The sequence below is a fragment of the Staurois parvus genome, unplaced genomic scaffold (assembly GCF_062004578.1).
Source record: "Staurois parvus isolate SC_StPar_1 unplaced genomic scaffold, SC_StPar_1.0 ptg000320l, whole genome shotgun sequence".
NCBI lineage: Eukaryota > Metazoa > Chordata > Amphibia > Anura > Ranidae > Staurois > Staurois parvus.
Window position 1 is genome coordinate 2,398,223 of NW_028318116.1, and position 144,179 is coordinate 2,542,401.

The window sequence follows — 144,179 nt, forward strand, 5'->3', positions numbered from 1 at the left end:
TAGTCAGCAAAAGATATAACCTACATTTTGTTAAATTTCCTTGAGCTAATCCAGTGACCCTGAGTTCAGTTCAAACATCAAACAATGCGCTGGAGATTAAACAGAATTAAAAAAAAAACCTGAAATATGGTTGGTTAATCATTAACACTTTTTTGTGTGGTGTGTTTTGTTTTTTTTTGTTTTTTACACGTCCCCAAGCCAAATATTTGTTCAAAGATAATAGAACGATATGGTTGAATTAGGGCATATCCTAAAGTATGGTTTGTAAATGGCAAATCTTAGTTATCAATGTGAAACCCAAGCCTGGTACCAGGGGCGGACTGACAACTCATGGGGCCCCTGGGCAATAGGGGATCATGGGGCCCCTGTGTCCTTGCCCAAACTCAAAAAAGCCTATGTAAAAGGTACCAGGGGCATCTCATGGGGCCCCCTACTGACCCCGGGCCCTCGTGCAGTGCCTGAGTGTCCAAATGGTCAGTCCGCCCCTGCCTGGTCCACAGCCACCTTAATGAAATCAACTTCACATTAGAGGTTGCCCCATCACATCAAAGTCCTTCCCTTCACATCAGAATCCCCCCTTCATGTCAGAGGTCCCTCCTTCACATCAGAACTCTTCCCTTCACATTAGCATTCCCCCTTCACTTCAGAGGCCCCCATCATGCCAGAGGTCCCTCCTTCCATCATAGTCCCCCCTTTACATCAGAGGCCTCACCAGAAAGTAACTCCATCACAGAATCTCCCTTGTCATATGCAGGGCCGGACTTACATCTCAGAAGCCTATAGGCAGAGAATTCGGAAGCCGCCCCCCCCCCCCAAAAAAAAAATACAATAAGACCAACTTTTTTTTTTTTTTTGATACAAAGGGGACCACTGTGGACTGTCATGTAAAGGGGAACTCTGATGAGAGGGGGTCTCTGATGTAAGAGGAATTCTGGGGACTCTTGTGTAAGAGGGTGCTCTGGTGACCAGAGTCCTCAGAGTTCTCCTTTACATCAGAATCTGCAGGGTTTCCCCCTACAATGCAAGGGGGACCGCTGCGGACTCTGATATAAATGGGAACTCTGATGTAAGGGGGTCTCTGATCACCAAAGCCCCCCCTTACATCAGTCAGCAATATTCTCCTTTACATCAGGGTCCACAGAGCTCCCCTTGCACTGCGGGGTGCTAGTGTGAAAGGGGCCTAATTCATCATGGGCAACAACCAGGGAAGTGTATTGGGGCAAGGCGCACACACACTTCACTGTGTGTCTTTTTCTGACTGTAGCTTTTCTGAGAATTCCACAGTTGGGTTGAAAGAATTGGGTGACCGTTGGGTGGCTGAGGGTCACACCAAGTGATTATTATAGGGCCATGTCCCAACTGAAGGATCAAATTGTGTCTAGAATGATTATGGAGTTTTTGGGCGCATAAACACAGTACCAAAAAATGTAAAAACAACTGTTACTTTATTAACGTACCACAGACGTGTTTTGTTGGAGAAGTCCGTTCTGCACTTATGGGTCTTTGAGATCTTCATCTATCTGATCAGCATATATGCAACTATACCAGTAGCTTTCTGGTGCGTGCATATCCATTAGAGGTGGTGGATTCCTTCACTGGATTAAGAGCACTATTTTGAGCATCCAACACTGGTATTGCTGTGCCTTGTAGTACCACGGACACTCTTTATACTCCATTTGAATATTGGATGGCCCTGTACCACATCAATACTGGTTTACACGTTTTATTATAATTAGGTGTTCACATTGTTTATCTTAATATTTAATGATAACATTTAATGTTTAGCGCTGCACTTTATTGTAAGTGCTTTTTATTAGCACTGATCACTGTATTAGTGTCACTGGGGATGTCAGTGACACTAAGTCCATTCCCCCCAGTGCCAGAATACCCGCCGCAGTCCCGCAGTGCTGCTATAAGTCGCTGATTGCTGCCATTACTAGTAGAAAAAAAAATTCCAGCATATATATTGCCATTTGTAGATGCTATAACTTTCACGTAAACCAATTCATTTGCACGTATTGGGATTTTTTTTTTTTAAGCAAAGACATGCAGCAGAATACATTTTGACCTAAATTTATGAGGAAATTAGATTTTTTTTATTTTTTTTACTGGACATGTTTTATAGCAAAAGTAAAAAATATTTTTTTTTAAATTGTCGGTCTTTTTTTATTTATAGTGCAAAAAGTAAAAACCACACCAGTGATCAAATATCACTGAAAAAAAAAATCTCTATTTGTGGAAAAAAAAAGGATGTAAATGTCATTTGGGTGCAGCGTTGCATGACTGCGCAATTCTCAGTTAAAGTAACGCAAAAAATGGCCCTGTCAGGAACGGGGGGGGGGGGGGGAATCTTCTGGAGGGCAAGTGGTTAATACTAATCCAAACTCAAAGTCAATTGCTTTTATATGACAAAGCTAGCAGGCAGTTATTATGGACCTGAAATATCTATAGCTAGCATGCATGGAATGTGTATTACTGTAGGTACATTCATTAAGAGAGAGAAAATCTTTAATTGATATATGCCAAGCCGTACATTCTATCAGTCAACTATTGGTTTGTGGTTTCTCATGTGTGTCCAATTTTCAAATAAGCAGGCATGTGACAGTAAAATGAAATTCCTTCTTTGTGCAAAGGGCTTGTCCAGTTATTACATTAATTTAAGTGATGAACACAAAACAAGCTCGTCATTGTCCTCAATGTAACGCAACTGATGATAGTCTAGAACTGTGTTTCTCAACCTTTTTTCAGTGAAGGTACCCTGTAAAATTATGATCAGTCCCAAGGCACCCTTTAAAATTATGAACAGTCTTGAGGCACCCCATTCTTAAATGGGGTGGCTCAAGACTGTTCATAATTTCAAAAGGGCACCCTGAAATGTGAAAAATTATTCTAATAGTTTTATACAATGCAGCACCATCCATACACGTAGGACACTCAACATTAGAGATGATTTATTCTTCAAAATCAAATACACTTTTGCACACTGGTACTGACTAGTATTCCGATGTTTTCCTTCTCCCTCAGTTTTTCTCCATCACTGAGCTAATGTGACCCCAGCACTGATGGAGAGGGGCAGGGGAAGGTCAAACTAGGATGCTGTGCAGGCAGCTCCTCCTTATCAACTGATGATGTCATTGGTTGTCAGGCAGGTTGCTAGAAGGTTGTAATGGTGCACAAGGATAACCTGTGGCTCAGTGTAACTATAAGGCAGGCTTTTTTCACCTGTTGGCTTATATACAAGTTTTGGGCAATTTTTAGACATTTTGCCAAGGCACCCCTGAAGAAACCACCCTGGTTGAGAATGGCTGGTCTAGCACAAGTTATTGACAACTGACTTGACACAACAAGCCTAGGATCAAGGTTGGGTCTTGCCACTCAATGAGATCACAAGAAGGCTGTATTGCTGTATGAAGGTTTACTACTTTATGCTCCATTCGCACCTGGAATTTCTGGAATGCATGACAAAGCGTTCAGAAAACGCATGTTTTGCCACGTGTTTTGGAAACGTTCTGCAAAAGCATGTTGCACTTGTGGTGCCATTAATTGTTACTAGCATCCCAAGCGTGAGTAGCAGATGTGCATTTTGCTATACAGTAAACAGGCTCCAAACACACCAAAATGAGCGGTGAAAAACACGCCACGCTCCACTCCAAAAAATGTTCTGCTGCTTCATTTTTCACACATACTTAAACATGCAAAAAAAAAAAATTGAGTGGGAAGGCGAGTTCCCACTTTGCTGAGGTAGGACTCCAGCCTTAAAGTAACAAGGTCATAGAAGAAATATTGAGGCTACCATGGTTAACCACCAGTGGTTAGATGTTAGTGGTTTTCTGGCTGCCATGTTCACTGGTTAGATTGGGAATGCAGGGTGAGACTTCTAACTTCACTGGCCTCATACTTTGCTAGGTCCGTGTCTTTAAAGCTGGCCGTAGACAATTCAGTTTTTTATAGTCAGCCAGCAGGCTGTTTGAAAAAAACTGGACAGATTCCCCACACATCAAGATGGATGGAGGAATCCTCCCTGCTGCCCTATTGTATTATGACAGAAGCAGGGGCGGACAGTACAGAGCCCCCATGAGATGCCCCTGGTACCTTTTTCATAGGCTTTTTTAAATTGGGCAAGGACACAAGGGCCCTATGATCCCCTATTGCCCAGGGGCCCCATGAGTTGTCAATCCTGGACAGAAAACACTAATCAGTGCTGCAGCCAGCTGGCTTCAGGTGATGATCCAATAAAAATATACAAACAGTCGCATTCAAGAGGAGTCAATCATTAGATCAAGCATGTAGAATGGGAACTGTTATTGAAATTTGGCTGGTGTCAGGAACCATGAACCAGGCAGAATCAGGGTTTGGATGCCAGAGGGGATAATCAGACAAGCCAGGGACAGAGAACCAGAAGTAAGCATAGTCAGGAGCCAAATATCAGGAACAGGAATTGTAAGAGAAGTCAGCCAGACCGCGTTGCAGGCAGGAACACACTAGCGATCATAGACCATGCAAAGGCAAGGAGGAAATGAGCTAAGCTGCTAAAATAGTAAAAAGGGCTGGCTGTATGCTGGACTAATGAGGCAGGTAATGGTATCCAGGTGAGTCACTGTGGAGATAACAAGGGGCTGGTAATTAACTGACAACTGAGCAGCTTCTAAACACTGAAAATAAAGAACTGCTCATTAAGTAGCAGGAGCCCAGCCCTGACAGTTGGTCCCTGCTGAACCAACTGAATTTTGATCTATGGCCAGCTTAAAACTAGTAAAGCCGTAGCATGACAGCCAGGGAACTAACAGCCTCCAAAACAAGCAGGGCCCATATTTCTATCATGACACCAATGTTTCTACAGTAACTGTATTTTCTGCTTCTGAATTTATCTAACCCTCTGTGAAAAACCTAAAGTGATATTAAAGGCAATTTAAAAAAATAACAAAAATGTCATCCTTACCTGCTCTGTGCAGTGGTCCTCCGTGCTCATGGCTCATCTCTCCTGCCTAGTGCCCCTGCAGAAAGCATTTTGCTATGGGTGCACCCAAGTTGGCTCGCTCCTGAGCCACTGCTCTGTATGTCCATTCACACACAGGGCCATGGCTTGGCCCCAACCCTCTCATTGGCTCACTAGCTGTGATTGTCAGCAGTGGGAGCCAATGGCTCACACTGCTGTCTCAGCCAATGAGGAGGGAGAGCCCACTGCGAGCAGAAGCTCTCGTACACATTGCCGGATTGTGGTGGGGCTCAGATATGTATTGAGTGGGGGACGTGTTTTGAGTGGCACACGTGCTTCATCACTGGAAGACAAGAGTTCAGGAAGACCTTCAACAAGCTCAACCCCCGAAAATGTTGAAACCATTCGGCAACTTATGCATGATGATCATTGGAGAACAATCCACAACATTGCTGCCATTATCGTTGTGTCATATGGAACAGTCCAGGCAAACCTCACATATGATTTGAACGTGCGCCGTGTTGCTACCAAGTTCGTCCCCAGGCAGCAATGATCTCACCTCCACACTCATCCCATTCGCCAGATTTGGCTCCTGCAGATTTCACCTTCTTCCCAAAAATGAAGATCCAGCTCAAGGGTCACCATTTTGACAACACTGTGTTGATCCAGCATGAATAGCAGAAGGTACTTGACACGCTTGGAAAAGAAGACTTCCAGGACACATTCCAGAAGTGGCAGGAACGCTGGGAGTGCTGTATTGCTGTGCACGGGGACTAGGTATAAAGTACCTTCTTGTAAGCAGAGCTAGTCTCAAAACTTTTTGATATCACCTCGTATGTATGACTGTTGTCTCTGAAACTTGGCTCTGTACTTTTTTTTTCTTCATAACGATTGCCTTGTTAATAGAATGTGAGGGTTGTGGTTTTTGAGGTGCTTTTGTGCTCTCTCTGTTGACATTTTGTTAGATTTTGTAGTCAATACAGCATGGTACTGTACTAAAAGTGCTGCATTCTAAAGCATTTGTTGCAGCTGTTTGGTAATGATGAGCCACACATTAAAGTAGTACTAAACCCCGGACCCTGCATACACTATATCTGGTTTACCACAGTCCACACAACATGGAAATGCATTTATTTTAGTAAATATAAACTGAGGAACAAAGCAGCAGAGAGAAATGACCCTTAGTGATCTGGATTGAGACAAGTACACACTATAGAGGGATATGCTTTGTTCATATTTAATGTCTGAGGTTTACAACCATTTTAAGATAGGTGTAGTGTGATCATGCCACCTCTTAAAGTGTTAGTAAACCCCGGATCCTGCATTCACTATATCTGGTCTCTCCGGATCCTGCATTCACTATATCTGGTCTCCCGAGACCCTGCATTCACTATATCTGGTCTCCCGGGACCCTGCATTCACTATATCCGCTCTCCTCGGACCCTGCATTCACTATATCTGGTTTCCCGGGACCCTGCATTCACTATGTTTGGTCTCCCGGGACCCTGCATTCACTATATCTGGTCTCCCAGGACCTTGCATTCACTATATCTGCTCTCCCTGGACCCTGCATTCACTATATCCGCTCTCCTCGGACCCTGCATTCACTATATCTGGTTTCCCGGGACCCTGCATTCACTATGTTTGGTCTCCCGGGGCCCTGCATTCACTATATCTGGTCTCCCAGGACCTTGCATTCACTATATCTGCTCTCCCTGGACCCTGCATTCACTATATCCACTCTCCCCGGACCCTGCATTCACTATATCCGCTCTCCTCGGACCCTGCATTCACTTTATCTGATCTCCCGGGACCCTGCATTCTCTATATCTGGTCTCCCGGGACCCTGCATTCACTATATCCGCTCTCCCCGGACCCTGCATTCACTATATCCGCTCTCCCGGGACTCTGCATTCACTTTATCTGATCTCCCGGGACCCTGCATTCTCTATATCTGGTCTACCGGGACCCTGCATTCTCTATATCTGGTCTCACAGGACCTTGCATTCACTATATCTGCTCTCCCTGGACCCTGCATTCACTATAACCGGTCTCCCCTGACTCTGCATTCACTATATCTGGTCTCCCTGGACCTTGCATTCATTATATCCGGTCTCCCAGGACCCTGCATTCACTATATCTGGTCTCCCAGGACCCTGCATTCACTATATCTGGTCTCCCGGGACCCTGCATTCACTATATCTGGTTTCCCGGGACCCTGCATTCACTATATCTGGTCTCCCGGGACCCTGCATTCACTATATCTGGTCTCCCGGGACCCTGCATTCACTATATCTGGTTTACCACAGTCCACACAACATGGAAATGCATTTATTTTAGTAAATATAAACTGAGGAACAAAGCAGCAGAGAGAAATGACCCTTAGTGATCTGGATTGAGACAAGTACACACTATAGAGGGATATGCTTTGTTCATATTTAATGTCTGAGGTTTACAACCATTTTAAGATAGGTGTAGTGTGATCATGCCACCTCTTAAAGTGTTAGTAAACCCCGGATCCTGCATTCACTATATCTGGTCTCTCCGGATCCTGCATTCACTATATCTGGTCTCCCGAGACCCTGCATTCACTATATCTGGTCTCCCGGGACCCTGCATTCACTATATCCGCTCTCCTCGGACCCTGCATTCACTATATCTGGTTTCCCGGGACCCTGCATTCACTATGTTTGGTCTCCCGGGACCCTGCATTCACTATATCTGGTCTCCCAGGACCTTGCATTCACTATATCTGCTCTCCCTGGACCCTGCATTCACTATATCCGCTCTCCTCGGACCCTGCATTCACTATATCTGGTTTCCCGGGACCCTGCATTCACTATGTTTGGTCTCCCGGGGCCCTGCATTCACTATATCTGGTCTCCCAGGACCTTGCATTCACTATATCTGCTCTCCCTGGACCCTGCATTCACTATATCCACTCTCCCCGGACCCTGCATTCACTATATCCGCTCTCCTCGGACCCTGCATTCACTTTATCTGATCTCCCGGGACCCTGCATTCTCTATATCTGGTCTCCCGGGACCCTGCATTCACTATATCCGCTCTCCCCGGACCCTGCATTCACTATATCCGCTCTCCCGGGACTCTGCATTCACTTTATCTGATCTCCCGGGACCCTGCATTCTCTATATCTGGTCTACCGGGACCCTGCATTCTCTATATCTGGTCTCACAGGACCTTGCATTCACTATATCTGCTCTCCCTGGACCCTGCATTCACTATAACCGGTCTCCCCTGACTCTGCATTCACTATATCTGGTCTCCCTGGACCTTGCATTCATTATATCCGGTCTCCCAGGACCCTGCATTCACTATATCTGGTCTCCCAGGACCCTGCATTCACTATATCTGGTCTCCCGGGACCCTGCATTCACTATATCTGGTTTCCCGGGACCCTGCATTCACTATATCTGGTCTCCCGGGACCCTGCATTCACTATATCTGGTCTCCCGGGACCCTGCATTCACTATATCTGGTCTCCCGGGACCGTGCATTCACTATATCTGCTCTCCCCGGACCCTGCATTCACTATATCTGGTCTCCCGGGGACTCTGCATTCACTATATCTGGTCTCCCGGGACCCTGCATTCTCTATATCTGGTCTACCAGGACCCTGCATTCTCTATATCTGGTCTCCCAGGATCTTGCATTCACTATATCTGCTCTCCCTGGACCCTGCATTCACTATATCTGGTCTCCCGAGACCCTGCATTCACTATATCTGGTCTCCCAGGACCTTGTATTCACTATATCTGCTCTCCCTGGACCCTGCATTCACTATATATGGTCTCCCGGGACCCTGCATTCACTATATCCGCTCTCCCCGGACCCTGCATTCACCGTATCTGGTCTCCCGGGACTCTGCATTCACTTTATCTGATCTCCCGGGACCCTACATTCTCTATATCTGGTCTACCGGGACCCTGCATTCTCTATATCCGGTCTCCCAGGACCCTGCATTCACTATATCCGGTCTCCCAGGACCCTGCATTCACTATATCCGGTCTCCCAGGACCCTGCATTCACTATATCCGGTCTCCCAGGACCCTGCATTCACTATATCTGGTCTCCCAGGACCCTGCAGTCACTATATCCGGTCTCCACGGACCCTGCAGTCACTATATCTGGTCTCCCAGGACTCTGCATTCACTATATCCGGTCTCCCAGGACCCTGCATTCACTATATCTGGTCTGGTCTCCCAGGACCCTGCATTCACTATATCTGGTCTCCCAGGTCCCTGCATTCACTATATCCGGTCTCCCATAGTACACACAACATGGAAATGGAATTATTTTAGTAAATATAAACTGCTAAATACCTTTCCTCATTAGCAGTTAGAGCAGTCTTGTGACTTCTATCAGTGTCCAGCCCACCACTAGCTAAAGCTTGTAGGAGGAGTTTTCTTTCTGCTCTAGGAGAATGGAAATCCCCTGACCCTCTGTCTGGACAGTGCTGATTGGCCCTCTGCTAACCACACGCACTCTCTCAAGAAATAAAAACCCCTCTCTAGCAATACACACCAACCTGACCATGTGCAGAAGGGCTATGGTTCAGTCTGTGTCAGGTGGTCATTACAACAAGAGGAGGGGCAGAGAAGACAGGATTACTATTATTATTATACAGGATTTATATAGCGGCAACAGTTTGCTCAGCACTTTACAATATAAAGGGAGACAATACAGCAACAATACAGTTCAATACAAGAGGGATAGGAGGGCCCTGCTCCTTGGAGCTTACAATCAAACAGCCTTTTTCCACAATGCAGAGGATTAACCCCTTAGGTTCCACAGTAAGTATAACAAGCATGCTTTACTGCATATACAGACTGATTTTACTGTTGTGGGTTTAGTAACACTTTAAGGTTAAATTGGAGCCAGGTTAAGCAAAGATTACTAAATTTCAGGTGCCAAATCTGAACTCCATTGAAGTCAATGGGAGCCGAACGTTACAAAACAGTAATGGCTGTTTTTAGGCAAATAGGAAAGGGATTTTCAAACAAATGGCATAGGGGATGTGTGCCAAAGCAAAAAAAAAAAAATTTTTTTTGGTGGGGAGCAGTGGTTTTAGTCATGCTTTTCCGCCACTCTATAGTAGAACTACTGCTACAGGGCGGCAGGACTTGTGTGTGTGTATATATATATATACGCGATTTGCATTTCCAGGTACAGGGCACATGCGCGTGCCACCCTACTCATGCCACCATTGGCAGCTAGAAATGTCAATCACCGGGTGCTGGCCGGAGATTCCCCACCGCCACCTGGTGATCGTCGAGGAAAGCTGACAGGGGAGACACCTGTGTGTAAACAACACGGGTCTCTCGCCTGCCAGCAAGGACATGCTGCTTTGTATTTCTCTGCACAGCATGCCTCCCAAGGAAAACACACACAGCACATAATGTGAAACAGCACACAGTTAACCCTTTGATCTTCCCAATGTTAAACCCTTCTTGCGCAGTGTCATTAGTACAGGGTCAGTGCTTTTTATTAGCACTGATCACTGTATTAGTGTCACTGGGAAAGTCAGTGGCAGTTAGTTCCCTCCTCCCCAGTGTCAAAATGCCCATCACAGTCCCGCTATAAGTCACCGATCGCCACCATTACTAGTATAAAAAAAATAAATTCCAGTATATATACCGCCATTTGTAGACACTATAACTTTCACGTAAACCAATTAATTTACACGTATTAGGATTTTTGTTTTTAGCAAAGACATGTCGCAGAATACATTTTGGCCTAAATGTATGGAGCAATTTAATTTTTTAATTTTTTTTACTGGATATGTTTTATAGAAAAAAATCTAAAATATTGGGGTTTTTCCACAATTGTCGGTCTTTTTTTGTTTATAGCGCACAAAATAAAAACCGCAGAGGTGATCACCAAAAGAAAGCTCTATTTGTATGAAAAAAAAGTACGTACAATTCATTTATGTACAGCATTGCATGACTGCGCAATTGTCAGTTAAAGTAACACAGCACCGTATCACAAAAAATGGCCTGGTTAGGAAGGGAGGTAAATTCTCTGGAGCAAGTGAACATGAAACATGCAAAATTCCTTTAAATAACATGCTTGGGAGATGTCCTGATCCTACCCTTATCTGATCAAGCACGCAGTTTTCTAACAGAAGTGTAAGCTTCTAAGTCAACTTTAGGCAAAAGAGTAGCAAATGCCTTTACTTTGCAGACAAAAAGCAAAAAACAAGTTCAGCCGGTTTACTGATCTGTGATGTTATATGTGTAGCTGTTATACTGCCTGGTTTTGCTATCATTGCAACATAGTCTCATAGTTAGTCTGGTTGAGAAAAAACACCAGCCCATCCAGTTCAATCCACAGAGAAAAAAAACATATACTGTACACACATACAAATAGAAAACCTCCATATACACAATCCTATACCCACATTGATCCAGAGCAAGGCAAAAAAAACCCAATGAAGCATGGTGCAATTTGCTACAGTAGCGGAAAAAAATTCTTTCCTGATTGGCCAAAAGGCAATCGGATCTTCCCTGGATCAATTTCAGCTATAAATAGCCAAACTCTATTTTAGCTATATATGGAACATGGAATAATTGACATACGGGGTGGCATAGGTTATGGATAGAACATGGAGTAATTAACATACGGGGTGGCATTGGCTAGTGATAGAACATGGAGTAATTGACATACGGGGTGGCATTGGTTACTGATAGAACATGGAGTATTTGACATATGGAGTGGCATTGATTGCATATAGAACAGGAGGTACTATACATAAAGTGTGGCATTGGTTGCAGATAAAACAGTAGCAATTGATATACATTGTGGCACAGGATACAGATAGAACATGGAGTAACTGACATACAGGGTGGCATTGGCTACAGATAAAACATGGAGTAATTAACATACAGGGTGGCATTGGCTAGAGATAGAACATGGAGTAATTGACATACAGGATGGCATTGGCTACAGATAGAACATGGAGTAATTGACATACGGGGTGACATTGGCTACAGATACAACATGGAGTAATTGACATATGGGGTGGCACTGGCTACAGATAAAACATGGAGTAATTGACATACGGGGTGGAATTGGCTACCAAAAGAATATGGAGTAATTCACATACGGGGTGACATTGGCTACAGATAAAACATGGTATAATTGACATACGGGGTGGCACTGGCTAGAGGTAGAACGTGGAGTAATTGACATATGGGGTGGCATTGGCTAGAGGTAGAACGTGGAGTAATTGACACACAGGGTGGCATTGGCTAGTGATAGAACATGGAGTAATTGACATACGGGGTGGCAATTGACATGTGGGGGTCCTGTCTCCTGGCTCTCCTCTTAGGCGAACTTCTTTTCTTAGCTGGTCTGTCTCTTTTTTTCTCTTTGTTCTCTTCCTCCTTTTTTTTTATTTTTCTGTCTTTCCTGGAGTGGGGGGGGTCTGAGGCTTTTAACCCCTTGGCCCTCTCTGGATTTTCTCGACCCCTTTTTCTTTTCTTTCTTTCTCCTCTCACATGGTTTGTTTACATTAGACCAATTTCTTACCATTCGTTGTTGTCTGACAGTTCTATGATTCTCAGGGATATTTTCTTAAGAGGGCGAGACTCTCTGTGTGTTTTTTTTTTTATGCCGTTTTTGAATGTATCTTATATATTTCATGACGGAACTATGGGCTTTGCGGTCCTCTGTTTTGTACAGTGTTATTTGGACCCCGGTGTGGGCCTTATATGTGTATTTTTCTGTTTTTGTATGATGTTTCCCTGTCCTCCATTGTCTGAAGTCTCTTTGTGTCATGCGATTTGTTATGGTTTGTATGTTTCTTTTACCATGTTTAATAAAACTTTTGGTACAAGAAAATGGAGTAATTGACATACGGGGTGGCATTGGCTACACGTAAAACATGGAGTAATTGACATACAGGGTGGCATTGGCTATGGCTAAAACATGGAGTAATTGACATACGGGGTGGCACTGGCTACAGATAGAACATGGAGTAATTGACATATGGGGTGGCATTGGCTACAGATAAAACATGGAATAATTGGCATACAGGGTGGCATTGGCTAGGGATAGAACATGGAGTAATTGACATACGGGGTGGCATTGGCTATGGATAAAACATGGAGTAATTGACATATGGGGTGGCATTGGCTACACGTAAAACATGGAGTAATTGACATACAGGGTGGCATTGGCTATGGATAAAACATGGAGTAATTGACATACAGGGTGGCATTGGCTACAGATAGAACATGGAGTAATTGACATACAGGGTGGGATAGGTTACTGGTAGAACATGGAGTAATTGACATACGGGGTGGCATTGGTTTCATATAGAACATGAAGTACTAGACATAAAGTGTGGCATTGGTTGCAGATAAAATATGTAGTAATTGATACACATTGTGGCACTGGATACAGATAGAACATGGAGTAATTGAAATATGGGGTGGCATAGGTTATGGATAGTTTTTACATTTTCAAAAATCTCTGCAACTTTCTTTCACCAAACACTACCAAATAAACATTATAAGGCTCAAGCATAAAGAGAGAGACAGATCCTAAATTCTCAATAGGCATCTTTAAAGTCAAGTCATTTTTTTTTTTTAGTATTGGATGGAAGATTTAGAAGCTGAACCCCTGTCAGGTTTTTACTGCTATTCGATGTTTGACAGTTAAAAATACAAAAAGTATATACATTATATTCACAATGCCCCCACATATCCAGCACCTTTCCTCTTCTGGGCCTGTGTTTCTTATTAATCATTGATTTGTCTTCATCATTATTGAATCTGTGTCTCCACACACCATGTATGGAGACACACTGAGGCTGGAGTGTCCATGAGGGAGTACAAGCATAGGGTGGGTCCACGGCACCCCGGTATTTATTTTCAATGCCGGGACAGTCCCAAAGGAAACTGAGATGTTGGGTGGTATGCAAACACCTCTCCCTTTCCATAACATAGAATGACCTATTCTTGATAAATGTACCTACAGTAGTCAACACCTTTCTTGCACACTAGCTGAAGACATTTGGGTCCATACTAGCAGGCTGGTAACTTTAGCACTAGCACGCAATTGGTTTGTGAGTTTGGATCACATCTAAACCTAAGAACTTAAATGTCCCTGCTCTACATCAATCTTTCTGAACATTTTTTCAGTCAAGGCTCCCTTTAAAATTATGGACAATTTCAAGGCACCCTCTAAAATTATGGACAATTTCAAGGCACCCTTTAAAATTATGGACAGTCCCAAGGCACCTTCTAAAATTATGGACAATTTCAAGGCACCCTCTAAAATTATGGAAAATTTCAAGGCATGCTTTAAAATTATGGACAGTCCCGAGGCACCCTTTAAAATTATGGACAATTTCAAGGCACCCTTTAAAATTATGAACAATTTCAAGGCACCCTCTAAAATTATGAACAATTTCAAGGCACCCTCTAAAATTATGGACAATTTCAAGGCACCCTTTAAAATTATGAACAATTTCAAGGCACAGTCTAAAATTATGAACAATTTCAAGGCACCCTTTAAAATTATGAACAATTTAAAGGCACCCTTTAAAATTATGAACAATTTAAAGGCACCCTCTAAAATTATGGACAATTTCAAGGCACCCTTTACAATTATGAACAATTTCAAGGCACCCTCTAAAATTATGGAGAATTTCAAGGCACCCTCTAAAATTATGGACAATTTCAAGGCACCCTCTAAAATTCTGGAAAATTTCAAGGCACCCTCTAGAATTATGGACAGTCCCGAAACACCCTTTAAAATTATGGACAGTCTATAACGCAGCAACACCCACACACGTAGGACACCCAACATTAGAGGTGATTTATTCTTCCAAAGCAAATACACTTTTGCACACTAGTACAGAGTAGTATTACAGTGTTTCTTTCAGTTTTTCTCCATCACTGAGCTAATGTGACCCCAGCACTGATGGAGAGGCGCAGGGGAGGGTTAAATTAGGGTGCTGTGCAGGCAACTAACATCCTCCTTATCAACTGATGATGTCATTGGTTGTTGGGACACCTGTGGTCATAATGGTGCACAATGAAAACCTGTGGCTTTGTGTAACTAAAAGGCAGGCTTGTTCCACACACTGGCTTGTATACAAGTTTTGGGCAAATTTTAGACAATTATCCAAGCTACCCCTGAAGAAACCCCAAGGCACCCCAGGGTGCATGGGCACTCTGGTTGAAAAAGGCTGCTCTAGAGCGACAACCCTCACTAACTGCACTGTATCTATGAAGGAGCAACCTTGCTACCCTTAACTGCTTTCCTAATTTGGATTTCAAACACCCCTCCCCCTTATCTTTATAAAATAGAAGACAGCTGGGAAAATGGATAAGACTTAATTTCAATACACAGGAAATTACAAGGATACTGGATTTCTAAAAGAATGAACAGGTACTTATCTGTACTTGCAGGAAATGTACTTAGCCTGAAAAATAAAATGATTTCATCCACCACATCTGAGGACTGGTAAGGGTTTTGGGTTATATGTACTTTAATAGTGACAGTAAAAAAAAAAAGCTTTAGAACACACTGTGCTGCGGGTGCTGGCTAAAAGATGTTATTCAGAGAGTAGTGGCTAATGATTCATACTCTGAATGGTCTAGGGGTGTCAGTGGTGTACCCCAAGGTTCAGTGTTGGGAGCCTTACTTTTTAATATATTTATAAACGATAAAAGACTACAGGACCATTCACAAGGTGCAGCACGACTCACGCATGCACTCTAGGAAACCAGTTGTGAAGCCGCAAGCCGGTTGAGGACGGCGCTGGACCCCAGTATTTGTAGCTGCTGAGTTTTTGGGGGGAGCCTGGAGCTCCTCTTTAATTGTCTTGGTTTTTTATCACTGGAAATCTGTTCGGTGGCACCAGTGTATAGCCACATTGGGCACATAGTTAAATAGTATGTTTTTTTTTCTTGGGAGAGTGCATGTGATCAGCATAGGGCCAATCAGGGATGTCCCAACAGAGGTCATGGGTTCTGCATCCTTCTAGAGCAGAAAGAAAACTCCTCCTACAAGCTTTAACGAGTGCTTGGCTGGACATTGATAGAAGTCACAAGACTGCTCTAACTGCTGATGAGAAAAGGTATTTTGCAGTTTATATTTACAAAAATAATTGCATTTCTATGTTCTGTGTACTGTGGGAGACAAGATATAGTGAATTCAGGGTCCAGGGAGAGCGGATATAGTGAATGCAGGGTACAGGGAGACCAGGCATAGTGAATGCAGAATCCGGGGAGAGCGGATATAGTTAATGCAGGGTCCTGGGAGACCAGATATAGTGAATGCAAGGTCAGGGGAGAGCAGATATAGTGAATGCAGGGTCCAGGGAGAGCAGATATAGTGAATGCAGGGTCCTGGGAGACCAGATATAGTAAATGCAGGGTCCTGGGAGACCAGATATAGTGAATGCAAGGTCCTGGGAGACCAGATATAGTGAATGCAGGGTCCGGGGAGACCAGATATAGTGAATGCAGGGTCCGGGGAGACCAGATATAGTGAATGCAGGGTCCTGGGAGAGCAGATATAGTAAATGCAGGGTCTGGGGAGTCCAGATATAGTGAATGCAGGGTCCTGGGTTTAGTAACACTTTAAGCTTTAATAATCCTGTAGTATTTCAGAATTCTGAGATAAGATAATAAGATATAGTTACATAGTTAATGGTTAGTGGTTGAACAAAAGTCCATCCAGTTCAACCATTAACAAAAAAAGTTAGAATTCTATACCCACAGTTGATCCAGAGGAACCCAGCGAAGCTTGATGTAATTTGCTCCTGCAGGGGAAATATTTCAGAACGAAGATATTATCACCGACTTCTGGGATGAGAATTCTGAGATAATATGTTACAGTTCTGACAAGTTTAGTGAACTGAGCCCAGAATTGTGAGATAACAACCAGAACGCAATGCAGAACAAGTGTGATTCCTGTACTATGCGGGAACTCACTGCCCTTGCTAGACGCATGTGGGTGCTATTAATTGTTAATTGCAAATGCACCTAGCACACACTGCCTATTTGCAGCTCAATTTTTTTAAAAGTCTGCCTGCCCTACTTTTTGCACGTTCCTGTGCTTTTAGCATCCTACTGAAATTAATAAGCTAAACTATCAAAGGCAGAATGTGCAGAACATGCAAATACACACCACGTTCCGGTGTTAACCGACCCAGAAATCTAGAATAGATAGCATAGAATTCTGACCTATTTTCTCAGCTGTAGTAAAGTCTGCCACTTTTATTTATTTTTTTTTTTATGGCCTCCCTGTTATGCCATGCGTTAGTATGCACCACATCCTAGCACATTATGTCAAACTTATCTATAGGGTTTCCAGCAAACGCGGTGTTTCCTGAGAATTTCCAGCACCGTGTTCAAAATGCACCGCACTTGCGATCTGCAGCAGGTGTCACTGTTATCTTAATGACACCCCAAACGCAGCTTGAAATCACAGTAGTGATTAGTAGTGCACTACTTTTGGTGCAGTCCAGCGCAATTTCAGCCCATTCAAATGAAAGGTCTGAATCTGCACTGCACCCGAATAGCATGTGAGTTGCACAGGAACGCACAGTGTTTGCCAGGCTGGTTCACACCGGAAGGAGGTGCCGGAAACCTGTGCTCCATGTGCGTTTCATGCACTGAGTTCAAAACGCACTGCAGGTAATGACACCTCAAGCGCAGGTCTGCAGTGCGTTTGCCTGCATTTGATCGCATGGTTTAGAACAGTGTTTCTCAACCAGGGTTCCACGAGAAGCCCCCAGGGGTTCCGTGGCGACCTACCCATTAACCACAGATAGCTGACAGGTAGATTGGGTCTCAGCCAACACGTGCAGAGTAGCGTGGGAAGCGGCTGTAAAGAGACCTCTCTCATAGCGCAGTCCTTCCCGCTGGCCCCTCTTTTCCTCCCATCCACCCCAGGTGCTTGTATGTGATGTCACCTAGGATTGACAAGAGGGGGGGGGGTCTTTTTGCAGCTGATTCCCGAGCTACTCTGCATTTAAGGAAATTGCTACTACAGTGTACCCTGCTGTGTGCCTTGTGATATGCCCAGCTGTGTGCCCCATGCCCTATTGTGCCCTGCTGCCCCCTCATGCAATGTGCCCTATTGTGCCCCATAATGTGCCCTGTTGCCCCCCCATGCAATTTGGACTATTGTGCCCTGCAGCCCCCCTCCCCCATGTAATGTGCCCTATTGTGCCTCATAATGTGCCCTGCGGCCACCCTCCCCCATGTACTGTGCCCCATAATGTGCCCTGCGGCCCCCCTCCCCCATGTAATGTGCCCTATTGCACTCCATAATGTGCCCTGCGGCCACCCTCCCCCATGTAATGTGCCCTATAGTGCCCCATAATGTGCCCTGCTTACCCCCCCATGCAATTTGCCCTATTGTGCCCCATAATGTGCCCTGCGGCCCCCCTCCCCCATGTAATGTGCCCCATAATGTACCCTGCTGCCCCCCCTATGCAATTTGCCCTATTGTGCCCCATAATGTGCCCTGCAGCCCCCCTCCCCCATGTAATGTGCCCCATAATGTACCCTGCTGCCCCCCCTATGCAATTTGCCCTATTGTGCCCCATAATGTGCCCTGCGGCCCCCCTCCCCCATGTAATGTGCCCTATTGTGCCCCATAATGTGCCCTACTGCCCCCCATGCAATCTGCCCTATTGTGCCCCATAATGTGCCCTGCGGCCCCCCTCCCCCATGTAATGTGCCCTATTGTGCCTCATAATGTTCCCTCCTGTGCCCCCCATGTAATGTGCTCTTTTGTTCTCCATAATGTTCCCCCCATGTAATGTGCCCCATAATGTGCCCTGCTGCCCTCCCCATGCAGTTTGTCTATTGCGCCCCATAATGTGCCCTGCAGCCCCCCTCCCCCATGTAATGTGCCCTATTGCACCCCATAATGTGCCGTGTGGCCACCCTCCCCCATGTAATGTGCCCTATTGCACCCCATAATGTGCCCTGTGGCCACCCTCCCCCATGTAATGTGCCCTATAGTGCCCCATAATGTGCCCTGCTTACCCCCATGCAATTTGCCCTATTGTGCCCCATAATGTGCCCTGCCATCCCTCCTGTGCTCTGCCCTGCTGTCCTCTGTCCACTGCTTATCTCAGGTTAATCCCAGAATTGAGCATCTGTGCAGAAAAAACTACAGCACAATTTTCACATAAAATAGGTAAGTTTTATTATTTTTTTCAATTGTTTAATGCTATTTCTTAAAGAAAAAAAAGTTGCTATATCCCAGCCCGCTGATCACACCAATGTTCTGTGAGCTGTAGGTCAGAATTTGCCTGAGATCTCAAACTTCTTGCCAGGGGTTTCCTCGAAGGTAAAAGGGTTCAGAAACATTAATTTGGAAGACCAGTGCAGAGACCATGGGATCCGGTTGCAGTGAATTTCCAAAGGTTTTGCATGCACTACCTTTGGTGTAGTGCCATTTCAGGTCATTGAAATGAACAGGTTGAAATTGCCCAAATTGCATGTGAATCGCACAGGAACGCACAGCGTGTGAATGGGCCCTTAAAATAGAGCCCTCCAGCACTGTGCTGTCACTGCTTCCATCTTCACCTCGCCTTCCTTTCGGGTTTGTGCTCTCTGGCCATTTGAATGGCTGGACCACGATGACATCACTTCCGCACATGAGATGGGAGTCATCACTGTGGCGCAATGCTCTGCACATGTGCATTTGGTGTCAACTATTTACACAGTTAGCTGTTGTCACACATTGAGGAGATACTCACTGTACCTACAGGTAACACTTACTACGTATATAGCTACAATTTTAATTCAAGAGTTTACTAGTGCTGCGACCGATTGCCCACCGCACTAAAGTCAATAAACAGCTACAGTGCAGTCGTCTAGTTCTGGGAGGGCGACTACAGACATCTTCCAGAACCCCACACATCGGGCGTGCTCCGTAATTGCTGTGTTCTTTGGACACAGCTGATCACGGACCAAAATAAAGGGTCAATCACAGCTGTGTCCAATCACAGCTGATCACATGTAAACAAATGCTGATAAGGCATTGCCTTACCTCACACACGGTCACTGTGTGAGGAAAGGGAAGCCGTCCTAAATATCAGTGCAGCCCCATTAATGCCCACCAGTACAGCATATCAGTGCAATCTCATCAGTGCAGCCTCATTAGCACACATCAGTGCAACCTATCAGCTCCCATCAGTGCAGCCTCATCTGTGCAGCCTATCAGCGCCCATCATTGCATCCTCATCAGCACACCATCAGTGCAGCCTCATCAGCGCACATCAATGCTACCTCATCAGCACACATCAGTGTAGCCTCATCATTGCAGCCTCATCAGCACCCATCAGTGCAGCCTCATGAGCTTTCATCAGTGCAGCCTCATCAGCGCACATCAATGCAACCTCATCAGCACCCATCAGTGCAACGTCATGAGCTTTCATCAGTGCAGCCTCATCAGCCCCCAACAGTGCAGCCTCATCAGCCCCCAACAGTGCAGCCTCATCAGCGCATATCAATGCAACCTCATCAGCTTCCATCAGTGCAGCCTCATCAGCACACATCAGTGTAGCCTCATCATTGCAGCCTCATCAGCCCCCATCAGTGCAGCCTCATCAGTACACATCAGTGCAGCCTTATCAGTACTCATCAGTGCAGCCTCATCAGCCCCCAACAGTGTAGCCTCATCAGCGCACATCAGTGCAGCCTCATCAGCCCCCATCAGTACAGCCACATCAGCCCCCATCAGTACAGCCACATCAACCCCATCAGTGCAGCCTATCAGTACACATCAGTGCATCCTCATCAGCCCGAGGGGTTGACTGACAATTTGGAAACTCGGGCACTGCTCGAGGGCCCGGGGTCAGTAGGGGGCCCCATGAGATGCCCCTGGTACCTTTTTCATAGGTTTTTTTGAGTTTGGGCAAGGACACAGGGGCCCCATGATCCCCTATTGCCCGGAGGCCCCATGAGTTGTCAGTCCACCCCTGATCAGCCCCCATCAGTGCATCCTCATCAGCACACATCAGTGAAGCTGAAAAATTATTTGCAAAATGTTATAACAGAAACAAATAAAAACATTTTTGTTTTCAAAATGTTTAGTCTTTTTTTAGTTTGTTTAGCAAACATTTAAAACCTCAGTGGTGATTAAATACCACCAAAAACCCCCCTAGCAGTCTAAAATAAAAAACTGATAAAAATGTCACATGGGTACAATGTTGTATGAGCGCGCAATTGTCAAAGTGCGATTGCGCTGAACGTTAAAGATCGTCCTGGGCAGGAAGGGGGTGCCAGTTCTCGGTATTGAAGTGGATAAAATATCTCAGAATTATCACATATTTCTCCTTGTCCCCGATGCTCTTCCGTAGCTTTGATCACATTAATGTAAATTAAAAAACCCATAAAAAGAACATCTGCAAGCCTCCAGTGGAAATTCCCCTTTTTTAAATGAATCAATCTCATGTGATCGGTAACATTTCCCAACCACACTACTTCCCTATGTAGATCCAGCCCTTTTGCTGTGTGTGTCTGCCTCTAGTCCACCCCCTGCTCCTACAGTCCTCACACAACCTTCCCCCAGTCCCCTGCCCTCCCCCAGCACTACAATCAGCAGGACACCAGCACACAGGAAGTCATCTGTGCAAACTCCTGAGCCAGCCTGGCTGTGCTGCTCCCTGGGTCAGGTAGGTCTTTGTTTTGTCCTGCTGCCCACCATAGATGTGAATTTCCTATATAGTGTGAATATAGGGGAAGTTCCCCCTTAGCCCTGCTCCATGTGACTGCAAGCCTTGGCTGATGCCGGCGGTTGTAGGCAGCCATTCACATGTGAACAGTCGCAGGCTTTCAGCTGCTTGCTTGCTACGGGTTCAGGCCTGGGAGAGATCAGCTGAGTTGGGAAGTAATCTGCATGGAGGCCGGCCGGTAGTTTTCTATCATCTGTGTATCCACTTTGTCTTTAGTTTTGGGGGGTAGAGGGAAGGTTTTGTCTTCGTACACGCTGGCCGCTTGTCCCATGTCGGTGTCACCAACCTACCAGACTGAAATTCACCGACACCACCCCCAACATTCACTGGCAAAGCCAAGAGCCGGGTCCTGGCATTTCCAATAGTTACACAATTACAGATTTAGGTTCAAATTTAAGGATTTAAGCTACATTGGTAATCAATGCCTGTCATAGTGCAGACTATCCCTCCTCTTTGGGGTCCCCCGTGCGGACTATCTACCCCTCCTCTTTGGGGTCCCCCGTGCGGACTATCTACCCCTCCTCTTTGGGGTCCCCCGTGTGGACTATCTACCCCTCCTCTTTGGGTTCCCAGTTAGGGTTGCCACCTCATCCCTTTAAAACCAAACACATATTAATGACACAGATTCTGGGGCTAATTTAATGCAGATAAGGCACTAAGTGAGTGTAATGACCACCTTAATCAGCCCCAGAACCTGTGTCATTATTATGTGTTTGGTTTTAAAGGGATGAGGTGGCAGCCCTATTTCCAGTGCAGACTGTTCCTCCTCTTTGGGGGTCCCCATGCAGACTGTTCCTCCTCTTTGGGGGTCCCCGTGCAGTCTGTTCCTCCTCTTTGGGGTTCCCACCTCATCCCTTTAAAATCAAACACATTAATGACACAGGTTTCGAGGCTAAGGGTGGCCATACACTATACCATTTTCTTACAATTTTCTTTAAATTTACCTTCAGCTATGTAATGCAAGGGCCCACCTAATAGGATACAATTGAAAGTGTTGTTTAGGTTTGACCTCATATTATATGTTTTTTGGTAAATCTAAAGCAAAATTCTCAAGCACATTGTGTAACGCATGACCAGCCTTAGTTAATGCAGATAAGGCACTAAGTGAGTGTAATTACCACAGTAATCAGCCACAGAACCTGTGTCATTAATATGTGTTCAGTTTTAAAGGGATAAGTTGGCAACTGTATTCCCAGTGCAGACTATCTCTCCTCTTTGGGGGTCCATATGCAGACTATCCCTCCTCTATGGGGGTTCATATGCAGACTATCCCTTCTCTTTGGGGGTCCAGTTACAGACTATCCCTTCTTTTTAGGGGTCCAGTTACAGACTATCCCTTCTCTTTGGGGGTCCAGTTACAGACTATCCCTTCTCTTTGGGGGTCCAGTTACAGACTATCCCTTCTCTTTGGGGGTCCAGTTACAGACTATCCCTTCTCTTTGGGGGTCCAGTTACAGACTATCCCTTCTCTTTGGGGGTCCAGTTACAGACTATCCCTTCTCTTTGGGGGTCCAGTTACAGACTATCCCTCCTCTTTGGGGGTCCAGTTACAGACTATCCCTCCTCTTTGGGGGTCCAGTTACAGACTATCCCTCCTCTTTGGGGGTCCAGTTACAGACTATCCCTCCTCTTTGGGGGTCCAGTTACAGACTATCCCTCCTCTTTGGGGGTCCAGTTACAGACTATCCCTCCTCTTTGGGGGTCCAGTTACAGACTATCCCTCCTCTTTGGGGGTCCAGTTACAGACTATCCCTCCTCTTTGGGGGTCCAGTTACAGACTATCCCTCCTCTTTGGGGGTCCAGTTACAGACTATCCCTCCTCTTTGGGGGTCCAGTTACAGACTATCCCTCCTCTTTGGGGGTCCAGTTACAGACTATCCCTCCTCTTTGGGGGTCCAGTTACAGACTATCCCTCCTCTTTGGGGGGGGTCCAGTTACAGACTATCCCTCCTCTTTGGGGGGGGTCCAGTTACAGACTATCCCTCCTCTTTGGGGGGGGGTCCAGTTACAGACTATCCCTCCTCTTTGGGGGGGGTCCAGTTACAGACTATCCCTCCTCTTTGGGGGGGGGGTCCAGTTACAGACTATCCCTCCTCTTTGGGGGTCCAATTACAGACTATCCCTCCTCTTTGGGGGTCCAGTTACAGACTATCCCTCCTCTTTGGGGGTCCAGTTACAGACTATCCCTCCTCTTTGGGGGTCCAGTTACAGACTATCCCTCCTCTTTGGGGGTCCAGTTACAGACTATCCCTCCTCTTTGGGGGTCCAGTTACAGACTATCCCTCCTCTTTGGGGGTCCAGTTACAGACTATCCCTCCTCTTTGGGGGTCCAGTTACAGACTATCCCTCCTCTTTGGGGGTCCAGTTACAGACTATCCCTCCTCTTTGGGGGTCCAGTTACAGACTATCCCTCCTCTTTGGGGGTCCAGTTACAGACTATCCCTCCTCTTTGGGGGTCCAGTTACAGACTATCCCTCCTCTTTGGGGGGGTCCTTGTGCAGGCTATCCCTCCTCTTTGGGGGGGTCCTTGTGCAGGCTATCCCTCCTCTTTGGGGGGGGGGTCCTTGTGCAGGCTATCCCTCCTCTTTGGGGGGGGTCCTTGTGCAGGCTATCCCTCCTCTTTGGGGGTCCAGTTACAGACTATCCCTCCTCTTTGGGGGTCCAGTTACAGACTATCCCTCCTCTTTGGGGGTCCAGTTACAGACTATCCCTCCTCTTTGGGGGTCCAGTTACAGACTATCCCTCCTCTTTGGGGGTCCAGTTACAGACTATCCCTCCTCTTTGGGGGTCCAGTTACAGACTATCCCTCCTCTTTGGGGGTCCAGTTACAGGCTATCCCTCCTCTTTGGGGGTCCAGTTACAGGCTATCCCTCCTCTTTGGGGGGGTCCTTGTGCAGGCTATCACTCCTCTTTGGGGGGGGTCCCCGTGCAGGCTATCACTCCTCTTTGGGGGGGGTCCCCGTGCAGGCTATCACTCCTCTTTGGGGGGGGTCCCCGTGCAGGCTATCACTCCTCTTTGGGGGGGGTCCCCGTGCAGGCTATCACTCCTCTTTGGGGGGGGTCCCCGTGCAGGCTATCCCTCCTCTTTGGGGGGGTCCCCGTGCAGGCTATCCCTCCTCTTTGGGGGGGTCCCCGTGCAGGCTATCCCTCCTCTTTGGGGGGGTCCCCGTGCAGGCTATCCCTCCTCTTTGGGGGGGGGGTCCCCGTGCAGGCAATTCCTCCTCTTTGGGGGGGGGTCCCCGTGCAGGCTATCCCTCCTCTTTGGGGGGGGGTCCCCGTGCAGGCTATCCCTCCTCTTTGGGGGGGTCCCCGTGCAGGCAATTCCTCCTCTTTGGGGGGGTCCCCGTGCAGGCAATTCCTCCTCTTTGGGGGGGTCCCCGTGCAGGCAATTCCTCCTCTTTGGGGGGGGGGGGGTCCCCGTGCAGGCAATTCCTCCTCTTTGGGGGGGGGGGTCCCCGTGCAGGCAATTCCTCCTCTTTGGGGGGGGGGGTCCCCGTGCAGGCTATCCCTCCTCTTTGGGGGGGGGTCCCCGTGCAGGCTATCCCTCCTCTTTGGGGGGGGGGGTCCCCGTGCAGGCTATCCCTCCTCTTTGGGGGGGGGGTCCCCGTGCAGGCTATCCCTCCTCTTTGGGGGGGGGGTCCCCGTGCAGGCTATCCCTCCTCTTTGGGGGGGGGTCCCCGTGCAGGCTATCCCTCCTCTTTGGGGGGGGGGTCCCCGTGCAGGCTATCCCTCCTCTTTGGGGGGGGGGTCCCCGTGCAGGCTATCCCTCCTCTTTGGGGGGGTCCCCGTGCAGGCTATCCCTCCTCTTTGGGGGGGGGGTCCCCGTGCAGGCAATTCCTCCTCTTTGGGGGGGGGTCCCCGTGCAGGCTATCCCTCCTCTTTGGGGGGGTCCCCATGCAGGCTATCCCTCCTCTTTGGGGGGGTCCCCGTGCAGGCAATTCCTCCTCTTTGGGGGGGGGGGGGTCCCCGTGCAGGCAATTCCTCCTCTTTGGGGGGGGGGTCCCCGTGCAGGCAATTCCTCCTCTTTGGGGGGGGGGTCCCCGTGCAGGCTATCCCTCCTCTTTGGGGGGGGGGTCCCCGTGCAGGCTATCCCTCCTCTTTGGGGGGGGGGTCCCCGTGCAGGCTATCCCTCCTCTTTGGGGGGGGGTCCCCGTGCAGGCTATCCCTCCTCTTTGGGGGGGGGGGTCCCCGTGCAGGCTATCCCTCCTCTTTGGGGGGGGGTCCCCGTGCAGGCTATCCCTCCTCTTTGGGGTCCCAGTGCTACTGTAGACCATCCCTCCCATGTGCCTGTCATGCTACAGACTATCCCTCCTCTTTTGGGTCACTGTACTACTGTCCCTCTCATGCAGGGCTGTGGATAAAGGGGTACCGCCAGTCCTCCTGTGGGGGGCCCAGGCAGCTGGATGAATCGGATGTGGCCAGGGAGGATGGCACAACGTAGGGGTTGCATTTCTTATTATTTTTATACAGGACTTCTATAGTGCCAACAGTTTGCGCAGCACTTTACAATATAAAGGGAGACAGTGTGGCTACAATACAATAAAATACAAGAGGGCCCTTGCTCATAAGAGTTTACATTCTAATAGGGTGGGGCAAGTGGTACAAAAGGTTATAACTGTGGGGGGTGAGCTGATGGAAGTGAGAAATGTCAATTCAGAGGCATGATAGCCTTCCATGAAGAGATGAGTTTTCAGGGATTGTTTAAAAGCAGCCAGAGTAGGGGATAGCCAGGGAGATTGAGGTAGAGAGCTCCACAGGATGGGAGAAGCTCTGGCACGTACTGGAGTCGATCCCCTGTATGGCTCTCTTTGCAGCGGCTAAAAGCTGGCTTCTTCGCCTCTCCCTTCTACTGGCTTTCAGCTGCTGCAGAGAGAGCTGTAAAGGGGATCAGTTCCAGTAAATTGCCCCCCCAGTTCCAATAATCGCCGCACCTATCATCCTCCCTGTGCACCATACTTTTCGCCCTGTTGCCCAGGCCTCTCTGTATGCCCCCATCCCCACAGGGCTTCCAGCTTTTCTCCATTTCTTTCCATCAGTAGCTGCAAGCACACAATAGGATCCTTCAGGATGGAGAGTGGGAGAAGGATCCTGTAAATATGTCACATTTACCAGCCCTTCCATTCCTGAATGAACACAATGAGTGATTGGTACTGAACACTCACTGTGTTCATTCATAACTAAAGCATAGTAAAGGGGAGGGGGTGCTTTCAGTTTGGCTGTAAGGGGCCCCATAGTTTCTAACAGCTGCCTTGCTCCCATATCCCTGTCATGATGCAGCCTGTCCCTCTGTCGGTCAGTGTGCCCCAGTAGGTAGGTACCTTCGAGGTTATACGCCTTGCAGCCCTCGTCCTTGAACCTCTTTATGAGCAATCCTAGCACGGACTCCCCGCCGGTGTTCTTGTTCCAATTGGCGCTGCCCTCGTAGAGGATGAGGGTGTCGGAGCAGCACCTCCGGATGAATGTGTCCCAGTCCTCGCCCTGGGTGAAGAGCGATCTGATGGGCAGAATGCCCTTCTTGAGATGGCGCAGCATGATGCCGGGGGTGGTCATGTTGATGGCGGCTTTGATGTAGGACGACTTGTACAGCTGTGGGGGTCTGCAGTCCATGAGCAGGAGATGCTCGTTGGCCAGCTGGAGCTGCTCGTTGAGCCAGGCCACTGATTTTCTGAGTACCATGTGTGCATACACGGGTCTAAGCTTGTCTGTCATTGAGGATGGGGCTTGGAGCGGGCCAGGAGCAGCGAATCAGGAGAGTGGGTGACCTACCTTCCTTCCTCAATGGAACCGCCTGGTGTAGATCTCGATGAATGGCATCTCCCCTTGCTCGGAACATACATTTGGGTGGCCTTGGCTCTGGCAGCTCCAGAACTGCGCATGCACAGTTCAGCTCCGAGCCATCACAGCCATTTTTCACTGGTACATTTTACCTATTACGGGCATTTACAGGCAGTAGAATAGTGCCCGTTTTTTACCGGCTGGCCGTAAAAATACGACAGTTGGCAACACTGTCCCATGCGTGTTGCACTACATTATTTTTCGGTGCCCGGGGGGCCAAGGTGCCAGCATTTGGACCTGCCGCTAGAACCCTGTTGAAATTTATGACTGGCTGAGATATGCAGCGGCAGGTCACTGCACAAAGTTCTACTTGTGCTCGGGGTCATATGCGTTCAGGGACGCATGCTTGGTACGCAGGAATTCAGGGCATTCATCACCGCATGCGTACAGCCTAAGGCTTCGTTTATACCAGCGATTTAGGGTCGGTGCAAATTGTAACAGTAGGAATCAAAGAACTCTGCTGCGGCTCGGTGGAGACGTGATCAGAAAAACAAATTATGTACGCATAGGTATCTTTACGCATTCATACCCAAGTATTTTACTGATCATTACGCAGGAACTGTTCTAGAAAATACATCAGTACATTTTTTGCGGCCATGTGAACGAAGCCTAAGCCCGTGATGATAGGCCACTGCGAATTGTAGCGGTATGAATGGGACATTCTTGCTGCGGCCCAGTTCACTGTAATGGCAGGTTTCCAATGGCTGCAGGTATTCACGGCTCTCTGCACAGCCAGCCATTACCTGTGGTGATTGCTGCTGGATGCACACAAAGTACATGCAGCAGCAAAACTCGCAGGCAATGGCGTTCCTAGGCAGGTGCGGGGGGTGCACGCCACACCAGGTGACACCTATCGCACGGGGTGACACTGGACCCGCTCTACGAAAAGGTAAGTTTTAAAGCAAGCTGATGATCCCCGCAGGATGGACCGGATCTGCAGATTGAGCATAATGGATCGGAGTCCGATCCATTATGCTCCCCAATCCACAGATCCGAAATGTATTGTAATTGTTCTGTCTCCCTTTATATTGTAAAGTGCTGCGCAAACTATCGGTGCTATATAAATCCTGTATAATAATTCTTGTTTTTATGATCATGTGCTTCTCCTCCTCTTTAGACTTAATTTACTTACAAACGTAAACGTATAAAGCGCATGTTCTTAGATGCAGACTTGGATTCTGTGTTAAGCAGGTCATGTGTACGCATGGCTCTGTTGAAAGCAATGCAGCTGCATTCAGATCCGTAATTAGAAATGACTTGTATATGCATTTTTTTTTTACGGCCGTGTGAATGAAGCTTTAAAGCAGTTGTAAAGGCTCAAGGTTTTTACCTTCATGCATTCTGTACATGAAGGTAAAAAATACCTGTGTGCAGCAGTGCCCCCAGCCCCTCAGTACTTACCTGAGCCTCATCGGGATCCAGCGATGTCCATGACAGCCTTGGCTATCCCGGGTCTCTGCCTCCTCATTGGCTGAGACAGCAAGTGGGAGCCATTGGCTCCCACTTGCTGTCAATTACAGCCAGTTAGCCAATGAGAAGAGAATGGGGAGGAGCCAAGACACGGCTCTGTGTGTGAATGGACACGGAGCAGCGGGTGCCCTCATAGCATAGCTTGCTGTGGGGGCACCCACTGCTCTGTGTGTCCATTCACACACACAGTCGTGGCTTGGCCCCTCCCCCACTCTCTCCTCATTGGCTAACTTACAGAAAGGAGGAGCCAGGAGAGCCTGCAGGGGACCCGAGAAGAGGAGGTTCCGGGCTGCTCTGTGCAAAACCACTGCACACAGCAGGTATAACATATGTTATTTAAAAAAAAAAAATTAACCTTTTAGTATGGCTTTAATCAAGAGTGGGTAAAGGTGCAGGGTCCAGCCATGTACTTTATCCTATCATAGAGTCTGGCTGGATGCTGCACCTGTACCTCCCAGGCGCCTGAAAATGTCAAGATTTTGACACACATGGGCAAAACGGCATGTAGTCTTAGAGGCTAAGTTCAACTTTTAAGAAAAAAAAATGCATTTTTTGTTTATTTTACAGGAGCCTGCACATCATTGCAACCACGATCAGTAGATTGGGATTACAATGTCAGGCTTCTACAGACACTGCAAGCATTCATAGGTCTCTACAGAGCCCTGCAACAGTTGAGCTGACTTTACCTTTGACAGAGATGGAACCCCTACCTGCTGTTATGGGGTGGGGGAGATGCTTAGGAACATGTAAATATCGGTGTAACAGCTTCCTAAAAGTGAACTTTAGCTTTTAAAGCCCAACTTCGGGAAAACGAAAAGTCCTCCCTTGCAGTAGGACTGCGTCTGGGAGTGGAATGTCCCTCACGTTCCAATGTAGGGCTATGGGCCCTGCACTGGTCTTGACCTTAGACCGCCGGAGTACAGGGAAGAAGAGACTGCAGGGATTGGTCTAGCAGTGCGTAGGAGCGTCTGATCAGGTAAGTAAAACTCCATTACCAGTTCCCGAGATAGAAACAAGCAGTTAATCTTTGCAGTTCAAGTACAGCCCCACTGCAAGGGAGGACTTTTAGGGCTGGTTCACACCAGGCTCTGGGCAGAGGCTAGGCCAGAAAATGTGCACGTCATGTGCAATTACCACCTATACCATTTATTCCTTTGGGCCTGACAAAGCGTATTATCGCAACAACTTTGACACCAGTACTAAGTTTGCAGTCAGGATTTCATACCATTCTCATGCTCCTGTAACCTCTGTTCCTATTTGGTCCTTGCTCCTGTAACCTCTGATTTATTTTTGCAGACAACAAGATGGGTTCCCTTTTCAGAGGGGAGGAGATGTGTTTGGCTCAGCTGTTTCTGCAGTCGGGCTGTGAATATCAGTGTGTCAGTGAGCTGGGAGAACATGGACTGGTGGAATTCAGAGATGTAAGTACATTTGTGATGTGTTTCTAAAGAAAATAGGTGTCATTGATCGGGGGTTATTTTAGCGTGTACTTGAGGGTTTACAGCATCAAAACCACAATCTTCCCGTCAACTGATTAATTTGGCCAAAAACATGCTGTTGATGGGGGGAGGGTGGCCACGCGCCGTTGATGGGGGGAGGGTGGCCACGCGCCGTTGATGGGGGGAGGGTGGCCACGCGCCGTTGATGGGGGGAGGGTGGCCACGCGCCGTTGATGGGGGGAGGGTGGCCACGCGCCGTTGATGGGGGGAGGGTGGCCACGCGCCGTTGATGGGGGGAGGGTGGCCACGCGCCGTTGATGGGGGAGGGTGGCCACGCGCCGTTGATGGGGGAGGGTGGCCACGCGCCGTTGATGGGGGAGGGTGGCCACGCGCCGTTGAGTGGGGGAGAGGCCACGCGCCGTTGAGTGGGAGGTGGGTGGCCACGCGCCGTTGACTCGTTGCCTTGATAGTATGATGTTTGGGAACAACAAGGCAATTGGACAGTGTGTCTGAACAGAAGACAAACAAGTGTGGTTATTTACCAACTATGCCAAGAAGCTTGGTGCAACTGACAGTTACAGTAAGTGTTAGGCCTTGTTCACTTGGGGCATATCAATGCGTACTCCATGTGAGGGCCATGATTATCCATACAGAGGTGCAAAGGTGTTCTGTGCAAGCAGCTCCATTGATGTCTGTTGAGACACAGGCTGCAGAGATATTACTCCAATTGCAGACAGTGTGAGTTTGGGGACATGCACTCTAATGGATGACACTTCTGTCCCCTGATGACAACAACGCTCATTTACCATACTGTACCTATAAAGGAGTAGCCTTGCCACCTTGGGACAGGAAGTATTAGGACTACAGAACACCTCCCCCCTCTTCTCTATAACATAGGGTAAGGTGTTTGGATGGACCACAGAGATGGCTGCTGAGGTTTAGGCAGAGGAGACACCATCCTTGGGTGCTTCAGTAGGTGGCACAAAAAGGCAGCCTTTCTGCTGCTGAAGTAGTTCATAGCTCATTAGTTAGAGGTGCACTTTTTGCCTTGGTAGTAAAGAATCTTGTTCCATCACTGGATAGCTGGGGTCAATGTAACTGAAAAGCATGCGGCATAGTGCAAAGTTATCAGCCCACAAGATTTCTGGCAGGATCAACTGGTATTTTTCACATTTATTGAACATCTAGTATATACAAAACAGACAGAACACTTTCAGTGGTATAATTTTGCTGAGTTGATTTTAGGCTTTACATGCATTTTGAAAGTCCTAAAGATTGTCTTATAAGTTCACTCAAAGAAAGATGGATTCTTCTGTCCAGTTCCTAATTATACTGTTTTTTTTTTTTCTTGTTTATTTTGTTTTTTTTTTAAATTCTGCAGCTCAACCAAAATGTTAACGCCTTTCAGCGTCGTTATGTCTCTGAGATTCGGCGTTGCGATGACATGGAGACAACCTTTGGTGAGTGTGGGGCCATTTCCTTCAGAACTGGGTTTCCTAAACTCTTTATGCCGAGCATCTAAATAGGAAAATTGTTAGCGTAACAAGGCTCCAGGGGAGAATTTTCTACCATAAGCAAGCCAAGATGTCTTCGCCCCTTTTACTAAAATACAGTAAACTGTGTGCAGCAGTTGCTGATTTGTGGGTTTGCCATTAGGATTTAATGGCATCCCCGTGCTTCTGCTAAAATTCATTGTGTTTCTCTGCAGGTCAGGAATGTATGAGAATTTGCACGTATTTCCACCCAGAGAGATGTGAACCTATCCTAAAAGTGTATATGAGCAGGTGTGAGATTGATTGATGTAGTGATGTAGAAAAGAGTATCAGTGTAGCCAGCAAGGCCCCCCCATCCCTGGAGAGTCGAGTGCTGCAGGAAGCCGCAAGTGTGTGTGTGTAGGCCTGAGTGACAAGCTCTTTGCCCAGACTACTTGTCTTGGTGAACAGTGAAAGGGTCACTCAAATTGAGATAATGTTTGAACAGATAATGGAGCTTTTACAGCCCCGAAGTGGACAACCAGGAAGAAGAAAACCTTGTGTTATGTCCTACGTGATGGTTAGAGACATTGCATGGGAATCCGTCTGTGCAAGAACTTCCCTTTTAATAAAAGGGGGCAATAAAGCCCTTAAAACACAAGTTTATACAGTACCGCTGGTGCTCGTCGGTTAGTCAGGAGCTCCACCATGAAACGCGTAGAGCACAATCTCAGCCCTATGTAAGCTCTGATTAGGATAGACTTGTAGCATGCACGTGGCTTCTTTTCTTTTCTCCTGGCAATAAAGAGAGTGAAGGGAAGATTGGAATAAGCTGCTTCAGGGCTGGTTAAAAGTATTTTGTCCCCCATTCACATAACAGCTGGAGCTGGAACATGAGTTTTGACTTGGATGGTGCTTGGAGGAGTCACAAAAATGCAGGCATTACCTAAATATATTAGTTTTGTGGTTCTTATTTTTTTCAGGGTACCTGGAACAGGAACTGCGCAAGGCTGGAATACAGCCAAAGGTTCTTTCAGGGTCTCCGCTGGCTCCTTCACCCAAAGATGCTCTGAATATTCAAGAAGAATCCGAGCAATTGGCAAAAGAGCTGAGGGAGGTGTCTGGGAACAGGTTCACACTACGTGAACGCCTACGAGAGCTGCGAGAGTACGCCAATATACTGCGAGAGAGTCAGAGATTCACAGGACCATTGGTGAGTTATGACATTCGGTGAAATAGTCAAGATTTAAACCCTAAAAATGTAGGATGTTACCAAACTGCTTAGGATTTGGCCAAATGGGATTAAAGTTGTTGCAGGTCATGGCCAGGTACAAAATGGAGCTTGATCATTGGTCACCAGGCCAACAGAGGACTATCCAATGCCCTGTGTTATCTGATTGTTGAATGTCCAGGATTTTGTGCATCCTATTGGATTCTGCACACCCGCTACCGTGCCCTGGTGAACTGGTAAAAAAATCACCTGTTTGTCCCAGAAAGTACACACACCAGTTGGGTTCAAATTTGGGATACAAAAGCTCCCACGTTTTCCAGCTCCAGTCTGAAGATAAGATATTCCTATAGTGATTAATTTTAGTTATGATTCCTGGAGATTCCCATAGGCCGGCTTCCACAACATATCTGAATTATGTTACTAAAATGTTAAAAAAAAAAAAAAAAAAAAAAGAAGCCACTGAGAAGTTCCTGTACATATGTTCAGCAGCATCCACATTCCCAAAGCTGGCCTAAATGCTTGGCCATTTTAAAGGGCAATGCCTTGGTATCTCTAGTAGTGTCAGAGCTTGCTTGCCCATTCCTGCCTCCTTTTTTGCCAGTGAGATAGCCCCTCATAGTGAAGGGCCAATGTGTAGATGTGGGAGGAAGCATGCAAGTTTTGACCCTTCCAGGAGTACTGTAGCTATGTGCATCAGAACAGTCCAGGATTCAGATGTTATGGCAGGGAGTTGAAGGCTGCTGCATGTATGCACATTTACCTTTAGGCACCTGCATTTATTTTTTCATCGAGTTTGCCTAATCATTTCATAGGAAGCTTTTTGTTTACAATTAAACAAAAGGAATGATTGCCACTACCGATAAAATCAACAGCTGTAAAGCTGGCCTTAAACTGGTAAAAATTTGGTCGGTTCAGCAAAAAAACGCTGAATTTCGATCAGTGTGTGGTCATCCTCACTTGACAGAAGCCAATTGTTTGATTGACTGATGTTAATGTTGAAGGGACATGTTGGAAAATTTTCCATAGATGTTGTCAGAATAAAATGTTCTGGCCGGGGGAAAAGGAGAGGATTCCTCCAACCACCTCATTTTTCTGGCTGGAGATACCAGGTGTGGCCAGCTTAAGCCTCTGTTTTTCTATAGAGTTACTTAACTTGCACCTACAAACACTGTATAACAAGATTGTGATGCAAATTACATAGACGATTTTGTGAATTCATTTTTCTAGCCAGAGTCTGAAACCTTTAGTGAGAGAGCTGACACTGATCCATTGATTGACCCTACAGTAAGCTCCAGGCAGGACCTCCGAGTCAGGTGAGTTGCTGCACACAATTGATAAACACTTTGATTTTTATCTTTAAAGCTCATGTCAAGACAAAATAAAAAAAAAAAAAAACAGAAAAAATAATACATCGCTGAAATACATGCAGATTTCCACATTTTAGAATTTCAAGTATCGAATTTTTTTTATACCTTGGACCAGTGTAACTATATTGGGTTGTCTCTTTGCTGGATTGTGCCTTCTCTGCTGGATTGGGCTGTATCGTTGCTAAATATATGGGGATGTTTCTGCTGGATTGGGCCGTGTATTTTCTGCATATATGGAGATGTCTCTATACTGGATTGGGCCGTCTCTTTGCTGAATTGGGCCCTCTTTGCTGAATATATGGGGCTGGCTCTTTGCTGGATTAGTCTGTCCCTTTACTAAATATATGTGGATGTCTGTGCTGGATTGGCCCGTGTCTGTGCTGGATTGGCCCGTGTCTGTGCTGGATTGGCCCGTGTCTGTGCTGACTATATGGGGCCAGTGTCTGTGCTGACTATATGGGGCCAGTGTCTGTGCTGACTATATGGGGCCAGTGTCTGTGCTGACTATATGGGGCCCGTGTCTGTGCTGACTATATGGGGCCCGTGTCTGTGCTGACTATATGGGGCCCGTGTCTGTGCTGACTATATGGGGCCCGTGTCTGTGCTGACTATATGGGGCTGCTTCTTTGCTGAATAAATGAGGCTGTCTCTATGCTGCTTTTTGGCCAGATTATAATTCCTTACAGTTAAATCTTAAAAGCACTGATGACTTGAAATACATTTTTAATTTTCATATATTAAGTTGTAATAGTGTTAAAACAAAAGTGAGTGTACTGAGGGAAGGTGGGACGACCAGTGGGCAGATTTGGTGGGACGGCCAGTGGGCAAACCCTGGGCAATGTTGGTGGTCAGACCTGTGGAGTGCCCAGGCCTAAAGCTGTGTAATGGGCCCTAACATTTCTGATGGCTGCCTGAGACACCATCGAACCCGGAAACTAGCCTGCCCAGCAGTGCCCTGCAGGGCACTGGGGCAGGCTGGATAGAAGAGATCCTGATGTGCTAGCCTGCTCAATGTCTACTGCTCTGTCCTGCTCCTGCTGTCACTCTGCAGAAGCATGATAGAGCACAGTGACAGGCTAGAGGGGGAGAGCAGTGCCAGTTGGCGGGACAGTAAGACATGGTGAAACCATGTTTTACAGCACCAGGTGACACCAACCCTAGTGATGCCACTGTCTCCCTCCCAACCCCTGCAAAGTGACAGCAACAAAATGAGAACCGAATGGAGAAGTTCCTCTAGCTTTCTGTCTCAATAGTAAGGGCAGGTTCTGCAAGATATATGTATATGTTTGTGTGATTTAAAAAAAAAAAAATATATATATATATATATATTTAATTTTTTTAAATTATCCCAAAAAATGTATTCCATTTTTAAAAATTATTTGCATAAAAATGAATCATGTAACAAAATGTGTATATTGTACAGCGGGGGTCAGCAACCTGAGGATCACAATCTACCTGTCACAACTGCGGGTGGGTGACGGGTAGATCACGAGCAGGTCCCCATGTTACTGACCCTGTTTTCCCTCACAGCTGCAGAGCGGGCAAGCTTACTCTCAACCACTACATAGCTAGAGTTCCATCCTGCGGAGCTCCCACCGGCTTCTTCCGCCAGCACTGTGACATCATTTCTGGCTCACAGCTTTGTCTTTTCTGGCCTTCGGGTGACCCCTTTCCCGGGACTCCCATTGGCTGCTGGAACTGCTTACAGCGGCATCTCCTCCGGGGGACACCTGCCGTATTATCACTGGTATCTCTGGAACCAGGTACTGTTTCGTTCCACCAGCACCAGAACATGCAGCTCTGCCATGGCAGTTTCCCTGCTCTGCATAGGGAAATTACTTTTGTGCCCTCCTGATCTCCCTGCACCGTGCCCTCCTGACCCCCCCCCCAGTACCATAAGCTCCTGACCCCCTGTGACAGCATGAGGAAAGTACTGGCGATAACCAGCAAGTGTATTTGTATAGTGGTCAGCTGGGATTTGGCACAGCTGATCTCATGGCAAAAGGCCACTGTGATTGGCCTTTTACCATATCATGTGATCAACTGTGTCCAAAGGACACCGCGATCACAGACCGTGCCGGGTGCATGCTGCGCGTTCTGGGAGGACATCTTTTGATGCCCTACGGTAATACTCAGAGATCACTGAGTGCTGGCGGCTGGGAATCACCAGCCGTGACCTGGTGATTGACAGCCGAGGCCACAAATGGCGGCGTGGGTAGGGCACGCACCCCCTACCTGGATCTGCAATATCATTCATATATATATATATATATATGTATATGTGATTTTACGCACCCGTGCCACCCGGTAGCAGTATTTCTGTTATAGGGCGGTGCAGAAGTGGTTAATGCTGAGCATTTTTTCAGACTTTTGAGCGTGTGTGGGGGGGGGTTGTTTTTTTTTTTTTTTTAACAGATTTGCAAATATTATAGGCGTTTTCTTTTCATGTAGGTGTTTTTGCTATGGTCGGTACAACCTTGTGTAGATGTGTCCTAGGCCCCAGACTTCAAGCATGTCGCTTCTGTACACACAAGTTCTGCACCTTTCCCCTGGATCTGGGGAGCAGTGTAGCTGTTGCACTGGGGCAGCAAGTTTCGTCCCACATCCTCCCAGACTCTGGTGGTCCTTGCCCGGCTCTTATAATGGGATTCCTGGGATCATAGAGTGAGAGGATCCCCAGATCAGCTGGGAGAGTTCCTGAGCGCGTTCTCGTGGAACACTTTCAGCTATGTGTGTCAGGTTTAGAAGGGCAGCTGGACTTCGTAGCGTGCTGTCATCACATCATTTGTAGTCCAGCCGTCCTTTCTCAGCTATTCCGTACTTCAGATACAGACTTCAACTCAGAAGTAGAGTCTGCAGAAGCCTCGGCATTGCACTCATGGTACTCTAACTGTGGTTGCAAGGCTTTCTAGGTGGGGCAGCACAGTGGCTAAATGGTTAGCACTTCCGCCTGGCAGCACTAGGGTCGCTGGTTCGAATCCCAACAACGGCACCACCTGCTTGGAGTTTGCATGTTCTCCCTGTGCCTGTGTGGGTTTCCTCCGGGTACTCCGGTTTCTTCCCACACTCCAAAGACATGCTGGTAGGTAAATTGGCCCTAGTATGTGTATGTATGAATGTGAGTTAGGGACTTTAGATTGTACACCCCTTGAGGGTTAGGGACTGATGTGAATGTAAAATATATATGTAAAGCGTTGCATAAATTGTCGGCGCTATATAAGTACCTGAAATAAATAAATAAAAAAAAATATTTTTTTTTGTACATCAATAGTGCATTTATGAAATGTAAAAAAAAAAAAAAGTGAACCTATCCTTTTAAGAACAATTTTAAATGAATGGTTCAAAACTCCGCCTTAGATACACATTATAAAAATAAATAAAATTATATAGATAGATAATTGAAACTGGTACATCCAGGACTGTCATTCTGAACCTGGCTTGACTATGAAGTCAACAGTCGTGTGCAGCCAGTGGAATGTTCTAACACCTGTCATGGGACTTTTATGGGGGCTTCCGTTGCTGACCTTTGACCATGTTTTTTGCCTGGTTATCATAGTGATGTTTGGATTCACCTCTTACGGAGTTGCTGACCTGCAGCAAGCCTAGAGATAGGGACTCTTGATACTTTTCTGACACTCATTTACAGCAGGTCTGGGTTTGTGACTATAAAGGACTGAAGCCAGGTACAGACAGGCAACAAGCATTTTCAGAATGAGGCCAGCATTGGCAGCTCCCATGCTTCACCGATGATAGGTGGACTTTAATTGTAAGCTCTGAGTTTCAAATTCCCATACATCCCTTATGTTTCTTTTCCCTCATACTTGTATTCCTGGGTTCTCCTCAAAACATATACTCACCGGCCAGCAAATCCAGTGATCTGCTCAGGTGTCATACAGCAGGTCCATCTTGGTCCTCTTCAGCCAGGTGCCTCTCTGGTTGCAGGCAGCCAGTTCCAATGATGGACTGGGACTTGGCTGTAGCTGCTGATCAACGAATGTTTTGCAGCTCGTTTGTTGGACAAAAGTCGATGGTTAAATGGGGAGGGCCACACATATATTGAAACTTGGCGAGTCCTTGCTGAATTGGCCAAATTTTGATGCGCCGATGGCCAGCTTTATCCCTCTTCCCAGCCTCATGCCCCTCCCACCATCCAGAAAGGGAACAAAGCGCAAGCAAGGCATCAGTGGGTTTTTTTCCCTTTAAGGAACTGATTGCTGTATATATAAAATGATTTAAATAGGAGAAGGTCAAAATAATTGACAGTTGTGAATTTAGTATTGTCAGTTGTTTTTTTTTTTTTTTTTTTTTTTTAGAGAAGTAAAACTACCACCCAGTTTACAGCTCCTTGATTGAAACCTACAGAACTTGGGGTGTTGGTCAGTATTGGAACATGTTACTTCCTCTGACTTCTTGGAAAACTAACTATTGTACTTCTTGTTTCCCCTAGAAATGGAGAAGTATCTAGTGAGAATTTTTTTTTTCCAGTCACATTTTAAAGTTGACCAATGAGCAAATTAATGTTGCACAGTTTTGTAATTATGTTTGTAAAACGTTTAAAAGAAAAAAAAATAGGTTATAGAAATATTAAAATTCCTCAAGTAAAACTGTCTGTTTTTTTTTGTTTTTTTTATTCAAAAAAGTGTTACTTTGCTCTGTATGGTGAAGCTGATATTGTCTTTTTACCGCAACACACGCAAAATATGAATGGATCCTAAATATTGGACTCATTTTTGCTGTGCGGAGAGCGGCTAGAAAATGTTGGTAAAAAAAACAGACACAGTTTGTGTCTGGGTTTTTATTTTTTCAGTTTGAACACAAAAGCACAAAAGCGGGCGTTTAGAGAAGGAAGCAACTGGCACTAAATGGTGACAAACAAATTAAATTTTATAAAGTGCAGCGCTAACATTCAAAATCACACTAAAAGATTCCTCTATATACACCTGACTTCATGAAAATCAAATAAATAGGTGCATATAAAAAATAAATTGCGTAAATAAATTATATAAAAGCCAAAATTACATACAGTTCCAATTATGTCCAAACTGAGAGACACCCAAACAGCAATCTCTGTTAATAGTGCTCCATCAATGCAAAGAAACAAAAATGTGAAATCTTTGTTTCTCTGCACTGATGGGGCACTATTAACAGAGATTACTGTTTGGATGTCCCTTCGTTTGGACATTATTGGAACTGTCACACACAGTTGTTTTTCTTTATTGCACGTTCACTTCAGAATGGCGTTCACGTTTTTTTATGTCATTTTTTTTGTTTTCTTTTATATAATTAATGTACATTTTTATATGCACTTATTTATTTGATTTTCATGAATTCAGATGTATAGAGGAATCTTTTAGTGTGATTTTGAATATTAACAGTGCACTTTTTTTATTTATTTATATATTGAATTGGTTTCTCACCATTTATTGCCAGCTGCTTCCTTCTCTAAGCACTCGCCCTTGTGTTCAGTTTGTGTCTGATTTTTTTTTAACCAACATTTTCCAGCTGCTCTCTGCACAATAGTCCAATAATCAGGATCTATTCACATTTGCATGTTAATGCATGTATTTCTGTGTGTTGCGGTGCTTTGTGTTATAGACACTATCAGCTTTTCCATACAGGGCAAAGTAACACATTTTTTTTCAATTAAAAAGGAACTAAAAGGAATTTTAATATTTCTATAACTTTTTTTTTTTTACTTTTTACAAACCTAATTGGACTAAACTGTGCAAAAGTAACAATGGAGTTGATATACTAAAAAGAACATTGGTTGCCATTCTCTCTACTTTCTCCAGTTCCCCAAACTGATAAGAGGCATGGAGGAGATCAGCTACGAGGAAAGATTAGAGGAACTGAATTTTTTCTCTCTTGAGAAGAGGAGATTAAGGGCTGATGTGATCTCCATGTATAATACATAAGGGGGGATATGATCTCCATGTATAATACATAAGGGGGGATATGATCTCCATGTATAAATACATAAGGGGGGATATGATCTCCATGTATAATACATAAGGGGGGATATGATCTCCATGTATAATACATAAGGGGGGATATGATCTCCATGTATAATAAGGGGGGATATGATCTCCATGTATAATACATAAGGGGGGATATGATCTCCATGTATAATACATAAGGGGGATATGATCTCCTTGTATAAATACATCAGTGGTTCATATAGTGAACTCGGTGTAGTGTTGTTCATCCTGAGGTCATCACAGAGGACAAGGGGGCACTCTTTACGTCTGGAGGAAAAGAAGTGTAATCTCCAAATACGGAAAGGTTTCTTCACAGTAACCGCTGTGAAAACGTGGAACAGACTCCCTCAAGAGTCTGGCCAGTTCAGTGGATTGCTTTAAAAAAAGTCCTGGATTCTTTCCTAGATAAACAGAATATAACTGGATACTAACATTTATAGGTAAAGTTGATCCAGGGAATATCTGATTGCCTCTCAGGGGATCAGGAAGGAATTTTTTCCCCTGCAGGAGCAAATTGGATCATGCTTTTCTAGGTTTTTTGCCTTCCTCTGGATCAACTGTGGGCAGGGCGGACTAACCATTCGAGCACTCGGGCACTGCCCGAGGTCAGTAGGGGGCCCCATGAAATGCCCCAGGTACCTTTTTTTTTTTTTTTTTTTTTTTTTTTTTTTTTTTTTTTTTTTTTTTTTTTTTATTGGTTGAACTGGATGGACTTTTGTCTTTTTTCAGCCAGACTATGTAACTGGATTTATTCCCTCTTGAGAAGAGGAGATTAAGGGGGATATGATCAACATGTATAAATACATCAATAGTTCATATAATGAACTTGGTGTAGAGCTATTCCCCCTGAGGTCATCATAGAGGACAAGGGGACACTCTTTACATCTGGAGGAAAAGAGATTTAATCTCCAAATATGGAAAGGCTTCTTCACAGTGAGAATGTGGAATAGACTCCCTCAAGAGTTGGTTCTGGCCAGCTCAGTGGATTGCTTTAAAAAAGATTGGATTGGCCTGGATTCTTCCTTGGATAAGAGAAAATAACTGGTTACTAATATTTATAGGTAAAGTTGATCCAGGGAATATCCGATTGCCTCTCGGGGATCAGGAAGGAATTTTTTCCCCTGCAGGAGCAAATTGGATCATGCTTTGCTGGGCTTTTTGCCTTCCTCTGGATCAACTGTGGGTATAGGATTATAACTTTTTCTTTATATGATATGGACAGCACAATGGCTAAATGGTTAGCACTTCTGCCTGGCAGTACTAGGGTCATTGGTTTGAATCCCAAAAAGACTTTTTAGTCTTTTTTTCAGCCAGACTAACTATGTAACTAAAACTATAGAGTGCAAAATCTGCTGCAGCTCAGCATAGAAACCAATCAGCTTCCAGTTTTTGTCAAAGCTTAACTGAACAAGCTGAAGTTAGAATATGATTGGTTTCCAGGCAGAGCTGTACTAGATTTTGCATTCTTCAGTTTTTTAGTAAATCAGACCCAGTGTGTCTGCAAAGAACACCTCTGATCACCGAATACTCATTTTGTCAATGCATCCTCTCAGCTCCTTGCTTCTCCATGGCCAAATGTCATATTGGGTCTATCATCGACCCAAAGAGAGGTAATATCACTCCCCCAGTCATGCGACCATGCAAATTATTTACATCTGTGCATTCTGGGAATATATTTCCTATAATGGCCCCACACAGATACCCGTGCATTATGGTAAAACATTAATTTTAGAGGATGGTACCCAAATAGTCAAGTATGACTCCTCCCTCGGGGGTTATGCTCTGTCACCCGTCATACTCTATTGTCGGACATCTTGGTAACATGTTCTTAGGCACTGGAGGCTGTAGGGTACATTTTTGGGCTGCTTACAATTGGAGGAGAGCTCAGGTAGGACCCTGGCAGTGTGATAATGCTCAGGCAGGCAGTCAGATGACAACTCCAGGGAGCTGTGCAACTGCAAAAGGAGGTGGTGTTGCTGTGGTGTCACCTTCCTGGCCATGGCTTTAACATGTCCATCCCTTCCTCTTTTCAAGGCAAAATCCTCTACCCCACAATCCTACTCAAATTCCTCTTTTGGAGATCTAAATGAGAATGAAAAAAAAATGCTAGGACTCTGTTGGATGTCAAAAAACATAGCAGCTCACACGATACCATAATACATAGTATAATAAACATCACAAAACCATAGTGCAGTGCTAAGGCTGCTTTCACACTGAGGAGGCATTTTGGCGGTAAAAAAAAAAGCCTGAAAAGCTCACGAAAAACGCTTCCCTGTGAATGTGTATCTATGTATGTTTTCACACTGCGGAGTTGCGCTTACGGAGCGGTGTAAAAACTCCATCTTTGAGGCATGTTTGGGGAGTTTAAAAAAAAAAAAAAAAAAAAAACCTCATCCCATTGAAATCAATGGTATCCACCCCTAAAACACTCCGAAAACGCACCACACATGTGGGAAGTAAAAAGTCACATGGTCAGATTGGGGAGGGGACCTGTAAGGGACAGTGAAACTGCAGCAAAAGGTGGTCAGGTCCCCTTCCCTGTTTGGAAGAGCTTTGCTCTATGGCAAGGGTCTCCAAACTTTCTAAACAAAGGGCTAGTTTACTGTATTCAGAATTTAGGGTGGCCGGTCTGTGGCCATCGGGAGTTGAAATTGTCCTGGTGTCAGTGGGAGTAAACAATGCATCTTTGCTATTATAGCAGTACCCCATTGCTGGTGGCAGTGGGAGGAATGGTGCCCTATCATTGGTGTCAGTTTGAGTGCCTCATCATTGGTGTCAGTGGGAGGAATAATGCCACATTACTGGTGTCAAGGGGAGGAAGAGTGCCCTGTTGGTGTCAGTGGGAAAAATGGTGCCCCATTGCTGGTGTCAGTGGGAGGTATAGTGCTCTATCATTGGTGTCATGGGAGGAATAGTGCCCTGTTGTTGGTGTCAATTGGCCCCATTGCTGATGTCAGTAGCAGGAATTATGCCCCAATGTTGGTGTCAGTTGGAGGAATAGTGTCTTGTAGCAGTGGGAGGAAAAGTGCCTCATGAGCTTGATAAAGGCAAAAAAAAGGCCAGCAGTTTGGAGACCATTGCTCTATGGAAAGGTTATGTAAATTTCAGGACTGGATAGACAAATACAAATCCTTGGGCAAGTAAAACGGCTCTCATATATGTATTTTAGTTGTTTGTGTGGCATTCAGATTTAACTTTACAGCCCTCCTGCTTTCTCCTGTGTGTGTTTTTTATACATTGTGTATTTTTCTGTGTTTCCCCCACCCTTCTTCATTCATGCTTATGTACAGTTTAACATTCAAATTGTAACGCTTGTCTGGAATGTGAAAATTGTCAAAACTGTAACAATTGAATTCTTTTATTGAGGGACAAAGGAAAACAATGGATCCCTTTCAGAGGGAATTATCTATTAAAGTGTAAAAATCAGTAAAATCAGTCTGCACATGAAGTAAAGCATGCTTGTTATACTCACTGTGGAATCTAAGGGGTTAATCCTCTGCATCGTGTAAAAATGCTTTTTGATCCAGTGTTCTCTAATCCTCCCCTTCTTCTACTGTGCCCCTCATATCTCCCGATGAGACCTATATCGTGGAGACATCTCTGCACATGCTCAGTTTGGTGTGTATTGCTAGAGAGGTTTCTCTTTTTTTTGGGCGGGGGGGGAATAGTGCTTGCGATTAGCACAGGGCCAATCCGCACTGTGCAGACAGAGCGTCGGGTATTGCTAAAGAGGTTTCCATGTTCTGTGGGAGACCAGATAGAGTGAATGCAGGGTCCGGGGAGACCAAATATAGTAAATGCAGGGCCCGGGGAGACCAGATATAGTAAATGCAGGGTCCGGGAGACCAGATATAGTGACTGCAGGGTCCGGGGAGACCAGATATAGTGACTGCAGGGTCCGGGGAGACCGGATATGGTGACTGCAGGGTCCGGGGAGACCGGATATGGTGACTGCAGGGTCCGGGGAGACCGGATATGGTGACTGCAGGGTCCGGGGAGACCAGATATAGTGAATGCAGGGTCCGGGGAGACCGGATATGGTGACTGCAGGGTCCGGGGAGACCGGATATGGTGACTGCAGGGTCCGGGGAGACCGGATATGGTGACTGCAGGGTCCGGGGAGACCGGATATGGTGACTGCAGGGTCCGGGGAGACCGGATATGGTGACTGCAGGGTCCGGGGAGACCGGATATGGTGACTGCAGGGTCCGGGGAGACCGGATATGGTGACTGCAGGGTCCGGGGAGACCGGATATGGTGACTGCAGGGTCCGGGGAGACCGGATATGGTGACTGCAGGGTCCGGGGAGACCGGATATGGTGACTGCAGGGTCCGGGGAGACCGGATATGGTGACTGCAGGGTCCGGGGAGACCGGATATGGTGACTGCAGGGTCCGGGGAGACCGGATATGGTGACTGCAGGGTCCGGGGAGACCGGATATGGTGACTGCAGGGTCCGGGGAGACCGGATATGGTGACTGCAGGGTCCGGGGAGACCGGATATGGTGACTGCAGGGTCCGGGGTTTAGTAACACGTTAATATAAATTCTGTTTATATTTTACTCATAGGTTTTAATTTTATTTTACAGTTTCATGGCTGGTGTCATTCACCCCTGGCGCATGAACTCGTTTGAACGCCTGCTGTGGCGCGCTTGTCGAGGATACCTTATTGTCAACTTTGTGGAGATGTCTGAGCCAATGGAGGACCTAGTGACGGTAATAAAGCAATAAGTGACCTCATTTCCACTACGCTTCCTTCAAATTGGCGTTTGGGAGGGATTGGCCTGTTAGAGAAGAGACTTCATGCATGCATATTGCTCTTCTAGAAATCTTTAAATTGTACCTTTCATTAAAAGAGATGTTTGGCCAAAGATATTTTGGCCATACTTCTCTTGTGGGTCACTGGAGTGCGTTTTACTTTTGCTGTCCTGTGACCCAGAGTCAGCTTATAGTCGGGTGTATTGACCACAAGGCAAACAAGTCATTTGCCTAGGGCAGCATTTTTGCAGGAGGGAGGCTGAAGAAGGGGACCAGGTGGGATCTGTGAGTGGCTGCGGGCTGCTTGATCGTGTATGCAAAGCCCAACTATTGTTCCCGGGGATGTTTTGGAGCTGTGAAGGTGAGTGTCTCTCTCGCTGGGTAGGGAGGCCTTGTGGTAGCAGGTGCATGGGGAAGGCTGTCTCAGCTGGGTCAAGGAATGTTTGGTGTGGTCGGTGTCAGGCTTCCCTGTGGGGTGGGGGGCGATTTTTTTTTTTTTAAGGATAGCACAGTGGTGGGCAACCTTTTTTTTCAACTGAGCCAAATCTCGACAAAACCACGATTGAAATTTATTTTGAGAGCCACATTTTTAAAACTGAAAATACATCCCCCATATAGTAATTCATCCCCCATATAGTAATTCATCCCATATAGTAATTCATCCCCATAGTAATTCATCCCCCATATAGTAATTCATCCCCCCTATAGTAATTCATTCCCCATATTGTGTCAATTCACTTACCTTTGCTCCGCGCGTTCCTCTCGCCGTGTTCCCGCGCCGTTCCGGTCTTCAGGGCGGACTGTGAGAGGAGAGGAGTTCGTCACGCTGCCCCGCCTACATCCTGACAGCCAATGTTTGCCACGCTCCGCGGGCTGGATTAAAAGGTCCGCCGGGCCGTATACGGCCCGCGGGCCGTAGTTTGCCCATTGCTGGGCTAGCTGCAGAGTCCTGACTTTTGGGGCGGCCGCCCGAGAGGAGGGAGGGGAGCGGGCGCCCGGCACACAGAAGAGCCGCATTAAAATGTGTAAAGAGCCGCATGTGGCTCACGAGCCGCGGCTTGCCGACCACTGGGATAGCACAATACCTAAATACACCACTGCTTATAGTGGGATATAACCCACAGTCAGCTGACATAGCAGTGTCACTCCAGGCTCTGGAAGGATCCTGACAATATTGTTGGGATCCACCCAGCTGCTTGACAACGCATGGCTGAGAGAAGGAGCCAGCTGCACCTGCCCCTTTCCAGCCTGGCTACTGATCATCACTGCTGTCCGCTCTGAGCAGACTGAAAACTTGGCAGCCATATGCGCCTGCCCCTTTCTAGCCTGGTGACTGATGGCAACTGCTCTATGCTCTGAGCCGACTTAAAACTTTGCAACCAGCGGCCATATAATTGCTCCGTTCTCTTAGACCCGACATAGGACAGCTGCGTTTAGCAGGGGCTGGATGAATTTTAAACCATGTATGGGCAACGAGGTTGTACAAAAGTCGATCTACTGATTGACTTCTGTACAGCTGCTCTGTCAGATTTTCCCCACTCAATCAGTGCTGCTGACTATACCTGATCAGTGTGTTCTGATGGTGTGGAAGTCTCCCCACTGTGAGAATACAATAGCTTAGCAGGGAGGATTTCCCCATCGCGCGCGTGTGTGTGTGTGTGCGTGCGCGTGTGCGTGCGCGCGTGTGCGTGTGTGTGCGTGTGTGTGTGCGTGTGTGTGTGCGTGTGTGTGTGCGTGTGTGTGTGCGTGTGTGTGTGCGTGTGTGTGCGCGTGTGTGTGTGCGTGTGTGTGCGCGTGTGTGTGCGCGTGTGCGTGTGTGTGCGTGTGTGTGTGCGTGTGTGTAAATCTAGTCCATTTTTTTTCTATTTTAATCTAGTGGTTGAGAAAAACAAAAAAAATATATACTTTTTTTTAGGCTTATTGCGGTGTGCTGGCAGAACTGACCTGGCTTAAAGTGTTACTGAACCCACAACAGTAAAATCAGTCTGTATATGCAGTAAAGCATGTTTGTTATACTCCCTGTGGAACCTAAGGGGTTAATTATCTGAATTGTGTGAAAAGGATGTTCGATCCTTTCTTCTCTGCCCCCCCTCTTGTTCAAATGTCCAACTGATACAGACTGAATCCATAGTCACATGCACATGCTCAGTTTGGTGTGTATAGCTAGAGAGGTTTTTTGTTTTTTTTGTTCTTGGGAGATATGTGATCATATCAGGGCCAATCAGCACTGTCCAGGCAGAGGGTCAGGACTTTCATATCTTCCTAGAGCAGAAAGAAAACTCCTCCTACAAGCTTTAACCAGTGCCCTGCTGCACACTCGATGTTTTTACAGCAGCTGTTTTTGGCTTTTGACATTTTTTTTTTTCTACAGCCAGTAAACTCCCCATGCACACATAGACTGTAATATATTGAATAACTCAAGCACTAACTATGGTGAAATAAAAACAAAAAATTACAATTAAATGCTGTGCCGCTAATCTACACAACCCATGTCTCAGTGGGCCAAATTATACAATCATAATGTGAAGTGAAAAAATGCTGCACTACACAAAACAATGGTAAAAACTGGTATATAACCAAAGTGAAGAAATAAATATATATTAGAAGAAAAAATAGAAAAAGTATTATTGAAATGTAAAAAAAAAAAAATATATATATATATATATATATATATATATATATATATATATATATATATACACACAAACCACATACAAATTAAGAATATTTTAAGTGTGAATCAAATAAAAGTCAATCAAAAAATCAAGTTCAATCAATAGTGTTCATTCAGTGAACTCTCCTTTTGGATAACGAAAAATATGTGCATCTGTCATCAATTCCCGTGCACAGACATCCTCCACCATATATCTGCTTACCTCACGCAGTGTGACTCACATTATACAATGTTATGGTCTAATTGTTCTTTTGGTCCCATGTGGACTCAGAAGATCAGCTTGCTGAATGAAGACTCCAAAGTAATCTCCCTCCTGATAAGCGTCTTTGTATCAGCTGTATTCCTCATTAAAAAGAACTCCACATAGTGCTTTATCCTTTTAAACTTGTATTCATCAATTAAAACATATGAAATACACTCACGTTCCGGAGGTGTATTTTGCACCAGGTATGATGAAGATCCAATGATGTACTGATTAAACACAAGATGGCAGTATCATCTCAGCAGCAGAGTCCTGTACATGCTCAAAACAGACACCATCCGTAATGCAAGGCAAAGCACGGGCCCACTTAATGAATGCTATTGCCTGCTGTAATGCCATTTCAAGAGTCGTTTGTAGAGTACTAAAAGCCACTATCCCGATGAATGACAACATCGTGATGTCATCCGTACACTCCTCCCCAACGCGTTTTGTCACTAGGCACGTGACTTTATCAAGGGGATACGATTGGACCGTCCGACAATCAATCAATGTATATAGTAAACCGGCACCATTTTGTTGTGGACCGGCCTAGCACATGGTGGAAAAGCCGATCGGCACCATTTTAATGAAGACCAAACAAGGAAAAAAGAACAAATGCCGTTCATTAATAAATAACATGGGATCTGTATTGCATGAGTTGTGGAAACGTCACCCATTCACCATCCACAGCCCTCAGTACAATTCATATGGGACTCTCATTAACCCCTTTGCGCCGGCCGCACACAAATGTGCGGCCGCCCGGCGTCTGGGCCTAGATGCCGAGCGGCCGCACATTTGCGTCCATGTAACTAAATACATATGTGCCGAGAGCGCGCGCTCCCAGCGCACAGGTGTGGTACTCGCGGAAAGGTCCCGGTCCGCTCTTTCGAACGGGACCTTTCCCGATCATGTGACGCGTCACGGCGGTCACATGATTCCTAAACCACGCCCCAACCGCCCCGCCTCCCGGCGTCTGAATCTCTTAAAGGGCCGGGAGGCGTCGGCGGGAAGGGGTTAAACAAGCTGCAAAGCCACCCACTAACAATAATATAAAAATAATAAAACGAAAAAGAACATTATCATAAAATTATTTTAAAATATTGTAAATAAAAAAATATATAATAATTATACAAATTAAAATTATAATATAATTAAAAATACAAAATATAAATATTATATGTATAACTTTGATATGTATAAAATAAATATAAACCTAATTAAAAATCACTCATAAAGCAGTTAAGATCAAATTCCCTATTTATCCCCTTGGGAAACAAAGTTTGAAGCTCATGGATCCAATAGGACTCCCTTTTACTAAGCTTTGCCTTGCAATATATTATGGATGGTGTCTGTTTTGAGGTATACAGGACTCTGAGATGATACTGCCATCTTGTGTTTTAATCAGTACATCACTGGATGTTCATCTTACCTGGTGCAAAATACACCTCCGGAACGTGAGTGTATTTCTTATGTTTTAATTGATGAATAAAAATTTAAAAGGATAAAGCACTATGTGGAGTTCTTTTTAATGAGGAATATGGCTGATACAAAAGCACTTATCAGGAGGGAGATTACTTTGGAGTCTTCATTCAGCAAGCTGATCTTCTGAGTCCATATGGGACCAAAAGTGCAGTTAGACCGTAACATTGCATAATGTGAGGTCACACTGCGTGAGGTGAGCAGATATATGGTGGAGGATGTCTTTGCATGGGAATTGATGACAGATGCACATATTTTTCGTTTTCCAAAGGAGGGTTCACTGAATGAACACTTCATTGATTGAACTTGATTTTTTGATTGCCTTTTATTTGATTCATACTTAAAATATGCTTAATTTTTATTTTTTGTGTGGTTTTTGCCGCATTTTGCTGCATTTTTCAGTATTAGAGCATTTTTACAGCTAAAAAACTCCTCTAGAAACCCACTAGTTCTGGATTTTTTCCAGCCAAAAAACGTCCCAGCCAAAAAAACGTTGATTACAGTCTGTATGCATGGACACATAGGATAACATGCTGGGGGGTTTACTAGCTGTAGAAAAAAACATCAAAAGCCAAACATAGCCTTTGTAAAAATGTCCCGTGTGCATGAGGACTTACTGCTGATGAGAAAAGATATTTAGCAGTTTATATTTACTAAAATCATTGCATTTCCATGTTGTGTGTACTGTGGGAGACCAGATCTAGGGAATGCCGGGTCCGGGGAGACCGGATCTAGGGAATGCCGGGTCCGGGGAGACCGGATCTAGGGAATGCCGGGTCCGGGGAGACCGGATCTAGGGAATGCCGGGTCCGGGGAGACCGGATCTAGGGAATGCAGTAGCACATTAAATTTAAACAGGCAACATAAGTTACACTAAACACATCACAACAAACCTCAAAAGCGTGAATCCAACATTCTACATAACTGACTGTTCATAAGTTTGCTTCATTGATTTTTTTTTTTTTTTTTAATAAACTACATTTTTTTTGTCACAGGGTGAGAGCGTCACACAGATTATATTCCTGATCTCATACTGGGGTGAGAGAATTGGAGAGAAGATCAAAAAGATTGCAAATTGGTGAGTGTTAAAGCACTTTGGTTTTGATTTTAAAATGAGATGATGAATTGACTAAACAGTACAAATTAGTGATCTGCTTTCAGATGAACTAAAATGCAAACTCTGTACCCTAAAGCAGTATTATCCCAAAAGCAAACACGTGTTGTATTGCAGCTTAGATATGATAGCTGCATTAGTTTTTTTTTTTTTGTTTTTTTTTTTTTTTTCTTTTTTTTGAGGCTTTCTTTCCTTTTATTTTCATCTGGTGATCTGGCCAGTAAGTTTGTAGTTTTTTAAACAGAACAAGTTATGCTGCACATGTAGCAGTTTAGAGTATTGAGGCAAACCATGTACCACTGACAGGGGTGCTTACATTGATCAGCTTGTATTTATGTAAAATCTAAAAGAGAAAACAACTGTTGCTGTAACTGGTTGTGTAACTGCAGTGTGAGCTAAAGTTTGGCTGCAATTTGTTAGTGTATCTAAATCTGTTAGTACATCTAAAACTCCCCTCCACCAACTTGCGGTTGGGAAGAGGAGAAAGGACAGTGCTCCGACTGGCTGTGTAATCCTGTGTATGAGGGAGGGCCTCGGCCGTCACGCCAGCTACTCCCCCAGATGCGTGTCGTCCCACCACCCGGGGGGCTTGATCACAGAAGCCCCCCACCTAGATTGACAAAGGTGTCCCCTGTGCTCCTTTATGCAGGGGCACTGTAATACTGGCTAGATCACCAGGTGAAGAGAGGAGAAAAAGCCTACAAAATAACTAATTCAGCCACCACATCTAATGATTGGTGAGCTGCAATATATTACACTTTTTTGTTTTTGGGTTTAAAGCGGAAACAAACCCATCGATTCAACCGTTTCAAAAAACAGTTATATTCCTGTCAGGCCAGGAATGCTAACTGTCACATTTGCTTGTGTTCTCAACCAAACTGTCAAACCATCAAATGTCATAACTGATCACATGTTCAGCACCATGACAGTTGCAAATCAAACCGAGGCCAAGATGGCAACTTTCTGGGCTGAAAAGAATAGGAAAGTGTAGTTCCACTTTAATGAAGCTGATCATACCCAGTAGGCCCCATTCGTACCTGAGTGATTTGTAGCTTGACGCTTCAAAACGCTTGAGGAAAAAAGTCAATTCCCAAAGGATCACATCTGTACTCCAAATTTGCCTGAAGCTCAATCACATTCTGAAGCTTTTTGGTTGCTCAGGTCGGGCAGATTTGCACGTTTTTTGAGCATTTTTAATTCCATAGGAATTAATTGAAACATGCGATAGATGTGTTTTTGTCACGCATTTTCAGAGTGTTTTTCTGCTCAAATGAAAAAATGTAGGAAAAATATAAATATAATGAATAAATAAATGCAAAATAAATACACAAAAAAAAGATCATAAATAAATGAATAATATGTAATAATTAAATAATAAACCCTTAAGCTTAACCCCCCTAACCCTAAAAAAATTATAATAAATTCCCTAACAAAAATTAAATACATAATACATTTTTTATTTATTTAAAAAAAAAACTTCGGTTTGGGGGGGTTGAGGTTAGGGGGTTATTTATTATTACATATTTGTTTTATTCATTTTGTGTATTTTATTTGACATTTATTATTAATAATAGTAACACCCTAACAAAAAAAAAATAGGACAATGCATAAAATAACAAACCCTAGAGAGATATCATATTACCTCGGTACAAATCATTAGTAATACCTCATCTGGAATATGCAGTTCAGTTTTGGGCACCAATTCACAAAAAGAACATTGGGGAACTGGAGTGCAGAGAAGGTCAACTAAACTGACAAGAGGCATGGAGGAGATCAGCTATGAGGAAAGATTAGAGGAACTGAATTTATTCTCTCTTGAGAAGAGGAGATTAGGGTGCATATGATCTCCATGTATAATACCTAAGGGGGGATATGATCTCCATGTATTATACATAAGGGGGGATATGATCTCCATGTATTATACATAAGGGGGGATATGATCTCCATGTATTATACATAAGGGGGGATATGATCTCCATGTATTATACATAAAGGGGATATGATCTCCATGTATAATACATAAGGGGGGATATGATCTCTATGTATAATACATAAGGGGGGATATGATCTCCATGTATAATACATAAGGGGGGATATGATCTCCATGTATAATACATAAGGGGGGATATGATCTCCATGTATAATACATAAGGGGGATATGATCTCCATGTATAATACATAAGAGGGATATGGTCACCATGTATAATACATAAGGGGGGATATGATCACCATGTATAATACATAAGGGGGGATATGATCTCCATGTATAATACATAAGGGGGGATATGATCTCCATGTATAATACATAAGGGGGGATATGATCTCCATGTATAATACATAAGGGGGGATATGATCTCCATGTATAATACATAAGGGGGGATATGATCACCATGTATAATACATAAGGGGGGATATGATCTCCATGTATAATACATAAGGGGGGATATGATCACCATGTATAATACATAAGGGGGGATATGATCACCATGTATAATACATAAGGGGGGATATGATCTCCATGTATAATACATAAGGGGGGATATGTTCTCCATGTATAATACATAAGGGGAGATATGATCTCCATGTATAATACATAAGGGGGGATATGTTCTCCATGTATAATACATAAGGGGGGATATGATCACCATGTAGAGTACATCAGTGGTTCATATAGTGAATTCGGTGTAGAGCTATTCACCCTGAGGTCAACACAGAGGACAAAGAAATTTAATCTGCAAACACGGAAAGGTTTCTTCACAGTAAGAGCTGTGAAAATGTGGAATAGACTCCCTCAAGAGTTGGTTCTGGCCAGCTCAGTGGATTGCTTCAAAAAAGGCCTGGATTATTTCTTAGATACACATAATATAGCTGGATACTAACATTTATAGGTAATGTTGATCCAGGGAATATCCTATTGCCTCTCGGGGAATCAGGAAGGAATTTTTTCCCCTGCAGGTGCAAATTGGATCATGCTTTGCTGTGGTTTTTTTTGCCTTCCTCTAGATCAACTGTGGGTATAGGATTATAAATTTTTGTTTTTTCTATGTTTAAACTGGATGGACTTTTGTCTTTTTTTTCAGCTGGACTAACTATGTAACCCTAATACCTAACCCAATCCCTAACCCCAACCCTTAATCCTAACCCTAACTTTTCTTTAACTTTAACCCCCTGCCCTAATAAAAAAAAAAAAGTGAATAATAAATTAAAAATAAAATTACAAAATCTAGCAAAAAATGTTGTAACATATATTATTTTTCTCTATTGGCTAATAAAAAAAAAAAAAACACCAAAGCTCAAACGCTTAAATAAACCACTGCATGAGAACACATGAAAAAATGCATGAAAACCGCTCAAAAACGCTATGCTCAAGTGTGAATCCAACCTTAGGGCCAATTCACACCATGTGTTGATCTGCGTTTTAGCACAGCTGTAAAACAGAACAGCAGAAGGACATCTGAAAAACATTAATTTCCAATGTGTCCCATTCACACTATAAGCTGCGCATGCATGTCAACAGATGTCAAAATGTATGTCAACGGACGCCAATACGCGTTAAAACGTCACTAAAATGGATGGAGATGTATATGCATTTTCCATACATTTTAGCGCAAGTCAGTGTGAATTGGCCCTTGCATTGCAATATTGGAGGTGAGATTTTTTTTTCCTGAATGTGACTTAACATGCTCTCAGTTTGGGAGGAGTGTCCAAATACAACTGAAAATGCCATAAAACACCCCCCAGCATCCCCTGCGAACACACGCACTTTTGAAGTCATGGTTGTGTTATGTTTCAGACATAGATTGAAGTGATTTCTGAACAAACTATTTATCTCTCTCATTCTATAATTTTACTCCTTGCAGTTTCCACTGTCACATTTATCCATATGCTGATGATGAGACCGCCAGACTAGAAAAGCTGAAAGATCTCCTAATTCAGATCCAAGACATGCAAAAGGTGACCTATCCATCTTGTAAGGAATTGCTTTCTTCTCTCTATTCTCTCTAGTTTGCCTCAGACTGGACGCGAGTGCCGTTCGGCTGACAACTTTCTGACTGGCTCCTTCAACAAAAGTCAGCTGACAAATCACTCTTGTGGATCTAGGGTCACCGACTAGTCGGATTTTGACCAATTAGCCAAAATTTGAGCAGTGTGTGATCATCATAAAGCCAAACTCCAGGAGCAAAAAAAAATGTTGCCATGCAGTGGGGCTGTGCCCACTATCATGGGTTAACTGCTTGTTTTGTCCAGGGGGGACCAGAAAGCTTTATACTCACCTGATCCTCCGATCCAGGGATAAACAGTGCTCCGGCTCCATCCAGCAGTGGACTCTTCCTGATGTCCTCGTGTCCAAACGGTCTATGGGCGTGATGACATCAGGGACAGTCCATGCGCAAGGCCGCTAGATGGCGGGGGGCAGGAAACGCAGAGATCAGTCTTGTGCTGGGAGGATTAGGCAAGTATTTCTCCCTTCTCCAGTCACCTAGGCAAGAACAAGTATCTCCTGTGTGAGCTGTCCCCACACTACAAGAGAACTTTTTTTGCTTGGAGTTGGGCTTTAAGTCTCAAGATCTGTATTCCTTTATGGTTTTGTAACCTTTTAAAATATGGAGCCAGTTTGTACTCCTCTACACTGACTTATATGATGGCGCTCTCTTCTATACTGAAAAAATAGAGAGAGAAGATGCAAGTTCTCCCCATACTTATCGAGGGAATGCTGTCACCTTGCCTGTGAAAAGCAAAGTGCCAGTTTCCTTATAAATGGCCCCTATGACCCCCTTATACTCTCCTTCTCAGCGCTCTTATTGATGCTTCTTCCTCTGTCATAGCCGGTGATACTACTGGGCACTTCTAAGTATGGAGAAGCGTGCCTTTCTGGTCACCTGACCAAAGACGTGACATCACTGCACCCCCAGGTTGCTGGCACTATTGGCTGTGACCTAGGAAAGGGCAGCAAGACAGTTTAGGCAAGGTGGGCATGGAGGGGGGGGGTTCTGTTTCAGAGACAATGTCGGCTTTGTCTGCTTGGGAAAGAAAGGTGGCAGTATCTATTTTAACATGGAATTGAGTATTAGTCTTTATGACCCAAATTTTCCTTGTCAAAACCACTTTCTATCATGGTATTATTTAAAAATCAATGGTGAATGATGTGTGTATATGTAGGTATGTGTGTACGTATACAGTGAAGGAAATAAGTATTTGATCCCCTGCTGATTTTGAATGTTTGCCCACTCACAAAGAAATGATCAGTCTAACAATCGAATGGTAGGTGTATTGTAATACTGAGAGACAGAATAGCAACAAAACAATCAAAAGAGATGCATGTCTAACAAATGATGCACTGATTTGCATGTTCATGAGGGAAATAAGTATTTGATCCCTATCATTCAGCAGGATTTTTGGCTACCAGGTGTCTTTCATACAGGTAACAAGCTGAGATTAGAAGCAGTCTCTTAAAGGGAGTGCTGCTAATCTCATTTTATTACCTGTGTAAAAGACACCTGTCCACAGGAGCAATCAAACAATCGGATTCCAAACCAAACTCTCCACCATGGCAAAGACCAAAGAGCTGTCCAAGGATGTCAGGGACAAGATTGTAGACCTACACAAGGCTGGACTTGGCTACCAAACTATCGCCAAGCAGCTTGGTGAGAAGGTGACAACAGTTGGTGCAATCATTCGCAAATGAAAGAAACGCAAAACAACAATCTGCTTTGGGGGTGTTTTTCTGCTAAGGGGACAGGACAACTGCACCGCATCAAAGGAACGATGGACAGGGCAATGTACCATCAAATCTTGGGTGAGAACCTTCTTCCCTCAGCCAGGGCATTGAAAATGGTTCGTGGATGGGTGTTCCAGCATGACAATGACCCAAAACACACGGCCAAGCCAACAAAGGAGTGGCTCAAGAAGAAGAGCATTAAGGTACTGAAGTGGCCTAGCCAGTCGCCAGACCTTAATCCCATTGAAAATCTGTGGAGGGAGCTGAAAGTTCGAGTTGCCAAACGTCAGCCACCAAACCTTAATGACTTGGAGAGGATCTGCCAAAAGGAGTGGGCCAAAATCCCTCCTGAGATGTGTGCAAACCTGGTGGCCAACTACAGGAAACGTCTGACCTCTGTGATTGCCAACAAGGGAATTGCCATCAAGTACTAAGTCACGTTTTGTGAAGGGTATCAAATACTTATTTCCCTCATGAACATGCAAATCAGTGCATCATTTGTTAGACATGCATTTCTTTTGAATTTTTTGTTGCTGTTTTGTCTCTCAGTGCTACAATACAACTACCATTCGATTTTTAGACTCATCATTTCTTTGTGAGTGGGCAAACAGTCAAAATCAGCAGGGTGTGTATGTGTTGTATAGTTCTGATGGAGCAAGGATTACCATGACACTTCCAAAATACCATTGAAACTTTCATAGCTGAGCCAAAAAAAAAAAAAAAAACACGAGAGCCCTTACGGTGACTCCTTTGTAGTATCTAGTCCAGGGGTCCTCAAACTTTTTAAACAGGGGGCCAGTTCACTGTCCCTCAGACCGTTGGAGGGCCGGACTATATATATATATATATATATATAAGCCCATCAATGCAGCCTCACCAGTGCCCATCAATGCAGCCTCACCAGTGCCCATCAATGCAGCCTCACCAGTGCCCATCAATGCAGCCTCACCAGTGCCCATCAATGCAGCCTCACCAGTGCCCATCAATGCAGCCTCACCAGTGCCCATCAATGCAGCCTCACCAGTGCCCATCAATGCAGCCTCACCAGTGCCCATCAATGCAGTATGATCAGTGTTCATTAATGCAGCCTCACCAGTGTCCATCAATGCAGTCTGATCAGTGTCCTTCTCCTTGGCTGTCTGTCACTGCCCAGCACGGGAGAACTGCAGGCAGCCCCTCCAGAGATCAGACACCACCCCTCTATCATTTCTCGCCGCGCCGGCCGGATCTACATCCCCAGCACACAGGAATATCACTGGGGGTGGAGCCGAGGCGGAGCCAAGGGGCAGGTGAGGGAGGGAGAGGCAGAGCCAATCAAGCGTGGCGATGCTGGTGGAATGAAAGTGAAAGTACGCAGGGGATGCCGCCGTGAAAGTACGCAGGGGGATGACAAATATTACAAAACACCCGGCGGGCCGGATAAATGTCCTCGGCGGGCCGTAGTTTGAGGACCCCTGATCTAGTCTTTCACAATGCTAAAAGTGCTCTGTAATTTGTATGTATTTTGTACCCTATAGGTGATGCAACAAACGGAAGGTTTCCTAAATCAGGTTCTCAGTCAGGTTGCAGAAAAGTTATACTTCTGGAGAGTCAGTGTGAGGAAGATGAAGCACATCTACCAGATTTTGAACATGTGCAGCGCGCGGGAGCGATGCCTTATCGGAGAGGTCTGGTGTCCTGTCGGCGATCTGCCTCTACTGCAGGCGGCGCTTGTCCGAGCTTCGGTGAGATACTTTGGAAATACACTAGTAATGATATAAAATGTTATTTTCTGTACAGAGGAAAGTGGGAAAATATTACTGGAGTTGTAGGGTCATCCCACTGGTATTGAGATGTTTTAGACCTTTCATTTTATTTTTGATTGGTTGTCACAGTGGTCATATGATCGGGAGCCAGGCACTAATCAGAACAAACTGAGAGTTGTCTTTGGCTGTGAGCATACTCAGCACAGTAACCTTTGCTCCCCCTCTCCCCCATAGAAGCGTATGTGTAGCATATGGGTGTTAAAGCCCACCCTCTATGCCGCCACACATGTGCATTAAGTGGTAAGCACGAGGTTGAAGCTGAATTTGGTTGAAATAACTTGCCTTTATCCAAGTGTGCCCTACATCCTGCTGGCCATACACTAGTAGAATTTCATTTATTTTTAAACACTTCTTGTCCACCATCTATGTACAGCTCTGATGCAAGCTAATGTTCCTGCACGGCTCATAGAGCGTCTACCCCAGAGCCCGGTGATCGGTGTGTCGCCCGGACACAGCGGATCACCTTACCACTGTGTTCGGGTGATCACATGATGTTATGCCCTGTGACTGCTGTGACCAATGAAACTGAAAGTAAAGTGTGAGAGCAGAGAGAAGCGATCCTGCAGTGTGTGAGTGTACAGCGATCTGTCAGGCTGCTTGTACACTCACACACTGCAGTGCCAGTCAGTCATAGTGCCCCAGTGTCCCTGATCACTGCCCCACAATATCAATAATAAATAATGCAGGGAGGCACTGTCACCTGTCCCAGTGTGCACAAAACACCCCCATACACGTGCGTGTCCTGATCACCGCCATACCCCAAACCATCACCCGGATCACTGCCATACCCCATACCAGCGTTCTGATCACTGCCATACCCCATACCAGCATTCTGATCACTGCCATACCAGCATTCTGATCACTGCCATACCAGCATTCTGATCACTGCCATACCAGCATTCTGATCACTGCCATACCAGCATTCTGATCACTGCCATACCAGCATTCTGATCACTGCCATACCAGCATTCTGATCACTGCCATACCAGCATTCTGATCACTGCCATACCAGCATTCTGATCACTGCCATACCAGCATTCTGATCACTGCCATACCAGCATTCTGATCACTGCCATACCAGCATTCTGATCACTGCCATACCAGCATTCTGATCACTGCCATACCAGCATTCTGATCACTGCCATACCAGCATTCTGATCACTGCCATACCAGCATTCTGATCACTGCCATACCAGCATTCTGATCACTGCCATACCAGCATTCTGATCACTGCCATACCAGCATTCTGATCACTGCCATACCAGCATTCTGATCACTGCCATACCAGCATTCTGATCACTGCCATACCAGCATTCTGATCACTGCCATACCAGCATTCTGATCACTGCCATACCAGCATTCTGATCACTGCCATACCAGCATTCTGATCACTGCCATACGCCATACCATAATTCTGATCACCGCCATGCCCCATGCCATCACCCTGATCACCGCCATGCCCCATGCCAGCACCCTGATCACCGCCATGCCCCATGCCAGCACCCTGATCACCGCCATGCCCCATGCCAGCACCCTGATCACCGCCATGCCCCATGCCAGCACCCTGATCACCGCCATGCCCCATGCCAGCACCCTGATCACCGCCATGCCCCATGCCAGCACCCTGATCACCGCCATGCCCCATGCCAGCATCCTGATCACCGCCATGCCCCATGCCAGCATCCTGATCACCGCCATGCCCCATGCCAGCATCCTGATCACCGCCATGCCCCATGCCAGCATCCTGATCACCGCCATGCCCCATGCCAGCATCCTGATCACCGCCATGCCCCATGCCAGCATCCTGATCACCGCCATGCCCCATGCCAGCATCCTGATCACCGCCATGCCCCATGCCAGCATCCTGATCACCGCCATGCCCCATGCCAGCATCCTGATCACCGCCATGCCCCATGCCAGCATCCTGATCACCGCCATGCCCCATGCCAGCATCCTGATCACCGCCATGCCCCATGCCAGCATCCTGATCACCGCCATGCCCCATGCCAGCATCATGATCTATGCCATGCCCCATGCCATCACCCTGATCACCGCCATACCCCAGATCACCTTACCACTGTGTTCAGGCGATCACGTGGTGTTATACCATGTGACTGCCGTGACCAATGAAACTGAAAGTAAAGATCGCTTTTTTGTGCTCTCAGTGGCCACCAAGGATTGAAACAAAGCTTTTTAAACAGAGGTTTAGGTTTTTTCTTTTAAATCTATATTGTTCTACCCTTGTGTTTCTTTCAGGAGAATAGTGGAGGGGGTGGAGAATCCTTCTGTCATCGTATCCATTGTCCTGTCAACCCACCCACTTTAATCCGCACCAACAAGTTCACCTCGGGATTTCAAGGGATTGTGGATGCTTATGGTGTAGCAAGTTATCAGGAAGTAAACCCAGGTATATTTTTCATGGTTATTTTATATTTAACTGCTATTTCTCAAGTCTTCTTCCAGGACAGCACTGATTCTCAATGCTGTCCTGGAAGATGCTTAGAAATCAGTTTGCCAGGTAACTAAGTCTCATCATAAGAGTCAAAAGTGAACATGTCTTGATTGAAGTTATTCAATTAGCCACTTCCCGTCCGCCCTATAGCAGTAATACAGCTACAGGGCAGCATGGGTGCGCAAAATCGTGCGTGAGATTTTTGCATTTCTGAGTGCCCTACCCGCATCACTATTCATGGCCTTGGCTGTCAATCACCGGGTTCCGGCCAGTGATTACTCGCCGGCACCCGGTGATCGAGGAGCATTAACGACGGAGGGAGAGAACTGTATATAAACAAAACAGATCTCTCCCCTGTCAGCTCCTGCACACTGCTTGAGCAGTGTGCTTACAGTTGAAAGCACACACACAGCACTTGGTAAAACAGCACACAGTTAACCCTTTGATCGTCCCACATGTTAACCCCTTCCTGCCCAGAGCCATTAGTACAGTGTCAGTGCTTTTTATTAGCACAGATCACTGTATTGGTGTCACTGGGGGTGTCAGTGATACCAAGCTGATTCCCCCCAGTGTCAGAATGCCCGCCACAGTTCCGCTATAAGTTGCTGATCGCCACCATTACTAGTAAACCATTGCCACCATTATTAGTAAAAATAGAAAAAAAATCCCAGTATATATATACTGCCATTTGTAAGCGCTATAACTTTCTTTTCTTTTTTTTTCTTTTTTTAGCAAAGACCTGTAGCAGAATACATTTTGCCCTAAATGTATGAAGAAATTAGATTTTTTAAAAAACTTTTACTGGATATGTTTAATAGCAAAAAGTCCAAAATATTTTTTTTATTTTATTACTTGCTGTCTCTAAAGTTTTCTTTGCAAGTTTCAACTTTTACAAATGTCAAGCTTCGGCACATCCCCACAACAATGCAGATGGCTGTCAGTAGATCAGTAAGGTATTGCATTGTGGGATGTGGACACTTAAAATGGAACTTTTAGATGAAAAACTAAGCATGGGCAGACAGGCAGGATTTTTATTGCAGAAGAGATATGCTACATCTCTTCTGCATTAAAATTACTTACCTGCCTGTCTGCCCCTGTACAGTGAGCTGCACATGCTCAGCTCAACGTACGAGTTCGGCAATGACGATTTGACTGAACTCCCATACATGTGTGAGAGTGACCTCATCTCAGCCTGGCCAATGACAGTGGCTGGCAATCAATACCCAGAAGGCAGCTACCCTAAGATGTCAGCAACTGGCTGGGAGCTACAGGATGCTGCATCGCTGGAACCAAGGTGAGTATAGTTCCACTTTGAAAAGTTTAGTATGGTTTTGAAGAAGTTGGACTGACTAGACTACAACATCCTTCCCCCATTCAGTACTGTACCAAACAACTCAGACTAACTAGACTACAGCATCCTTCCCCCAAATCAGTAATGTACTAAACAAGTTGGATTGTCTAGACTACAGCAACCTTCCCTCATTCCATACTGTACTGAACAAGTTGGACTGACTAGACCACAGCAGCCTTCCCTCATTCCATACTGTACTGAACAAATTGGACTGACTAGACTACAGCAACCCTCCCTCATTCAGTACTGTAGTGAACAAATCGGATTGACTAGACTACAGCAACCTTCCCTCAATCAGTGCTCTTCTAAACAAGTTGGATTGACTAGACTACAGCATCCCCCCCCCCAATTCAGTACTGTACTGAACAAGTTGGACTGCCTAGACTACAGCAACCTTCCCCAATTTAGTAAAGTACTGAACAAATTGGACTGTCTAGACCACAGCAGCCTTCCCTACTCAGTACTGTTTTGAACAAGTCAGACCAACTAGACTACAGCATCCTTCCCCCAATTCAGTACTGTACTGAACAAGTTGGACTGTCTAGACTACACCAACCTTCCCCCATTCAGTACTGTTCAGAACAGGTCAGACTGACTAGACTACAGCAACCTTCCCCCACTCCGTACTGTTCTGAATAGGCTGGACTTTTTTTCAAATCTATTTTCTAAAATGGTGAATTTGGATGCTGACTATGTAACTTTTTTATTTTATTAATTCCCCTCTCTGTGTTAAATTGCAGCTCTCTATACCATCATAACATTCCCATTTCTCTTTGCTGTCATGTTTGGGGATGTTGGCCATGGGCTCCTCATGTTCCTGTTTGCTCTTTGGCTGGTTCTTGGAGAGGACAACCCCAAGCTGAAAAATTCTGAGAGTGAGGTGAGAGGCTGCAACATAGAGCATGGATGGTGACTGAGAGATCTGGTTGTCTGTTACATTAATATACATTTTCTTTGTGTCTGGTCAGATCTTCTCTATGTGTTTTGGAGGTCGGTATCTAGTTCTGCTCATGGGACTGTTATCCATTTACACCGGTTTTGTGTATAATGAATGTTTCAGCCGGGCAACCACCATTTTTCCTTCAGGGTGGAGCGTTGCAGCAATGGCAAGAGCAAAGAACTGGACGTGAGTGGAACAATCAGTAGAATGTTAAATGTGACAAGTTCCCCTGTAATCTGGGGAAAGATCTGAATGTAATATTTGTGTACATCTAGCTCTAACAATTCTCTATTTAGGGAAGAGAACTTTAACAACTTTGTTCCTCCACCATTGGACCCCAATATAACCAATGTCTTCATCGGTGTCTATCCTTTCGGCATTGATCCGGTAAGGTCTTTTATTAACATAGTACATTATGCTGCCTGGTTTTTCTTTTTTTTTTTCTTTTTTTCCCTTGTGTTGTTAACATGTTAAACTGTAACTTCTACTACATTATATTATAACTGTTCTTGTGACATAGCTATTGTACAGGAAGCCAGGGATGAGTCCTGGATGGGAGAGAATACAGTATTTCCCCACTATTTGGGTTGCGGTCCCTTTTAACCACTTCAGGTCCAGACATTCTCACCCCCATTCTGCCCAGGCCACTTTTCAGTTTTCAGCGCTGTCACACTTTGAATGACAATTGCGCGGTCATGCAACACTGTACCCAAATGAAATTTTTTGAGACAGATAAAACTTTATTTTGGTGGTATTTATTCACAACTGGGATTTTTATTTTTTTGCTACATACTGTATATGAAAAAAAGATAAAGTTTGAAAAAAAGGTGTTTTTCTTATAAAATTTTGCAAATAAATTAATCTTCATAAATCTTGGCCAAAATGTATTCATCTATCTATTTGGTAGAAAAAAAAACCCAAATCAGTTTATTAGAAGAAAAAATATTTTTTTAATATTATTTGTGTATTTATTTTTTTGACATACTGTCACCCTAGCAGTACAGTATCACCATAGTGACACTGTACTACCTGTAGGGGGGTGATGAATATTTATTTTTTCCTTACACGGATAGCTTTTACACCCATAAAGGCTTACATGCAGGGGCGGACTGACCATTCGAGCACTCGGCACTGCCCGAGGGCCTGGGGTCAGTAAGGGGCCCCATGAAATGCCCCTGATTAGCTTTTTTTATAGGCTTTTTTAAGTGTGGGCAAGGACACAGGCCCCATGATCCCCTATTGCCCTGGGGCCCCATGAGTTGTCAGTCCGCCCCTGCTTACATAGTTAGTCTGGCTGAAAAAAGACAAAAGTCCATCCAGTTCAATCATAGAAAAAGAAAAAAAAGTTATAATCCTATACCCACAGTTGATCAAGAGGAAGGCAAAAAAAAGCAGCAATCCTTTCTCCTTCTCTCTGGTTGCATTCTTGCAGCCATTGAGAAATACCGTGAGAGCTGTAACACAGCTGTCACAGTTTGTCACATGGTACAAGGCTGCTGTGAATAGCCCTGTACCATGTGACCTCTGTGATCATTCACAGATATCACAAGTAGTAAACAATGATGTCAGGAAGTGACATCTTGTTTACTACTCTTCATGTGATCACTGATTGGCCAATCAGTGATCACATGACCGGGACCTCACACAGAGGTCCCGTACAGCGATCGGTGTTATGTTGTGTCTGGAGGACACAGCGGGCACCAGATCGCAGTGCTACGCTCTCCTAAGGAGCGCGCACAGGCATGGAAGCGGATAGGAAGTTTATAAATGGCCACCCACTCCTGCAATGCTCCCGTCCATCCGTTTATGTACATGCGCTGGACGGGAAGTGGTTAATCTGCAAGTTTGTATTCACTTGGCTGTTTACCCCCCAGCCTTGCTTGCTCTATCTGCCTCCACCATATTCTCCCTGTTTTCCTATCGCCTAAAAAAATTACTATCGCATTACAAAAATCACTCAAAATGCAGCCTCACTGACAATGCTGTACGTTTTCCCATTGCTGTTTCTTATTTTGGCCGCTACTGTCATCTGCAATATAGGCTATCTGCTTAAATGGAATTCTTTTTGATTTTTGCATTCCAGATATGGAGCTTGGCCTCCAATCGCCTCACATTCCTGAATTCCTTCAAGATGAAAATGTCGATTATTCTAGGCGTCATTCACATGTCCTTTGGCGTGTTTCTGAGCATCTTTAACTTCGTGTAAGTACCATTTGCGTTTAGCCTCGTCTAGCTGAACTTCATGCACACCGCAAAATACACAGATTAACCACCTGCTGTCAGGAGCAATTTATTTATTTATAAAAATCGGCAGAAATTGTAGCAGAGGAATTAAGCGGCAGACAAAAAATGACACTTAGTGCTCTGGATTGAGACGAGTACAAGCTATAGAGGGATGTGCTTTGTTCATATTTCATGTCTGAGGTTTACAATCTCTTTAGGTAAGAGATTAAGCCCCATACACATGATGAGAATATTGGACGGATGATCATCCTCTATGTAGCGTATGTCATTCAGATGGCTTATTCCCCCATGTTTTTCACACCTAAGCTTGGAGTTAGGCTTTCAGATACCGTGTGTGTGTGTGTATGGGGGTGGGGATAGTGGGTTTGGTTTTTCTGTAGATCAAGGTAAAGCATTTTTTATATTGTCTTCTCTTGCAGTCACTTCAAGCAGAAGTACCGGATCCTCGTGGTGTCTATCCCAGAGCTGCTGTTCCTGCTTTGCCTCTTCGGATATCTGGTGTTTATGATTTTCTACAAGTGGTTTGCGTTTGATGTCAGTCGGGCTCAATCGGCTCCAAGCCTGCTCATTCATTTCATTGACATGTTTCTTTTCACCAAGAATAAGGGCAACATAGACCTCTATAAAGGGCAGGTGAGCTTAATTCGCTATTTATACAAAATTTCCATCAGCATGGCCTTTGAGGGATTTATGGAGTAGAATGTATACATTATTATTATACAGGATTTATATAACGCCAACAGTTTGCTCAGTGCTTTACAATATAAGGGAGACGGTACAATTACATTTCAGTACAGAAGGAATATGAGGGCCCGGCTCATGGAGCTTACAATCTATCTATGGATAGGTAACAACGGCAGAATAAGTATCGGGGGTACTGTACCAAGTTACATAGTTACTCTGGCTGAAAAAAGACAAGTCCATCTAGTTCAACCATTAAAAAAGTTATAATTCTATACCCACAGTTGATCCAGAGGAAGGCAAAAAACCCAGCAAAGTATGATCCAATTTGCTCCTGCAGGGGAAAAAATTCCTCCCTGATCCCCTGCGAGGCAATTGGATATTCCCTGGATCAACTTTACCTATAAATGTTAGTATCCAGTTATATTCTGTGTATCTAGGAAAGAATCCAGGCCTTTTTTTAAAGCAATCCACTGAGCTGGCCAGAACCAACTCTTGAGGGAGTCTATTCCACATTTTCACTGCTCTTACAGTGAAGAAACCTTTCCGTGTTGGGAGATTAAATCTCTTTTCCTCCAGACGTAAAGAGTGCCCCCTTGTCCTCTGTGATGACCTCAGGGTGAATAGCTCTACACCGAGTTCACTATATTAACCACTGATGTATTATACATGTTGATCATATCCCCCTTATGTATTATACATGGAGATCATATCCCCCCTTATGTATTATACATGGAGATCATATCCCCCCTTATGTATTATACATGGAGATCATATCCCCCCTTATGTATTATACATGGTGATCATATCCCCCTTATGTATTATACATGGTGATCATATCCCCCCTTATGTATTATACATGGAGATCATATCCCCCCTTATGTATTATACATGGAGATCATATCCCCCCTTATGTATTATACATGGAGATCATATCCCCCCTTATGTATTATACATGTTGATCATATCCCCCTTATGTATTATACATGTTGATCATATCCCCCCTTAATCTCTTCTTCTCAAGAGAGAATAAATTCAGTTCCTCTAATCTTTCCTTATAGCTGAGCTCCTCCATGCCTCGTATCAGTTTGGTTGCCCTTCTCTGTATTTTCTACAGCGTATAGCTCAAATTTAGTCTGTATATTGCTGGAAACATTTTTTGTAGATATACAGCTAGCCATATACTATTTCTTTTTGTTTTCATTCAGCCAGTTTACTGAATGAAAAAAAAGAATAAATATTCCTCCATCCACACAAACGGAGTGGATGGAGAAATCCCCACCGGGACATTATGTTTTAAAGATGCTCCCGCTGCTGTCAGAATACACTGATCAGCTGAACACCTGAGATGAGGGAGAATTTATGCTTAGAGGGTAAGCATGCAGATTAGCACTCAAATTGTTTTTTTTCGGGGGGGGGGGGGGGTGTAGAGGGGATTTTTGCTGACAGATGATGCTCATACATCTTGTAGGGGGGCTCGGCAGTGGTGCAGTTTGGTATGTTTGCCCTGGGCTCTAGGTGACCTTGGTGATGGCGGTATATGTACTGGAATTTATTTATACTAGTATTGGCGGCAATCAGTGACTTATAGTGGGACTGCGGCAGGCATTCTGACACTAGGTGGGAACTGACTAACTGCCACTGACATCCCCAGTGACACTAATACAGTGATCAGTGCTAATAAAAAGCACTGACACTGTACTAATGGCACTGAGCAGGAAGGGGTTAACATGGGGCAATCAAAGGGTTAACTGTGTGCTGTGTTTTACAATGTAAGCACTTTGCTTTGTATGGCTCTGCTATGCAGAGCCATACAAAGCAGTGTGCAGGAGCTGACGGGAGAGATCTGTATTGTTTACATACAGACCTCTCCCCCCGTCAGTGATACTCGGCAATCGCTGAGTCCTGGCAGGGAATCACCAGCTGGGACCCGGTGATCGACGTGCGCCCCCTACCCAGAAATGCACAATCATGTATATGTACGTCTAATGAGCAGGGCCCACTGTTTCCTCTTGTTCCAAATTGTATTGTAACTGTAATATCTACCTTCATTTTGTAAAGCGCTGTGCAAACTGTTGGCGCAATATAAATCCTATATAATAATAATGTATGTGATTTTGCTCAGCCCTGACACCCTGTAGCAGTATTTCTGCTATAGAGTGGCGGGCAAGTGGTTAATCAGAATTTTTATGATTGTGACAAGTTTCATTCTATTGTCAATGTTAGTGAATGAACTGTAGATAGTAAGGGGAAAACAAATTCCTAAATCCTTTATATAATATCCTGTAACTTCTAATTGAAAATTTAGGAAAACATAAAAGCTGTTAGATCTTTCCATTTGAAAGATAAAAGGATTACAAAGAACAAAATACAAATACATACAGAAGAAATCCATAGTTCTCTAGACATGTATAAGTGGTTTTTCTGCCACATTTACTTTTCTTAGCAGTACATTGTGTGTTATTTTGTATTCCCAAAGCTGTATGTTACACCGATTTTTGGGTACTAGTTCTATCTTTTACTTTCACACAGTGCTAGATGCATAGCGTGCTGATACTGTGCAATTGCATGTTTGCTACTGTACATCATACTCTGCTTGGTGTCTTATTCTTTCTGGAAATTTGTACAAATTTGGAATAAAAATTATTTGGAGGGGAAAAAAAAAAAAGACTAAATTATGTGTTAATATATTAAAGCGGTAGTAAACTCTTATTTAAAAGTTGTACCTACAGTTGAGCTTGCAGTAAGTCTTACCTGTAGGTATGGTGAATATCTCCTAAACATGCACCGTTTAGAATATATTCACATCAGCTCTAGCCGATTGTCACTGTGCATCTGCAGTGACGTTTAGCATTTAGGACCAGTTCACACTACATGCGTTTTCAGTTGCTTTTTTTTCCTGCATCCAAAATGCACATAAAGTAGGTTATATGGTTGTCAATGTCAGTTCACATCAGTGCTTTCAGTTCCAGTGCGTTCCACAAAAAAAAGTAGAACATGCTGTATTTTTTCTGCACAGAACTGTAATGGAACGCAGTAAAATGCATCTGGAACGCACTGGAATGCACATTTCCCTATTCAAATTGAATAAAAGAAGAGGGTAAAAAAATAACTGGAATGCATAAAAAACACACGGGAACATGTCAAAAATGCACATGCAAAAACTCATCCTGAATGTATCTGGACTGCGTTTCTATATTGTTTGAACCGGCCCTAAGAGTGTTTTTCCTGCTGACCTCCAGGTTGCTACAGGAGACAATAGTGATGTGGAGGTCAGCAGGAGGTAGTTGATCATCTGTGTACTGTGTCCAAGTAGGATTTCTGCTTCTGCTTTTCTCTTCTTTCACTGCATTTACAATGGTGAATGAGAGATGCACTTTAAATATTCTATAGTGTAGCCATTGCAGCACACATAAGGCAAGGCCAGTGCACCTTACAAGATTTCTATATAATTATTCTGTTCTCCTGTAGGATACTGTGCAGATGACTCTAGTGATTGTTGCTGTGGTGTGTGTACCAATTCTGCTCTTTGGGGATCCCATTTACCAGTACATCCAGCACCGTAAGAAGAAAAGAGCAAGGCAAAACATTGGGCAGGTATGACACCAAGGTTTATGTAGAAATTATTCCTCCTCAAAAGTTGCAGCCCTGGTTCCCTTCCCTCATCCAAGTTGCTTTCCTTCATTCCATGGTACATATCGATCAGCCCTAACTTTATGACCACCCACCTAATATTGGGTGACCACCCACCTTTTGTCGCCAAAACAACCCTGACTCATCGAGGCATGGACACCACTAGACCTCTGAAGGTACGCTGTGGTATCTGGCACCAAGCTGTCAGTAGCAGATCCTTTTAAGTCCTGTAAGTTGTGCAGTGGGGCCTCCATGAATCCAGCACATCCCACAGATGCTCAGCTGGATTGGTATCTGGAGGATTTGAAGGCCAAGTCAGAACATGAAATTCGTTGTGTACCTCAAACCATACATGAACCATGTGTGTGGCAGGGGGCTTTATCCTGGTGAAAGAGGAAGTTGCCATGATTGAATACCGCTTCCATGAAGGGTGTACTTGGTCAGCAACAATGTTTAGGTAGGTGGTATGCTTCAAAGTGACATCAATATGAATGTCAACACAATGTTTCCCAGCAGAAAATCACCCAAAGAATCACACGGCCTCCACCGGCTTTCTTTCTTCTTATACTTCATCCTGGTGCCATCGCTTTTCCAGGTAAGTGACACACATGCACCTGGTCATCCACATGATGTAAAAGAAAACCTGATTCACCAGACAGGCCACCTTCTTCCATTGCTTCATGGTCCAGTTCTGATGCTCATGTGTCCATTGTAGGAGCTTTTGGCTGTGGACACTGGGCACCATGGGCACCCTGACCAGTCTGCGGCTATGAAGCTCCATACAAAACAAACCAATGCCCATTTTTAACCCTTTCAACATATTAACGTGTTGTAATGAGATGATCAGTGGTATTCACAGAACCTGCTAGAGGTCATGAAGTTCTGGCTGATTAGTGTTTGTTTGCAGTGGTGGTCATCTTTAGTTCAGTGGTGCTTTCTTGCTTGCCTATTAGAAGCACTTCAACCACTTGTCATCAAAAGGTCATAACAAACATCTTGGAACACAAGTGGTCGAAAAAAAACTCACAACTGTTTGGTACCGTTTTGTTTATCCGGCTCTAAGCTATCTGGTAAAAGTGAGCTGCCTGATCACTTTTATGGTACTGTGAGAGTGATGTGCCCTGCCATGGTTTCCAGGCTCTCCTGCTCTTCCGCTGAGGGATCTCAGGACCACAGTAAATGCTGTCAGTATGGCCGGATCTGCTCTGTGATCAATGAACCCAGAATTGTTCAGCTCTGAGCATTTCTGCATTCAGAGCTGTCAATATCCTGGCTGAAATGCCAGGTAAACAACCGATCAAGTACAGTCCTGTGCTTGATCAGCTGGAGTGGAGGGCAAGGGAGAAATTGGGGTCTAATAGACCTGTCACCTGCCAATGATCTTGCATTGGGAGCTTGTTAGCTCCCTTGTGATGGCACAATAAAGTTAGAAAAAACATGTTAAATTAAAATTCTAATAGAAATTTTAAAACATGTTTAAAACAACCCACCCACTCATGAATGCGTACAAAGCACATGTGTATGTAAACAGCAATTGCAAAACGTAAGGTATCGCTGACAGTGTTGGAGTGAGTGTAGTAATCCTAGGGCCATCATTTGCTGTTACCTTTTTAAATGAATAACTTGTAACGTTTTGTTGGCACCCCAGTCACATCAAGCCCGACTTTGAAATTGTGCGACTTACAGTGAAGTCGCACGATTTCAAAATTGGGTAAGGTGCGATTTGCAAGACATCTGACACCAAAAATAGGGCATGTACTACTTTAGAAATCGGTGCGGCTCCAACCAAGTAGGGACCTGCACCGATATGACCGCTGTAATTGCGGTGACTTGGCAAGTCAAATCGCATGCCAAGTCGCACCTGATGTGCCTCGGGGTGTGAAGCACCGACTATGGACAATGAAGCCAAGTTTTTCACTGTTTCACAAGCACATGCAATTTTAAGGCTTGACATGTTTGGGATCTATTTACTCTACACAACCCCATCTTTTATATTTTACAAATATTTTCCAAACTACATCACCGACCTAATATCCAAATACCACCCAAAACGCACTCTCCGCTCTTCACAAGACCTCCTTCTCTCTAGTTCCCTGATCTCCTCCTCCCATGCCCGCCTCCAGGGCATCACCCATCCTCTGGAACTCCCTACCCCAATCCATCAGACTATCACCCACTCTTCTCTCCTTTAGGCGCACCCTAAAAACCCACCTCTTCAGGGAAGCCTACCCCACCCTCTAACTGCTGATCTCCTCTACTCTTCCTACCACTCCATCCCCCACAGCTTTTCCTCCCGTACCACTATCCCCTCCCTCCTAGATTGTAAGCTCCAAGGAGCAGGGCTCGAACCCCTCATGTATCGCACTGTATTGTTATTGTACGGTCTCATGTATTGTCTCCCGTTGTAATGTACAGCACTGAGCGAACGGTTGGCGCTATATAAATACTGTATAATAATAAATAAACCAGGTATTTTATTGTTTGTGTGCACTAAAATGAATTTTTACCTTTTCAATATTTCTTTATTAAGGGTTTACAACAATACAAGATGCATAGAGAGGTGTGAATGCAACTAAAATTACCATAGATTTGATAAACATTATTTTATTCTACAGGGCTTCTTCTTTCATAAAATATTAAAAGAGAAAAGGAAGGGGACAGAGAGGCGTCAGGCCGCCACTGGTGTGTAGTAGGCGTAATTGAATATAAATAATTAAAAGCACTCACAAGCATCAAAAAGCAGCAGACATTGAAACAGCTCAGTCTGAAGCCGCCAAGGGAGGCTGGTGAAGGAGGCGTGCTTTGACCTCTGAAATGCATTCCTGATTGGCTATGGCTTGTTTGAGTCTCCTGCAGCAGCTCTCCTGCAGCTTTCTGGATTCCTGCACCAGCTCCTGGGATCCAAGTGGCTCCCGTTGGGACTGTACTTTCCCTTGGTAGCCTCAGACTGAGCTGTTTCAATGCCTACTAGTTTGCTTTTAATTATTCATATTCAATAATTCCTATTACACCAGTGGCAGCCTGGCACCTCACTTTCTGCCCTTCCTTTTCTCTTTTGCAGAGCTTGGGTTCCCAGCCCGTTCAAGCAGGCAGCCTAGCTGTAGCCAGCTGTATTAGCAGGAAATTTAGTATCCGCCTATACCTCCAGGATGGTTTCTTTTGTCATTTTAATTTGTTTTCTTACTCCCAGGTGTTTTTATACACCATTTTACATGTACACATTGGTAGCCTATTGTCTTGCAAATATGTCCACTGTCATTCTAGACCCCCCATACATTATCCAGTTTTGATTGCACGGATTTGTTTTTATCTTGCAACAAGTGCAGCGCTGGCTGCTGGTGCTTTTGTTTCAGAAAATAGTATATTTGAGTTTTAAGTGGTCGTCTATTTAAAAAGAAAAAAAAAAATGCAGATTTCAATGTGTGCAGAAAATGAAAAAAATTTATCCAAACACGAAGTGGTTAAAAAGAATATTTTGGGCATTTCAACACTTGATTATGATTTAGAAGCACAAATTACTATATATATATATACCGGTATATGTATGTATGTATATATATATATATATATATATAATTATAAAATTTCCCATGATGCTGCAACAAGGTTACATAACATCCCGATCTGTTACTCCAGGGGATAATATAGTATTCCCTAACAGGGAGCTGCTAGGCCTCTTAGGGGAATTTTTATAACTCAGTGAGTGTGACATTCACCAAACATAAACAGGTGGTTAAAGAGACCCTGTCACCAACTTGAAAGAGTGCAAGTAAAAGAGACATAAAAATCAGGTATAATAAATGCCTTTTTGCTGTATTTTTAAAGCCGGCCATACACGGGTCGAATTCCGAAAAAACATTTTCTTTAGAAAATCTTTTCTAAGAATTTTCGTTCAAATTTCGCACCATTAGTGGGCCACAGAAACTGCTGATTTTCGTGCAGCCATCAAATTTGAGTGATCGGGCATGTTGGAAATTTTTCGAAAAAAAAAAATTAATTTTCTAATGAGAATCGTGCGAGAAATGTAATTGAAAAAGGCATGAGCTGTGACCTGGAAAGAAAAGAAAATTCTTGGCCACGAAAATTCTTTTCTGCAACAACACGAGGTGAAATTTAAAAGGCTTGGTTGGTTGAATTTCAAAATTGATGGTGGCACAATCGAATTACAAAATGCACAAAATTTCTTGTTTTCTAAAGAAAATTTGTTTGGAATTCAACCCATGTATGGCCTACATTACTCTCATTGTGCCTATGAGCTCACTAGCAAATTGACTGCTTTGGAGGAAGTCCTTTCCCAGCAAAGCCCCCTTCTTCCTTGCGCATGTTAACCCTCTCCTCTTCTGGTAGTGCTTAAAGGATAAGTTCACCTTTTGGACAAAAATAATAATTTTTTTGCAGGTAAAAAAAATTTACATTTATTATTTTTGTCCAAAGGAGCCTGGGAAGCATTGCAACAGCGAACAGTAGATCGCTAAAAACGGGTGGAACATGTAACTCGGGTGTCAAACTAGCAGCCCTCCAGCTGTTGTGAAACTACAAGTCCCATCATGCCTCTGCCTTTGGGAGTCATGCTTGTAACTGTCAATCTTGCAATGCCTCATGGGACTTGTAGTTTGGCAATAGCTGGAGGGCCGCCAGTTTGACACCCGTGCTGTAACTTGTTCCCAAAGGTGATCTTATCCTTTAAAATGCTGTCTGTGCTACATCATTTTTTATGTAGCTGCTGGGGACAGGAGAGCAAAGGGGAATACTATATATATCTTTTTGGGAACATATATCTTTTTGGTTGAACTGGATGGACTTTTCTTTTTTCAGCCAGACTAACTATGTAACCATGTATAGATCACGGGGCTCAACCTTTTTGAAGAGCGAGGGCCACTTAAGTGATTTAGTAACCGGTCCCAGTGACAGTGAAATGGTTCAGAATTTAGAATTTTTTTAATTTTAAATGGCATAATGAACATTTTCCTCCTGCAGCCGCTGAATGCGGAAGGGAGAGGAGGAGAAGCCGGCTTTAAGAGGTTGCAAGAGGAAATTGGCAAGGATCAGTTCCTGTATATGCTGCACGCGCTGCTCCTCTTGTCCAAGGGCAAAACAGAATGAGACAGGGAGGTTGCATGGGACCATGGAGCAGGGTTGCCATTGCGATCCTTGATGCTACAACAGTGGTGGGGGTGGGGGGGGTTGGGGTGGTAAAAACACATCTTTTAGGGAACATATATCTTTTTGGTTGAACTGGATGGACTTTTGTCTTTTTTCAGCCAGACTAACTATGTAACCATGTATAGATCACAGGGAAAAACAGAATAAGACAGGGAGGTTGCATGGGCCCCCTGGAGCATGGAGCGGGGTCGCAATAGCGACCCCTGGTGCTACAACAGTGGTTGGGGGGGGGGTTTGGGGTGGTAAAAACACCAACTATGGGGGTTTTACCAACCCCCAAACTGCAAATGTAAACAAGCCCTTCATGTCCTGAGCCACCTCTAATGCTGCTTATACCCTGATGCACAACAATTTCTGGAAGCGTACCAAACCCACAGGATAAAATAGAAGTCTATGGTAGAGTGCAGCTAACCCAGGAAAGCTGCAGGTGCACTATGCTGCACCCGTAGATCAGTGCGAAAGCCGCCTGATAGCTGTTAACCCTATTTTAAGGGCTAATGTGCCCGTTGCAAAAGCACAGTGTATGGTTTTTGTTTTTTTCCTCTTCCGGCTTCTACTGGCATCGCTCTCCAGGCTGCTAGAAAGGTCCCAGGCGACGCACACTTGGTATTACTCTGCCTGGGACAGGAGCCAGCACTACAGAGGAAGCATCAGCTTCCTGCTCTCTTCATGGCTGCCTGTTTTCTTTACTGCTGGCACCGGCTCGATGAACTCTGATGATCTAGGATGGTGGGTCTGCAAGCCTAGATCACGATCAACGAGTTGCCGAACCCAGGCCTACACTTTTCTGATTCGAGGTCGAGGGCCGCAGTAGAGGGCTCAGAGGGCCACAGGTTGGGCACCCTTGCTATAGAGTGTGACTTGAGTGACGGCTCTGAGTCCACTGGGGCTGTTGATGTCACATCTAGATTCTTCAGGGCTTTTGGACGTCTACACCAAGGGGTCTTTTACAGGTAAATGACACTGAAATTTAAGCCACACTAGAACCACCTTGCATGCATGGACAAACTAGATATGAAACCAAAACCATTGTCTTGGGGATTAAGGGTTCATATCTTTTTCATAATGCTGTACCAAATAGATGATAAAAAAAATAGATGATTTACAGTATTTTTATACAAGCCATGCAGATCTTTGCAACAACTGTGGTGCATTCAGGTAAAGAACATTCATAAAATATGTTTTATGCACATATAAATTTACAGGATGATTGATATTGAAGTGAATGGTAAGGCAACAGGTTCTCTTTATTCAAATTCATTGACATTTTGTGGCTATTGACTGGTTATGGTGTATGTCTTCGTCCTCATGCACACTGGATGTTTTTACAGCGGCTGTTTTTGGCTTTTGAGGTTTTTTTTCTACAGCCAGTAAACCCCCCAGCATATTATCCTATGTGTCCATACACACATAGACTGTAATCAACATTTTTGGCTGGAAAAAAAAACCCAGGACTAGTGGGTTTCTAGAGGAGTTTTTTAGCTGTAAATTGCGGCAAACTGGCATTTTTGGACTTTTTTTTTTTTTTTTTTTTAACAAAAAGCTAATGCAAAAACGCTGAAAAACTCTTGTTTTTAACCACTTCCCGTCTGGCCCATGTACATAAATGGCCTGACAGTAGCAGTGCAGGACTGGTGGCCATTTATAAATGTCTTCCCGCATTCACTGCCTGTGTGCGCTTCCTGGGAGCGCGTGGCACCGCGATCCGATGCCTGCTGTGTCCTCTGGACACAGTGGAACACCAATCGCTGTATGGAACCTCTGTGTGAGGTACCGATCATGTGATCACTGATTTGGCCAATCAGTGATCGCATGAATAGTAGTAAACAAGATGTCACTTCTGACATCATTGCTTACTACTTGTGAAATCTGTGATTGATCACAGAGGTCACATGGTACAAGGCTAGTCACAACAGCCTTGTACCATGTGACAAGCTATGACCAATCAAAGCTCTCACAGTATTTCTCAATGGCTGCAAGAATGCAGCCAGAGAGGAGAAATGATTGCTTTTACAGCCTTTATGGGTGTAAAAGCAATCACTGTAAAAAAAAAAAAAAAAACAAATCTTCATCACCCCACACAAGTAGTACAGTGACACAATATAAAAACAATAAAATTAGAATGTAAAAATAAGTTTGAAAAATTAGAATTTTTGGTTATAAACTAATTTGTTTTTTGTTTTTTTTTTTACTAATAGTAAAGAGATTATTTATTTGCTTTTTTGTTTTTTTTCAAAATGTTTGGACTTTTTCATTTATATAGCAAAAAAATAAAAATCCCAGCGGTGAATAAATACCACCAAAATAAAGTTTTATCTGTCTCAAAAATTTGCTAAAAAATTCATATGGGTACAGTGTTGCATGACTGTGCAATTGTCATTCAAAGTGTCATAGCACTGAAAGCTGAAAATTGGCCTGGACAGGAATGGGGTGAAAGTGTCCGGACTTGAAGTGGTTAATGTGACTTTATACAGCTAATGTTAGCAGCGTTATTAAAACGCCCCGTGTGCATGGAGCCTTATGGTTGTAGATGACAAATTCATGTTGACTCTGCTAAATTTGGCCTGGGTATCTATGACCTCTATTTATGAAAGGGTTCATTTTTCTTTGTTTTTCAGGGCTTAATAAATAACGGCGAAAGGAGTGGTTTACTGGCGGATGAAGAAAATCACTCCATTGACACGACAGAACATAAGGAAAAAGGCAAACACGACGGTGAAGAGGTAAGCATTGCTAATGGCATTCACAAATCGGTAAAGGAGTGGAAAGAGCATTTAGAAAATGTTAAAATCAGAACTCCAGTTTGCAGCAATCAATTTTTTGGCTCCGTGCACACAAGCATTTTTTAGTAGCGTTTTAGCATATTCTTAGTGTTTTTACAGTACATGTAAAAAAAAAAAAAAAGTTAGGTTTTTTTAGTGTTTTTTTTTTTGTTTTTTTTTCAGCTGCATAAACGCTCCAAAAAAACTCTACCAAAACATTTTGTTTTCTGCTCTTAGATGCTGAAACTCAAAAAACATGCTTTTTTTTTTTTAATCTATTCTTCAGATTTTTTTTTAACATAAGTCATTTTAACATATATTTTGTAATATATTCACAAATGCATTCCAAAAATGTAAATTCAATGTATTTTTAAAGACACACAGTATATTTGAAAATGTATTTTTAAAAATATTTTTCATATATTCTGTAACATATAAAACATTTATTTCAACATACAGTGTGTGTGTGTATGTATATATGTGTGTGTGTGTGTGTGTATATATGTATATATATATATATAGATATATATATAGATATATATATATATATATATATATAAAACATGGCCAAGATTTGTAGTAGTTCAGATATATATCAATATATTTGGGAAGAATATTTTTAAAATATATTTTTCTTCCATGTGGGTAGGTGCCAGAGATATGGGGTGTCTTAAGGAGCATTTGCTTACACAAACTCTAACGTACCTGGAGGAGATTGAGCTGGAGAGGGGGCTTCTCTTGAACCTTTTCTCCAACACCCCTGGCAGTGATGACAGGAGGAGTGAGGACACGGAGTGGCTCCAGGGCCAGTATAACAGGCAGTGACAGATGGTGTTTGCAAGAAGCAGATATCCGTAGATCGCCAAGCGGGAATCGGGAGCTGGAACACGGTGACACTTGATTGGCACACAGGAGCATAGCCAGGTCACAAGCCAAAAGGTCATCAACACCCAGGCAGTGAGGTGCAGAAATATCAGGCAGATACAAGCCGGGATCAGAACACAGCCGGACAGCGCGGTACAGGAGGGCAGGACAGGAGCAGAATCGGAACACAAGCCGGCAGGCAGGCAGAGATCCAGAGACAGGTGAGGGGCAAGCCACGTTGGTGGGTATGGCAGGTCAAGGCTCCGGTAAAGCAGGAACCAGCTGGAGACCACTCGGCAATCCATTCATGTCACAGTCCAGCTTAAATAGGCCTTTTGGCACCAGTTCCAGTACAGGGTGTGCATGTGCATAGGTTTTGTGCATATGCCAATACAGTTGCATGTGGGTACCCTTTATATTGAGTCTTTGCTCAGAAATTTGAGCATGCACACGAGCATGAGCATGTGATAACTGTCTGGTTCCAACACATACTGAGCTTCTATTACAATAACACACAGGACCGTGGATAAGGGGATACCACCAGTCCTCCTGTACAGGGCCCAGGAAGCTGGGTGAATGTGGGCGGGGGGGGGGCAATTACAGGGGGGCCTGGACAGCAGGGGGAAATATATGGTGTATAAGAAAGGGTGATGGGTGCACCGGGGGCAATTACTGGAACCGATCCCTTGTATGGCTCTCACTGCAGCAGCTGTATGCTGGCTTCTTCTCCTCTCCCTCCCACCTGTTTTCTGCTGCTGCAGAGAGAGCCATACAGGGAATCGGTTCCAGTAATTGCTACCCAGTGCACCCATTACCCTCCCTATGCACCATATATTCCCTCTTGCTGTCCAGGCCCCCCTGTGTGCACCCACCTCCCCAGTGCTGCCAGCTTCCCTTACCTCCGGCAGCTGCAAGCACACAATAGGATCCTTCAGGATGAAGAGCGGGGGAAGAATCTGATAAATGTCATATTTACCAGCTATTTCCTTTCTTGAACGAACACAATGAGTGATTGGTACCAGTCACTCAGTGTGTTCATTCATAACTGAAGTATAGTAAACTATGTTTGTTTGGTTTTTTGTTGTTGTTTTTTTTTTTTTTGGAGGGGGTCCCTGTCAGGTTGGTGGTATGGGGCCTCATGGTTTTTAACAGCCCTTTATAACACATCTTTCTTCTTTATAACAGTTTGATGCCTCTGAGGTTTTCATGCACCAAATGATTCATACCATAGAATACTGTCTGGGCTGCATCTCTAATACGGCATCCTATCTCCGACTGTGGGCGCTGAGTCTGGCTCATGCACGTAAATATATATTTTTTTTTTCCTAAACACCCATGACATGTTTCATTTCCTTTAAAGACCATCACTAAGCATTTTTTTTTAATATTGGGTCTCCCAAAAAAAAGTAAAAAAAAATCAAAGCTGCTCAGGCTGTAATGATCCTGTTTAATCAGGAATTGTCCACTGTAGGATGGTAGAGAATGTAAGTATTGCAGGTTTTTTTTTTTTTAATGTATCTTTTTATATCTTATGCTATTTTGTCAAAGAAAAAATATATATTTTATTTCTCATTTTTGAGGAGAAAAAAAGTTGCTTACCAATAATGGAATTTTCATTACTCCTACAAGATAGTCCTGACTGAGGGACTACTCCACCCTCCTAGGGACAGGTAGCAAAAAGAGGATTAAAGAATAGTCATGCCTTCTACATGTATGCATGATCCAGCGCAGCGGGGCTGATCTGCCGCTGTAAAACTGCAGTAGGCGGTCTGAAACTGGTTACGGTAAAAAAAAATGTCCCATTAGTTGTACCACCCCCTCACCACCTTATAAACTCATTACATACTTACCTGAGTAAGTAACAGAAACAGCAGCCTTTGCGGCTGTCGGCTTGTAGTTCTCAATGAACTACCAGGGTGCTGTTGAGCACTGTGGTAGTTCATTGAGTCTTCCTGTCAGCCTATATCTGCTTGCCTGTATGGGATGTACAGGCACACAGATACACTGACAGTTTGCAGGAGACCTGCATGGCACATTACATTTTATTACATTACATTGAGTTTATATAGCGCCAAAGGGTTTGCTCAGCGCTGTACAATAGAGGGGGGGACAATACATGAAACATTACAGCAGCTACGAACAGCACACGAGGGGTAAGAGGGCCCTACTCTTTCGAGCTTACAATCTGGGAGGGAGGGGGTAGTGGTACAGGAGGAAGTGGCTGTGGGGGATGGAGTGGTAGGAGGAATGAAGGAGAGCAGCAGTTAGGTGAGGGTGGGGTAGGCTTCCCTGAAGAGGTGGGTTTTCAGGGAGCGCCTGAAGGTGAGGAGGGAAGGTGACAGTCTGATGGATTGGGGTAATGAGTTCCAGAGGATGGGGGAGGACCTGGAGAAGTCTTGCAGACGTGCGTGTGAGGAGACCAGGGAGCAAGATAGGAGGTCCTGTGAAGAGCGAAGGGTACGGGTAGGGTGGTACTTGGGAATCAGGTCGGTGAGGTAGTTAGGGGCAGTGTTGTGAATGGCTTTGTAGGTCAGAGTGAGTAGTTTGAATTTGATGCGTTGGGCGATAGGGAGCCAGTGGAGGGAGAGGCAGAGGGGGGTGGCAGAGGTGGAGCGGCTGGTGAGGTGGATGAGTCTGGCAGCTGAGTTCAGGATGGTCTGAAGCGGGGAGAGTTTGCACTGGGGTAGGCCGGTGAGGAGGGAGTTGCAGTAGTCAAGGCGTGAGATAATCAGGGAGTGCACAAGTAGTTTAGCGGTGTCTGGGGTAAGGAAGGTGCGTATTTTGGCGATATTGCGGAGGTGGAGCCTGCATGTGTTTGTCAGTGATTTGACATGAGGTTGGAAGGAGAGGTTAGAGTCCAGAATGACCCCAAGGACTTTGGCTTGCGGGGCGGGATTGATGGTGGTGATGTTAGTAGTGATGGATAGGATGGGGGGGGGGCGCGGGCAGGAGGGAAGACGAGAAGCTCGGTTTTGGAGAGGTTGAGTTTGAGGAAATGGAGCGACATCCAGTCAGAGATGTCGTTTAGGAGGTGAGTGATGCGGGCGGAGAAAGTGGAGGTGAGGTGAGGGGTGGAGAGGTAAATTTGAGTGTCATCAGCATAGAGATGGTAGTTGAAGCCGTGGGAGTGTATGAGTTTGCCAAGGGAGGAGGTGTAGATGGAGAAGAGAAGGGGTCCAAGGACAGAGCCCTGGGGGACCCCAACAGAGAGGGGGAGGGAAGGGGAGGTGGCACCATTGTAGGAAACGCTGAAGGAGCGTCGGGATAGGTAAGAGGAGAACCAGGAGAGAGCGGTGTCTCTGACGCCAAGGGAGAATAGTTTATTAAGGAGGAGGGGGTGGTCAACTGTGTCGAAGGCCGCGGAGAGGTCCAGGAGGAGGAGGACAGAGTAGTCGCCTTTGGCTTTGGCGGTAAGTAGGTCGTTGGTGATTTTGAGGAGGGCGGTTTCGGTGGAGTGTAGGGGACGGAAGCCGGACTGTAGTACTGTAGGGGACGGAAGCCGGACTGTAGTGGCACCAGCAATCTGCTAATCACTGGTGCAATGCTTTCCGGGCTCCAAAAAAAAAAAAATAAAATAAATGCCCATTTTTTTTTTTTTTTGCAGGTGAAAACAATGTGAATTTACTATTGTACTCTTTCCTATTCAGTAATATGTGCACTACTAATGATTGATGATCTTTAACCTACAAAACCATCTGAACTCTCCTGATTCTGCTTCTTTCTCATCCCTGCAGAACTGTCTGAAGTGTTGTGGCAGATGGTCATGCACATTGGTTTGAGCAACAGCACACGTGTGTGGAGTATTGTTATTGTACCTGTTTTTGCGGCTTTTGCTGTGCTGACAGTGGCTATTCTGCTCGTTATGGAGGGTCTCTCTGCCTTTTTACATGCCCTCCGTTTGCACTGGTAAATATAAATTTTATTTATCTTTTGGTTGGCAAAAAAAAAGTAAACTTGTCTTTCCTTGAATTAAAAAATGGCTCTAAGGGCTTGTTCACACTTGACTGTTTTACCAACGCTTGCCAAACGCCCCTATAGCGTGGCATGCGTGGTTTAGTGGCGGTTGCTAGGCATTTGCCGAGCGTTAAAAACGCCCCACAAATGCCTATAATGAAGTTTAAATGGTGTTACCGCTCCGCAAATGCCCCGCAACCGCGTCGCCACCGCACTGCGGAGCGGCACCATAGACTAGAATAGGAGGCTTCAACGCCTCCTGACTCGACCAGAGGCTTCTTTTTTGCCACGACGCTAACGCTCCCGTTACAACAGCACCATGTGCTGCAATGTGCAGAATTGTCCGAGGCATTTGGGAAGCGGTAAAAACGCTTCCCAAACGCCTCTCTGCCGCCTGCACACAACGCTAGTGTGAACGTAGCCTTAAAGTTCAGTTCACACCACTGCAATGCAACTTTGGTGCGATTTACAGTGCTGCTTTGATGGGGCTTTGCATATTCTATGGGGCCAAGTTGCACTGTTAATCACACCAAAGTAGTGCAGGAATCTTTTCCAAAGTTGCACTGTACTGAGTCGCATTGATTAAAACAGGCGCCATTGAAAACTATGATTTTCATTGTCACGCGATTCTGTGTGACTCAGGCTGCAACAGATGTCACATTAGTGTGAACCGGGACTAAAAAGCAAGTCCAACTAAGATAGATGTTTAAATTGGATGGAAAGCCTAACAGAAAAAAAAAATAGTTTGCTAAAGCACTATGTTTCATAAATAATAGAAATTTTTTTTATTAAATAAAATACTTGCTTTCAGCTTTTTTCATTCTTTGTTGAATCTCAGTGCTGCTGACCTTTTAGCAGCCCATTTTTTTCTACATTCACTCCAGCGATGGCTGCATGGCATTTCACAGGATGGGTTTCCTGATGGTGACAACAGTAATGTGTTTTGAAACAGGATACCATTGTAGATAACCGGGGTAGAGTGTTGTCACCCTTATAACCGTAAGTGCCTGAGCAAGGACCTTCATGGCAGGATCACCAATGTGCATACTGGGCATTGCTAAAATAGAAAAAACATTTGCATATTTTTATTTTTTTTTCTTGTCTGTTGACTTATGTTGAAGCAATGTGTATTAATGTGCTGCAACAGAACTCTTCAGTGTGAATCAGATGTTCTTCTCAGTTGCCATTAAATGCCATTTATTGCTCTTTACTGCATTTTTATTAAGAAAAATGAAGCACAGTTGGTGTGGGTGACACTAGGCCAGTGAGTGAGAGATCTCTGCTGGATCTCAGAGAGAGCGAGAGAGAAAAAAAGTAGAGGTAAGAATCCAACATGAGATTCAACCTACCAGCATCCAAATGTGTTTGTGGTCTGATGGAAACAATGCCATTTGCTTGCATGCCGTACTGAACCAATTTTGAGCTGGAGATTGTGCTGGACTGATTTGATTGGTCTCTAATAGTTAATAGGTAGCTCTGTGGGGAGTTGGGATCACTTCCGGTGGGTAGTGGTGATGGGCCCCCTTGGGGACTTGGGCTGCTACCTTTTCAGATATCCCAATATAGTCATTTCAAGTAGGTGGGGGAGCAGGGAGGTGCACCCAGGGTCCAGATTTGCAACACTTGATGTAGAATTAAAAACGCTTATAGAAAGTATAACCACATAAATTGAGCCAATGTGTTTCAGGGGAATTTCCTCCCCTTTCTTCAGGGCTGACCTATAAACAGAACGGTATGAAATCCGTACCTGCAGTAGGTATCTTAAGTATATGTAAATAAAAACGAAATAGATATAAATTAAGTGTGTGTGTGTGTATATATATATATATATATATATATATATATATTTAAAAAACATGTAAGGATAATCAAATAGGAATTCTCAAAATTAAGGTGTATATACCTATTTTGTGTGTCTGTGTGTGTGGGTATATATACATTTATACACTGATTAAAAAGTCTTCCTTTAATTTTTTGAGCAGAGTATAGCATCAAGTCAATGAAACTCTTGGGATATTGATCTGGCTGTTTTTCACTAGTTTTGCATTTGGCTAGAGTTAGTGTCACCACCGGTAGCATGAGGCAATACCTTAACCCTACAGAGGTTGCACAGGCAGTCCAACTCCTCCAGGACTGCACATCAATACGTGCCATTGCCAAAAGGTTTGCTGTGTCTCCCAGCACAGTCTCAAGAGCATGGAGGAGATTCCAGGAGACAGGCAGTTACTCTAAGAGAGCTGGACAGGGCTATAGAAGGTCCTTAACCCATCAGCAGGACCGGTATCTGCTCCTTTGTTCAAGGAGGAACAGGAGAGCACTGCCAGAGTCCTACAAAATTACCTCCAGCAGGCCACTGGTGTGAATGTCTCTGACCAAACAATTAGAAACAGACTTCATGAGGGTGGCTGAGGGCCCAACATCCTCTAGTGGGCCCTGTGCTCACTGCCCAGCACCATAGAGCTCAACTGGCATTTGCCATTTAACACCAGAATTGGCAGGTCCACCACTGGTGCCCTGTGCTTTTCACAGATGAGAGCAGGTTCACCCTGAGCACATGTGACAGACATGAAAGGGTCTGGAGAAGCCGTGGAGAACATTATGCTATCTGTAACATCGTTCAGCATGACCGTTTTGGTGGTGGGTCAGTGATGGTCTGGGGAGGCAGATCCATGGAGAGACGCACAGACCTCTACAGGCTAGACAATGACACCCTGACTGCCATTAGGTATTGGGATGAAATCCTTGGACCCATTGTCAGACCCTATGCTGATACATTGGGTCCTGGGCTCCTCCTGGGGCTCGACAATGCCCAGCCTCATGTGGCAAGACTATGCAGGCAGTTCCTGGAGGATGAAGGAATTGATACCATTGAATGGCCCTCACGCTCGCCTGACCTAAATGCAATAGAATACCTCTGGGATGTCATGTTTCCGTCCATCCAACGATGCCAGGTTGCACCTCAGGCTGTCCGGGAGCTCAGTGATGCCCTGGTCCAGACCTGGAAGGAAATATCCCAGGAACATGCCCCGACGTCAGGCATGCATACAAGCACGTGGGGGCCATACAAACTGAGGACCATTTTGAATTGCTGCAATGACATTTCAACAAAATGGACTAGTCTGCTGCATAATTTTTTCACTTTGATTTTCGGGTGTCTTTGAATTCAGTCCTCTGTAGGTCGATCATTTTCAAACTATGGGGCATCCTTGCGTTCCTAACACATTACCCAGTCCATATCAGTATAGATATCCAGCAGGAGATTTTTCCCCATTGAGATCTGATGGGTTTTCAAAGGGTTCCTTTAATTTTTTTGAGCAGTGTATTTCACTTTTTTTTTTTGTGTGTAAATAAATACTTTATCATTTATCTCTATTTATTTATATCTATTTTAATTCTGACTATCTACTTTCATTTTTCATTATTGACTACAGGGGCGAACCTCCTCTTTTTGGGTCCCCCGCCAGCACTGTCCATTCCTCTTTTTCGGTGTCTGCCCCTATAGCAAGTGCTTGCTATGGGGGCAGACATGCAGGCTTGCTCCTGAGCCGGATTCTAAACGCTCCTAACAGCTTTTTTTAATCTTTTTTTTTTTCCTCAAAATGTACTGTAAAAATGCTAATAAAACACTAGCGCTTCTGAACGCTACTAAAACTGCTGTTACCAGTGTTTTTTATCCAACATTTTTTGAGCTTAAAAAGGAGCCTAAGGCCTCTTGCACACTGCATCTTAAAAAGCACAGTACAACGTGTTTGTTTTTTTTTTTTTTTTTTTTACTGAGGTAAAATGTAGCCCATTATTTACAATGTGCCTTTGCAAACAAGCAGGTAAATAAGTGCCGTGCATTCCTCCGTAAAAGAAAAATCTGCATTTTTAGTCAGTAATTTACGCCACCTGCACACAAATGTGTGCGAATACGTGCATATGAGCATAAATATTATCGTGTGCAAGAGACCTTAGGATGTATTAATAAACATAGAGCTGCATGTATTTACTTTATATCTGCCTGGAGTTCATCTTTTAGGGCCAGTTCACACTACATGCGTTTCAGTTGCTTTTTTTTCCGCATCCAACAAACAGAAAGTAGATAATATGGTTGTCAATGTCATAGTTCACATCAGTGCTTGCAGTTCCAGTGCGTTCCGATTGCAGAAAAAAAAAGTACTCAAAAGACATGCTGGAGCGTTAATTGGCTCCTGTGTTAATTGTCCCTAGTATGTGTATGTGAGTTAGGGACCTTAGATTGTACGCCCCTTGAGGGTTATGGACCGATGTGAATGTAAAATATATATGTAAAGCGCTGCGCAAATTGATGGCGCTATATAAGTACCTGAAATAAATAAGTAGAAGGATCAGTTCACACTACATGCGTTTCAGTTGCTTGTTTTCTGCATCTAAAATGCACAGAAAGTAGGTTATATGGTTGTCAGTGTCATAGTTCACATCAGTGCTTGCAGTTCCAGTTGCAGAAAAAAAAAATAAAACAGGCTGCATTTTTCTGCACAGAACTGTACTGGAACACGGTAAAATGCACCGGAATGCACTGAAATGCACATGTCCCTATTTAAATTGAAGAAAAAGAGAAGGGAAAAAATGAACTTGAATTCATAAAAAACACCCTGAAATGTGTCAAAATCACGCATGCAAAAACACATCCGAAACACATCTGGACTGCGTTTCTATAGTGTGAACTGGCCCAAACAGGCTGCATTTTTCCAGCACAGAGCTGTACTGGAACGCAGAAAAAGACACTGGAACGCACATATTCCTATTTAAATTGCAGAAAAAGAGAGGGGAAAAGATGAACTGGAACGCATCAAAAATGCATAAAAACCGCACCGGAACGCACCAAAAATGCATCAAAACCTGCATGTAAAAACACATCTGGAACACACTTCTGGAACACATTTCTATAGTGTGAACCGGCCCTTAGGGCTAGTTCACACCAGATGCAGTTAAGTGCACTTTTTTTCCTGCATCATCAACGCATACACAGTGTTTTCCATGTATTCCAATGGCCCTGGTTCACACCAGTGGAGTCAGTTCCAGTCAGTTTCCGGTGCAGAAAAAAAAGTAGAACAGGCTGCATTTTTTTCTGTACAAAACCACACTGGAACGTGGCAAACTGCTTCAAAACAGCACTGGAACTGCGTTTGGTGTGAACTGTAAGCAAAAATGTATCCGGAGTGCATTTCTGTAGTGTGAACTGGCCGTTTAAAGTTTCATGTTCTATCTCTAAAAAAAAAATCTGCATTTATTGGGAGCTATTTAAGATCTCAATCATTCATTTGTCTTTGTCTCCTCTGCAGGGTGGAGTTTCAGAACAAATTTTATACTGGCACCGGATATATGTTTACTCCTTTTTCCTTTGAGACGTTCTATTAATGTAAGACCATCAGTTTTTTTTTTTTTGTTTTTTTTTTTCACTAAAACTTCTAAGAGGTCCAATGGAATGACTGTTGATGGACAAAAGAGTGTGTACTTAGCAATGCAAAATAAATTTATTTTAGGCATTGGAAGTGTATTGTCTTCATTTATAGAAGGAAGTTATAGCAATTTTGTTGCCAATTTGCTTGGCAAAGCTGCTAGCAATGTCTTTACTATCTGGCATTCTACCAGGATGTGTCAGATGCCTGTGTCTCCTGCTGAAATGTTGGAGTTTAATCTGCTGGCTGCACTCACTACAGCACACAGCATTAAGAGTACTACACAGCTCCGTAGCGTCGTTTTAGCGCAGGTTCACATATATGCAGTGCGGTACACCGCATGTGATTCGCACAGGAACCGCACCACATTCCTGTGCAAATCTCATGCTATTTGTGTGCACTGCGATTGAAGCACACAGATTGCACCCACACCAAAAAGGTGCATGACCCCTTTTTTTTTTTTTTTTTTGGTCCTCACTAAAATCGGATTGCATGGATTTTCACACCTATGCAATCTGATTCTGCACATCGCACCGAGTTTTGCGGACCGATTTCGGGGTGTTAGCTTAATATACACACCTGCAGCAGTTTGCATGAACGGGGTGCGATTGCGGTGCGGAATTCGCACAGAAAACTATGCCAATTCCGAACCCGGGCTTAAACTGTTACAGCAGAGTTCCAGTTGAATAAAATAAATAAATAAAAGTCCGCAGCTACAAAAACAAACACTTACCTGTATCTCGGTCCAGCGGTGTCCTCACCACGGCTGGTTTGACCGGCTGTCTTTTCTCCCGGGTTTCGGCATCTTCAGTGTGGGCTGCACTTTGTAAATGGTCCCGTAGTCTTCTGGGACCTGTCACGTGTCCCAGAAGACTACTTCCACTTCCGATCGCCTTAGGGCATGGGTGTCAAACTAGCAGCCCTCCAGCTGTTGCCAAACTACAAGTCCCATGAGGCAGTGCAAGATTGACAGTTACAAGCATGACTCCCAAAGGCAGAGGCATGATGGGACTTGTAGTTTGGCAACAGATGGAGGGCAGCCAGTTTGACACCCCTGCCTTAGTAGAGCGGGTACCTGTCAAATTCAGGTACCCGCTCTCCAAAGGTGCCAATCCTTAACAAGGAGCGGGGCACAAAGCCTTAAAGCAGAACTTCCCCTTTTGGGTGGAGCTCCACCTTAATCCATTCTCAGAAGAATTCCTGTTAAAAGTCTACAACTTAAGAATGCATTTCTTCTACATTCGTTGAAGGATACCGCTCTTCTTATTCTTAACCATTGGGTTTTATAGCACCACCGACAGGAGAAGGACACTAGGCCTGAAACCCATGAACCTGGGAGGAAGACCAGGTGAAGATGGAATCCTTGTTAGTGGTGACAGCGCCCCGTTGGAGGGTTCAATTTTTTCAGTCTTTTGTAATGTGCTAGTATGCGATAATAGATAAATAGTGAGTGCATCATACTATTGGGCACATAATAAAAAATTTTAAAAGGATAAGTCACTATATTCCTTTTCTGTTTTTACTGCTAAAACGGGGGACAATTGAGAAGAAAAGCGGAGGGATGGAGAAAAAAGGGAAATCCTGCAGAGCAAGGAGGGAGAGATCCTGACAGCTACACCAGCAAATAAGCAGTGATCCACCCAGGAGATCCCTGAAGTATATAGCAACAAAATACAGATCACAACCTATTTGGACACAAAGTTGTTTGCCTATTATTAGGCTTACATGGAGGTGAGCGCATATGAATGTCATTCATTGGCTCACAGATTGCAACTTCGTTTGGAATACACTAATTTTTGGGACTGTCACTAATTTATGAAATAATAACATATATATTGCATTTGTATTTTAGCAATTATTTATTAAAGCACAGCAGATTAAGATTATTAATTTATAAACCACATTTTAGTTTTTGTTAATTTTATTTGACACAGTTGAAAAAAAAAAAAAATAATATATATATATGTATATATATATTAGGAGATTGTTTTTTAATTTATTACATATATTTTGGAGCGCGGAATTTTCACATTTTTAGACATGGTATAAATAACACATACTAATGAGGATGTGATTAATGTCAGCGAACCACATTAATTATACCATATACACATAGTTTATTAATAGATAAATAGTGCTGCGCTACTCATTAACCCAAACCATAAAGCAAAAAGTAAACACCTGACAGAGCCCCTAACTAAGGAGATAGAAGTGCATACCTAGAGAATAACCAAACACAAGTGAATGAAAATATCCAAACAGACTAGATGCCCTGCTATGAACACCAAATATGTACAAATCAAATAGTGAAAATTCAACATATGTGCAAACTGAGTGATATATATCTAGGCACAAATAGAAAAAATGCTAATTATTTATATATATATATATATATATATATATATATATATATATATATATATATATATATATATACACACACACACAAAATAAAAATAAAATGTTGAATAAAAAACAACCGGCTAAGCCCTCATCCCAGTGACAGTCTGTGAATAAATGTCTGTAAATGTAGTAAAAAATCAAGATCTGTAATGCAGAAAAATCTTCAAATCAGCATATATTCCACCAGTGACTTGAACAGTGATCACCCTTAAAAATCCTCCACCACCTAGTGTGCACGCTCACCTCCCATTTTGACCTACAGGGAATATAGGTCCAATGCACCTTAATATCAACCCAAAATCCAACCAGCTCTCCTGTAAGCGTACATTACTGGCTCCTCCAATTCCTCATCAGAAATCCATGTTCAAAAAAACATCAAATGACATCTCATAGTGTAATACGTCCATGTTTAATGTATAAAAACCAAGTAAAGAATACTCAACTTTTAAAATCAGGCCAGCAGACCCATACAAGCATTGGTAATAAAATACATAGGAACAGTTGTACCAAGATGGCGGCCGCCGTCCAACCAGAAATGATGTCACCACACTTCCTTCCTTGTTGAGTATTCTATACCTGGTTTTTAAACATTAAACATGGATGTATTACGCTATGAGATGTCCGGTGATGTTTTAATTGGAACATGGATTTCTGATGAGGAAAGACTTTACTACAGCTTTAACTAGAAACTGACCACACTAAACATCCTTGGGGCCCTTGCAATAACTACCTATGCGAAAAATTATATGAATACATAAAATTATATAAAGTGCATATAGTACAGGGAAATATATAACAAAACCACATCTGTACAGCAGAAAGTACAAATCACATGTATTCCTGCATTTATATAGAGCTGCACACAATGTGCTGTTTGAAAGAAAATGCACAGGGGTGCCATTACCTCTTATGCAGGCCATACACGGGTCAAATTCTGAACTAATTTTCTCTAGAAAACCAGAGATTTTGTGCATTTTGCAATCCGATGGTGCCATCATTGATTTCGAAATTAAACCAACCAAGCCTTCAATTGCACCTCACGTTGCTACAGAAAAGAATTTTCGTGGTCAAGAATGTTTTCTTTTTTTTTTTCAGGTCCCAGCTTTATATATCCCGCGCGATTCTCCAATCATGATTTGAAATTCGTTCGTTCATGTTGGAAATTTTTTGAAAAATGATCACTCAAATTCAATGATCACATGAAAATCAGCCATTTCTGTGACTCACCAATGGTGCGAAATTTGAACGAAAATTCTTAGAAAAGATTTTCGAAAGAAAATTCTTTTGAAATTCGACCCGTGTATGGCCGGCTTTAGTCCTCCTGCACACTGGATGTTTTTACAGCGGCTGTTTTTGGCGGGTTTTTTTTTCTACAGCCAGTAATCTCCCCAGCATGTTATCCTATGTGTCTGTCTAAATTGGCCCTAATGTGTGTATGTATGTAAGTTAGGGACCTTAGATTGTACGCCCCTTGAGGGTTGGGGACTGATGTGAATGTACTATATGTGTAAAGCGCTGCTTACAATTGATGCCGCTATATACTGTAAGTACCTGAAATAAATAAATAAAAAAATTCCCCCGTGTGCATGGAGCCTTGATGGCACCTTCATGCACTGAAAAACGCAGTGAGGTTTCCTGCATACAGGAATCCTATAATAGACCATTTTACCAATAGCATATACCACTATACAAGAAATTTTATGAGTTTATTCTGATTTTGAGGTAATGCTGTTTTTTGGTCATTTTATTTATTTTTTTAATTGTGATGATAATCTTAGACTGTGCAGCTCTGTTCCATTTATGTGTCTATATGTACATACAATTTGTATATTGAATAGTTATCATGTTTTCACCAATGAATCTACTAGCTACGGTTCTAGCACACGCGCAGAATGTCATCCTCTCTATAGCATGTTTTTATCTGTATTTACATATCTACAGGGAATTTCTGTGTACACATGTTTATTGTGACATGTTGGCTCCACCCCTGATGGGCTGTGTGCCCCGCCCATTTGGGAAGGCTCGGACATAAATGTGGATCATTTATTGTGGAGGGCTCTCTGTCTGGTTAGCTCTGATGAAGAAGGGACCCCCCCCCCCCCGTGAATCTCCCCTCTTGATTGATTCGCACGTGTCTCCTAACCCAGGGACTCAGTTTTTGGTTTTGATATGCCTGTTTTATTGCTACTCTTGTGAGTATATTTTCTATATCAATAAACCTACTAATTGCTTACTGAGGTGATGCGCAAGGTTGGTGCGCTCTGTTTTTTGTTCTTTACTACAGTTTTTCCATGCAGCCGTGTTTTAAAAACGCAGGCACAGCAGCCCATTCAAATTAATGGGCTGCTGTGACCGCACAATTGCAGCACACAGAACCGCACTAATGTGAATCTAGCCTAGGAAGCTGCCCTAGCTATCCCAGGAGGCTGACAAAAGTGCCTTTCTGGGCAGCAATTGAATATATCTTAAATTTTTATTTATTTCAGGTACTTGTATAGCGCCGTCAATTTACGCAGCGCTTTACATATATATTGTACATTCACATAAGTCCCTAACCCTCAAGGGGTGTACAATCTAAGGTCCCTAACTCACATTCACACATACACATACTAGGGACAATTTAGACAGGATCCAATTAACCTACCAGCATGTCTTTGGAGTGTGGGAGGAAACCGGAGTACCCGGAGGAAACCCACGCAGGCACAGGGAGAACATGCAAACTCCAGGCAGGTGGTGCCGTGGCTGGGATTTGAACCAACGACCCTAGTACTGCCAGGTTCAGGTGGCATTTAGCCACTGTGCTGCGCTTAAATCACTGGATCTTTCAGAATCACATTGCATTCAGCATAAAATAGCAGATGTAACTTAGCATTCCATATTATTACAATTCATTCATTTTGAGCTCTGTTCTGTCTTTTGCATAAGGTTCACCATGGATTTAGATATTCAACACCAGGAACGCAGTCACTCATATAAGCAAACATTACAACCATCTTTAGATCTTCCAACAAGTATGCAGTGCAATAACCTTCCTGAATGGGTGGCTCCTCATATTACATAGTTTTGGTAGATCTAAAGTAAATTTTGCAGAGACTGTATGGTCAAATTGTAACATAAGCCTAAAATGAACAGTTTTCATGATGCCATGTTCAGATGAATTTAAAGTGTTCACCTTTACCAAAAAACTTCCTATGCAGGCAAGGGGCACTTGTAAACGACCCATTGCTATAGGTGTATGTCATTTACATAACTCTTCAAGCCTGGCTGAATAACTCCCAAGAGATGGCATCCCGCCATGCCTTTATGATAGGATGTTTCTAGGACATGTCCAGCCCATACTACTCTCCCCACTTTCTTTTCTCAGATTGAACCCCCCCCCCCCTCGCATGCGCCATCTCTCCCCCAATGCAGTAGCTCTGAGCTCAGCGACAGAGAGCATAGTGAACCACACGTGTGAGTTTGAGCTCTCTCCTGTGATGGTGGGAGTGTCTTAGCAATGTTCTAGCAACAAGATCGCTCAGGGGACCCCAGCTCTGGGCGTTTTTCAGCCAAACTTTGGGAAGTACGTAAATGGCCTACACCTAGAGCAAGGACTTTATCCAACTTTGTTCAAGTACAAACTGCTGCTTTGCCAATCAGACCCACTGTTTGAAGGAAGTGCTGCCTTCCATGAAACACAAGAGGCCAGTTATGTGACTAGCCGTTGTGCTCTTAGGAGAGAGAGCAACTGCGACTGGTAATCCAAAATGGAAACCTCTATGCAAAGACTTGCTAAGGGACATGTTCCAGCCTAGATATTGATGGTAAAGAGTTATCGCTTCTTGGCCTTTTGGCTAAGATCAAGCATCTGTTCTTATCCGTGTTCCATAGGGTTGCTCCACCATCATTATGTCCTTATGGCTGGCTGTATCCTGCCCCTGCTGGTATGATGGGGGTCCTGAGGGATCTTCCTGTGGGAACAGAAACTGGGGAGCCCACTGGGTGAGGTGGAGCAAAGGAGTAATTCCCTAGTGGAAAATCTCAAGGGGCCTCCCGATTTGACTGTGCTACCTTGTCTGGGCAGGGGCTGTGAAGGCAAAGGGCCTTTGGTGTCAAGCTCCCCCTGAATGCCACGCCCAGTGGATGCTGGAGTAACACTATGGGTTTGGGGACCCTACTGTGTGAAAATGTACTGGGCCACGACATCTGTGATTTTTGTCCTGCTAAACGTCTCATGGGCTACTCCTTTTGGCCAATCTCCACCTGTGTACTCCTGTACTTATATATGTATTTTCATTTTCACTCTGGATTAGGGATGTTGGTCTTCAGGCCTACCCTGACATCTAGGGGGAGGATGTGTGGCCATTGGGCTCCTTCCTCCCCTACCTTTTGGGGGGTTGAGGGTGTCTTTGGGACAGCCCCCCACCTAGTACAGATCATGAGGAGAGGGGTCTCCTGGAAATTTTTTATTTCAGATACTTATAGATTGCTGTCAATGTACGCAGCACTTTACATATATATTATACATTCACATCAGTCCCTAACCCTCAAGGGGTGTACAATCTAAGGTCCCTAATTTACATTAATTCATACATACATATACTAGGGCCAATGTAGACAGGAGCCAATTCACCTACCAGCATGTCTTTGGAGTGTGGGAGGAAACCGGAGGAAACCCACGCAGCCACAGGGAGAACAAGCAAACTCCAGGCAGGTGGTGCTGTGGTTGGGACTTGAACCAATGACCCTAGTGCTGCCAGGTGGAAGTGCTAACCATTTAGCCACTGTGCTGCCCAATATAGGTGGACCTGAGTGTACTTTACACCTGCTAGGATTCCTGCACCTTGAAGGGTCAGGGAAGGGTCCTTCCTCGTTGGGAGGGGACTATAAGACATATCCTAAGTACATTTTTTTTTTTTGGGTGTGTTCACATGCACTTTTTTGTTGTTGTTCACTTTTGGTGTTTAGTCTTTGTGTATCACAGACTCAAAGAAACAAAATAAAGAAAAAAAATAGCAGAGCAAACTTATAGAGCAAAAAAAGCTGTAGGGGAATAGTAGGGCTGTAGCCTCCTACAGTATACACAAAGTACTATAGCAGAATATCCCAGCATACATTAGTTTACAGAATCAAGCACAAACATGCCTGGTACCATGGTTCGCAGCTTTCTCTTGTTTTTCTAAACGTAACTGGTAGTATCTTGCCAGTTGGGATTACTGCCATTAGAGGAGTGGTCCAAAATTGTGGTGACAATAGTTCATGCATCTATCAAGCAAATTATTCCATTCATTCCCAGAGATGTGTTGTACAAAGAGGTGTGGCGTCTGCCATCATTCCCTATATATGGAATTATTCAGCTGCACATCTCCTATGCAGCACCAAGACCACCAAGCCACAATGTTGCCCATTGCCATTGAACATGGCAGACTGAAGACATAAAGTGAGTGTAGGGTGCCATGGACCTGCCTTCTTGCAAAAAAGTGTTTTTGTAAGGATAGGGACTCCAGTGAACTATAATAAAACATATAGTTACCTAAATAATTATATGAAATCTAAATATCAACCCATAAGATACATCCATTTTTCTCATTGGTTGTAAATTAAAATGTTTAAACTTTCTTTAAAATACAGTACATATTGTGTGTAGATTTATGTTTGCCCTATAAACCGCTAATACAAAATTTTCAACTAATATAAGGACTATACTCAATGGCCACTTTATAAGGTACGCCATGCTGGTGCCAAGAAAATATCCCTCCACACCATTACACCACCACCACCACCCTGAACCGTTGATAGAAGGCAGGATGGATTCATGCTTTCATGTTGTTTACGCCAAATCCTGACCCTACCATCTGAATTTTGCAGCAACCAGTCTGCCCATTCTCCTCTGACATCAACAAGGCATTTTCCTTTCAATAGATTTTTATTGAAAAAGTGTTGGTTTTAAAAGATACAGAGGCAACTGCAGTCATGTATACAAGTAGAAGTGTGAAATCAATGATTGACAAGTCAAAGGTGGTTGTGCATAAAACAGTAAAACTGCAACAAATGTCCAACAAGGCATTTTCATCTACACTAGATATTTCCTCTTTTTCGGGATATTTTCTGTAAACCCTAGAGATGGTTGTGCATGAAAATCCCAGTACATCAGCAGTTTTTTAAATACTCAGATCAGCCCGTCTGGCACCAACCACCATGCCACATTCAAAATCACATGCCACATTCAAAAGTCCACTTTCTTCCCCATTCTGATGCTCCATGTTGAGCAAGTCGTCTTCACCATGTCTAGATGCCAAAATGCATTGAGTTGCTGCCATGTAATTGGCTGATTAGCAATTTGTGTTACCAAGCAATTGAACAGGTGTACCTAATAAAGAGGCCAGTGAGTGTAGTTCCTTTAAAGTTGTAACCGCATAAAACACAACAGAAGCCTTGGTGAGCTTAATACTGAATACTGCTATATTACTCAACATCATCTGATCTGATCACATGCATTTCCTATGAGACCTCAGGAGACAAGGGGAGTGGTTTCTATTACAGGAAACAATATATGATATTACAGAAGAGATTGTGTGTGTATATGTGTGTGTATATATATATATATATATATATATATATATATAAAGTGATTGTAATAGTTGGTAAGCTCAGTGCGGTTGCATTTTAAGTGAGGCATGTCAGTTTAAAGGCATGGCATACCACTTTTATTGAACAAAATTAAAGTTCTATTCAAAGTTGCCCACCTGGGGTTTCAACTCCACAAATAAAAACTGGAACAAGGCCAAGCCACCTGGTTCCTTTGTCAGCAGCACCACTGCTCTCTTTGGTCTCCCAGACCCCAGGTTCTTCAGGCTCACTCAGCCTTATTATCACAGCACCTCGTTGTACAGGTCCACTCCTGCTCTCCAGAGAGGGTTCCCCCAGTACCTGGGTTCTCTCACACTTCTCAGGAACACAGAACTGCCTCCAATCTCCTCGGTGGACTTGCTAGAAGTCCCCCCAACATAGGGTCACGTCTCCTGAGTAGGTCGCCCCTTCTGGCTGGAGCATGCTTCTATCTTCACACACTGACTGTGTCTCTGAATGGCTGCAACTGTCCTGAACTACTCTCAGAGCTGGTATATAAGGACCCTGCACACCTGTGTACTCACACAGACTGCAGACATCTAGCAAAGTCTAGACACAGGACTGAAGGTTCCGTCACGTACCTTGTGGCTGAACCTGACATGCAGAGGGAAGCCTCTCGTACAGAGACCACTGATTGCCACATTGGCCACAAGAGTGCAGCACTTGCGGCCAACTCTGTCCAGCTGTCTGGTCAAATCTGGTGATGCACCTACTACGCACCTCTACAACCAACAGAGACCATACAGGCACTCATGTGCACAATCGTGCAACTTCACTGTAAGTCGGAATTGGTGTGACCGGGGTGTAAGATCTTTATATCTGCACACAATAATGCACTAAGGGGTCAATTCTCTAAAGGATTTTGCATGTAATATGAAGGTCGCGTGGCTTTTTCCCCCCCCCCCAGAAATATCGCATGATAAATAAAAGAGTTAATTCATCAAAGTAAAAATGTCGAATGCAAGGTAAATACCACAAAAAAAGACAGAGAAGTCATTAAAGTCAATTCTACTAAAGAACACGCACATTCATTATCACCTGGCAGTAGGCAGTCGGTATTTTCGCAAAGTACAAAATACCAATGAGGTGAACTCTGCACTGACCAGTAAGCTAAAGCATTACTAAACCCAGGACCCTGCATTCACTATATCTGGTCCACCCTGGGCCCTGCATTCACTATATCTGGTCCACCCTGGGCCCTGCATTCACTATATCCGGTCTCCCAGGACCCTGTATTCACTATATCTGGTCCACCCCGGGCCCTGTATTCACTATATCTGGTCCACCCCGGGCCCTGCATTCACTATATCCGGCCTCCCAGGACCCTGCATTCACGATATCAGGTCTCCCCAGACCCTGCATTCACTATACCTGGTCTCCCCGGACCCTGCATTCACTATATTAGGTCTCCCCAGACCCTGCATTCACTATATCTGGTCTCCCCGGACCCTGCATTCACTATATTAGGTCTCCCCAGACCCTGCATTTACTATATTAGGTCTCCCCAGACCCTGCATTTACTATATCTGGTCTCCCAGGACCCTGCATTCACTATATTAGGTCTCCCCAGACCCTGCATTTACTATATCTGGTCTCCCCGGACCCTGCATTCACTATATCTGGTCTCCCCGGACCCTGCATTCACTAGATCTGCTCTCCCTGGACTCTGCATTCACTATATCCGTCTCCCCGGACCCTGCATTCACTATATCCGTCTCTCTGGACCCTGCAATCACTATATCCGCTCTCCCCGGTCCCTGCATTCACTATATCCGCTCTCCCCAGGCCCTGCATTCACTATATCCGGGCTCCCCAGACCCTGCATTCATTATATCTGGTCTCCCAGGACCTTGCATTCACTATATCTGGTCTCCCACAGTACACACTACATGGAAATGCAATTATTTTAGTAAATATAAACTGCTAAATACTTTACCTCAGCAATATATAGCAGTCTTGTGACTTCTATTTTGTGTCCAGCAGAGCACTGGTTAAAGCTTGTAGGAGTTTTCATTCTGCCCTGATTGTCCCTTATGAGACTGCATAATCCCTGACCTCTGTCTGGACTGTGCTAAAGAAAAAAACTAGCAATACACACCAAACTGAACATGTGCAGCTTGCCCCCAAGGCTCTGTTCTATGAGCAAATAAATTGGGGACAGTAGAAGGAGGGGAGGATCAGGCACCATCGGATTACAGAAGGAACAATGTTTTCGATCGAAAAATCATTCAGAATTCGACCCATGTATGGCCTGCTTTAGCCACTGTGCTGCCCACTTTCATTCCTTCATACAATACTGTCAGCATCAAACATCCCATGCGGAAAGTTCCAGTTCCAGCTCGAGTACACAGATCACAGTAGGTTGCACCCTCTGCACATCATCCATCCTGAAGAAGTCTTGCATTGTTTTTAAAGTATTCTGTGATTGGAGGAAAGGAGACTGAAGCATTCATTCACACCTCCTCTACTAAAAGAACTCCATGTATTTAGTGAAAAAGATTGCGCCTACATTTACAACCACTTCATATCCAAAAAGTTAGAATCACATGCTCAAGGCAAGGGGTGCCAGTGATAACAACCTCCTTAGTCTGGGTTCACACCTAAGTGTTTTGCATTTTGCAGTAACGCAGTGCAGTCCATTTAACATGATTTCCTATGTGACAGGTTCACATCTCTATGCTTTCATCCAGTGAGTTTTTGAAAAGGGTCCAGGACTTTTTTAAATGCAAAATGTTTAGTTTTGCCCACATGGAAGAAAAATATATGTGAAATATATTTAAAAAATATTATTCCCAAATATATTGACATATATTTGAAATGCTACAATTTTGGCCGTATTTAATATATTTCAATGTATATATATATATATATATATATATATATATTTATATACATACTGCATGTTGAAATGCATTTTTCTTTCAAAATATATGAAAAATATTTTTAAAAATACATTTCAAATATACTGTATGTCTTTAAAAATACAAATCTACATTTTTGAAATGCATTTACAAATATATGTAAAAATATATGTTAAAATAAATTTTTTATGTTTAAAAAAAATCTGAAAAATATATTTTCAAAAAATATATTTTGTAATATATAAAAACACACACACAGTTTTTATATATTACAAAATATATATTTTTTTATTTAATTTAAGTATATTGAATATGGTCAAAATTGTAGTATTTCAAATATATGTCAATATATTTGGGAAGAATATTTTTAAAATATATTTTTCTTCCATATGGGTGGTTCAACAGACTTCAATGGAGATGCTGCAGAAATGCATGTTGTGCGTTTTTGATGCGGTTTGCATTTTACTCTGCCAAGCAACAAAAAAAAAAGCAAAACGCATGTGCAAAAATGCAAAATGTACCACAAAAAGCATTGCAGAAACAAATCAAATGCAAACTGCATAGGTGTGAACCAACCCTTAAGGAGTATGCAGGTGGGACTTATTTAAATCTCAGATATCCAGGGTCTGGTGTTACCTGTGCTATTGGAAAGTGTGGTGCCATCATGCCAAGATTGAGTCTGGGTTCACATTGATGTTGAGTGGAATTTGCATCATAATCGCACCCAGTTCATGCGAACCGCTGTGGGTGTGTATGTTAAAAACACCCAAAAATCGGTCCGCAAAACATGGTGCTATGTGCAGAATCAGATTGCATAGGTGTGATTACCCATGTGATCTGATTCTAGTGTGAACCCAAAAAATGGTCCTGCACCTTTTTGTTGCGGGTGCTTTGCGATTGGAACCATACAAAATGTATGACTCTAATCGCACCACACACAAATCGCATGTGATTTGCACAGGAATGTGGTGCGGTTCCTGTGCAAATCGCATGCGATATACCGCACCGCATTAGTGAGAACCCAGCCTGAAAGAGATTTCTAAGGCCCTAACGACCTCAGAAAGAATTACGTGTTCCAGGGAAGGGGTTCCAGTGATAAGAACCTCCTTAAGGAGGATGCAGGTGGAACTTATTTAAGGATTCATGACCAAGCCATTATTTGCTATTCAGTACTGCGCTACTTTAACTGGCAATGCAATACTGTACACAAATGAACAGTTTTTTCACACAAATAGAGCTTTCTTTTGGTGGTATTTGATCACCATGGGTTTTTTATTTTTTGCGAAAAAAGAAACTTTTTGGGGGAAAAAAACCCACGATATTTTAAACTTTCTGTCATAAAACATATTCAATAAAATCAAAATTCAATATACATTAAGGCCAAATAGTATTGTTCTACATGTCTTTGGTAAACAAAAAATCCCAAGAAGGATATATTATTTATATAAACAATAAATGAAAAATCGGTCGGTGCCGTTGCTGCTGCTGCCACCAATGCTCACGAAAAAATGGAACAAGAAATCAGTTTGACAGAGACAGGGGAGCACACCATACAATGTGACAGCAATACAAATACATTATGTTTTTATTTGGATACAAATGGATACATTTGTTGCAACCGCAAGACTTTTTCATATAAAATATAATAGCGGACTTCTTCTACCTCTCATTCTTCTTTTCAGGACATCTGCTGAAACAACTGTTTTTTTTTTCTACTCCTATAAACCTATCTTTGCTTGGAAAATAGAAAATTTTAAAGAACCTTTTTAGAACCTTATTACCTTTTTAGTACAGGGACCCCACATATGTATAGGATTTGATACATGTCAGTCCTGTATGGTGTATGTGTGGGGTGTATATATATATATATATATATATATATATATACATACACAGCTGTGTTCAAAATAATAGCAGTGTGTTGAAAAAAGTGAAAAAAGCTCAAAATCCTTCTAATAACTTTTATTTACATACACACAAATGCATTGAGAACACTACACATTATATTCCAAATCAAAACATGAAGAAAAATATATCAAATTTGTGTTGTTCCTCTAAAAAAATGGAAGAAAAGTGAATATTAGACTGTTCAAAAAAATAGCAATGTTTGTATTCTTCTTTACAAACTCAAACATTCACTATATAAACTGAAAAATGTTTGAATATTTTGCTTTCCTTTGAATCACTTAATGAATATTTAGTTGTATAAGCACTGTTTCTGAGAACTGCTGTACATCTGTGTTGCATGGAGTCACCCAACTTCTGGCACCTGTGAACAGGTATTACAGCCCAGGATGATTGGACTACATTCCACAGTTCTTCTCTATTTCTTGGTTTTGCCTCAGAAACTGCATTTTTGATGTCACCCCACAAGTTTTCTATTGGATTAGGATCCGGGGATTGGGCTGACCACTCCATAACATCAATCTTGTTGGTCTAGAACAGCAATGGGCAAACTACGGCCCGGCGGACCTTTTAATCCGGCCCGCGGAGCTAGGCTCCCACTAGGCTCCTCTCACAGTCCGCCCTGAAGACCGGTGTAGCATGAAAATCTGTCTCCTATGAGGATCTGTCCCCCTCGACGTATCTGCGCATGTGCCGGAGATCGCCGATCGGCTGCTAATGCCTGAAACTGGCACATGCGCAGATACGTCGAGGGGGACAGATCCTCATAAGAGACAGATTTTCATGCTACACCGGAACGGCGCGGGAACACGGCGAGAGGAACGCGCAGAGCAAAGGTAAGTGAATTGACACAGGGGGGACTTAATATGGGGGATGAATTAATATGGGGGATGAATTACTATATGGGGGATGAATTACTATATGGGGGATGAATTACTATGGGGGATTAATTACTATATGGGGGATGAATTACTATGGGGGATGAATTACTATGGGGGATGAACTACTATATGGGGGATGAATTACTATATGGGGGATGAATTACTATGGGGGATGAATTACTATATGGGGGATGAATTACTATGGGGGATGAATTACTATATGGGGGATTAATTACTATGCTTACTATGGATGACACATACACATCATTCATCTACTCTTGGTCCGGCCCCCGGGTCCAATATATGAACCCATTGCGGCCCCCAAGTCAAAAAGTTTGCCCACCCCTGGTCTAGAACCAAGATGTTGCATGTTTATTGGTGTGTTTGGGGTCGTTGTCTTGTTGGAACACCCATTTCAAGGGCATTTCCTCTTCAGCATAAGGCAGCATGACCTCTTCAAGTATTCTGATGTATTCAAACTGATTGATGATCCCTGGTATGCGATAAATAGGCCCAACACCATAGTATGAGAAACATCCCCATATCATGATGCTTGCGCAACCATGCTTCACTGTCTTCACAGTGTACTGTGGCTTGAATTCAGTGTTTGCGGGTTGTCTGACAAACTGTCTCCGGCCATTAGACCCAAAAAGAACAATCTTACTTTCATCAGTCCACAAAATGTTGTGCCATTTCTCTTTAGGCCAGTCAATGTGCTCTTTGGCAAATTGCAACCTCTTCAGCACGTCTTTTTTTCAATAGTGGGACTTTGCGGGGGCTTCTTGCAGATCGCTTGGCTTCACATAGGCGTCTTCTAATTGTAACAGTACTCACAGGTAACTTTAGACCTTCTTTGATCTTCCTGGAGCGGATTGTTGGCTGAGTCCTTGCCATTTTGACTATTCTTCTATCCATTCAAATTGTAGTTTTTCGCTTTCTTCCACATCTTTCAGGTTTTGGTTGCCATTTTAAAGCATTTGCGATCATTTTAGCTGAGCAGCCTATCATTTTCTTCTTTATATGTTTTCCCCTCTCCAATCAACGTTTTAATCAAGGTACGCTGTTCTTCTGAACAATGTTTGGAACGACCCATTTTCCTCAGAATTTCAGAGAGAAATGCACTGTAACCAGCATGTACAACACAATATTTGCTGCCTTCCTTCCTTAAATAAGGGCAATAATTGCCACCTGTTTTTCAAAGACTGAATGACCTCACTAATAGAACTCCACACTGCTATTATTTTGAACATGCCCCTTTCAATTAGTGATTCAATTACACAGAATCAGCAGCATGCATGTCATGACTGTTGGGTCTGTTGGATTTCTATTACTCTACTACACCTGCTAGTAAATTATTTGCCATGTAGGAATATCATTTCTATCAAAAACAGTGATTGATCAGGTTAGTGATGTCTGACTGCTATTATTTTGAACACAACTGTACGTGTGTGTGTGTGCATTTACAGTAAAAAGAATGCTGGCAACCTTGCAGGTCATGGCTCATGTGCAGATTTTTTTATCGGTAAAACGAGCGGCTGATTTGCCCATCATTGCCGGGAAAATCGGCTGATCAACCAAAGTGGCTGCGAATTTTCCAACATGACCGATAAAAAAAACTGTGCAAAAAACCTGAAATTAACCCACTAACAGTATGAAAATCTGCCAAATTTTTTTCCGGGCAAAAAATTGGTCGATTTTCAACCCGTCTATGGGCGGAATTAGTCCGTAGGAACGTTATAGCGTCCACAAACCATGGGATATAGACACTATATTGCCAAAAGTATTGGTCCAGCCCTCCAAATCATTGGATTCAGGTGTTCCAATCACCTCCATGGTCACAGGCGTATAAAATCAAGCACCTAGTCATGCAGACTGCTTCTACAAACATTTGTGAAAGAATGGGTCGCTCTCAGGAGCTCAGTGACTCCAAGCGTGGTACCGTGACAGGTTGCCACCTGTGCAATAAGTCCATCTGTGACATTTCCTGGATACTAAATATTCCACGCTCAACTGTTTGTGGGATTATAACAAAGTGGAAGCCACTGGGAACAACAGCAACTCAGCCACCAAGTAGTAGGCCACTCTGTGAATGAACGAACTACAAGTACCAACAGCCTTTGTGGCTGAAGGCTTGTAGTTCTCAATGAACTAGCAGGGCACTAGAGAGCACTCTGAGTAGTTCATTGAGTCTTCCTGTTATTGTTTAACTGCCCGCCCCTACGAGGTATGGCCAGATAGTCTGAAATAGCCTTGCATTGCATCTGCGATCTGCTGATCATGGGTGCAATGCTGTACATACTCCTAAAAAAATAAATAAATGCAAATTTCAATCCGTGAAATTTCCTTGCTACTAAATATCCCAGTGTATAATATCATCTGCTGTTAGTGGGATTATAACAAAGTGGAAGCAACTGGGAACAACAGCAACTCAGCCACCAAGTGGTAGGTCACGTCACATGACAGAGCAGGGTCAGTGCATGCTGAAGCACACCGTGCGCAGAAGTCACCAACTGTCTGCAGAGTCAATAGCTAAAGACCTCCAAACTTGGTGTGGCCTTCAGATCAGCACAACAACAGTGCGTAGAGAACTTTTCGGTTTTCAATCGCCTCTTCCTTAATATACACGTTTTTCTCTGAATATCTTTATTTTTCATTATTCTTTTTCTGCTTCCATTTTTTGTTCTCTTTAATCCCTATTGGTTATCCAATCAAGTGTTAGCACTCTAGGCTTTTGATGTAGGCCTGTTTTGGTCGTCCGGACCTTTCCACAGCTCCCGGATCAGCCTAGTACTGCGAGGTGGTGCTTTCTTGTCACATTCAATCAGCACCAGCATTGTTATTTCTGATTTTATGTCTCACCTTTGGCTTTAGTAAGTATATAGGACTGTTGGCATGAACTAACTTTTTGGATATGGGGTTGACCCATTTGATTGAATTTTTGTGCATTTCCCCTTTCCTGACCCTTTTTTTTTTTTTTAAACTGAGTGTTGTCTTAAAATAATGAAGTCCACACAGAAACAGTTCATAAGACAAATCTGTTGTTTTATATCAATAATGGAGGACGTATGACCAGTGTATATTTATATATATACTATTCCCGCAGCAACCAATAGTCCTTTTCCAGAGAGATGCATTTATTCGGATAAAGATATTTGTTACAGATGACAGAAATTCAGTTGAATACTTGTAAATGTTACAACGAACAACAGCTCTCAAAGTCCTATTCAAGATACCTCATATCAAGCATAGAGATACTACACCATCCAGCATATGTGCAATCTATAATATGCAACTAGGTAGCTTCCATGCAACCTGTATTCTGTCCCATGTATCCTGACCTGTGCTCTATCCCAAATATACTATCCTGTGTTCTGTGTTAATATACAAATTTTCCCCATTCAGTACAATGGCAAGCACTCTGATTGGCCACTTTTATTAGCATGTTTGATCTTATGTGTCTAGACTTAGAATAGCTGTATGCATAGCTTTTAATTAAAAAGTTAAACAGATACTGCTTGTCTTGTTTATGGCAAATCTTCTCTCTTCACCATAAACAAGCACATCATGAATATTTAAGACTTTTCCCAATCTATTTGCAACTAACCTGTTCTTAAACTTCCCCTGACACTCCATATATTTACCCAAAACAGGTTAACCCCACACAACAAAGGTAAGGTAATTACCCCCTGCATACATTAACATAGTAAGGTGTCCTTTTGGTGTGTAAAGTGGTCTTATCACTGGCCTGTCAGTATGTGTTTCAATGTCTTCAATATATATATTACACACAATATACTACACTGAGGACCTGGTCTCTCCATAGGCATTGCACCCATGAAGAAGTGAACAAATTTCACAAGATCTTGACTAGTGGCAACGTGGTAATCACGTTCAATGCTTTTTTCATCTGAGCCTGTATTTTAGACTTTTTGATGTAGTGTATTGTAGATGTATCTATGTGTATATTTCTAATGATTTTTTATGGGTTCTTTTTGAATAAAATGTAACATTTGTTAAAGCGCCTCCCAAAAATTCTAAAAAAACTTCTCCCTGCAAGTTAAGAGCATAATGTGCTAGAATGCATCGCTTACTAGCACATTATTATTATACAGGATTTATATAGCGCCAACAGTTTGCTCAGCGCTTTACAATATAACGGGAGACAATACAGTAACAATACAGTTCAATACAAGAGGGATTTGAGGGCCCTGCTCCTTGGAGTTTACAATCTAGGAGGGAGGGGCTAGTGGTACAAAAGGTAGTAACTGTGGGGGATGGACTGGTTGGAAGTGTAGAAGATTCCAGTATTAGCTGAGGGCAGGATAGGCTTCCCTGAAGAGATAGGTTTTCAGAGATCACCTAAAAGTGAGCAGAGTATAGTCTGATAAATTGGGGTAGAGAGTTCCAGAGGATGGGGGAAGCTCTGGAGAAGTCCTGGAGATGAGCATGGGAGGAGACAAGGGAGCTAGACAGTAGGAGGTCTTGCGAGGAGTGGAGAGTATGGTTTGGGTGATATTTAGAGACAAGATCGGTGATGTAATTTGGGGCAGAGTTATAAATGACTTTATACGTTATTGTTAGTTTTTTTAATTTTATCCGTTGGGCAATGGGAAGCCAGTGGAGGGATTGGCAGAGAGGGGTGGCAGATACAGAACGGTTAATAAGGTGGATGAGTCTGGCAGCAGCATTCATGATGGACTGAAGAGGGAATAGCCTGCGATGAGGTCGGCCAATGAGGAGGGAGTTACAATAGTCAAGGCGAGATATAACAAGGGAGTGAATAAGTTGCTTAGTGGTTTCTGAGGTTAGGAACGGGCGTATCTTGAAGATGTTGCGAAGGTGAAGTCTACAAGATTTGGACAGTGATTGGATTTGGGGCTAAAAGGACAGATGGGAGTCTAGGATTACACCTAGTACCCTGGCAATTACATTATGAAAGACTTACCTGAAAATGAAGCCCTCTAGCGGAACACTGTCACAACTCCCTGGGGCCTCCATCTTCATAAGCTGTGGCCATCTGATTGACCAAGCCACGATGTCGTCACTCCTGAGCATGCGCAAAGGCAGTTTCGGCCATGGCATGACTCTCTCAATGGATGGCATCCACTGAGAGCACAGTGCGCATGCGCTGTTAACATCACCAGTGCTTCTACAGTAAATATCTCCTAAACAGAGCACCTTTAGGAGGTATTTGCAGTAACCACAGGTAAGTTTTATTAAAGGCTTATCTGTAGCTAAAAGTTACCAAAGTTTACTTCCACTTTAAACATGGCTCAGAAAAGTCCCTTGTCATGCGATTTTAAACTGTCAGAATGCATGGGTGTGAACGCGGGCTTAATCTGCTACTAATAGCACCAGCACCCGTTCACCTTTTGCTTTTTAAGCAACTATGATTTGAATGGGACTTGCTGATACTCCGGACATTAGTTGGATTTTTGGGTGGTGTTTATTCATTTGTTGCACTTTTACATGTGGCTGTTTAGTAACCTCGATTCACATTTGTGTCAGTGCCATCTATATACACATTCTGAAGACTGCTGCGACCATAATCACATTCTTGTGTGTTCCCTTTTTTTGTTTTGCCCGTGGCGCAGAGATTTCATTGGTATACAAAGCATCACACGGCCTCCGCCGGCTATACTGCATCTTGGTGCCATCACTTCCCCAGATAAGCGATTCACACACTCGCCCATCCACATGATGTAAAAGAACACGTGATTTATCGGACCAGGTCACCTTCCATTACTCTGTGGTCCAGTTCTGATACTCATTGTAGGCGCTTTTGCCTGTGGACATGGGTCAGCGCGGTCCGATTGCCTCTCAGGGGATCAGGAAGGATTTTTTTTTTCCCCCTGCAGGATCAAATTCGATCGTGTTTTGCTGGGGTTTTTTTTTTGCCTTCCTCTGGATCAAATGTGGTTGTAGGATTATAACTTTTTTTTATTTTCATGGTTGAACTGGATGGACTTTTGTCTTTTTTTGGCTAGACAGACAATGTAACCCTGACCGGTCTGCAGCTACACAGCCCCATACACAACTAAAAGCCCATTCACATTCGTGTGACTTTTCATGCGACTTTGGGGTCCAAATTCGCATGACAAGTCACACCCTATGTTTCCCAAGGAGTGTAATTCATATCTGTGCATCTTAAAAGCAGTTCCTGCACTACTTTGGTCCGACTTTCATGCGACTTGAATGTAAGCCCTCCAAAGTTGCACCTGCATGTTATACACATGAGTTTGCACAGCACAAACAATCACTCTTGGTCAAAGCCAAAGTTGCACTCATCCCAAGTCACAATGAAAATCGGAAAAGTGTGAATGAAGCCTAACTGCAATGCCCATTTTTCTCTGCTTTCAACCCATCAACTTCAGGGACAACATGTTCACTTGCTGTGTAATACCCAATCAAATTAAAGATGCCATGGTAACAAGACTACCAAAAACATTCACTTCACCCGTCAGTGGTCACTGTGTTGGAGCTGATGCTCAGCTGAGGAGGCAGGCTGGGGGCAGAGACATGCGGCCTATGCTGAAGTTGATGGTCAGCTGAGGAGGCCGATCAGGGGCAGGGACATGGGGCCAATGCTAGAGTGGATGGTCAACTCAGGAGGTTGGTCGGGAGCAGAGACATGGGGCCAATGCTGGAGTTGATGGTCAGCTCAGGTCGGTCAGGGAAATGCGGTCAATGCTGAAGTCGATGGGCAGCTGAGAGAGTCGGTTGGGGGCAGGGACATGAGGTCAATGCTGAAGGCGATGGGCAGCTCAGGAGGCCGGTCGGCAGCAGGGATATGCGGCCAATGCTGAAGTCGATGGGCAGCTGAGGAGGTCGGTCGGGCGCAGGGACATGCGGTCAATGCTGGAGTTGATGGTCAGCTGAGGAGGCTGGTCGGGGGCAGGGACATGCGGCCAATGCTGGAGTCTATGGGCAGCTGAGGAGGCCGGTCGGGGGCACGGACATGCGGCCAATGCTGGAGTCGATGGACAGCTGAGGAGATCGGTCGGGGGCAGGGACATGTGGTCTATGGGCAGCTGAGGCCGGTCAGGGGCAGGGACATGCGGTCAATGGTGGAGTCAATGGGCAGCTGAGGTTGGTCGGGGGCAGGGACATGTGGTCAATGCTGGAGCCGACGGTCAGCTGAGGAGGTCAGTAGGGGCAGGGACATGCGGCCAATGCTGGAGTCGATGGGCAGTTGAGGAGACTGGTCGGGGGCAGGGACATGCGGTCAATGCTGGAGTCGATGGGCAGCTGAGGCCGGTCGGGGGCAGGGACATGCGGTCAATGCTGGAGTTGATGGGCAGCTGAGGAGATCGGTCGGGGGCAGGGACATGCGGTCAATGCTGGAGTCGATGGGCAGCTGAGATTGGTCGGGGGCAAGGACATGCGGCCAATGCTGGAATCGATGGGCAGCTGAGGCCGGTCGGGGGCAGGAACATGCGGTCAATGGTCAGCTGAGGAGGATGGTCGGGGGCAGAGACATGCGGTCAATGCTAGAGTTGATGATCAGCTGAGGAGGTGGGTTGGGGGCAGGGACATGCGGTCAATGGTCAGCTGAGGTGGGTTGGGGGCAGGGACATACGTTCACTGCTGGAGTCTATGGAGGCAGGAAGTGGGGGGAAGAGGCTGCAGGAGATCTGCAAAAAATGCCGTAAAAGGTGCCCATTGATTCTATAGTAAAATAAACGTCATCCAATTACAATTTAGCACTCCTATGAATAGACTTATATTGGAGACCATTCACTGCAGACTCCACACGCCGGTCTCCTGCCATTTCTTCACGGCCATGCTGCCCATAGCCTCGTCTGACCTTTTACTCCAGAACCAAGCGAGGGCGGGGCTCGCCACATAAACCCCACCCCCAGCCAATCCCACAGGACGCGCCTGCCATAGTGCACGTGAGACTACAAGCGTGCGGCCGTCAGCACGTGATCAGGATCGGGCTCCTCGTCCGCCATTTTGAAGTCGGGCAACGAAGTTCCGCCGCTGGGATAACCCGGAGGACGTCTCTATCCCCACACACAATACTCTTCATCGAGTTCTCTATCCTGTTCATATTTTCTCATTAGCTCCCTTCTCAGATACCTTGTTACACTCTCCCAGCAGAACTAACTACGTAAGCACGCTGACGCCCCAATAGCCAATCGCAGCATTCATTCAAAGTGATTGACATGTTTTACTCTGGCCACGCCCCTGCTTATATATTTGCATTCGGATTTCTATTGGTTCGCGATCTCAAAGGCTTGGGCGTGGCCTCTTCTCTTTCCTTCGAATCGTATCGTTCTTTACTCAGCTGTAACCAATCCGCGTTGAGTCCCCTCCCTCCCAGCTCAGGCCAGTGTTGCTGCTCGGACTCCGCCCCCCCTTCGCACGGCTGCCGCCGGCGCGTCACTTCTGGTTCGGTCCAAAATGGCGACAGCGACGTCTGTGGAGCGCAGCTGAGGGGGCTTCGGAAGGTTTTTTTTTCCTCGCAGCGGCTCGTGACGTCACTCAGGCGAGCTCGTGACGTCAGCGGAGGGAGGCGGAGGAGAGGCGAGCGCTGTGTTGACATATCGGCTCTTCTTCACAGTAACAAAGCCCCGGGGGAGGAATGGGGCGCCCCGGCTGAGGTGAGGCTGAGGGGGATTGGGGAAAGGGGGCGCTGTGTGAGGGCTCGGGGCTGGCCAGGCAGACCTCTGCCATGGGGGACAATGGCACTCTATGGAGGCGGCTGGGGAAACTTTCACATTGTCTGTGCCAGCTGATTGGTTGTCATGGGTAACAGGTCCCCTCCTCCCAAGTCTGCCCCCTGCTGGTGGGGGAGAGGAGCTGCCTGTCACAACAACCGGCCAGCTGAGGTCATCATGTCGGTGGTGTGATGGCAGGCAGTGGAAGACGGTGCTACTGTATGCCAGGGCAGGTTGCCACGGGTGATCGCCCCACTTGTGTTTGCAGCACTTTGTACACCGATCAGCCAGAACCAAAACAGCCTGACCCCTGGAGGCATGGACCCCACTAGTCCTCCACGTCCTGTAAGTTGGGACCTCCATGGATTGCACTCGTTTCTCCAGCACATCCCACAGGTGCTCATTGGATTGAGATCTGGAGATTTAGGAGGCCAAGTCAATACTTCAAACTTATTAATGTGTTTCTCAAACTATTCTTGAATCCATCAGACCAGGCCAGCTCCTACCATTGCTCCGTGCTGTGGTCCAGTTCTGATGCTCATGTGCCCATGGACACGGGTCAGCATGGGCACCCTGACCGGTCTGCGACTACACAGCCCCATTCGCAACAAAGTGTGATGCTCTGTGTGTTCCGACACCTTTCTATCAGAGCCAGCATTAAAGGATACGTTCTCTTTTTGACAAAAAATAGTAAACTCACATTTTATTGCAGGTAAAAAAAATGTACATATATTATTTTTTGTTGTAAAGTATTGCACCAGCAATCAGCAGGCCGTAGGTGCCATGCGGGTCTCCTGCAGACCTGTCAGAATATCTGCTTGCCTGTACGTCCTGTGTGGGCCGGCTGATACACTGACAGGAAGACTCAATGAGTTATCACAGCAGCGTGGTAGTTTATTGAGAACTTCAAGCCGACAGCCGCTGCGGGTGCTGGGACTTGTCGTTTTCTCATTCAACTTGGGTTTCACACTGATGCAGTGTGGAATTCACAGCTTTTTCTGTGTGAATTTGCACCGCATCAGAATTGCACCCTGTTCATGCGGTCCGCTGCAGGTGTATATGTTAACAACACCCCGAAATCGGTCCGCAAAACACAGTGCGATGTACAGAATCAGATTGTATAGGTGTGAACACCCATTTGATCCGATTCTGGTGCGGACCAAAAAAAGGGTCCTGCACCTTTTTGATGTGGTGCGATTTGAGAAATACAAAATGTATGGCTCAGATTGCACTGCACAGAAATCGCATGTGATTTGCACAGGAAAGTGGTGTGGTTCCTGTGTTAATCACATGCGATATGCCGCACTGCACAGGTATGAACCCAGGTTCAAGGATAAGTTCTCCTTTTGACAAAAAATAGTAAACGCACATTTTATTGCAGTTAAAAAAATATACATTTATTATTTTTTGTTGTAAAGCATTGCACCAGCAATCAGTAGATCGCTGGTGCCATGCAGGTCTCCTGCATACCTGTCAGAATATCTGCTTGCCCTCACATCCTGTATGGGCCGGCCGATACACTATGACAGGAAGACCCAATGAGCTATCAAAGCTGCATGGTAGTTTATTGAGAACTTCAAGCCGACAGCTGCTAAGGGTGCCGGGACTTGTAGTTTTCTCATTCAGCCCTGGTTCACACTGATTCGGTGTGGAATTCACATCGGTTTCTGTGCAAATTCCACAGCACATCATAATCGCACCCCATTTATACTGTCCGCTGTGGGTGTGTATTTTAAGTTAACGACACCCCGAAATCAGTTCGCAAACTGCGGTGCGATGTGCAGAATCAGATCGCATAGGTGTGAACATCCATGCGTTCCGATTCTGGTGCGGACAAAAAAAGGTCCTGCACTTTTTGGATGTGGTGCGATTTGAGGCATGCAAAATGTATGGCTCAGATTGCATTGCACAGAAATTGCATGTGATTTGCACAGGAGTGCGGTTCTTATGCGAATCACATGCGATGTGCCACAGTGTGAACCCGGGCTCACAGAGAAAAAAAAACACCTGGCCAAGTTTTTTTTTTTTTTTTTTTTTTTAAATTGACAGCTAGAGAAGAGAAGATCCCCCGCTAACTGTCAAAGTGGAGCAGCGGTGGCCGGTCCTTTCATTATATGTTGCACCCTGAATATGGGTGTAACATGTTATGAAAGGTGAACGTATCCATTAAAGTGGTTGTATATTCTTACGTATACCCAGTGAGGTGACTGGAGTCAGGTGGTGCACAGAGGTGAAACAAATCCTCCATCATCACTTGTGCCTGTTTATCTGCAGCCCTTTCTCCTCTACATCCATTCAAAGTTCTGAATTTATAAAGCTTGGCTAAAGAGTTCAGAAATAATGGGGCGGAGAGCTGAAGTTACAATGAGGAGTGGTGAGAGCTGATTGGAGGGAAGAGATAACCCCCCCTCCATACGTCTCACAGGAACAGAGCTGAGGCTGTCAATCACAGGCTGTGTGCCGGAGGTTCCTTCTCTGTCTCCATTTTTCTCTTGGTGTCAGGAAAACATGTCTGAAGCTTTTCATGAAGATAGAAGAGGAAGGAGGCAGCAGACAGAAATGACACTTAGTGCTCTTAATTGAGACATGTACACACTAGAGAGTGATATGCTTTGTTCATATTTTATGTCAGAGGTTCACAACCACTTTAGGCCTTGTTCCCACCAAGGTGCAGAGACGTTACTTTCTCTGCACACGTTCTGCAAGGGAACAAAAAAAAAAAAAAAACCATGATGCCCTGTTCACACCACAGCACTGGTGCACAGGAATCTGCAATGTGTATGCAGTTTTCTGCTTGGGGGGAAAAAAAACCTGACGTGACATCAACATTGTGGTGTGAACAGAGCATACAACTGCCGCTCATGAAAACTGATGTCAACTGATGTGAAACTGGTGTCTCTGCAAGTGAAATCTCCGCAGTTTTCCCATCAGTCTTCATGCACGCATAGTGTGAACGAGGCTTAAGTCTAGGTTCCCACCTAAGCGTTTTGCAGAAATGCACAGCAGTCCATTTAACATGGTTTCCTATGGGATAGGTTCACATCTCTGCATTTTTACCCGGTGCGTTTTTTGGAAAGGGTCAGGGACTTTTTTAAACGCAAAACGTCATGTTTTTGGTTTTATAGACTTCAGTGGAGACGCTGCAGAAAAGCATGTAGTGCGGTTTTGATTAGTTTTGGAATGTGTTTTAATCTACCCAGCAACAAGTAAAAAAAAAAAGCAGCAAAACCTCAAGAACGCATGTGCAAAACGCATCTCAAAAAGCACTACATAAACCATCAGACACAAACTGCATAGGTGTGAACCTAGCCTAAAAGGGAACTAAATCCTTCTATCCTTTTCAGCCAAAGAAGCTTCTTAGTTTCTATTAGATCTGCAACTGTCATGGTGCTGCACATGTGATCAGTTATGACACCAGACATTAATGGATTGACAGTTTGGCTGAGAACACAAAGGTGACAGTTCGCATTCCTGGCATTCCGGGACGTAACTATTTCTGAAACCGTTAAATTGATGGGTTTAGTTCAGCTTTAACATTTTTAGCAGTTTGATGTACAGTAGCTCTTCTATTGGATTGGACTACATGGGCCAGCCTTCACTCCCCACCTCCATCAGTGAGCCTTGGCCACCCATGATCCTGTCACCAGTTTGCTTGTTTTCTTTCCTTGGATCACTCTTGGTCGGTTCTGACCACTGCAGCCAGGAACATCCCACTGCAGTTTGGGAGTTGCTGTGACTCAGTTGTCTAGTCCAGGGGTCTCCAAACTTTCTAAACAAAAGGCCAGTTTACTGTCCTTCAGACTTTAGGAAGGCCGGATTGTGGCCAGTGGGAATAGAAATTGTCCTGGCATCAGTAGGAGTAAACCGTGCCCCATTCATTGGTATTAGGGGAGGAGTAATGCTCCGTCATTAGGAGATATGGTATCCTGTTGGTGTCAGTGGAAGAAGTAGTGCCCCATTGTTGATGTCAGTGGCAGGAATTATGCCCCATTGTTGATGTCAATAGCGCTCCAAGGGCCAGATAAAGGCAGGCAAAGGACCCCAGGGCCGCAGTTTGGAGACCATTGGTCTAGTCATTACAATTTGGTCCTTGTCAGTCACTCAGATCCATACAATTGCCCATTTTCCATTTTTTAATACTTTCAATGTATCAACTTCAGGGACAATATGTTTACTTGCTGGCTATTTTATCACACCCCCTATCAGGTACCATTGTAATGAGATAACCAATGTTATTAACTTTACTTGTCAGTGGTCATAATGTTATGGCTGACCTTTTGTATGAAGGATGTTCATGTGCATTTACAAGTCCAAACTTGATTTTCTTGATTGACCATGCCAGGATGGTGTGGTTTTGGATGTGGAATGGTTAAAGTAAAAGGAAAGGCTAAAATAATCAAGGTTTAAAATCTTGCCCCCCATCAGAGCTGCAAAGCATAGATGGAGGAAACTTTATTTTGTGGTGTTTTTTTTGTTTTTTTGTTTTAATTTTTTCTAAAGAAACTATCAGTGTATGTCCAGCATTAGACAGCACTTAGTAAGATGGGACAAAGTGCTATATGTGCCTTGTCCCCTAGGGAACAGAACACATTAAAGTGTAAGTGTAAACTTCTGTCTAACATGAAGAATGAACAAAGTGTATCCTTCTATAGTGTATACTTGCCTAAATCCAAAGCACTTTGTGTGATTTCTGTCTGGAGTCTGGTTCCTCTGCTATCTGCATGAATCATTTTTGACAGGCTGTGCTTTCTCCAAGGGATTGAGGGGGACATGGCGGGGGTACCAAGCCATGAGCTTGCTTTAACCTTTTGAATACTAGGACATTTATAAACATGCCTTGGTAGACAGGTGGTTAGTGCAGCTCTGTGATCAATATTAAATCTTTATATTTGATCTTTTTTAAGTGCAAGTGCTTGAATTTGACTCTTGTAGTCAATGTTTGCAGTTCCTGTATGGCAGAGCTGGAGTGTATGGGAAAGAAGCAGCACAAGGATCCAGTCAGTTCCTGTGCCTAAAAAAGAGCATGCTGATAGGAGAGTTGAGTGACAGAGATCAATATTTTGCTGCTTCTCCTGTCACTGTGCAGTCACAGGCTGAGGCGGGTTCAGGATGATCTTGGCTCAGAGGAAGTGAGTTGAATGATGCTGACCATCAGCCAGTGGATGTTTTTAGCAGTAGAAGAAAGTGCTGGGGTGGGCAGGGGGTGTCTCTTTATTAAAGGTGAAAATTGCAGCAAGAGTTGATTTTGTTTTTATTTCTTAAATGGACTCTTGATTTTTTTATTTTTTTTTGGCTGGAGTTCTGCTTAAGCATTTGACGTCCACAAGGCTGTTTGCAAACGGCTTGGAATTTACAGTGGGGCAAAAAAGTATTTAGTCAGCCACCAATTGTACAAGTTCTCCTACTTAAAAAGATGAGAGAGGCCTGTAATTGGCATCATAGGTAGACCTCAACTATGAGAGACAAAATGAGAAACAAAATCCAGACAATCACATTGGCTGATTTGGAAAGAATTTATTTGCAAATTATGGTGGAAAGTAAGTATTTGGTCAATATCAAAAGTTCATCTCAATACTTTGTTATATATCCTTTGTTGGCAATGACAGAGGTCAAATGTTTCCTGTAAGTCTTCACAAGGTTGGCACACACTGTTGCTGGTATGTTGGCCCATTCCTTCATGCAGATCTCCTCTAGGGCAGTGATGTTTTGGGGCTGTCGCTGGGCAACACGGATTTCAACTCCCTCCAAAAGTTTTCTATGGGGTTGAGATCTGGAGACTGGCTAGGCCACTCCAGGACCTTGAAATGCTTCTTACGAAGCCACTCCTTCGTTGCCCGGGCGGTATGTTTGGGATCATTGTCATGTTGGAAGACCCAGCCACGTTTCATCTTCAATGCCCTTGCTGATGGAAGGAGGTTTGCACTCAAAATCTCACGATACATGGCCCCATTCATTCTGTCCTGTACATGGATCAGTCGTCCTGGTCCCTTTGCGTAGAAACAGCCCCAAAGCATGATGTTGCCACCCCCAAGCTTCACAGTAGGTATGGTGTTCTTTGGATGTAACTCAGCATTTTCTCTCCTCCAAACACGACGAGTTGTTTCTACCAAACCGTTCTATTTTGGTTTCATCTGATCATATGACATTCTCCCAATCCTCTTTTGGATCATCCAAATGCTCTCTAGCAAACTTCAGATGGGCCCGGACATGTACTGGCTTAAGCAGGTGGACACGTCTGGCACTGCAGGATCTGAGTCCCTGGCGGCGTAGTGTGTTACTGATAGTAGCCTTTGTTACGTTGGTCCCAGCGCTCTGCAGGTCATTCACTAGGTCCCCTCGTGTGGTCCTGGGATTTTTGCTCACTGTTCTTGTGATCATTTTGACCCCACGGGGTGAGATCTTGCGTGGAGCCCCAGATCGAGGGAGATTATCAGTGGTCTTGTATGTCTTCCATTTTCTAATTATTGCTCCCACAGTTGATTTGTTCACACCAAGCTGCTTGCCTATTGCAGATTCAGTCTTCCCAGCCTGGTGCAGGTCTACAATTTTGTTTCTGGTGTCCTTCGACAGCTCTTTGGTCTTCACCATAGTGGAGTTTGGAGTGTGACTGTTTGAGGTTGTGGACAGGTGTCTTTTAGACTGATAACAAGTTCAAACAGGTGCCATTGATACAGGTAATGAGTGCAGGACAGAGGAGCCTCTTAAAGAAGAAGGTACAGTTCTGTGAGAGCCAGAAATGTTGCTTGTTTGTAGAAGACCAAATACTTATTTTCCACCATAATTTACAAATAAATTGTTTCCAAACCAGCCAATGTGATTGTCTGGATTTGTTTTTTCATTTTGTCTCTCATAGTTGAGGTCTACCTATGATGCCAATTACAGGCCTCTCTCATCTTTTTAAGTGGGAGAACTTGCACAATTGGTGGCTGACTAAATACTTTTTTGCCCCACTGTAAGTGGTTAGAGAAAAAAAAAATTCACAGCTGCAGCCATGAGCTTTATTTTTTGTTTTTGAGCTGGCAATTGACTTTCTAGTAAAAGTAATCCGTGTGGCTATATAGCTGCTCAGTCACTTTTATCACACTGCAGCCACACCTAGACTCTCCTGTTGCAGGAGAAAATTGAGGATCATCTGTTCCCTGAACTCCAATGTGATCAATTCTAGAAACAACAAGAATTTTGTCCCTTCTTGCGTCAGTTCATTAGCGGTAAGAACAATTGAGTACTGTCCGTGATACTTTTTTTATTTGCACTAACATACAATTTTGAGGACAAGCTTTCGGGGAATGTCCCCTTCTTCAGGTCTAAGCAGTTCTGAAGAAGGGGACATTCCCCGAAAGCTTGTCCTCAAAATTGTATGTTAGTGCAAATACAAAAAGTATCACGGACAGTACTCAATTGTTCCTGTCGCAATTGCACTAATACGGCTACAATCACCTATTAAAATTAAAGCGGTAACAAACTGCAGCACAAAAAAGTCATAATGTGCTAGAATGCACCGCAATACTAGAACATTATGAGAGACATACCTGAAAACAAAGTCCTCCAGAGGCATGCTGCCATCTTCACCCAGGCTTTATTCCAGGTTTGCAGGCTTCAGCGGTATGAATGGCCAAGCCGTGATGACGTCACTCCCGCGCATGTGCATGGTCTTTACGGCACAGGGCTCTGAAGGAACGACACTGGTATGCCATTCTTTCAGAACGCATCCATTGGTGATGTCACTAGCTGCTGACAGAGTAAATATCTCCTAAACGGTATTTACCGTACCTATGGATAAGGCTTACTATAGGCTCACATATAGGTACAATTCAACCAAGGGAGTTTACTCCCACTGTAAGTGCCTGACTACTGCGGGGGATGCAGATACTCAAGCACAAGTAGGCGTGATTAGCTGAAGGGGAGACATTGGGGGTCTAAATAAACCCCTGATTTCTCCATGAAGAAAACCTATCACCTGCTCATGCTGTCACAGCAACATTCCTCTAGTGATAACAATTAAGTTAAATGTGCGAAAAAAGTGTTAAATTGAATAATACTGTAAAATAAAAATATTTTAAATAAATGAAATTGCCTTGCATACACATGCAAAGGCAGGCATAGGGCGCACACATGTATGTCAAAGCAATTGCTGCAAACGTCAGCAAACATTCCAGGGCCCTCATTCACAGTTAACTCTAAATAACCTGTAAAGGCTATTAAAGCATCCCCTATGTACAATTTTGGGTACTATCGTTTTCACCATTTAAGGCATGACATGTTTGGTATCTGTTTACTCGACACAACCCCATGCTAAAAAAAAACCTGTGTGCAACAGCCCCCTCCAATACCTATCTGGGCTGCATCTTGATCCAGCTATTGTGCATTAGAGCAGTGGCTCTCTGCAGACTCTTCCTCCCCCTTGGCTGAGACAACAGTGAGAGCCATTGGCTTTTCCTACTGTCAGTCGCAGCCAGTGAGCCAATGAAAAGAGCTGGGGTGGGTCCAAGTCACACTCCGCAGCTCCCGCTGCGTCTGCTGGTGCTCCGCAGCTCCCGCCGTGTCTGTAGGACAGAAAGTAAATGGAAATATACATCATGAGACACAGATTGTACAAAAACCTCCCCTACTCTATCCAAAATAGAAAACAAAAAGCTTTGGATTGAGATATACCTTGTATGCAGACAAGGAGTTGGGACTGTTCTGGTCGGCTTACTTGTTCCAGGTCAGGTAGTATTGGAGCCAGATAGTCATTGTTTCTTTGCTCTGATTGAACATGGTGGGGTAATGTTCTTCTAACCTGTTGGGTTAAACTGAATTGTGGCTGAAAAGTTTGCCTTCCTGCTTTTTATGATGGTTATTGTTTTGAATGTAGATATGCAACTGATATACTGAAGTGTATGTTGTGTTGTTTACAATGCGACTTGCATGAAAAGGTCCACTTATTACATACGGCCATCTAAAGTTCCTGTGTTATGGCTGTATAAAAATATTAAAGTGGTCCTAAACCCACAACAGTATAATCAGTCTGTATATGCAGTAAAGCATTCTTGATATGCTCACTGTGGAATCTAAGGGGTTAATCCTCTACATTGTGTAAAAAGGATGTTTGATCCTGTCATCTCTGATTCTCCCCTTCTACTGTCCCCAATATCCATCTGCTGATAGAACAGAGCCTTGGGGAAAGCTGCACATGCTCAGTTTGGTGTGTATTGCGAGAGAGGGCTTTTTGTTTTCTTTCCTTAGGAGGGTGCATGTGATCAGCACAGGGCCAATCAGTGCTGTCCAGACAGAGGGTCAGGGGTCCTGCAGTCTCATAGGACAGTGAGAGGAGAATGAAAATGCATCCTAAAAGCTTTAACCAGTGCTTTGCTGGGCACTGATAGAAGTAACAAGTCTGCTATATACTGCTGATGAAAAAAGGTATTTAGCAGTTTATATTTAGTAAAATAATTGTACATGTGGCTGTGTTTTCAAAAAAGGGTAGGAGGAGGCAAAGGGGCTGCAGCTCATCCACCTGTTTTCACTGACTGCCTGCCACCTGTATCAAAGAGGCCTTAGAAACCCACCTTCAGAGTTTCTTATGATCTTTGAGGATGAATTACTTCACAGTCCATGCAGCTACAGAGCTCAGTGATGAATTGTTTCAAAGTTCTTTTACTTGGGATAAAGTGTCCATAAACCCCCCAACAAAGTGTCTACAATAGTTAAGTATAAGGCTTGGTAAACACCAATGCAGTTTGCTTCTGATCTATTTCTGCAGTGATTTTTGCGGTACATTTTTCCACACACTTTTTTGACACTTTTTTTTTTTATACTTTTTTTATTTGGCCAGTTTGTTGTTAGGCACGTTAACCGCTTCCCAGCTGCCCTATAGCAGATATACTGCTACAGGGCGGCAGGGGTGTGCAAAATCACATATATATATGTGATTTTGGATTTCCGGGTAGGGGGCGCATGCGAGTCGCACACGCGCCCCCTGCCCACGCCGCCATTTGCAGCCGTGGCTGTCAGTCTCTGGGTCCTTGCCGGTGATTACCCGCCACCCAGTGATTACCGAGCAACTCCGATGGGGAGGAGGACTGGTTTGTTTACTAACAATCCTCTTCCCTGTCAGATCGGACACACTGCTCAGAGCAGCGTTCATACAGTGAAGCACCAACACACCACCCCATAGTAAAACTCTCCCATCACACAGTTAACCATTTGATCGCCCCTCATGTTAACCCCTTCCTGCCCAGTGCCATTACAGTATCAGTGCTTTTTTTTTTTTTAGCAATGATCACCGTATTGGTGTCACTGGGGAAGTCATTGACACTAAGTCATTTCCCCCCCAGTTTTAGAATGTCGGCCGCAGTCCCTCTATAAGTTACTGATCGCCGCCATTACTAGTAGAAAAAAAAAATCAAGTATCTATACCGCCATTTGTAAACACTAGAACATTCCCGTAAACCAATTAATTTACACGAATTGTGATTTTTTTTTTTTTTTTTTTTAGCAAAGACATGGAGCAGAATACATTTTGTCCTAAATTTTTTTTTTTTTCTCATGATTGTCGGGCTTTTTTATATATATATATATATATATATATATATATATATATATATATATATGCGCAAAAAAATAAAAATGCACAAGCGATCAAATACCACCGAAAGAAAGCTCTATTCGTGGGAAAAAAGGACGTCAATTTTTTGCGTGCAACATTGCATGACCACGCAATTGTCAGTTAAAGTAAAGCAGTGCCATAACGCAAAAAATGGCCTGGTCAGGGGGGGATCCTCAGGAGACAAGTGGTTAAAAAAACACAAAATGCACCAAAAGCGCATCAAACACACTACATGGTTTTTCTGCAGTGTCTCCATTGAAATCTATTGAACCAAAAATGCACTATTTTGCATTTAAAAAAGTCCCTGACCCTTTTCAAAAAAGCAGCAGCTAAAAAAAAAGTATAGATGTGGACACTTTCCATTGGAAACCATGTTAAATGGACTGTAGGGCGTTTCTGCAAAAAGCACCAAAAAAACACATAGGTGTGAACCAGGCCTTACATTGTGTGCCTTTTTATTTGTAATACATATAGGGGTTGATTTACTAAAACTGGAGGGTGCAAAATCTGGAGCAGTTGTGCATGGTAGCCAATCAGCTTCTTCAGTTTTTTCAATTAAAATGGTATTAAAGATTAATTTATTGAAAAAGAATAATGCACATGTTCTACTTATCTGTTCTGTGCAATGCTTTTGCATAGAACAGTCCCAATCCTCTTCTTCTCTGGTCCTGCTGGTACTCCTGGCTCCTCTCCCTTGACTAGTGCCCCCAATAGCAAGCTGCTTGCTAAGAGGGCGGCACTAGTGCGGGCTCGCTCCCAAGCCTCACTCTGTGCGTCCATAAAAAAAATAGCCACGGCTAGACCCCCCTCCTCAGTCTCTCCTCATTGGCTCACTGGCTGTGTCTCAGCCAATAAGGAGAGAGAGACCTGGGACAGCCAAGGCTCTTGTGCACAACGCTTGATCGAGAGGGGGCTCAGGTAAGCATTAGGGGAAGCTGAACACAGAAGGTTTTTTACCTTCATGCATAGAATGTCTTAAGGTAAAAAACCTTCACCCTTTGAAATCACTTTAAGCTTTGACAATAAAACCTGGAAGCTGATTGGTTTCCATGCACAGCTGCATCAGATTTTGCACTCTCCAGGTTTAGTAAATCAACTCCAAAGTATGTAAAAATACATGTTTGTGTCAGTGACTTCCTCCTGTTTCTTGGGGATGGCAGCCATATCTGCCCTGTGCAGCATTGCCTCTTCTTGTGTGTATGCTGCGGGTGTCTATGGAGTTTATGCTGATCTGGGCATTGGGTGGGGGCCAGTCTACTCTGCTGTGAGTTGTAAAGACAGGAAGATTCACTGTCATTCATACTTTTACCTACACTATCCGGCTATGCTGCTGGTGACTAAGGCAGCTGGGAGCCTAACAGAGGGGAGAAGATTGACAGACTGGCCCCTCCTGTCCTATGGCCCTGTCCCCACCACTGTGATTGGCAGTGTCTTCAGAGCATCTTCTCCCATTGTTTGCAAGTAAAAAAATGTGCATTTACTATTTTTTTTTTTTAGGAGCCTGTAAAACATTGCATCGCTGGTGCCATGCAGGTCTCCTGCAGACTGACTATGTAATCTGTGTGCTCGTACAGGCAGATCCTTCTTCTTTTTTTATGTGTTCTGGAGTGTTTTTGTTGTGTTCGTGATGCGTTTCCGGGTGCATTCCTGGTGATTTTTTTTTTTCTTCTCTTCTGTTTTGTCCGGTGTGTTTTTGATGTGTTTTACCGTGTTCCAGTACAGATCTGTGCAGGAAAAATGCAGCATGTTCTGCTTTTTTTTTTCTCTGGTACCTGACACCTGAACACTGGAATGCAAGCACTGGTGTGAACTGAAAACCATGTAACCTACTTTCTATGCATTTTGGAAGCTGAAAAAAAAGCACCGGAACGCATGTGGTGTGAACTAGCCCTAAGTCTTGGTCCACATATGTGCAGGTGGTGCTGCTGCGGATCCGCACAAAAATCCGTGCAGCTGCACCACCCACACAGAAGGATGCAGACCCATGGGAGGGTGCCATTCATTCTAATGGCACCCACCCACACTGGAAATCGCAACCGCACTTGGAACCGAGGTTCCCATGTGGGATGCGGTTTCCAAAGAAGTGCAGGGACTTCTTGGCTGTGTGTCCTGGGGCACGGGAGTCCATTCATTGAATGGGCTCTTGTGCCCGCGCTAAATGTGGCCCGCACGCCCACATATATGTGAACCAGGGTTAAATAATTAAAAGAGAAGTATGGGATGGCTTTTTTTCCCAAATTATACTTACCTAGGTGGATTCTGCATCAGTCCCCTGCCAGCCCTAAGTGTGAGCAGAGAGTCCCCTGCCTCTATGAGCAGAGAGTCCCCTGCCTCTATGAGCAGAGAGCAGTGACTGTCAGTCACTGCTCTCTGCTCTCTGCTCTCCACCCCCCATGCTCACTGGAGCGCTGGGCTGTAGAGGAGGAGGGGGAGGCTGGCTCGGGTTCTCAGTGGATTGCTGCTCAAGACTCCGGGATGGATCCCAACTTTAAGGTCAGGACCTTTACCCAGCCTGGACCAGCTGAGTGACATCATCCGACAGCAGACTTTAGCCTGCTGTCAGCTGAAAATGCGTAACATGAGTGCAAAACGAACTGTAATCCTGTGATCTACAGTACACTTGAAAGAGCTTTGGCTGTACTTCTGCTTTAAAGGATAGGTTCATCTTTTTACAAAAAATACACTTTTTTTGTTAATGTTTTTTGTTTCAGAAGCATTGTGCCAGCGATGAGCAGATCGCTAGTGCCATGCAGGTCTCAATATATTTGCTTGCCCATAACGGATGTACGGGCAAGCAGATATACTGACAAGAAGAATCCGTGAACTACCACAGTGCTCCAGTTCATTGAGAACTACAAGCCGACAGCCGCATTTGCTGCCGGGACTTGTAGTTCATTCATTCACAGATGAATGACGTGGCCGGGAGGGCAGAGAAGATCCCCCTCTATCTGGCACAACAAGGAGGAACTGGGGCCGGTCCTTTCGTAACATGTTACACCCTGAATATGGGTATGTAACGTGTTGTAAAAGGTGAAATTATCCTTTTAAAATGTGAATTAGTGCGGGGCCAGGTGTGTTTTACTTCTTTTACTAGCTTTGCATCTTCAAACCCTTATGCAGGCCATAGACGGGTCGAAAACCGGCCGTTTTTTAAAAAAAAGAAAAATCGGTCGTTCAATAGGCCGACGTTACCACCAACGGTAAAAAAAATCGGCCGATTTTCGTCCTATGTTCGGCTGGAATTTAATTACTTCTGTCCCTGCAGAGTGCTATTATATTTGACATGAAAAAGTATTGCGGTTGAAACAATGTATCTATTGGTATCCATTTCGGATACAGATGTTTTTACTCGGATACAAATAGATACATTGTTTCAACCGCAATACTTTTTCATGTCAAATATAATAGCGGACTGGAATTCTTATTCTTTTTCTTCTTTTTGCAGATCACTGCTCATGCGCAGATTTTTATCGGTAAAAAGATCGGCTGATTTGCCCATCATTGCCGGGAAAATCGGCCAATTTTTTCCAACTTCACCGATTAAAAAAAAAAGTGCCAAAATCCCGAAAAACGGCCAACCAATTAACCCACTAACGGTGCGAAAATTGGCCCGATTTATTTATTTTTTTCGCCTGAATAATTGGCCCATTTTTGACCCGTCTGTGGCCTGCATTAGTCTAGGTTCACACATATGCATGCGTTTTCCATTGTGTTGTGTGTTTTGCAGAAACACACAGCAGTCCATTTAACATGATTTCCTATGGGACACATTCACATCTCTGTGTTTTCACCCGGTGTGTTTTTTGGAAAGGGTCAGGGACTTTTATAAACGCAGTTGCGTTTTTGGTTCAATAGACTTCAACGGAGAATCTGCAGAAAAGCATAGTGCGTTTTCGCTGTGTTTTTGATGTGTTTGCATTCTAAATCTGCCTAGCAACAAGAACAATTAAAAATTTTAAAAACGCAACGCTGCAGAAATGCATGTAGTGCATTTTTAATGCGTTTTGCGTTTTTAATCTGCCCAGCAACAAGTTGAAAAAAACCCCACAAAAAGCACTGCAGACAGGGATCACACACAAACTGCATAGGTGTGAACCTAGCCTCCTTATAGACTGTGTAAATACTGTGAATGTATAAATGTTCAGTCCTGGAGTAGGTACGCTTTAACCACTTCCCTTCCAGCCCATGTATATAAACAGCCGGACGGTGGCAGTGCAGGTTCGGGTGGCCGTTTATAAATGGCCTCCCCGCCCCCTGCTTGTGTGCGCTCCCTGGTGCTATCCGGTGCCCGCTGTGTCCTCCGATCATTGTGACACTGTACTGCTGGGTGACAGTATGTAAAAAAAAAACAAACAAATAATATAAAAAAAAGTAAAAGAAAATGTTTAATATTATAATTTTTGGTTATAAACTAATTTGGGTTATTTTTTTTCTACTAAAAAGATAACGGAATAAATTTTGGCCAAGATTTATGATGAAATACTATTTATTTGCAAAATGTGATAAGAAATTTTGGGACGTTTTCATTTACATAGCAAAAAAAATAAAAATCCCAGTGGTGCATAAATACCACAAAAATATAGCTTTATCTATCTAAAAAAAAATGCTACAAAATTCATATGGGTACAGTGTTGCATGACTGCGCAATTGTCATTCAAATTGTGATCGCACTGAAAGCTGAAAAATGGCCTGGGCAGGAATGGGGTAAAAGTGTCCGGACTGGAAGTGGTTAAGGTCAATTTAAAACGCAGTGAAAAGTATGTTGTGCAGTTCAGCCTCCATTGGTAAAGTAGTGATAATAGAGGCCAGTGAACAACTAACGCTTGTTTTGGTCTATTGTAATCACATAGTTAGATTCTCCTTTTGCCAATGTGTTTTTGGTAGTAGTATAATATTTTTATTACTGTTTGCAGACAGCAAGATGTATTTTCTGTCATGTTCAGTCATTACAAGGTTACATTGCAGATGGCAGCTTTTTTTTTTCTTTCTTTAATAAAAGGCTTTGCTGCACCTGCCCAGGAAGTTGTCTTTAGGAATTATTTTCACTTGGATTTTTTTTTAACAATCTTGGCAGTTGCCATGGCCCTGTCCTTTCTGCATGCTTGTACACCTGCTTCTATTAAGGTGTTGCATACCGCCTGTTTATGTGCATCTATACATAACTTTTTTACTTTTAAAAGTGCAGTGACACCTTAGGAGTGGCAGTATGATCTTTTACTTAGGTGTACCCAACCTTAAAGTGATCAGTTGTTTAAGCAGGTTCACTTATTCTGTAAGTAGCTTCTTTATCTTTAAGCCCTGGTTCACACTGATGCGGTGCGGAATTTGCAGCGTTTTCTGTGTGAATTCCACACCGCATCAGAATCGCACCCCGTTCATGCGAACCGTTGCAGGTGTGTAAGTTAAGTTAACAACACCCTGAAATAGGTCCACAAAATGTGGTGCGATGTGCAGAATTAGATCACATAGGTGTGAGCACAAAAAAAACAGCGCAAACCAATTACAAGAAAAAACAAAATACCAAATAAGTCCCAAATAAAGAAAGTCTTGTGTTTCAAAAAAACTCAATAAAATTAATATAAAACAATAGAGTTCCCAACGTGTTCAAAACAACTAAATGGTGCAAGTTTTCACCCACACTTCCCCAATCAGGTGATTACCAAGTGGGAAATGACTTCAGGAATCAGACACACATTTTGGAGTTGAGATGAGATCTTCTCAATTGTATAACTGTACGAATCTCCCGATTACTTCAGTATTATTATTCTTAATAGTAATTAGTTTTCTTAACCAATGCCTCATGAATGGATGAAAGAAAAAAGAAAAGAACGTGTAATACTGCAAAGACAAAAAAAAAATAGCTAATGCTCACCATTCCACTCACATTTAAAAAATCAATTGCAAGCTCAGATGGACATAAATTCTCTCAAACGACCCCCAGCAATCCTTCCCTGGTAATGGATGGATGGTGGATGCAAAGAAAAAAGAAGGGGAGAACCTAATAGCATAATACTGCATAAAACCTTTAATACAAAAAAAAAATATTTCCATATTGCATTTGCACTTTAAAAGAATAAATCAAGCCTTTTGATAGACACAATTTCCTTCAGCCAAGCTGAAAATCCATTTTAGCATATATGTAACCACAAAAACATGGAGGGAGATGAACTGGCAGCAATCAGGGAATTTAGCCTGACTTGCCCATATCAAAGATGGCCACGGAACACCAAACCAACATGCGTTCCACTTGGATGTGACGTCGCACATCGTGGATCGTAAACCGGAAATTACGCCAACGCATTTTCGCCCCTCCTCCCAGGCGTCACGGGTGCAGTGCGATATACCACACCGCATATATGTGAACCGATGCTTAGTTTTTGCCTTTTAAGCTGTTGCTATGACTGCTGCCCAAGTTTTCCTGTTCCAGGGTGGCTACATTGTCCAGCTGCATTCTTTGAAGCCACTCTAAGGCCGCACCACCCGAACAGAGGAATGCGGACCTGCGGGTGGGTGCCATTAGTTCTAATGGCATGCCGCCTGCACTGGAAACTGCAACCATACTGGGAACAGAGGTTCCCATGCGGGCTGCGTTTTCGGAAGAAGTGCAGGGACTTTTCTGCGTGTCACGGGGCACGGGAGTCCATTCAAATGATTGGGCTCTCGTGCCTGTCAAAATGTGGCCTGCACGGGTGCATATATGTGAACCGGGGGTTCGGGTCCTTTCATATGGGCGTTCTTTTTTTTTTTTTTTATCAGTTCAGTCACTTTTTTTCAAAGAAAAAATGGATCAGATTACACTTTTTTTTTTTTTTTTTTCAGTTTACATCCGTTTTGTCGTTCATTCTGTTTTTTTTTGTTACGGAAGAAAAATAGGGTTTTCTTCCATTCAAAAAAAAGGATGTTAACAGATACAAACATTAACAGATGTAAACGGATGATTGGGAGATTTCCCCTCTCTTCCTGTTATGAAAATGGGGTCACCAAATGATTGTAACTCCAACTGCAACACAGAGTAGGGTTGAAGTCAGGTTTGTATTTCACTCCAAATCTTTGTTGCAGATTTTCCCCCTTCTGTCTGGTGGAACTGTTGTCCATGGTAAATCCATCTTAGGCAGCTTTCACGCTGATTTGCATAAAAAAAAGCAGAAGAAAAACGTGAGACCGTGTATTTCTATGGAACTCTTCACACTGATCCTTTTGCAGGTCTGTGGCTTTTTTTAAAATCCTGGTTGCTGCATTTTTGATGCGGTAAAAAAAACCCATCAAAAACCCACCTATTCATCGAAATCAATGGAAACTTTGTCACAAATGTACCCGTGTTACATTTTTGGGTAGGTTTTTGAGTCACTTGTCCTGTAAAAAACTGCAGCGCAGTTACGGTAAAAAACGCAACAGAAACTTGTTTTCGTTTTTGCCACGGATCATTGTGAAAGTAGCATTATGGAGTCCTGGATAGCAGTAACACCTGGGCAGGTTCTAACCTGATCTAACCCTTCCCCAAATATTATCTGTGTTAAAGTGTTACTAAACCCAAATCCGTAAAATCAGTCTGTATATGCAGTAAAGCATGCTTGTTATACTCACTGTGGAATCTAAGGGGTTAATCCTCTGCATTGTTTGATCCTGGCTTCTCTGATTCTCCCCTTCTTTTACTGTCCCCAATCCATCTCCTAAGAGGTACTCTGCACATGCTTAGTTTGGTGTGTATTGCTAGAGTTTTTTTGTTTTGTTTTTTGTCTCTTGGGAGGGTGCATGTGATCAGCACAGAGGCAATCATTAATGTCCAGACAGAGGGTCAGGGGTTATGCAGTCCAGGGCTTGACAAATCATGCCTGGTTGCCATGGCGACTAGAAAATACGGCCTGGCGCCCTGGCTGTTGTCAGCCCCAGTGGTGTAGCATAGGGGAGCGCAGCCAGGCGCAACATTGCCAGGCAGCCTGCAGGTGTCACTGGTGTGTGAGGCCAAGGGGTAGGGAGGAGCGGCGCTGTGAGGGTGGAGAGCGGTGGGAATGTGAAGGGCGGGTTGGGGGAGATTTGGGGCTGTAGAGTAGTAGGAGGGGCGGGTCAGAGGAGGAGTGGAGCTGGCAGGAAGTGTCCCCTGTGCGGCTCTCCGTGACACCTGCTGCTTCGGGGAGACACTCAGCCTCATCTTGGAGCAGGAACTGTTGGTGTGACAGCCAGTGTGGCCACCTATCCGTGCAGCCCCATCGGTGCAGCCTCGTCAGTGTCCCCATCGTAGCTGCCTCATCAGTGTCCCCATCGGTGCTGTCTTGGTTTTTTTGTTTTTTTAATTTTCAGTCTTTTCTTTGTGTATTTAGTAACAGATAAAAACCCCAGTGGTGATTAAATACAACTAAAAGAAAGCTGTGTCTCAAAAAAAAAAAAAATACATTTTGGTACAGTGTTTCATGACCGTGTAATTGTTCTTTACCCTCAGTTCTGTGAGGGTGGTGCCGCTGCGGGACCCGCACAAATACCTGCAGCCACACCACCCACACAGAGGAATGCGGGACCCACCTAATTCTAATGGCACACTTTCCGCACTGCAAATCGCAACCGTACTGGGAAGTGAGGTTCCCGTGCGGACTGTGATTTCTAAAGTAGTGCAGGGACTTCTTCCCCGCATGTCCCTGGGCACGGGAGTCTATTCAAATGAATGGGCTCTTGTGTCCTCGCAGATCGCGGCCTGCATGACCGCACAGATGTGAACCAGGGCTTAAAGTGTGACAGCGCTAAAAGTTAAAAATTGGTCGGGGCAGAAAGGGCAAAAGTAATCGGTAGGAAAGTGTAGCAATCGTGCCCACAGAGATCGACGCGGACCTTCATTTTGTTAAGAATTTTCCATGTTGTACCATTTCTCACTCCCAAAGCAGGCTTTCCCCTCCAATCATCCCCACTCCCTTGCTGTGGAGTGACATGTGGTCTGGGTGATGACAAAGGTCACAGGCAGCCAAAGCACAGCAGGATAGCTCCAGAGCTATAGAACCCCCAATGGAGCTGGGGCCTAGCTGTCTGGTAGCTGTGCAATCTGGGATATCGTAAAAGCGTAAACCAAGTCCTTCACGGGAGTTCAAAGACATTCCAGAGAAGGCATAAAACAAGACACCCCATTCAATATCCATTTTCCGCTATGATTTCATATCTTGGAATATGAGAGACTTCCATAAAAACCAGGCATATCGTCAGATTGGTCAAGTTAATACAAATCGTTTGGTATATTACATTCCCTAGCTGGCATATATAGGAGGGCAGGAAAGTATATCTCCTGAACCATTCAAGTGGATATGACATGTTTCATCTCTAACCATTCCGCAGATGCTGCTGAGTATTAATATACTAGTGCCCAGGCTGGCAAATGCCACGGGAATGAGTTATGAATCATAATAGCAGCTATGAGAGTTTCTAGTCATAACTTAGGGCTCCACCTACACCTCCCTCCCCAAAAGGAGACGATTGCTTTACTGCTCCAGGGAGGCACCCGGTGGAGATACTAGAAAAGCTAAGCTGAGTTAAGGGAGAGAAGAGAAGAGTCCCCTGTTTTAACATCGAAACTGACAGTGAGAGATAAATCCTTTTGGCTTATGAAACTTGAAGCTGCTTAAACCAAGGCTGACTGGCAAGTACTTTAACTCTCTAGATTCCTTTCTGTTACCTCTTTGCTGTGCTGTTGTTCTCTGTATATTTATATATATATATTGGCTACATCTTTTTCTGTAAATATTTTTATTGCACCCTTTTGACCTTTTTAGTAATATTACTTTCTGGAAGTATTGAACTGTTTCTAAAGCTCTTTAATGCAAATTACGATTTCCTGCCGCTGAAGAGCGCTACTGTGTGTGTTTAACTCTCTGTATAACCTGCCTGCGGTGACAGTGGTATACAGACGATTATTTCAACCATCATAGTGTTATTGCTGATATTGCCGAGTTTCCTCTTCTCTGTATAAAAAGGTTGTGGTGGCAGTGTGAAGGGTTAATTGCGTAATTAACCTGACTCAGTAACAATCGCTCCCAGGCTGCCTGTACATCGATTGTGGTCCAGCGAGCTGGAAAATCTTTGTGCAGGGTGCAGCTGGGCCTGACATTGTTACTCACCTGACATCGCGATTTTAGATTTGCTAGTCCTTTGGTCATGAGTTTGGTGAGAAGGACTGGGGTCTGACGCCGCAATCGTCACAGCAAGTGGTTAAAAAAAAATTGGTTCTTCACTTTTTTAGGTGGCTCCTAGATTCAAAGCAAATTTGTCAAGCCCTGGTGCAGTCTCATAGGACAGTCATGAGAATGAAAACTCCTCCTACAAGCTTTAACCAGTGCTCGACTGGACACTGATAGAAGTCACAAGACTGCTATACACTGCTGATGAGAAAAGGTATTTAGCAGTTTGTTTACTAAAATAATTTGTGTTTTCCATGTGTGTGTACTGTGGGGGACCAGATATAATGAATGAAGGGTCCTGGGATTAGTAACACTTTAAAGCAGCGCTCCACCCAAAAAGGGAAGTTCTACTTTAGGGACTGGTCCCCCGCTCCCTGTTAAGGATTGACATCCTTGGGGAGTGGGAGGGGGGCACCCGAAATATTGACAGGTACCCGCTTTTACTTCTGCTACAATCGCGTAGGTGAATGTAGCGGAGGTTGTTCTTCACCACCACATCACCCCCTCCCCGTAGTCTTCTGGGAGATGTGACAGGTCCCAGAAGATTACGGGCCATTCACAAAGCACAGCGCTTCTCGCATATGTGTAGTGGGCACCTGGCTGTGACACTGCAACCTGTTCCTGCTAGGTGCTCACACTGAAGATGCTGGCACCAGGAACACAGGACGACCAGTGAAATAGGCTGCATGGAGGACACTGTGGGATAGATGGGCAGGTAAGTGGCTGTTTTTTAAAAGTCATCAGTTGCAGTTTGTGTAGCTGCTGACTTTTACAGTATTGTTCTAAAGTTTCACTGGAACTCCACTTTTAATGAAGCCAATTTTTTTTTTTTTCCTTCTTTATTTTGTCGTCATGTTTCTTAATTTTATAAAATGTCCCTTGTGTCTCTAAAACCACATGTATGCCAAAGTCTGTATGCAGTAAACAGGAAAAGGTTAGGTAGTATTTATAGGTTGGGGGATTGTGAATATTTTGTTTTATTTCCACTTTTGGAGGGAAATTTGTGTTAGGGCTCGTGCACACGTGCGTCAATGGTAGCAGTGTGTTGCATTTTTTTTAAAATTAAACAGTATGTTGCTTTCAAGAGACATCGATGCCTGTCAGCCGCCTTAATTGATCTCGAGGTGTAATCGTACCCCAAGTCCCCATTCAAACCTGAATGTAGCGCAAGGCTCGAAGCTCCAAAACGCTCAGGGGGAAAAAAAATATACTCTATGGTTCACATCTCCACTCCAAGTCGCCTGAAGCTCCAAAAAGATTTGGAGCTATGTTTGTAGCTTAAAATGGGCAGCTTTGCAACTTTTTGGCATGTTTTTATTCTCATAGAAAAGAATAGTTTTTGCATGCATTTTGTGTGATTTTCTGCACAAATAAAAATGTTTAAAAAAAATTATAATTAATTTTACATGTATTCATATATAATTACTATTAACCCCTAACCTTAAAAAAGGATGTTGTTATTTGGTTGCTTGTTGTTGGGTTATTGGTTTGTTTGTTTGGTGGTTGTTTAACTTTTTAGTGAGTTAAAGTTATGGGTTAATTATTACTAATGTATTATTACAAGTATTTATTTATGATTATTTTTTTTTCCACTTGTGTATTTATTTAACATTTATTTCTTCTATTATTATTATCATCACCCTAACAAATAATACATAAACTAATAAAATAATAATAATAAAAAAAGAAATAGGTGATGGAAAAGCTGAAGCAGAAAAACCTAGCAAGAAATGATGCAACAGATGATATTTGTTTCTATTGGCTAATAAAAAGCGTCAAAGCTCAAAAATACAGTATGAAAACGCACCTATAACATTTATGGTGTGTTAGTGAAGCATGTATAAAGTGTTAGCTTGGTGTCGGGGGAGAGACAGTGGAGGTTCCTGTATCCCAGAATGCACTGGGAAATAGAGAAGTATTATTGTTCTATTGAGGCTGAAGTTGCTATACCCTTCCTCACAGTTCTGTACATCATGGAGGAGTTGTACGCATTAAGTGATCTAGCGGAGGTTCTATTTATATTCGGCTTGGAATAATGCATTACATTCAGTTTGGGTCCTGCTTTCATTGGGGACTCTATAGTCCCAGGGTGCTCCACCTTATAAAGAGTGAGGGCCACTTGTGAGTGATTTGGTAACCAGTCGTGGGCCACAATGAAATGAAATTGTTCAGAATTTAGAATTTTTTTTAATAGCATAATGAACTTTTTCCTCCTGCAGCCAATGAATACCAGCTGGAGGAAGAGTAGGAGAAGCGATTGCAGGAGGAAAATAGTGAGGATCAGTTCCTGTATATGCCGACCCACCCATCCAAGTGTAAAACAGAATGTGACAGGGAGGCTGCCCCCTGTCACTATTGCAACCCCTGATGCGACCAGTGTTTGGAGGGTGTAGCAAAAACATGTTTCAGAGGTTGCAGGAGGAAATTGGAGAGGATCAGTCCCTGTATATGCTGCACCCACTGCTCCTCTTGTCCAAGTGCAAAACAGAATGAGACAGGGAGGTTGCATGGGCTCCCTGGAGCATGAAGCAGGGTTGCGATTGCATCTCTTGATGCTACACCAGTGGCTGGGGGTGGGTGTGTGGTTTCGGGTGGGAAAAACCCATCTAAAACTATGGAGTTTTAACCCCCCCCCCCCCAAAACTGCAAATGTAAACAAGCCCTTACTGTCTTAAGCCCCCTATAAGGCTGCTTTCACACTGATGTGCTGCAGTTTACCCACCACTGCACCTGTGGCTTTCCTGCGGGTTTGCTCCGCTTTGTTATAGAGTTCTATTATATCTTGCGGGTGTGGTGCGCTTTCTGAAAGTGCACCAAAACTTTTGCGTGTAGGAGTTTTGGCGCACCAAACTAGCAAATTATAAGAGAAGTCCTGGTTTGAGGTCAAGGGCCACTTCAGAGGGCTCCGAGGGCCACATGTGGCTAAAGTCCATATCGTGGACATTATTGATCATGTCTCTTTAAGAGGTAATTTATTTCAGCATTGAGGATGCATTTTGAGGGGTGCCTTTTTTGCAACTTTCCTTTATATATAACTGGCCTCAGTCTCAGGACTGGGATTGAGCTCTGCAGTCACTTTTGCAGCAGTTGTTTTCTTATTTCGGGTCACAATCCTGTGCCATGTCCTTTTTGTCTCTTTCGGTCAGTTGACCATGTCCACTGCGCTTCTGCTGATCAGGCAACATTTTCCTGGAAACTGTTTATCCCGCCATAACCTTTGATACTGGACCTCGTGACACAGCAAATAAATTGCCGACTTCAGTCACAGAGGCACAAGCTAAGCGGCACCAACAATTTGCCCTCTTTGAAGCTCAGTAAGTTTAGTAAGCTCTGACATGACTCTGTATTGCTAGCAGCGCACGCAGTGAATGAGGAAAGTGAGGCTTCCTACCTGTTAGCTAGGTGTCTCATCACACAGCAGAAGAAAAAGAATGTTACATCACTTCCGCTTTCAACTTGAAACATGTTGTCACTTTCAGACCTCATGTATTGTTTCCATTTCTTATTTTGTCTAACCCCTGTACATTTACCACTTGGCATAGGTACCTCCCAGCCCTTTAAGGGGCTTCAGATGGCAGGGGGGCGGTGTTTTTGATCTTGTGACCGCCGTGATTAGCTGTCACAGCGGTCATGTGATCGAAAAGCTCCCTATCGTAAGTAGATATTGGGAGCTTTCCGTTAGCCACCTGTAACTGCGCCGGGAGTGCACAGGACACGCACTCTCGGCACAACTGTGTTTACAATCTGGTACGCCTATATGTGGTCTCCTGGCGTTAAGGCCCACCCGCTAACAAACCACATATATGTGTACTGTCGGCGCCAAGGAGTTAAAAAGACAATATGCCGAGTTCTTCAAGTCCCACCAATGTGATCTTTGGAATGTTCTACACTAAACCATACGGGTAGGGCGTCAGTCAGGTTTTTAATGTGCAAATTCTATTAATTTCTGGGAGGCTCCAGAAGTCTCCGAGGATCTATTAAGTACATGTGTAATAATTCCACAGAGGTCTGATTCCCATTGATTCCCGATAAATATCAATATGGCTCAGTTTTTGTTCCTTTCTGTGGATCATTTCCTTCATAGATTAAAGTAGCTGTAAACCCTTACATATACCCAGTGCAGTGACTGGCCTCAGGTGATATACAGAGATTAAACAAATACTCCTATCTATTTATTTCAGGTACTTCTATAGCGCCGTCAATTTACACAGCGCTTTATATATATACAGTCAGGTCCATAAATATTGGGACATCGACACAATTCTAACATTTTTGGCTCTATACACCACCACAATGGATCTGAAATGAAACGAACAAGATGTGCTTTAACTGCAGACTGTCAGCTTTAATTTGAGGGTATTTACATCCAAATCAGGTGAACGGTGTAGGAATTACAACAGTTTGCATATGTGCCTCCCACTTGGTAAGGGACCAAAAGTAATGGGAAAATTGGCTTCTCAGCTGTTCCATGGCCAGGTATGTGTTATTCCCTCATTATCCCAATTACAATGAGCAGATAAAAGGTCCAGAGTTCATTTCACGTGTGCTATTTGCATTTGGAATCTGTTGCTGTCAACTCTCAAGATGAGATCCAAAGAGCTGTCACTATCAGTGAAGCAAGCCATCATTAGGCTGAAAAAACAAAATAAACCCATCAGAGAGATAGCAAAAACATTTGGCGTGGCCAAAACAACAGTTTGGAACATTCTTAAAAAGAAGGAACGCACCGGTGAGCTCAGCAACACCAAAAGACCCGGAAGACCACAGAAAACAACTGTGGTGGATGACCGAAGAATTCTTTCCCTGGTGAAGAAAACATCCTTCACAACAGTTGGCCAGATCAAGAACACTCTCCAGGAGGTAGGTGTATGTGTGTCAAAGTCAACAATCAAGAGAAGACTTCACCAGAGTGAATACAGAGGGTTCACCACAAGATGTAAACCATTGGTGAGCCTCAAAAACAGGAAGGCCAGATTAGAGTTTGCCAAACGACATCTAAAAAAGCCTTCACAGTTCTGGAACAACATCCTATGGACAGATGAGACCAAGATCAACTTGTACCAGAGTGATGGGAAGAGAAGAGTATGGAGAAGGAAAGGAACTGCTCATGATCCTAAGCATACCACCTCATCAGTGAAGCATGGTGGTGGTAGTGTCATGGCGTGGGCATGTATGGCTGCCAATGGAACTGGTTCTCTTGTATTTATTGATGATGTGACTGCTGACAAAAGCAGCAGGATGAATTCTGAAGTGTTTCGGGCAGTATTATCTGCTCATATTCAGCCAAATGCTTCACAACTCATTGGACGCCGCTTCACAGTGCAGATGGACAATGACCCAAAGCATACTGCAAAAGCAACCAAAGAGTTTTTTAAGGGAAAGAAGTGGAATGTTATGCAATGGCCAAGTCAATCACCTGACCTGAATCCGATTGAGCATGCATTTCACTTGCTGAAGACAAAACTGAAGGGAAAATGCCCCAAGAACAAGCAGGAACTGAAGACAGTTGCAGTAGAGGGCTGGCAGAGCATCACCAGGGATGAAACCCAGCGTCTGGTGATGTCTATGCGTTCCAGACTTCAGGCTGTAATTGACTGCAAAGGATTTGCAACCAAGTATTAAAAAGTGAAAGTTTGATTTATGATTATTATTCTGTCCCATTACTTTTGGTCTCTTAACAAGTGGGAGGCACATATGTAAACTGTTGTAATTCCTACACCGTTCACCTGAATTGGATGTCAATACCCTCAAATTAAAGCTGACAGTCTGCAGTTAAAGCACATCTTGTTAGTTTCATTTCAAATCCATTGTGGTGGTGTATAGAGCCAAAAATGTTAGAAGTGTGTCCATGTCCCAATATTTATGGACCTGACTGTATACATGCCCCCGTTCACACAGGAACAGAGTAGTCACTCTGTAGACCCCATTGAGGAGAGCTGATTGAAGGGAAGGGACATGTGTCCCTTCACACAGGAACAGAGCTGAGGCTGCCAATCACAGGCTGTATGAAACTCTGTAGACCCCATTGAGGAGAGCTGATTGGAGGGAAGGGAACTGTGTCCCTTCACACAGGAACAGAGCTGAGGCTGCCAATCACAGGCTGTGTGCTGGAGCTTCCTCCCTTGTCACCTTTTTTCCCTCTTGATGACAGGAAAACTTGTCAGAAGTGACATATGCAGCTAAGAGGAATGAGGCAGCAGACAGGAATGCCACTCAGTGCTCTGGATTGATACAAGTACACACTACAGAGGGACATGCTTTATTCATATTTCATGTCTGTGGTTTACAACCAATTGAAACCCTTTAAAGTTATGCACAATCTCAAGGCACCCCATCCTAAAATGTAAAAAACTAAATTAATAGTTTTATGTATTGCAGCAGCATCCATACATGTAAGACTCCCAACATTAGAGATTACTTAGGACACAGTACAGGGGTGACGGGTAGGAAGCACTTTACACAGACTGTTGCTTTATTGGTGACCCTCTGTTTCTTCTCCTTTGGATCTGTCTGTACCCGTATATGTGTAGTTGTGGTTCTGCTCTGGATTAGGCTTCATTTTTTTTCTTTCTTGTTATCTGTTGGGTAGGCTTTTTTTTTTTACTATAAGTACAGCTCCTGTTCATGCTTGCTAATCTTGCTGTACATGGTGGGTGAATATCTATCTCTTGAAATGGTTGTAAAGCTCTGACATATGAACAAAGCATACCCCTCTATAGTGTGTGCTTGTCTCAATCCAGAGCACTAAGTGTAATTTCTCTCTGCTGCTTCGTTCCTCTGCTGTCAGCATGAGTCACATCTGATGGGTTTTCCTGACACCAAAGAAAAAATGGTGACAGGGGAGGGCACAGTTTGTGACTGACAGCCTTAGCTCTGTTTCTGTGTACATGGTGGGTGAATATCTATCTTGAAGTAGTTGTAAACCTTTGACATATGAACAAAGCATATCCATCTATAGTGTGTGCTTGTCTCAATCCAGAGCACTAAGTGTAATTTCTCTCTGCTGCTTTGTTCCTGTGCTGTCAGCATGAGTCACCTCTGATGGGTTTTCCTGACACCAAGGAAAATATGGTGATAGGGGAGGACACAGTTTGTGATTGACAGTCTTAGCTCTGTTTTTGTGTGCTGTTTGAAGGTGGGTGTGTCTCTTACACTCAGTGAGGAGAGCTCTGAGTGCTGACTGAAGGTAACTTCAGCTCCCCACCCCCTGCCTTTCAGAGCTGGGAGATCCTGTGTAATTCTGCACTTTGTATGGATGTAGAAGAAATATGGCTGCAGATAAACAGGTACAACTTCATGTAGGGAGGATTCGTTTAATCTCTGTATTACCTGAGGCCAGTCCCTTCTCTGGGTATGTATGAGGGGTAACATCCACTTTAAAGCAGTCAGGGACAGGAGGTGAAAGTATCGACCATAAGGATAGATTTGGCTGTAGTCCCGGTCCCTGCACACTATTTGTCAATAGCAGGTTTAGTCCCTGATCACACCGGTGTTTGATAGTTTCAAATCGCATGACAAGCCGCACCCTATTGTCCACAATGGAAGCGTTCCATTGGAGTGGCACTGATTTTGAAAGTAGTTCATTCACTACTTTTTGCAAGTTTAGGTGCATGAAGTCGCACAGATGTCCTCCAAGTCAGGCCTGAAGTCGCACTGACATCCAACTTTGAAATCATGTGACTTCAAGTGAAGTTGTACAATTTCAAAGTCCGATTCCGTGTGACCGAAGACTTCTGCTCTTTTCTGTTTCAGGCATTGTTCTTCTGAAGGAGAGTTTGCCGACCAGTGGTGCCTACTTCACTGGTGTTCTTTCTGATAGGTTCAAGGTGTACTCCCGCCTGTCCTGTCTGCTGCATTATACACTTGAGGTGTAGTAAATGCTTAATCCTATGCAAGCTAATAATTGAAGAAGTAAATCTTATACACATTTAGTTTGTTTTAGTTGTTTTAACCATTGCTGATCATAGTCCGTCATATGACGTCCTTGGTTTGTGGTGGTTATAGCGGGATGATGCCTGCAGCTACAGGCATCATCTCGGTATCAGAATTTTCAGCTGGCAATTCCCAGTAGGTCTTTAAAAAAGTCCTGGATTCTTTCCTAGATACACAGAATAAAACTGGATACTAACATTTATAGGTAACGTTGGTCCAGGGAATATCCGATTACCTCTCGGGGGATCAGGAAATAATTTTTTCCCCTGCAGGAGCAAATTGGATCATGCTGTGGTGGGTTTTTGCCTTCCTCTGGATCAACTGTGAGTATAGGATTATAACTTTTTTTTTTTTTCAATGATTTAACTGGATAGACATTTGTCTTTTTTCAGCCAGACTAACTATGTAAGAAGTGATTTGAGTGGCTGAACAGCCCCTTGATCACTTTGGCGGGTGGTAGAAGTGGGTCCCCCCCTCTCCGGCTGCTCTCTTGTCTGGTCGTGGAGCCTGGGAGCGCTGTGGCCAGTGGCAACAGCTGCACAGAGAGAGAGAGAGAGGAACTGATGTTGTTCCTCTCTGTGACCAATGCAATGAGAATTTTGTCACTTTCGGTTCCGCCTCTCTGTTTACCTGGCTGTTAGTGGCCAGGAAAACAGCCTCTCAGACCGATCTGTGTCTGGCTGCATTATGGAGGCCAGAGGAGAGATTTAGGGTCTGATAGACCCCAAATCTCTCCATGCTGTCACAAGGGATGTTGTTCATCCTTAGTAATAGCAATAAAATGAATAGAAATAAAAATAGAGACAATGAAAAAAAATTGTTTTCGAATAAATAATGGAAAAAGAAATTAAAGCTTCCCCATCCCCCTGTACTTACACGCAAAATGCGAACGCATACTTAAGTCCTGAACGCATATGCAAATGGTGATTGCACCACACGTGAGGTACCTTTGCGAACACCAGAGCGAAAGCAATAATTCTAGTGCCAGATCTCCTCTCTTACTCTAAACTGGTAACTTGTAAAAATGTTTACAGCGTCGCCTGTGTAGAATTTTAGGTGCCATAGTTGGGCTCCATTCCACAGGCATCAGCAATATTAAAGTGTGACATGTTAGATATTTATTTACTCTGCGTAACATCATCTTTTACATTTTACCAAGAAATTGGGCATTATATTGTGTTTTTTTTTTATAAAATTCATGAAAATGTATTTTTTTTTAATTACATTTGAAAAACTGCTGTGCAAATACCATGTAACTTAAAAAAAAAAAAATCAAAACCCATCACTTTATCCTACAGATCATGGCTGCAGCCAACAGCAATGGTCCTGATATTACCGCTCGTTCCTGAGGACATACAGGAAGCAGTTAAAGTGGTTCTAACGGCAGAAGGTTTTTTTACCTTAATGCAGAGAATGCATTAAAGTGGTTGCAAATCCCAGGGGGGTTCTTTTTGCCAGTTTTTGTCTCTTTTGCAGTCCTATTGGTGATATTGGCACAGCTTTACATGCATAGTCCTTTTTTTTTTCTTTTTTTTTTCGTCACAGATCACTTGATTTAGTATTGTTTTTAAACCCTTACCTATACCCAGTGAAGCGACTGGCCTCAGATCATGCACAGAGAGATAACAAATCCTCCTACATATGGTGTACCTGTCTATCTGCAGTCTTCTCTTCTCTACTTCTGTTCAAAGTGCTGAATTTATAAAGCTTTTCTGAGAGTTCAGAAAAAGGGGGTGGAGAGCTGAAGTTACACATTGCAGAGCTCAGTGAGGAGAGCTGATTGGAGGGAAGAGACACCCCCCCCCCCCTTTCACACAGCTCACAGGAACAGTGCTGAGGCTGTCAATTTGCTGGAGGTCCCTCCCCTGTCACCATTTTTCTTTTGGTGTCAGAAAAACATGTTGGAAGTGGTTCATGCTGATAGAAGAGGAAAGAAACAGCAGACAGAAGTTACACTTAGTGCTCTCAATTGAGACAAGTACACATAGAGGGATATGCTTTGTTCATGTTTCATGTCTGAGGTTTCAACCTCTTTAAGGTAAAATACTTTCTGCATGCAGCTCCCGCCAGCCCCCCTTATAGTTACCTGAGCCGTGCACAAGAGCAGCGGCTCTCTCTCCTCTCTCTGGGAAGAGAGGGAGAGGGGAGGTCTGCTTTTAGCAGTTGCAGGAGGAAAATAAAGAGGAACGGTTCCTGTATATTCTGCCATCCAAGTATAAAACAGTATGTGACAGGGAGGCTGCATGGGCCCCCTGGAGCATGGGGTGGGGTTGCCATTGCGACTCCAGATGCTACACCAGTGGTTTGGGGGGGATGGTTGGTAGGAACACATCTCAACTATAAAATTTTTATCACCCCCCAAACCACATACGTAAACATGTTCTTACAGTTCTGGGTCCCGTATAAGGCAGCTTTCACACTGATGCGCTGCATTTTACCAGCACCCTGCATTCAAGAGTTTTGCTGCGCAGGAAAGCTGCAGGTACATTGTACTGCACAAGCAGCCTAATAGTTAACGCTTTTCCAAACTAATATGCCCATCGCAAAAGCGCAGTGTATGTGTTATTTAATACACTGACCTGCTCTCCATCTCCAGGCTGCCAGAAAGGACCCAGGCGAAGTGCACCTGGTATCACTACACCTGAGACAGGAGCTGGTGGTACAGAGGAAGCATCGGCTTATGCGGCTCCTGCTCCATCTGCGGCCACTTACTTCCTCCACTGCCAGCACCAGCTTGATGCACTCTGATGCTCTGGGATAGTGCACCCGCAAGCACGAATTGCGATCAACGGGTTGCCTACCCCAGGCATGTACTTCCCTGGATTGAGGTAGAGGGCTCTGGGGGCCTCAGGTTGAGTACACCCTGATCTAGCTGAAATAGTCACCTTATAGGCAAAACTCTCACCTGCAGTACCTCTCGTCCTCCACAAGATGTCCCCTGTCTTCCAGCCTAACATCAGTCAACCTAAAAGACTGAGAACATACTGTGAGTGCAGGGCATCAGCTAGTAAAATGGAAGGCACTGTATGTACTGTCATTGTATGAATCCTCCACTTTTTCTTTAGTGTTTTTTTTCACGAGGTGGCTTGTTGCCTTTTTTATCTTGAATGCACTTCACTCTGCAATATTTACCTAACTTTGAAGAGATTTCCTCTCACTTCTTCATGTGTCTAAGTGACAGAAATCTAATAGCTGCGGGTACAAGCAGAAAGTGCCTGCCAGCCAGTGTTGATGGGAAGGGATTATAAGACAGAAGACTGGGTCGGTGTGCATTTTTCGACTTGCAAGTTTATGGAATCCTCTGTAGTGTTAAATTGTATTTTTAATTGCATGATTAACAGCCTTTAGGGCAATTGAAGTAAATGTACTGCGCAGTTGATGAACAGGTTAACACGCCTTATCCCGCACACTAAAATGCGTTGTTCTAAGGCAGCCATTCTATTTGAATGGGCTGCCAATGTACCACAATGTAGGAAAAATTGTACATGCATCATTTTTTCCAGTGCAGGGCACCTCTCTGGTAGCACATTATATTAGCATGTTAGGGTGCCATTCAAAATCTGTGACATGACTGCACATTGTGGGAAGTGTTGTAGTACACTTTGTATGTGTGTCTGGGTGATTAGTATTCTTTTTTTATAATTGTGTGTTTTTTTTGTTGTTTTTTTGTTTTGTTTAGGTGGTAGTACTCATAGTTGTTTTGAAAAGCTGGAAGATATGGAAGACGACCAAGTGCGGTACAGCCGTAGACTGGTGAGAAGAAAAAAAGTCTTCTGGTTTTAATAAGACCTGTGATGTGTAGCTACATCAATACCTTCTCAATAAAATAAATTTTTTAAATAAATGTATGATAACTATTCTGTTTCATGCTGTGTGATCAACCCTCCTTGAACCCAACATCTAGAAACGTGGAAGGAAAAAAACAGCCCTAAAACCACTATGTGGCCACTCTTCTAGATTACATTGTTATAGTTGAAAATCTTTACAGCTCGGTGCTTGTTCTGTTCATCAGTACCAGTGTTCCAGTCTCTTGATATGCAGTGGTGGGGGTGTCATCGCTAAAGACCAGTCACTGCTGCTCTTTGTCCTTGATCCTTGTTGCCTGGTCTGTATCCACCTCCTCCTGTGGTTTTATAAAGGCAGCCTGCATTGGGTGGACCTTCTGTCGATCCCACGTTCTGTCACCACCCATAAACATACTTTTACTTTTAAAGAGAAGTATGGTCAAAGATCTTTTGACCATACTTCTCTCATGGTTCACAGGAGTGCATCTACTTGCGTTTTCCTGTGACCCAAAATCAGCCAATCTCATGCTGTAGCCTTAAGACATTACAGACCGCCTCCAGACTCTGGAGGGATCCCGACAATAATGCCGAGATTCACCCAGATGTCTTACAGGCAGCCTCTCAGCGTGCCACTAGGAACTTGAACAAGTTGCTTCCACCCCCTCTCCTTCCTGG

At 44.1% G+C, this 144,179-nt stretch overlaps 2 protein-coding genes across 5 annotated transcripts in view; both read left to right on the forward strand.

Moving 5' to 3' along the window:
- The first annotated feature begins 21,461 nt into the window (after positions 1 to 21,461).
- On the forward strand, positions 21,462 to 87,810 carry TCIRG1 (T cell immune regulator 1, ATPase H+ transporting V0 subunit a3). Of its 2 annotated transcripts, XR_016313627.1 has the most exons (21): positions 21,462 to 21,614; positions 30,276 to 30,400; positions 31,800 to 31,878; positions 32,874 to 33,103; positions 34,349 to 34,434; positions 45,056 to 45,182; positions 50,614 to 50,696; positions 54,593 to 54,686; positions 57,969 to 58,175; positions 60,513 to 60,663; positions 62,800 to 62,939; positions 63,028 to 63,185; positions 63,296 to 63,386; positions 65,083 to 65,201; positions 65,663 to 65,876; positions 69,396 to 69,521; positions 77,339 to 77,443; positions 79,532 to 79,649; positions 82,081 to 82,252; positions 83,527 to 83,620; positions 87,607 to 87,810. XR_016313627.1 is itself a non-coding variant. In XM_089683710.1 (20 exons), the coding sequence occupies exons 2-20, from the start codon at positions 30,284 to 30,286 to the stop codon at positions 87,680 to 87,682; spliced, it is 2,493 nt and encodes an 830-aa protein (XP_089539836.1). In that variant the 5' UTR covers positions 21,463 to 21,614; positions 30,276 to 30,283; the 3' UTR covers positions 87,683 to 87,810. The 2 variants fall into 2 exon arrangements, 1 of the variants encoding a protein (XP_089539836.1); XM_089683710.1 differs by lacking the exon at positions 83,527 to 83,620 and having other exon boundaries at positions 21,463 to 21,614.
- A 22,928-nt stretch (positions 87,811 to 110,738) lies between these two features.
- Positions 110,739 to 144,179, forward strand: part of KDM2A (lysine demethylase 2A) — a 168,880-nt gene continuing 135,439 nt past the window's right edge. The window contains exons 1-3 of one of the 3 annotated variants that reach the window (XM_089683714.1): positions 110,739 to 110,988; positions 131,850 to 132,001; positions 143,399 to 143,472. In XM_089683714.1, the coding sequence (XP_089539840.1) occupies positions 131,992 to 132,001; positions 143,399 to 143,472 (84 nt within the window). In that variant the 5' untranslated portion in view covers positions 110,739 to 110,988; positions 131,850 to 131,991. The remainder of the gene's footprint in view (positions 110,989 to 131,849; positions 132,002 to 143,398; positions 143,473 to 144,179) is intronic. The other 2 variants (XM_089683711.1, XM_089683712.1) reach the window with 2 other exon arrangements.

What these genes read in the sequence shown, in the direction of transcription:
- TCIRG1 (XM_089683710.1), top strand. Translation starts at nt 30,284, where the DNA reads ATGGGTTCCCTTTTCAGAGGGGAGGAGATGTGTTTGGCTCAGCTGTTT. An exon ending in GACTGGTGGAATTCAGAGAT is followed by an intron (nt 30,401 to 31,799) that starts GTAAGTACATTT and finishes TAAATTCTGCAG; the next exon opens with CTCAACCAAAATGTTAACGC. An exon ending in CAATGGAGGACCTAGTGACG is followed by an intron (nt 45,183 to 50,613) that starts GTAATAAAGCAA and finishes TTTTTGTCACAG; the next exon opens with GGTGAGAGCGTCACACAGAT.